The 144179-nt window shown below is 38.6% G+C and overlaps 7 protein-coding genes and 2 long non-coding RNA genes across 9 annotated transcripts in view; 6 read left to right on the top strand and 3 right to left on the bottom strand.

Annotated features, from left to right (window-relative positions):
- LOC125247039 (NACHT, LRR and PYD domains-containing protein 3-like) overlaps window positions 1–44032 on the top strand; it is a 93853-nt gene extending 49821 nt beyond the window's left edge. The window contains exons 10-11 of the mRNA XM_048158202.1: window positions 33045–33091; window positions 43482–44032. Of these exons, the coding sequence (XP_048014159.1) occupies window positions 33045–33091; window positions 43482–44032 (598 nt within the window). The remainder of the gene's footprint in view (window positions 1–33044; window positions 33092–43481) is intronic.
- A 14188-nt stretch (window positions 44033–58220) lies between these two features.
- LOC125247038 lies at window positions 58221–60663 on the top strand. The gene is made up of 3 exons (XM_048158201.1): window positions 58221–59900; window positions 59997–60388; window positions 60432–60663. Exons 1-3 carry the CDS (start codon window positions 59826–59828, stop codon window positions 60661–60663), a joined length of 699 nt encoding a protein of 232 aa, XP_048014158.1. The 5' UTR covers window positions 58221–59825.
- An 8214-nt stretch (window positions 60664–68877) lies between these two features.
- Window positions 68878–71575, top strand: LOC125247967 (piggyBac transposable element-derived protein 4-like). The gene is made up of 2 exons (XM_048159523.1): window positions 68878–69799; window positions 69970–71575. Exons 1-2 carry the CDS (start codon window positions 68878–68880, stop codon window positions 70167–70169), a joined length of 1122 nt encoding a protein of 373 aa, XP_048015480.1. The 3' UTR covers window positions 70170–71575.
- Window positions 71576–74012: 2437 nt separating this feature from the next.
- Window positions 74013–76708, top strand: LOC125247971 (voltage-dependent T-type calcium channel subunit alpha-1H-like). Its single transcript, XM_048159530.1, has 2 exons — window positions 74013–74807; window positions 76480–76708. The coding sequence occupies exons 1-2, from the start codon at window positions 74497–74499 to the stop codon at window positions 76691–76693; spliced, it is 525 nt and encodes a 174-aa protein (XP_048015487.1). The 5' UTR covers window positions 74013–74496; the 3' UTR covers window positions 76694–76708.
- Window positions 76709–87200: 10492 nt separating this feature from the next.
- Window positions 87201–89232, bottom strand: LOC125247975. Its single transcript, XR_007180208.1, has 4 exons — window positions 89096–89232; window positions 88809–88914; window positions 88611–88720; window positions 87201–88419 (listed from the first exon to the last, which is right to left on the bottom strand). It is a non-coding gene; the product is annotated as an uncharacterized LOC125247975 (long non-coding RNA).
- Window positions 89233–89260: 28 nt separating this feature from the next.
- Window positions 89261–90463, bottom strand: LOC125247972 (serine/threonine-protein kinase pim-2-like). Its single transcript, XM_048159531.1, has 4 exons — window positions 90428–90463; window positions 90157–90251; window positions 89925–89975; window positions 89261–89682 (listed from the first exon to the last, which is right to left on the bottom strand). Exon 4 carries the CDS (start codon window positions 89641–89643, stop codon window positions 89308–89310), a length of 336 nt encoding a protein of 111 aa, XP_048015488.1. The 5' UTR covers window positions 89644–89682; window positions 89925–89975; window positions 90157–90251; window positions 90428–90463; the 3' UTR covers window positions 89261–89307.
- Window positions 90464–102856: 12393 nt separating this feature from the next.
- LOC125247037 (GTPase IMAP family member 5-like) lies at window positions 102857–110639 on the bottom strand. The gene is made up of 2 exons (XM_048158200.1): window positions 110429–110639; window positions 102857–103404 (listed from the first exon to the last, which is right to left on the bottom strand). Exons 1-2 carry the CDS (start codon window positions 110445–110447, stop codon window positions 102857–102859), a joined length of 567 nt encoding a protein of 188 aa, XP_048014157.1. The 5' UTR covers window positions 110448–110639.
- Window positions 110640–121661: 11022 nt separating this feature from the next.
- LOC125247979 lies at window positions 121662–125932 on the top strand. The gene is made up of 2 exons (XR_007180211.1): window positions 121662–121740; window positions 124902–125932. It is a non-coding gene; the product is annotated as an uncharacterized LOC125247979 (long non-coding RNA).
- A 3850-nt stretch (window positions 125933–129782) lies between these two features.
- Window positions 129783–142758, top strand: LOC125247036 (E3 ubiquitin/ISG15 ligase TRIM25-like). Its single transcript, XM_048158199.1, has 7 exons — window positions 129783–130423; window positions 133841–133936; window positions 134023–134076; window positions 135271–135328; window positions 135482–135529; window positions 140626–140657; window positions 142747–142758. Exons 1-7 carry the CDS (start codon window positions 129845–129847, stop codon window positions 142756–142758), a joined length of 879 nt encoding a protein of 292 aa, XP_048014156.1. The 5' UTR covers window positions 129783–129844.
- The last annotated feature ends 1421 nt before the right edge of the window (window positions 142759–144179 follow it).

Genomic DNA, 144179 nt, shown 5'->3' with positions numbered 1-144179 from the left:
CTTCTGACTCCAGAGGAGGTGATGGCGGACGAGTTGCAAAATGCGACGGGAGCGCAGACCACCTTGGCGGTTGATGTATGCAACAACCGCAGTGTTGTCCGTTTGGACCAGCACATGCTTGCCCCGTAACGGCCCTTTGAGGCGGCTCAGGGCAAGGCGTACTGCTAGCAACTCAAGGCAGTTGATGTGCCAATGCAGTTGGGGGCCCGTCCACACCCCAGAAACTGCATGCCCGTTGTACGTGGCACCCCAGCCGGTGGCGGAGGCATCTGTGAATATCACAGCATGCCGGGACACCTGCTCTAGGGGCACTCCTGCCCGAAGAAACAAGGGGTCCGACCATGGGCTGAAGGCTTGGTGGCACTCCGGAGTGATTGCCACCCAGAAAGTGCCACGTTGCCATGCCCATCTCGGGACTCGGCCGTGAAGCCAGTGTTGAAGCGGTCTCATATGAAGCAAACCAAGTGGTGTTACTGCTACCGCTGCGGCTGCCATATGCCCCAGGAGCCTCTGAAAGAATTTCAGTGGGACCGCTGTCCTGCCGTTGAACGTATTCAGGCAGTTGAACACCAACTGAGCACGTTCCTCTGTGAGGCGTGCTATCTGCTCGACCGAATCCAACTCCATACTGAGAAAAGAGATCCTCTGCACAGGGGAGAGTTTGCTCTTTTCCCAGTTGACCTGAAGACCCAACTGGCTGAGGTGTCTGAGCACCAAATCCCTGTGTTCGCACAACTGATCCTGCGACTGAGCTAGAATGAGTCTAGATAGTTGAGGATGCGAACACCCTGTTCTCTCATGGGAACAAGGGCTCCCTCCACGACTTTCATGAAGACACGGGGAGACAGGGCCAGCCCGAAGGGTAGGACTCTGTACTGATATGCTCGACCTTCGAACGCAAATCGCAGGAATGGCCTGTGTCGCGGAAGAATCGAGACATGAAAGTAAGCGTCCTTTAGGTCGATCACGGCAAACCAATCTTGGGCACGGATGCACTCGAAAATGCATTTCTGTGTGAACATTTTGAACGGTAGCTTGTGGAGGCTCAGATTCAAAACTCGCAGGTCCAAGATCGGCCGTAACCCACCGCTTTTCTTGGGTACAATGAAGTAGGGACTGTAGAACCCTGACTTCATATCGGCTCGAGGGACCGGCTCTATCGCGTCCTTCGCCAGTAGGACCGCGATCTCCGCACACAAGAAGTGGGCATCGACAGCTTTCACTGCAGTGAAGTGGACGCTCCTGAACTTGGGGGGACGTCGGGCGGGCTAAATCGCATAGCCGAGCCTGAAGGTCCGAATGAGCCAGCGAGACAGACTGGGGAGCGCTAACCAGGCTCGCAGAGACCATACAAGCAGGATCAAAGGGACTGTAGGTGCACCCGTAGTGGGGCAGCGAGGTGGAACACAGGGACATGGCTCGGGAGGCTCTCTTAGCGAGGCGGCCCGAAGCGGGGTCTGAGGGGGGGTGGGGGGGTAATCAGCCCCACTCATCTCTGGGTCGCCCGTCTCAGGGGTGATTTCTCACTAACCACTTAAACAGCAGCAGAGAGGGGAGGTGTCATCTCCCCGCAGCAGACACAGTACCACAACTAACTAACTGGGCCGGAGTTTTTCTGCAGGGGACAACACCCTTGGCAACGAGCAGACTGAGGGGCGGCCCACGGGGAACTCAATGGTTTGTCGGGGGAAGCTCCCTGGTCTGCTACTAACTGAGGAGAACTGCTGGACAGGAAACGACCGCATCCAGAAACACACAAATAGAACGTCATCTTTAAAAAGACGCCAGCTCTACTTGTGTAAGCTCTTTTAGGGACTTTACTCTTTTAAAAGTGCTGAAGCACGCAGGGGAACAGCCGCCGCAACACAGACAGGGATTGTGTGCAGCCTGTCGTGTGCTGTCTTTCTCTTTGAAGGCGCTCACTCTTACCAGCCATAAAAACATCTTTTCAGTGCTCAAAGTGCACCGTACCGGCCGTGAGAACAGCCTTCTGATGCTGTCAAAACAGCTATTTGCTCAATAATGGCAAACGAAACAAAAAACAGAAAATAAAGAGATGACTTCGACCCCACTGCTGTGCTGTTCGCCCGCACTCTGAAAAAAAAGAGAAGTTCAACAAAAAAGCTTGACTCGTCCTCTAGCAGACACTTGCTTGCAGAGAACAGGAACAAACACTGTTTGGCTCCGAAGCAAAAAGCTGAAGATGCAATGCACCTGCTGCTCATTATATACCCGCGCTGCAAGGTGAGCAGCTGATGCATATGATTGCATGCCAATGTGTATTGGCTCGTTTTAGTTACACTCGAAGTAGATTGGCCTCTCTAGCGAGATTCCTATTCGTCGATCTGTCCGACTGTCCGATCTGTACACATGGCTCCCACTAGTGGTACGCAGAGGAATCGCTGAATTAAATATGAATTGGCTGTGATGGGAAGAGGTGGAGGTGGATAAATTGTGAAAAGATCAACAAAATATCGTGGCTCCGCATGCGATTCATCTGCAATTATGAACGCAATATTGTGTAGCTTGTCCGCGAACTACGGCTCTGTATATTAAGTGCCGCTCCATTTGAAATCAGGTGATGGACATTTACCGCTAATCACAGAACCGGCTTTACTGACGAGACACGATTAATCTCATGCGATTAATCGTGCAGCCCTATGTACAGGTTTGTGTCTCGTTATTCTATTAATAACTACTGATTGATTTTGCATTTCTATCAGAAATTAAGAATTATTAATGTCATTGTAGATAGTGTTGCAAATATAAGCTATCTAATACTTCAAATCTCAAGGTTAAATCAGAAGATTTTTTTGTACAAATGTTTCTGTAACAGTTGCCAAAAATAGTATATAGCTCCACTGGTTTTTAACAAATTAAAAAAAAAAAAAAAAAAAATCAAAACATCCCCCCTCTGTTTTTTTTCACACCCTGAGCTTACGTAAATGTTTCTCAACTGGTGGGTTGCAAGACAGCGCACGCTTTTCAATCACGCACAAATACATAACTGCAGTGTTGATGTTCAAACTGTGCATTTACATGTTTAACAATAATAAATATACTTATTTATTTGGAATAAACTGCCTCGTTTTTGAACTTTAGCTGAATAGTTAGCCTACTACGCTACTGTATTTAAATGTTGGTCATTATGGTGGTACTTGGAGAGAGAAATATTTTCTTAGGTGGTACTTGGTGTAAAAAGTTTGTAATTAATTTTGACCGCATTAGTTATTTTTGCTACTCATGGCAAGTGTTTTGCTTTTCTTTGCTTTACCCCAGGCTTAAAGTAAAAAGATGACTGTGAAAAACAGTAGTATAATTGAATTAAATACATTTATGGTGAGGTTACTACATTCTCATGTCAATCCGTGTTCATTTTGACCACGAACAATGCACTGTCACTTTAAGTCAGCACTCTAACCTGTAAATATAGGCACCACAAAAAATATGTGCCACATACGCACTGCAGACGGAGTATGTGTGAACCTGGTGGCAGTACAAACTACAACTGCCAGACGTTACCCTATGCCAGGGTCATACATTAACTTTTCCATTAAGGGGCTCCTTGCAATTGATTTGCAGGGGCTTTTTTTACCTTCATAAGCGCAATTTCTATGATTACCTGTGTTGTGTTTTATGTCAAATACTTAAATTTAACCAATTACTTAAATTAATCAGAATCCTGTAGGCTATAGACTGTTACCAATATAATTTATCATTGACAAAATCCATCTTTACACTGCAAAGGTGGAACAGAAGCTGCATTTAAATGTTTATTTACACAGACTGTTTAATGTTACTCATTAATTATAAAATTACAGGAACTCATTCCAGGGTCATTATTATCAATTAAAGTGATAGTTCATTCAAAAATGAAAATTATCCCATGATTTACTCATCCTTCAAACCATCCTAGTTGTATCTTCTTTCAGACAAACACAATCAGAGTTATATTTAACCCTCTGGGGTCTGAAGATTTTTGGGGCCCTGGAGAAGTTTTGACATGCCCTGACATTTGTGCTTTTTTCAGTTGTTCATAAACATATTAATGGAAAAAGTGTCATTACACTGTATTCAGCACAAACTCGGCTACAATAATATGTAAGGAACATGTATGTACATGTTTGTGTTTTTGAAGGAATAACATTTATGCGTGGTTATTGAAAAAACAAAAAACTTAAGTCACTGAAATAAAGCAAAAAAAATATATATTAAATCTGTGTTCACAAGACTTCTGGGTATTGGAGGTTGTAGACTAGAGTTTTTGCTTCAAAATAAGGTAAAAATTATGCTGCCTGCTTGTTCATATAAAACAATAGAGAGATTTAAATTTTATAAAACATCTTTGGTCAAGAAACACAGTATGCGTGGAGGCGTGAATCATCATGAATAATGGGTGATTCTCACCTGAGAAGACAAAAGAATCGCATAAAGAGCTCTAATGACCTGCATAAATAATGAGCTCTTTCAGACAGGTAGGCTGTGAAAAAACCCTCTGTGATCATGTCTCAAAGCTCATCATGGTGTATATCAAACATACAGAAAAAACAGCAATACTGTGAAATATTATTACAATTTAAAATATTGGTATTCTATTATATACTTTAAAATATAATGTATTTCTGTGATGCAAAGTGTCTGAACAATTATGTTACCTCTGTGGCATTTCATATATCCTTTTAGCTTAACCCTTTAAGACCTGAAGGCTTTTTTAGAGGTTTTTTTTCTGAGCGACACACACAAAAGTAAAGACTCATAACTCCAAAACTGTAGCAAGGAGAGTCAAAAGGTAGGTATCATTTGATAGAACAATTTATATTTTAAGAAAATATAAATTATATTACATTTGGACATTTTTGTCCTGAGAAACAGCTGATAAAAGACAAAAAATATATACAATTTTTAAAAATAATTAAATAATAATATATAATTTTTTTATTATTTGACATGGAATAACTCAGGAATGCAATAAGATCGGATAAAAATTCTTTTTTGGCGATGCTCTCCTACATGTGTGCTGCATCTGGTTCACATTTCGTGGTGATAGCATAAAGTTTAGTTTACTAAATTGTTATTCATTTTTTCCGCAGCCAGATGCCGCCAATGGGCGGTAAACTCTAGTTTAGAGGCACTTCTCAGCAGTCGTTAGGAGTTTTTCAAAATGGTTAGATGCATTAAAAAGAGATTCTAAGCTTTAAAATGATATCTATTTTGTGTTATTCCACGTTGGAAAACAAACATGGATGGGTCCGGAAACATTGGATACACACTGCATCCCGGAGAGATGAGAGACATGTTTTTAGCCAAGTATGTTAAAGGTGCCGTAGAACGTCTTTTTAAAAGATGTAATATACGTCTAAGGTGTCCCCTGAATGTGTCTGTGAAGTTTCAGCTCAAAATACCCCATAGATTTTTTTTTATTAATTTTTTTAACTGCCTATTTTGAGGCTTAATTATATATGCACCGATTCCTTGCATGGCCCCTATAAATGTCGTGCTCCCCCGCCCACGGAGCTCACTCTTGTCTTAACCAGCATAAAAAAATTTCACACAGCTAATATAACCCTCAAAATGGATCTTTACAAAGTGTTCATCATGCAGCATGTCTGATCGCATAAGTACAGTGTTTATTTGGATGTTTACATTTTATTCTGAATGAGTTTGATGGTGCTCCGTGGCTAAAGCTAATTACACACTGTTGGAGAGATTTATAAAGAATGAAGTTGTGTTTATGAATTATACAGACTGCAAGTGTCTAAAAAATGAAAATATCAACAGTCTTGTCTCCGTGAATACAGTAATAAATGATGGTAACTTTAACCACATTTAACAGTACATTAGCAACATGCTAACGAAACATTTAGAAAGCCAATTTACAAATATCACTAAAAATATCATGATATCATAGATCATGTCAGTTATTATCGCTCCATCTGCCATTTTTCGCTATTGTTCTTGCTTGCTTACCTAGTCTGATGATTCAGCTGTGCACAGATCCAGACGTTAATACTGTCTGCCCTTGTCTAATTCTTGAACATGAGCTGGCATATGCAAATATTGGGGGCGTACATATTAATGATCCCGACTGTTACGTAACAATCGGTGTTATGTTGAGATTCGCCTGTTCTTCGGAGGTCTTTTAAACAAATGAGATTTACATAAGAAGGAGGAAACAATGGTGTTTGAGACTCACTGTATGTCATTTCCATGTACTGAACTCTTGTTATTTAACTATGCCAAGATAAATTCCATTTTTAATTCTAGGGCACCTTTAAATCATTCCGTGAGTAATATCTTGTGATCAACACATTATATTATGTTGATTTTTGAGAATCTGCTTTAAATATTGATGTGCCATTTTCTATGATCTGTGCATTTTTCATGAAGTCATGAGCATGTGAAATATACATATTTGTATTCAGTTAGCGGCTGTGCTATTTTTGTTTTAAACGCATAATACTCAGACTCATTCGAGGATGAAAACAATGCTACAGAAGCATGTTGGAGGCTTGATGTGAAAGTTTAAAGTCTCAGGTTTTGTATGCAAAAAGAATTTTTGTGCTACCTATATGGATTCAAGTTTTATTGGCTCTTAAAGAGAGACACACAAATGGGAGCGCCGATGCTCCATCCGGTCTTAAAGGATTAAAAGCATGCACATTTGGAGAATATTGATGGATTCTCATATGTTTATGTCAATTTGCTATACAGAGGAGTAATATTTATTCAGTATTTATTGTCATCACTGTGAGCGCTGGATACTGTGTTTTCAATTCATATTGCAGCCGGAGGGCGCTCTGTGCACATTGAGTCCACAAATTAATCTAAAGAAGAACAGGTAATTCCAGAAACTAACGGCATGTCTTCCAGAGGTCGCTAACCATTGCTTTAACATACAGATAAACACTTTTTAAGACAATAAATACATGATTGAGACGATGTATACATGTATTGCCTCAGAATTTGCGTCTGAATAGCGCTCGTTCTGTGGCCGTGGCCGCATTAGTGGATAATGAGCTGAATCACGGGCGTCTGACATGTGTCTCTTTTCATACAGATTACATAAACACAGAATTTTTATGTAAAAAAGTTTTAATAGAAATTTTATGAAAAAAAATCCTACAAAAATTTTTTCCCGACTCAAAATAACCTGGCTCTTATAAACTTTATAATGGTCAGCAATGGGAATAATGGCGTTATAAATAAACGTTATAAATAGCGTTACTAACGCTGTTACTTTTTTCAGTAACGACAAAAAAAAATGCTGCGTTACTATAATTGAGCTCACTGAAGTGTAGGCCTGGCTATAGTCTACCCGCGGCTTAAGACAATTTTTATTTTCTTTCACACACAGCACAGAGAAACATCTTTCTAATAAACCGACCAAACTGCCTGTCAAGTGATAGACGAAACTGACAATGATTTTATCTTTTTTAAACAAATGAAAGGAAATCTGGATAAACATTCACAGCCACGATGTACAGAACACTCTCAAAGATATAGAAGAAAACGAATAAAAACATTTTGGATCAATAAACTTTAAAGTATATATATTATAACTGCAGAAAGGCCACACTTCAGATAGATATACATTTCATATGTCGGCAAATCAAATTACATCGGCTAATCTACAGCGCAACATTGATGCACCAAAAAATAAATAATTTAATAAAAAAATTATATATTTTTTTAATCAAACATTAATTTACAGAATTGAATTAGAACAGAATATACCGTTCTAATAAATGAAAATAGCCTACTTAAAAAAATAAAATATGATCAAGTCAAACTACAAAATGCCTGAAGTGCAGGGGAACATATATTCACAACACAAGCCAGAAATAGTTAAATTAGATAACCCAGAGTGATCAATAAATAAATTAAAATTAAAGAAATTATTAAAATAACGAAAGTAAAGCTAGAATTGTCAACTTGTCCTTTTAACTGCAGAGACAATAAACGCTAAACTGGAGTGGCAGTCTTTTTAGCTAAACATTCACAGCATCCAAAAATCAAATTACATCCGTCTAAAATAGTTTGAAATCACTTGTACCCTACCTGATTGAGAGACAAAAATCCAGTCTTTCACGCGATCTGCCTGTGTCCGTTTGAGTCTTTTCAAATAGTGCGCTATAGTCAGCTCGTTGGCCGGCAGAAGCGCGGCGCAGTGTTTGTCGTTGTTGAGTTCTAGGACATGAGCTGTTGGCACAACTTGCATCATACGTTTTTTTGATCATCTTATACCATTTCAAAGTGCATCCAATTGTACACTTTATCCCAGACATTGTTGAAGATTTAATCCCTGCCGTAAAGATGCTCATCTGCCGGTTACGGATCATGGAAGTGAAACTTAAATCGGTCACAGGTTGAATTATTTATTAAAAGCTTCTTTCTTTTCACATTTTTATTTATAGTATTAACATAATAGGCTGTATATTAACCTATTGGCAAAGAACCGGTATGTCTATGTAAAATCAGATATTAAGCGCCCCCATATCTCTTCTCATAACACCTCTGCGACGATTCGACTGTGAGATTGGTAGTCGAATCAGGCTCCTCCTATCGAAGATTCGAATCGTCGACTATTCAGGGTCACCCCTAGTAGAGAGGTTGCTGTGCAGGATTAAGATTCTGTTTCACACCAATCAGTGGTACCTGATGGGTGCATCCAGTAGACTATCTTTTGAACTTGAGCTGCCCAATGATAGTATAAGAAACTAGGGAGAGCTAAAGCCCCATCACTCCTATGCTTCTGGAGAAACTCTTTCCGATTCCTAGGCGTTTTTCCATCTCATATAAAATTAGAAATAAGTTTGTCTAATCTTTTGAAAAAAGCTTTGGATAGGAAGATGGGTAGGCATTGAAATAAATATAAGAATCTCGGGAGAACTGTCATTTTAACACAGTTTACCCTACCAGCCAGGGTTAGATGAAGAATCCTCCATTTTTGAAGATCAGATTTAAGTTTGATCAAAAGAGGAGTAAAGTTATCTTCAAATAGTCCTTTAAAGTTATGTGCAATATTGATGCCCAGATATTTAAACCCAGATCTTGCCAAGCGAAAGGGGAACGCAGAGTCAGGCATTTGCCTGGCAAGTGTGTTAACAGGCATGCATTCACTTTTAGAGATATTCAATTTATAACCTGAGAAAGTCCCAAAATTGTGCAAGATTTTGATAATATCATTGATGCATGAAGAAGGATCTGAGATGTAAAGAAGCAAGTCATCAGCGTATAATGAGAGCTTATGCTCAACACCCCATCTGTTTATACCATGAAAAGAAGGTGTGGATTTTAATATCAGAGAGAGTGGTTCAATTGCAATTGTAAATAGAAGGGGGCTTAATGGGCACCCCTGCCGAGTGCCCCTTTATAGCAAAATTTTTTTGGATCGGCATTTATTAGTAACCACTGAAGCAACTGGGGAAATATACAGAAGACGGGTCCACTCTATAAATCTGGGGCGGAATCCAAACTTATTCATAGCAAAAAAAAGATAGTCCCATTCCACCCGATCAAATGCCTTTTCGGCATCCAGCGAAACTACAATTTCAGGGGTGTCCTGGGATTGGGGAGTGTAAAGAACATTCAAAAGACGACGAATGTTAGAGAAGATGTGCCGACCTTTTATAAAACCAGTCTGATTAGCTGAAATGATACTGACCAAGGGAGACTCTAATCGATTAGCCAGTAATTTGGCTAAGATTTTGGCGTCTGCATTTAACAAAGAAATTGGTCGATATGAGCTACATTGTGTTGGGTCTTTCTCAGGCTTCAATAGAAGTGTAATCAGTGCTTCGGTAAGGGACTTTGGTAAAGTTCCTTGGGACAAAGAATATTCAAACATATTAAGCAAGAGTGGAGACGAAAAAAATTTAGAAGAAAACGTCTTATAGAATTCGATCGGAAAGCTATCAGGCCCCGGGGCCTTTCCGCTTTGCAACACTGATATGGCCGCAGATATTTCTTGTAGCTGAAGGGGATGATCTAAATCTTTTTTTATGTTCCAATGAAATAGTAGGGACATTTATGATGTCTAAAAACCCTACCAATTTAGACTGATCCTTAGGGGTTTCTGATTTATAAAGGCTAGAATAAAAGTTCATAAACGTGTTATTAATTATAAGGGGATCAATAGTTAAATCCCCACCATCATTTGTGATTTGAGAAATATGTTGAGCTGATGATCTGGATTTAAGCGGATGGGCTAAAAATCGACCAGCCTTATCACCGTGCTCATAGAAAAAAACAGAGAATAAGCCGTTCTGTGTGACTTGATGAAATTAAATTATATTGGGTTTGAAGATCAATCCTTTCTTTATAAAGTTCTGGTGTAGGAGAAGTAGAGTATTGACTGTCAATTTTGGATGTCATCTCAATTAGCTGTTGCCTTTTCCTTTCCCTCTCTTTGTTAATTAAATCAGTATTTGATATAATGTCCCCCCTGTGCACTTCTTTCAGCGTCAGCGTCAGCGAATTTTTAAAAAATTGTCAATTGAAGAGGATACTGCAAAATGAGTTATCTGACAATAGTGAAGAATTAAATCACCATATGTGGTTCGTAAAATTAGATGGAAAGGAGAGATCTAGTAATAAGGGAGCATGATCAGATTCTACAATAGCAGAATATTCAACTCCCTTTACTGAAGAGAGTAGATTTTTGTCGATAAAAAAGTAGTCAATTCTTGAGTAACAATGGTGTACATGTGAAAAAAAGAGTAAACCTTATTATGGGGGTTGTAGAAGTGCCAATCTGGCTCAAAAAGGCTGAGATTTCATTTGCCATTTTATAAGGGGCCTGCGGTTTTGGGTTGGAGCGGTCCAGATTTGGGTCCATTACACAGTTTAGATCACCACCTAAAATCAGATAATGTGAATTAAAGCTAGGTAAAGCAGCAATCAGCTGATTTACAAAATTATTATCATTCTAATTAGGGCCGTAAACATTCACCAGCAAGACCTGGGTATGAAATAGTTTTCCAGACACCATGATAAAATGACCCTGAGGGTCAGCAATAACTTTAGAGGCAGAGAACTGAATTTTTTTTTGTGTATTATTATAGCTGTTCCTCTTGCCTTAGCATTAAATTTAGAATGGAAATGTGACCCACCCATGGTTTCTGCAACCTAAGATGATCTGAATTGAGTAAGTGTGTCTCTTGAAGGAAGATAATATCGGATTTAAGATGCTTAAGGTGGGAAAAGATTTTTGACCTCTTTATAGGACCATTAAGACCTTTAACATTCCATAATGTAAACCTAATACACGACTTTCCTGTCATTCCTGTTTAAACATTGGACATAGTTCACTATAAAAAGATAAACACTGCACCTGTGGCATAGACAAAACTGGTACCCAGCTAAATTTCTCACCCCAAAACAAAACGAAAACAAGTGGAGTATCCATTGAAAAGAACAAAAAGGGAAAATAAAAGAAAAACACAATCAATAAGGCAGTAAACCAACCCATGAACATTAGAACACTCTTTCCTATGTTTACCTCCCCAACTGAGGTAAGCTGCAGGACTCCTATAACCCCATTGTACTCCCACTAACTCTTCATTATCCACTCAACTTTTAATGTTCTTAAATGCAGCACGCTTCTTGGAGAGTGGGTCAGGATAGAATCTGAGAGTCTTCCCTCGATACTGCAGCTCGTGTTGCCTAGCCCAGCGCAAAGCTCGTTCCTTCTCCTGGAATCGCTGAAAACATACGATAATGGGTCTTGGAGGTAGGCCATCTCTGGGTTTAGGTGCTGATCCGCGATGTGCTCTTTCCAGTTCTGGTGGTTTCTCGAACACCTGATCCCCCATGACGTCTTTCAGTAGATCAGAAGTGAACTTAATTATGTCCCTTCCAATTTCACTGTCCTCAGGCACATTTATGATCCAAAGATTTGCCCTGCGTGAACGATTTTCCAGATCGTCCAAACGGTCTAACAGCGTTGTTTTTAAGTGTTGTTCTCGTTGGTTGTTTTTAACGCAGCGATGTCTACCTCCGCTTTAACAAGGGCCTTGAAGTTTTCTCCTGCCATACTTTCCACAGTTGTGAGATGCTTTCCGAACACATCCACTGTTTCTTGAAACAATTCTATGGATAGTTGAATTGGTGCTAGGGAAGACTTGATTAACGCACTCATATCCTCTTTCAGATATTCTCGCTGTTTTTCCAGCTCCGTAGTCTGCATACTCAAAGAAAAATCCTCATTAGCCTCTGGTGCAGCCACCGCCATTTTAGCTAGCTTGCTGCTTATGGAAGTTTTCTTCGAATCTTGATCAGTTTTCGTTTTAGAGTTAGGCATTTGGCTACTGCACCTGTATTACAGCCCCCTAATGTGTGTCTGACCTGTTATAGAAGACAGTTATTAATATTTAATTTGAAGTTGTCGGGATGCTCACACACATGCGTCCTCTGCCTACATTGCTCAAACCAGAAGTCTGACTAATCACATTTATATTAATTTCTTAAATACTGGAGAGAATAAACCATAATAATGAGCATTTACGTAATATAATCTATAGCACTCAAGCACATGTACAAAGCTTGCCATAAAGAACCGGCAAAAATAATGATTATGAATGTGACAAAAAACAGCAAGGAGACATTTTAATTGTGTATTAATAAACTAATGTTTTCTTAATCAGTGTCGGCTGCAAAGATGTTCACATTGCTGACTCTCATCATCTGCTCATAGTGGACGCGCCTAGAGAGAGAATGCACATTTCATTTGGATTAGTCTACATAATCAGACTAGCCTATTTCTTTCATTTTCAATTATTTCATTTTCGTTAAAGTAGATATTTCAAACTTTCTATAGATATATTTCTCATGTCTATGAGGCAAGCAGCCTATACGTTGAGTTTCTGGCCTATAAGACGCGCTCCAGTTTACGCACCAGTGATCGCGCCTGCGCATCCATGTCAGGATTAAATTGTCAGCTATATTTGCTTCTTATTTATTAAATCCAGGCAATTGGTTGATGAAACATTGATTAAAATTAAGATACAATTTTTACAAAACGAAATTCACTTTAAAGAATGGCTTTCTACAAAACAAAACTTAATGAAGTGGTCAAAATCATGTCTCACTCACTCCATGTCTCCTGATTTATTGCGCATCTTATGATGTATCTTACTCATGCTGTTCACTTCTCAATCAAATAGATGGATTTAAAACATAACATAGGACTATTTAAACATAAATATGAAACTACGTTTTCTTTAATGGCTACCAACATGTAGCCTATACTACAGTGCAGAGAAATTTCATGTCGTGAGCAAGAGCGGATCAAGAATAATTTATTTTTAGACTTATATTTAATATTGGGGCATCCAAGTTATTTGGCATATTTCATTTTTTTTTAAAGTAACACAATAGCTACTATGGTAATTAGTTACTTTGGCCTGGTAATTAGTTACTTTTATTATGATGTAACTTAGTTACTAACTCCATTACTATTTGTGAGAAGTAACTTTTTAAAGTAATGTGCCCAACACTGATAATGGTAGTGAATAGGGCTGCAACAACTATTTGATAAAATCGATAATCAATAATGATAATCATCGACAACGATTCTCATTACCCATTAGTTGGGTCTGCCCACCGTGCTCGGAAGAGTTATACAGCACTGAATAACGAGGCTGAATCCAGCTTCTTATTGACGCTATCCGGTCCACCTTAAAAGACGCGACGCTTCTGCGTTTGTAGCTTCTTATTCACCCTCAATTTAGGGACAGTGCGGTTTTTCTCTTTTTCGCGCTTTAAGGTAACACCGAAATATCAGCGAAAATTACTGTAAAATTACAAGGGTATATAAAAAACGTCTCGGTTACGTATGTAACCCTCGTTCCCTGAAGGAGGGAACGGAGACGTACGTCAGTAGTGACCGACGAATCGGAATATCGCTTAGAGAGCCCTATCAGCTTCGTGTGAACTAAAACAAGCCAATGGAATTGGCGTGCGATATTTGCATAATGCGCACCGCCCCCGACAGGTGTATATAAATAGGAAGCGGATGCAATCGCACTCTGTTTTTCGCTGAGGAGACAACTGGTGTCCGCACTACAGCGAGGGTACAGAAACTGTGGCGACGGGACGCACGTCTCCGTTCCCTCCTTCAGGGAACGAGGGTTACATACGTAACCGAGACGTTCCCTTTCAGTCGGTCACGTTCGACGTACGTCAGTAGTGACCGACGAATTGGGATCCCAACTAAAGCGCCACAGTTACGAAACCCCTTCCAGTGCCCAGCGCAAGCTCGGCTACCCATAGCACCAGCTGGAACGGTGAAGGGGCGAGCTTACGCCGAGAGAGTTTACTGCTGTCTTACCGAATACCCACTAAGTAAACTAGACTACACTGGGGAAGCGAACCCGTAAGGGACGCTGCGGAGGCCACTACCTACCCAATGGGGGAGGAGTTTACGTGGAGAATACACATATGGACTGGCCCGGGGGGCAGTACGCATATGGGGTCCCTGGGATGGCTCCACCTGGGTAGGGGAGACTCATCTGACAGGTGACAGCAGAGCTGGCTCTGCTAAGGGAAAGACACGGGCTCGCCGTAGGGAGTTTAGACCCGTGGACAATTACACAAATGGGACCGCTCACGTAGAGGAGTCACGACATATGGGCCCCAGCCAACAGACAGCGTCAGCGACGGATGTAGGCCTGGCATCAGACACTTCGCAATGTCCGAGCCGAAGGGGGAGGCGGAGGAACTCGACAGGGTTCGCCAAGCGGGGAACACGACTGGAGTAAAAGTATGCACGTATCCGGCCCAGGGGGCGGAATGGCATTGCAAGCCGACACTTAGAGCGGGTACAACACGTCTACCGACTAGTGGATGCGAGTACACGTGAAGATACCGGCTCTACACGTAGGCTATAAAACCTAGCGAACGTGTTAGGTGTCGCCCAGCCCGTAGCTCTACAGATATCTGTCAGCGAGGCGCCATGAGCCAGCGCCCAGGAAGAGGCCACCCCTCTGGTGGAGTGGGCTCTCAACCCGAGCGGGCAAGGCACGCCCTGGGATTCATACGCCAAGGCGATGGCATCCACTATCCAGTGGGCCATCCTCTGCTTGGAGACAGCCTTTCCCTTCTGCTGGCCTCCGTAACAGACAAAGAGCTGATCTGAGGTCCTGAAGCTTCGCGTTCTGTCCACGTACACACGCAGAGCGCGGACGGGACAGAGCAAAGCTAGGGCTGGGTCTGCCTCCTCCGAGGGCAGCGCTTGCAGGTTCACTACCTGATCTCTGAAGGGAGTGGTAGGAACCTTGGGCACGTATCCAGGCCGGGGTCTCAGGATGACGTGAGAATCACCGGGCCCGAATTCTAGGCACGCTTCGTCGACCGAAAACGCATGCAGGTCCCCTACCCTCTTCAGGGAAGCCAATGCGACCAGAAGGACAGTTTTTAGAGACATTACTTTCAGGTCGACTGATCGCAAGGGCTCAAAGGGATGACCCCGGAGAGCTGAGAGAACCAGGGTCAGATCCCAAGAGGGTACGGAGGAAGGGCGAGGAGGATTCAGTCTCCTCGCCCCCCTCAGGAACCTGACGATCAGATCGTGTTTCCCCAGGGACTTACCCTCAACTGCGTGGTGATGTGCAGCGATAGCGGCAACATACACCTTCAGGGTGGAGGGAGACAGCCTTCGCTCCAACCCTTCTTGCAGGAAGGAAAGCACAGATCCGACTGAGCATGATCGGGGGTCCTCTCGGCGAGAGGCGCACCATTCGACGAACAGGTTCCACTTCAGCGCATAGAGACTCCTAGTGGAAGGAGCTCTAGCGGAAGTGATGGTGTCTACGACCGCTTGCGGGAGATCACTCAGAACCTCCGCATCCCGTCCAGGGACCACACGTGGAGGTTCCACAGATCGGGACGCGGGTGCCACAGGGTGCCCCGTCTCTGAGTCAGGAGGTCCTTCCTCAGAGGAATCGGCCAGGGAGGGGCTGTCGCGAGGAGGATGAGGTCCGAGAACCAGGTCAGAGTGGGCCAGTACGGAGCCACTAACAAGACCTGCTCCCCGTCCTCCCTGACCTTGCACAGGAGTTGTGTGAGAAGGCTCACTGGGGGAAACGCATATTTGCGTAGACCCTGGGGCCAGCTGTGTGCCAGGGCATCCGTGCCGAGCGTGCCGCCGGACAGGGAATAGAACCACTGGCAGTGGGCAGTTTCTGGGGAGGCAAACAGGTCTACCTGGGCCTCGCCGAAATGCTGCCAAATCAGCTGAACCGCCTGGGGGTGGAGCCGCCACTCGCCCGCAAGTGGAGGCTGCCGTGACAGCTCGTCGGCCGCACGGTTGAGCACACCTGGGACATGAGTGGCCCGAAGGGACCTCAGATGCTTCTGACTCCACAACAAGAGATGGCGGGCGAGTTGCGACATGCAACGGGAGCGTAGACCACCTTGATGGTTGATGTACGCAACGGCCGCAGTGCTGTCCGAACGGACCAGTACGTGCTTGTCTGACAGCAGCTCCTTGAAGCGGGCCAGAGCAAGACGTACTGCTAGCAACTCGAGGCAATTGATATGCCAATGCAGCTGAGGCCCCGTCCAAAGGCCGACACTGCATGCCCGTTGTACGTGGCCCCCCATCCCGTGGCAGAGGCATCTGTGGAGACCACAGCATGCCTGGACACTTGTTCCAGGGGTACTCCGGCCCGCAGGAACGAAGGGTCCGACCACCGCACAAGGGTGCGACGGCAGCTCGGTGTCACGGGGACACGGAGCGTGCCGCGCTGCCACGCCCATCTCGGGACCCGGCCGCGGAGCCAGTGTTGAAGCGGTCTCATATGGAGCAATCCGAGCGGCGTGATCGCGGCTGCAGATGCCATATGCCCCAGGAGCCTCTGAAAATCTTTCAGTGGAGCCGCTGTCCTGCGCTTGAGCGAGCTCAGGCAGTTCAACACCGACTGGACGCGCGCCTCAGTGAGACGCGCAGTCCGTGCGACCGAGTCTAGCTCGAGACCGAGATAAGAGATCCTCTGCCCGGGGGCGAGTTTGCTCTTGTCCCAGTTGACCCGAAGACCCAACCGGCTGAGGTGAGCTAAAACCATGTCCCTGTTTTCGAACAACTGCTCTCGCGAGCTGGCCAGGATCAGCCAGTCGTCGAGATAGTTGAGAATACGAACGCCCTGTTCCTTGAGGGGAACAATGGCCGCCTCCGCAACCTTCGTAAAGACGCGGGGGACAGGGACAGCCCGAAGGGTAGGACTTTGTACTGATATGCCCGACCCTCGAACGCAAACCGCAGGAAGGGTCTGCGTCGAGGCAGAATCGAGACATGAAAGTACGCGTCCTTCAGGTCGATTGCTGCAAACCAATCCCGGGGACGGACGCATTCAAAAATGCGCTTCTGCGTGAGCATCTTGAACGGCATCCTGTGAAGATACCGGTTCAGGACGCGCAGATCCAGGATTGGCCGTAGCCCACCGCCCTTTTTCGGTACAATGAAGTAGGGGCTGTAGAACCCCGACTTCATATCGGCTGGAGGGACCGGCTCGATTGCATCCTTCGCCAGTAGGACAGCAATCTCCGCCCGGAGAACAGGTGCACTGTCCAACGACACTTGAGTGAAGTGGACACCCCTGAAAACCGGGGGACGCCGGGCGAACTGAATCGCATAGCCGAGTCTGATAGTGCGAATGAGCCAGCGGGACGGGCTGGGAAGCGTGATCCACGCCTCCAGACTCCGAGCCAGCGGGACCAAAGGCACCACAGACGCACCGGGGGTGGGGCAGCAAGGTAGAGTGGGACCCAACTCGGACGGCATGGGAGCGGCCCGGAGTGAGGTCGGACTCTGCGAGGCAGCAGTGCGTGGGGGAGACGGCGCACGGGACGCGGCCTGCACCATCACACTGCCACCTGCTGGCGGAATGGGAGGGGGCTGCGAGCGGCGAGGCGGGGCCTGGCACACTGGCAGACGCACCCTGTTGTGACCTGGAGTTTGAGGAAACTGCTCTTTTTGTGAAAAAGTGGGTACCGCTGGACTCCGGGGAGCCAGCGGCGGTAGATGGACAAACATCACAAATTCCCCCCGGCCCTCCTCCGGGGGTGGGAGAGAAGGTGGAAAACTCTCCCGAAGAGCAAGAACCTTCCCCTCCAGGTTGCCCGTCTCAGGGCCGTGACTTCTTCTTTCGTTTGCCACCTGGCTTGGCTGAGACGGGCTGGGCACCGCGTCCGCGACCGGCACCCTGCTGTCTGGCTGGTGTAGGCTGCTGCTTTGCCGACTTAGCAGGGGCGGAGGACGACGCAGGCGGGCGCCCTCGGCGACGAGCAGGCTGAGGCTGAGCCACGGGCGGCTGGGTGGAGGCAGCAGGGGACCGCCGTGGCATGACATGTTTGATGGCCTCGGCCTGCTTCTGTGCAGCGGAGAACTGTTGGGCGAAGCTCTCCACTGCGTCGCCGAAAAGGCCGACCGGGGACACGGGGGAATTCAGGAACCGTTGTTTGTCGGCCTCCCGCATGTCCGCCAGGGTCAGCCAGAGATGGCGTTGCTGGACTACCAAGGTAGACATCGCGTGACCAACAGCGCGTGCTGTCACCTTCGTCGCCCGGAGGGCAAGGTCAGTGGCAGCGCGCAGCTCCCCAAGCAGTTGTTGGTCAGGCCCTTCCTGGGGCATCTCCGACAGCACTTTTTGGTAAACCTGCAAAAGGGCCATCGCGTGCAGGGCGGAGGCAGCCTGCCCACAGGAGCTGTAAGCCTTCTCAGTCAGACCGGCTGAGAACTTACAGGCCCGGGACGGGAGGCGCGGCTCACCACGCCAGCCAGTGGCCGTTGGACACAGCTGCATCGCAACGGACCGCTCGACTGGCGGGATCCTCGCGTACCCCCTGGCTTCCCCGCCGTCCAGGGAGGAGAAGGCGGACGAGGGACCGGGCCTCGCACGAACACTATAGGGTGTTTGCCAAGACCTGGTCACCTCATCGTGCACTTCCGGGAAGAATGGCATTGGGGCGGGACGCTGGACCTGACCAGCGCGACCCCCCCCCAAGTACCAATCATCCAACCGAGATGGGCCGGGACAGGGTGGAGGGTTCCACTCGAGCCCGACACACAAGGCGGCCCGGGAAAGCACAGCCGTCAACTCGGGATCCGACTCGGGGAACGCTACCGTCCCGGAGGGCGGCAGCGCGTCCGGATCTTCCTCCCCCGAGGACTCTGGCTCACCTTCCGATGCAGAGATCGACATCTGCTCCGCCGCGGGCGCACCAAAGGTAACGGCTGGACAGTCCGTAGAGGGCCCAGCGGAAACCAACGGTGGCACAATGGGTTGCGGTGCTGATGAGGCGGCAGGGGCCCGCGGAGCGTTTCCGCTCGGCGGGGAAGCCCTGACCGTAATCCTCAGGTCGCCCTTCCTATACGCCGCCGATCCGTCATTCCGCCCGGGGCCGGAAAAAACGGTCGAACGGGGCATAGGGGAGGGGGCCCCCGCTTCCTGAGACTTCAGGAAGGAGAGCCTAGACCTCAGCACCGCGATAGTCATATTCCCGCAATGGGAACATGAACCATCCACAAAAGCTGCTTCAGCGTGCTGAACGCCCAAACACGAGATGCAGCGATTGTGCCCATCAGCAGGGACCAGGGAACGACCGCACCCAGTAACGCACAGACGAAATGACATACTGTCAGGGTTCGTCTGTAAAGCTCTTTTAGAAGGGGAAAGATCAGCTCACTTGTGCTGAAGCACACAGGGAGTGACGCGATGCGCTCAGGTACACCACTCCCTGAAGCACACCGAGGAATTCAGATTGTCCCTAAATTGAGGGTGAATAAGAAGCTACAAACGCAGAAGCGTCGCGTCTTTTAAGGTGGACCGGATAGCGTCAATAAGAAGCTGCGAATAAGAAGCTGGATTCAGCCTCGTCACTGAATAACACATTTCTGTGGACAAAAATGCATCTAAAACAGGGCCGGGTCTAGGGGGGGGCTAGGAGGGGCAATGCCCCCCCCCGGATTTCTCTTGTGCCCCTCCAACATCCTCGGGATACTCGTTTTTTTGTGATAGCACACAAAATGTAAAAAAATATATTCACACTAAATTAGTTATATATGTGAATTACTAGAAACATTGTGCGGTTGTATTTTTCTGGCGCGCCTCGCAGCGCGCATCCTTTTACAGTTCTCCCTCACAGACACGCTCAGCACTTCAGGTGCTCACACCATACTAGAATTGCCATAATTACAAGATTTCAACTTGTAAAAAGCATTCATGTCCTCATCCACATCCTTTTTCTAAGACGTTTTCCAAGACTTTTGCACACCTTATCTGATCACTTCTCAAGACAGCCATTAACAATCACATGAGCAGATGACATGCAGCTCCTTTATAAATGCGTTCTAGTCTCTATTTAAACGCACACACACCGTTAATTCATTGCTACACGATCATGGAACACTTGAGAATTTAGCTTGGAATTTTAAAATTGTAATTTCCAAGTCATGAAAAATCTCGAAAATGAATAAATTAAAAACTAAAAAAAATATAGATGTAACTATTCTAGTAAAATATAAAATAGTTTTGCTCAGTTATGTTCAGCTCTAGAATATTCTATCAGCATATTGCGCTATTTGTTGAATAGTAGCCTATTATTTGATGTGATAACACCTTTCAGAATCTGCAAAATATCAATAATTTAAAAAATAAATAAATAAGTGAGATCAAAAATAGTTTTTTTATTTAGCACTGCAACAAAAATGTATTATTATGGGATGTTTACATATAGTCCACAATATATAATATCTGCCTTTACACAAATTAAGCAGTTCAAAAGTTTACATACACTTAATTTATTCTCAGTACTGTGTGTCATTAATTTACAACTTTTTTATGATTTTCTTTATGATAAGTCCCATGTTTGGGACTCTTCTCATACCCAACTGTTACAAATGGTGAAAACATTTACTGATACTCCAGAAGGAAACAATGCATTAAAATTCAGGGGGTATAAACATTTGCACAGGATGGTTGGAGGGTAAATTGTTTTTATTTTGTCTTCTTGAAAGTGTTTTATGAAGCTTTTGTAGGACAGAACTAAAAAAAAAGTAGATCTTTAAATAAAATAAGAACTTCCAGTCTTATTCCAGTCAGAATTTCCAGTCATCCTGTTCATAGGTTTACAACCCACTGGCTCTCTTATTGTGTTGTGTTTTCTTGGGCATCAGTGAATGTTTGCAGCTTTTGATCATCCAGGTCACACTATTAAGAATCAAGCATATAAACTTTTGAACTAGATCTTTTGTGTAAATTCAGTTATTATTATGTCTTGCGAAAAAGGAAAGAATCATGCAACCAGGTCTTCTAATGGTTTAAATTTCTTCAATGAACCAAGTTCTCTTCCATTTTTAAATTTGACCATTCTTCAAACATGAGAACTCTTTTATTTTCAGCTTCAAGCTAATGCATTAGTGTACTGGCTTGTCTGTGTCAGGCGTTTTGACAGATGCATGTGCGTCCTCAGTGCAAAACGTTCATTCTACCTCTATATCCTTATCTGTAAATGTTACAAATTCACGCGAGCATTTCCATTTTGCATAAAGGCTCATCCTGACAGTCTGTGTTAAACTTCAAACTTTACTGAATGAGTGCCGGCTCGCACACCCGCGTTAGACAGACGAACGTGGGAGAGAGGGGGACAATATTCAGCACAAAAATATTCATTTTGCTGAATATCTGTTGTTTGAAGTTAAATTGTCATTCAAGTATTTTATAAGAGTAGTAACTGTGAAGGGAGAACAACATGTTTAAATGTAAGAGGTTTCTTATAGTCTATTTACAGGATAAAGATATGACAGTAAGAGGTGACTGTGTCCAGAGTGAATGTGTGTGTTCCTGCTGAACATTTATCTTGCGTGTTACACTGAGTTTGTGTTTTTCTTTATTATCTTTATTACTATCTTCATTTTCAATGTAGAGATTTAAACAGTGCTAAAGTTATTAGACATCTGATACCCAATGTAAGGTTTGTGCCACAGGTCAGGGCAGCCTAAACTATCAGTATAGTACTAAAACCATTTTTCATGTTTCTGTAATGGTTAATCCACCAGTATGTATAAGCTCTTTAGTTACAGCAGTATTTCTAAAGCTACAACATATTTATTGTTGTTATCCATGAGTTTTTGATTTTACTGTTTTACAAGAAAGGCAGGAAAAAGTAAAACACTTCATAGTTGTTGTTGTTTTTTTTCAGATTTCAGATTTTTTTTTTATATTATGTGTGAATATTATTTAGAAACTATTTAGTTGTTTCAGTTTGTTATTTTACTAATGAATGGCAATGCCATTTATTAAGTGCTTTAAACAAGTTTTTGATAGAATCCTAAAATATTTGTGTTCTCTCTTTATTATGACAGGTCGTCTAATAAATTTAGCACTGTATGTTTCCATAGCATTCAATTGGCACATTTGTTTGAAGTACATTGGCACGTTGGTCAATATGTCATTCGTCACGTCAGAGGTTGCGCTTCCGCGGCTTGTCGACTAAGTTGACTTGCGTATGGATGTTTGCCAGAAGCTGGTTATTATAGTTTATAAACAGGGATGCACACAACGTTTTAAGCCTGGTTCTCATGAGAGTATTTAGAGATTGGAATTGGTACTCAAACTTAACATCATCTTCCTCACTGTCCTCAATTTCAACTGTAGTACAGGACGATTTTGCTGTCTCCTGGATGGTGGAGGTGGATGCACTTCCCTGGTTAAGTCTACGATGGGCTGTCTGCATCCATAGCTCTATTGCTGCCTCTGGGTCAAATGTATCTGTAGTAGTGCTGGGCGATATGGCCAAAAAGTCATATCTCTGTATTTTTTGGTTAAATGGTGATATACGGTATATATCTCGTTATTTTCCACATTTTTCTATTTGGATTTAGAAAAAAAAAATCTGTATTTACGTTTTAAAAATCTTAATTTAACATCCTGCCTAATGTTGTCCTACAAACAGTTTTTATATTGAAATCTATTAATACAAATATAGTGAATGTAACCATGTAGTCTGATGCTTGTTGCACACAAACACAAACAGTTTCGATGTGTCGGTATTTGATGACCAACCAACCGCCTGCAGCAGTCTTGCCCTGGCAGTATTGCGGGGAAAGCCATGCAACACACCCGAACTTTTAAACCACAAAAACAAAGACCCATGAACCCCTCTCTCCTCTACTGCACGATCTAACAGTTTGACATGTCTGTCATTTGAAAGAATCATATGGTGTCCTGAATAATTTAGAGATGGTGTCTTCTGATAGGATAAGAAAACTCAGTCTCATTAATAATTATAAGACACCGATGCATCATCGAAGTGTTATCATGCACCGCTACATCACCACCTGTGACGTGAACTCTGGTTAATTTTGAGATTTTTTCCGCCCAGTTTCGTCTAATCTAAACACTTTCCCTCTACAATTAAATCTAACAGATGCTAACATTATACTCAGAGATGTTCAACACACATACATCTGTTAAAATCTCAGAAAATTTGGTTTAGGGTTTCATGACCCTTTAATCCAAGGAAATCAGAGGTAAACTCTCTGTTGCTGGACACAGACACAGTGTAGACGGTGTCCTGCTCTGTTTTTATGTCCTCCGGCCCGTCAAAAAGTACCCAGCTAACAGGGAACTTTTCCATAACTTTCACTAACGTTATGTAAAAGTTTTGCAAATGTTAGAAAAAAACATTTCTAAAATAATGTTTCAGGAACATTCTTATAATGTTTTCATAGTTAAAATACATTCTCATAACGTTGAGAGGAAACATTCTTAGAACAACATTGTTGGAGCGTTCTTACCATGTTATTTGTACTTGACTGATGTTCTCATAATGTTGAGCAAAAACGTTCTCATAACAACATTCTTGAAACGTCTTTATCATGTTAAAATACATTATCATAACGTTGAGAGAAAACATTCTTAGAACAACATTGTTGGAACGTTCTTACCATGTTATTTGTACTTGACTGATGTTCTCGTAATGTTGAGAGAAAATGTTCTTAGGATAACATTCTCAGAACATCCTTTTAATGTTATTATTATTTGCTGAATGTTTTCATAATGTTATTATAATACGTTCTGAGTACAACGTTTATAAAAAACGTCCTTACATTGTAATCTGTACTTAATGAACGTTCTCATTATATAGAGAAAAGGTTGTGAGAACAACGTTCATGGAACGTTCATACAATGTTATTTTTACTTAAAAACATTCTCATAACATTGAGAGAGAACGTTCTTAGAACAACATTGCCGTAGCGCCTTTATGATGTTATTATTATTTGCTAAATGTTTTTGAAATGTTAGCTAGATGTTCATCTAACTTTTTTTTTTTTTTTTAAATAGAACTGAAGAGAACATGAAGCCACATTGTGACCTTCTCTGAATGTTCTGGGAACGTTACTAGGTGACAGTTTACCCCGCCAGAAATTTTACGTTCCCAGAACATTCTCAAAACATCCACTGGTGTTAAGGATGTTGTCTAGTAACGTTCCCAGAATGTTCAGAGACAGTCACGATGTGGAGTTCTTTTAAGGGTTGGGGGACGTTATTTGGTGGACCTTCAGGGAACATTCAGGACATTCTGGGAATGTTTAGGGGACCATTACTATAGGACGCTGTTAACTTCCCAAATGTCCTCTTTGTAACGTTCTCGCACGAACAGAAAATAATCAAAATAGAACATCCCCCTAAACTCATATCGGGAATGTTATTAAATGAACCAGGACCATGTGGCAACGTTCAATTAACGTCCAAAATATCCTCATTGTAACGTTCTTATGTAACCATAAAATTAACCAAATTGGAATGTCCCCCTAAAATCATATAAGGAACCTTGAACTGCAGCACTTTCATTACCAAAAGAGGACGTTTTATGTCCCAAATGTTCTGTAAAATTTCTGAATTTTTGTCATTTTTAGAGAACTTTTAGGCAAAGTTGCACAAGGTCACGAGAACGTCGACTTCTGCGTGGGTGTTTTATAGAAAATAATAAAGTTTGAAGTCGCCGTTATGGAGGTGAGCATTTGCTTTAGATGGGCTCTTTATTCTTGACTTTTAACATTGGAAAATGCAAGAGAATTTCTGTTTAAATGAATTGGATTGTTAAGTGCTGGTGATTCAATCATCATGGAGTGACCTGATTCACTGAACATCACCAATGTCTCAAACTATGAATGTATTAACTGTAAGTTTTGCACTATTAACGTTTTTAAAGTTTTATTTAATTTGTTATACAAACAAGAGTTTTGAGCAGTATTTTTCAATTTCACACTAGACATCATGAATCAGCGTATGATCCTCAACGATGGTGACACTAAACAAATTTTTTTTTGTGACTTTAGTAGCTTGTTTTGTGATGTTCAGAGTTAATCTGTTTATCTGAAAATGTTGTCACCATTGTTGAGGATCATACACAGAATCTTGATGTCTGTGTGAATCTGTATGATGCTGTTTGAATAATTTCTGCCCAAACTTTCAAAATATCAGAACATGGCAGGATTTTATACATTATCATATGACTACAACAACATGAAAGAAAATACAATATTCAGAGATCAGTGAATAAAACCACTGTATGACAAGAAAATCATCAATAATGAGCAGCCAAATCCATATGACCAGATTTTTATTTTCTCACAACTTCTTTTGCAACAAATGCATTAAAAACACAATTACAACAATTGGAGAAAACATAGTCAAAATGTTAAGGGTCAGGAGCCCAACTAAAGCAAGTGCTTACCTCCATAACGGTAACATTTATAAATTTGGTAAAACATCAACACCTCATTAAGAAGATTTGTATGAAAGAAACAAAGTCAGAGTGGTTTGTAATAAGTGAAGATGCAGAGATCTAGAGAGATCTGTTAGTGTTTAATGTTCTGTTTCTGTTATTTGAGTTTTGTGAGGTTACCATTGTGCTGGAGAATAGAGCCTGTGCTTCAGTCAGTGATGATCCAGAAACACTGATGATCTGCTGCATGTTGCTTTATTTAAAGACAGTAACTGTGTAGTTGCTGATGCAGTGATACAGCAGTTACATTAGCTCATGCATGTTCTGTTGTTTTTTTGTCTTTTGTAAGACATTTAAAAAAAAATAGTTTTTGTTTGAGCAGTACTTAGTCAACTTTTTTGACAAAAGCAACAGGGATATTCCATAAAATAAAATATGGTTCCCTAAACATTCAGAGAACGTCCTGAAAGGTTCTGTGAAGGTCCGCCAAATAACGTCCCCCAAACCTTAAAAGAACTCCACATCGTGGCCGTCTCTGAACGTTCTGGGAACATTACTAGACAATGTCATTAACACCAGTGGGGATGTTTTGAGAATGTTCTGGGAACGTAAAATATCTAGCGGGGCAGGGTGTTGTGAACGTTCAGAAAATATATACGTTTTCATAACATTTCCAAAATTATAGAATGGAATGTTCCTCTAACGTTCACATAAACCAAGAAAAAACATTCTTGATACATTAAAAACTGGACGTTTTGAACGTTTAAAAAACATTCCGAAATAACGTTTTCATAACTTAAAGAGAATGTTAACAAAACGTTCTGACAACTCCTTTTTGTTAGCTGGGTAGACCCCAAAATAGGGCTGGGCAGTATATCGAGTTTGTACGATATACCGATATATTTTAAATATACGATACAGAATGAGGCGATACCGTTTATATCGATATACAGTATTTTTATATGAGCACATGTGAAAAACAGTGGTGGACGTCACAGAGTGCTGCTGTGGAGGAAGTGCATAATACAATTAGGCTTAAATATGAGACATGCTTAATAATAAGGGCTTTAAAAATAACTCGTAACATTAAGATATAGTTAACACGTAGGCCTATCATTTAAAGCGGCTTGTCCTGTCAGATGCTCTGACAGATTCATGTGCTGACAGATATTTGCACTGTTTAAAGGCTCCGGTATACTTCAAACAAGATTCTTTTTCATTCTTCGTTTAGGGGTAAAACGAAGTTCGAAATGCGTGACCCACGATATACTGTAATCGAACATCTGACGCTGCCCACACTGCTGAGAGCCGCGTTTAGATGAATATGTAAATATGTGCCGTGCACTTTCTTCTCAGTAACAAAATAAACACAAAAAATGAGAAAACAGCAAGCATTTATTATAGAAAGCATAAGAAAAGCGTCTGGTCATAACAGCATGGGAATGTTAGCACGAGCTCTGCAAATTAGCACTCCAGTCACATCACGTCTTTATATAGCACTTTATTCAATAGACTGCTTAAAATCAAGGAGCTTTACAGTATCAAACATGAAAAACAGTGTTAGTGCTTCATTTTTTTTACAAGCACAACTTCATTTTGTTCTATAAAGCGGCTATCCAGTGTGTTCATGTTTTCACCCGCGAGATCTTACCTCAACAACTACAGATCAAATTGGTCAGAGACGCGTTCACGCGAATGAAGGCGGAGCCTCAGCGCACACCTCCATTACATTATCGTATCGAAGGTGTTTTGCAGCTGGAACAAACTTTTCCTGAAAGTTCGCTTTGGCAAGCCGTTTCGAACTTCCAAAAAGAACACAAAACGAACTTCGTTTTGGCCTGATTTTGTTCGAAATGACATCACATCAGTTCGTTCTTCGATTTCGTTTGAAGTATACCGGAGCCTTAATGCTTTTGTGATGTGGTGTTTTCCTCAGCGCATAACTTACATTTCACAGCTATATTCTCCATCTGTAAATGTTAGAAAGTCATACAAATATTTCCATTTTGCTGTCAGGAGTAGACGAGCCACATCCTCATTTAGCCAAAAAATACTGAGATATGACTTTTTGGCCATATCGCCCAGCCCTACCCCAAAATTCAGCTGATTTCAACTTTTCTCTCAGTTCTGAACTGACAGATGGTGCAATCTGTGCAATGATTTGGATAATTCACGTTCCACCTTCACGTGAATGATATGCCCATCTGACATTCACTCCCAGCCTTCCCACTTTCTCAACCCGAGTCTAACGCCATGAAGAAATACATAGAGGAGGAATTAGCCAAGGGATTTATCCGGCCATCCACGTCACCAGCATCAGCTGGGTTCTTCTTTGTCAAGAAAAAAGACGGAAGTCTCCGACCCTGCATTGATTAACGGGGACTCAATGACATCACAGTTAACTTCAGGTATCCTCTTCCCCTTGTCCCAGCAGCCCTGGAACAGCTACGCCAAGCTAAGTACTTCACTAAATTAGATCTGCGCTCAGCCTACAACCTGATCCGTATCAGAGAGGGGGACGAGTGGAAGACAGCCTTCTCTACATCTTCAGGGCACTACGAATACTCCGTTATGCCGTTCGGCCTGTCCAACAGTCCTTCTCTCTTCCAGTCTATGATCAATGATGTGTTTCGAGACATGCTGGACAAGTGGCTGGTTGTCTATATCGATGATATCCTGGTTTACTCGAACTCCATGGAGGAACACGTCCAGCACGTCCGAGCCAATTTACGTTGCCTCATCCAGCACCAATTCTACGCCAAGGCAGAGAAATGTGAGTTCCACCAGACCAAGACATCATTCCTGGGGTATGTTATCAGTCAGTAGGGAGTGGCTATGGACAACCAGAAGGTCAGAGCAGTGCTGAACTGGCCAAAACCTCAAACTCTCAAGGAACTTCAACGCTTCCTGGGGTTCGCAAACTTCTATCGGCGTTTCATCAGGAACTTCAGTCTCGTAGCGGCACCCCTGACTTCTATGACCCGTCGAAATTCTTCCTCACTCACATGGACTCCCAAAGCCTGTCAAGCGTTTCAAGAGCTCAAACACCGGTTCACCACTGCCCCCATACTCCATCACCCAGACCCCAGTAAAACCTTCATCGTGTAGGTGGACGCCTCCAACACTGGAATGGGGCAGTACTGTCACAGCGACATGAACCAGCTAACAAAATGTTTCCCTGCGCTTACTTCTCAAGAAAACTATCAGCTGCTGAACGTAACTACGATATGGGAAATCGTGAGTTACTCGCCATGAAGGCCACTATGGAGGAGTGGCGACACTGGCTCGAGGGGACACAGCTCCCATTCGTTGTTCTAACCGATCATAAAAACCTTGAATACCTGAAGTCTGCCAAGCGCCTGAATCCCCGTCAAGCCAGGTGGGCCCTCTTCTTCACACGTTTCCACTTCTCAGTCACGTACCATCCCGGTTCCAAAAACACCAAGGCGGACGCTCTATCCACAATCCACGAAGGTAACGAACCAATCCAGAACCACGAAACCTATAATTCCCACCAGTCTCCTGGTAGCGCCAGTTCAATGGGACATTACACAGAGATAAATCTAACACTCAGACACCACCACCACCCGAATGTCCTCCAGAACTCACCTATGTCCCCGATCAACACAGAGACTGTTACACCATGTACATGACAGTCCAAGCTCTGGCTATCCAGGCATCACCGCTACACTGCAACTGCTCAAAAATAAGTACTGGTGGCCGTCCATATCCGAAGATACCGCTCACTTTGTGATTCACTGCATCACCTGCAACACCACAAAATCCTCACACAAGGTTCCAGCCAGATTACTTCAACCACTGCCCATTCCGCACCAACCCTGGTCACATATTGCTATAGACTTTGTCACTAATCTCCCCAACTCACATGGGAACACCAACATTCTGACTGTTGTGGATCGTTTCTCGAAGTCTTGCCGCTTGATTCCTCTACCCAAGCTACCCACCGCCATGGAAACTGCCGAGACCCTGTGCAACTTTGTATTTTGGTTCTATGGTCTGCCAGAAGACAGTGTCTGACAGGGGCCCACAATTCACCTCCAGAGTCTGGACAGCCTTCTTCCGCCTGCTCAATGTTAACATCATTCTCACCTCCGGTTATCACCCACAGTCTAATGGTCAAACAGAGAGATTAAACCAAGAGCTCACTTGCTTCCTTAGAGCCTATTGTCACAGCCACCAAGCCGACTGGAGTCGATATCTCATGTGGGCCGAGTATGCACAGAATTCCCTCCAAAAGCCAGCCACAGGACTCAAATGTGTTCTCAGGCTTCCAACCTCCGCTATTCCCGTGGTCGGGAGAACCTTCTGAACTGCCAGCCATCAACGAGTGGTTGCAACGGAGTGAGGAGACCTGGAACCATGCCCACATCCACTTGCAAAGGACTATCCGCCGTCAAGAGGTCCAAGCCAACTGCCACCGTCGCCTAGCGCCTGAGTACACCCCTGGTCAATGGGTATGGCTGTCAACGTTGCAGGAAGCTCAGCCCTAGGTATGTGGGTCCATTCAAAATCATTAGACAAATTACTCAAGTTTCATTCCGTTTACAACTCCCTGCTAATTATCGAATTTCTCCTACCTTTCATGTTTCGGTGCTGAAACCTGCTGATGGTCTGGAAGAGGTTCAGGGGACCACCACAGCCGAGGACCAGAGACCCCCACCGCTGCTGATTGATGACGCAGTGGTATACCAGGTCCGGGACCTGCTCGATTCACGACGTTGCAACGGGGTGTTGCAATACCTGGTCGACTGGGAGGGTTACAGTCCGGAGGAACAGTCCTGAGTCAATGCCAAGGACATTCTCGACCCCTCGCTCACTGACGAGTTTCACAGGACGCATCCGGAGAAACCAGCCCCAAGACTCAGAGGTAGACCCCGACGTCGTTTGCCTCCTCGCGTCAGGAGCCGCTCGCAGGGTGGGGGCTCTATTACGATTGAATCCCCTGCACCAGATCTCTCGGGCCGCCAGAGGGAGCCCTCGCCCGAGTACTAGTTTCAATTGGACCACATTTCCCATACACCCACATACCTAGGACTGATCACGCCTACACCTGCCGCCCATCTCCTCATTACCACACACTATTTAACACGCACTCACACGCAGTTCATTCCGAAGTCTTGATCAGCCACGGTTATCATTTCTGAGTGTTTATTCCTGATTGTTTGCCTGTTGTCGATTGGACTGTTATTCTGGACTGTGATTCTTGCTGCCTGCTACTGTTTATCCCTGTCTGCCGCCTGCCTCGAACTCTTGCCTGTTTCTGTTTACCCTGTCTGCCACCTGCCACGACTCTCTGCCTGTTCACTGGTTTATTCTACATACAGTTTCAGAATTCAGTCAGAGAGTGTGTACATTGAACAAAACTCTCAGTTTCAGCCATGACTGATCTGAACACTTCTGATTGGCCATCGCATTCACAAGCTCAATAAGAACACGCGTGTGATTGGTTCTAATGCTCAACGCTACAAAACTAAATCTAATGGAATGTCACAGTTGGATGGTTCGAATGAACATTAATATATAAATAATGTTGAAGTTTATTTAAACAATATTATCAGTTAGATATATGTTCTCTTATATTTTAAAATCTTATATTTTGAAACTAATTTCCATGACTTTTCCTAAACTTTCTGGATTTATTTATTTCCCTATTAATTTCCTAATATGTTTAAAGCATGACTTACCATGTCATTTTATCTTGATTATCTTGTTTCCATAATCATTGGAAGACAAAATTGTAATTCAAAATGACAATTAATTTGATTAATCGCCCTGCACTGCTGTGTGTGTGTGTGTGTGTGTGTGTGTGTGTGTGTTTGTGACATATCAGAATACAAATGTGTATAATGACATGGGTATGACATAGGTATTACAAGAAGAGGTGACTTATGAGGACATAACCCCATGTACCCACTTTTCAAAAGGCTTATAAATCATACAGAATGAGTTTTTGTGAGAAAGTAAAATTGTGCACAGTTTCCTGTGATGGTTAGGTTTAGGTTTAGGGCAGGGGTCGGCAACCCAAAATGTTCAAAGAGCCATATTGGACCAAAAAAACAAAAAACAAATCTGTCTGGAGCCGCAAAAAATTAAAAGCCTTATATAAGCCTTATGAAGGCAACACAGGCTGTAAGTGTATATTAGCTATATTAGCCTACTATCAAAATGACTAAGTAGGCTACAAATACATAATGAGGTATTCCCGAGGTATATATTTAAAAACTGCTGAAAGCTACAGAAAAAAGAAGCAAATGGATCGGTGCAATTCACAGAAACAGCTGGACTCCAGCAGAGAAACATGGATTTGCAATTATCATTTTGTGTCAAATTGTTGGATTTTGAGGTAAAATCATTCCATAGGCTATATATTGTATTGTTATATATTATGTTGACAAATCATCTATTAAATATTTTCCATCTTATATTCTGCATAATTGTGCGTTTTAAAATAAACACTGACAAAAACTATACTATAAAACTATGTTTTAGGGATGGACAATATGACGATATATATAACATTGATATAACGTTAAGTAATTACGCGGATTTAAACTTAAGTTACCTATATTGTAGTTTAAATATTCACAGGCAGATTTGCTTTATGTATTTCCTCGGCGTCAAATCAGGCACATATAAATGTCAGGAAACACGACTCCTGGCTGTATGTCAATATCCATGGATTAGGTTTATTTGACAAGTTGTAAGAAACACTTTCGAGTCCAACCTTTAGTGTAATTCGTTTGTTTTTACTCGCGTTTTCTTAGTTTCCTCTATTAAATCCGGTTCTTTTGCCAATCAGTCCAGCTGAGGGAGCGCGCTTTCGGCGGGAAAGTGACGTCGATGGCTATGACGCAAATCTTCGTTGACAGAAATGTTGAAATTTAATATTTATTATACACATTTTTACAGCATTGAAAAACGTTAAGAATGTTTGTGTCATGTTTGTCCTCCTACAGAAACCATATGAAAACAAAAAATATATTTTTTTTCCATTTTAATACATTTTTGAAAAAAGCTCCAGGGAGCCACTAGGGGAGCGCTAAAGAGCCGCATGCGGCTCTAGAGCCGCGGGTTGCCGACCTCCGGTTTAGGGGCAGGGGCAGGGGTAGTGTAGGGGGATAGAAAATACAGTTTGTACAGTATAAAAACCATTACGCCTATGGAATGACCCCACAATTCACAAAAACAAACGTGTGTGTGTGTAGTCCGTGAATGTGTGAGAGAGTGTGTGTGTGTGTATGTGTGCACGTTTTCTGATTAAATGTGTATTTACTGACACTATGTTTTTGTTGCAGTGGGGATCATGGAGGAGAGTTCAGGATTACAGCAGGACTGTACAAATGTACGTCTACACACACACACACACACACATAGGGTAAAACGGGCTAAAGGCACACCTTAAAAATGTGCTTTATAATATTTTTTAAATATGCCTGTTTCATTATTAATATGGGTATTATCTCTAAGATGGATACCCAATTTGACATATGATATTCACCATCTCACTCCATGTCACAACAAATGGAAAAGTCAGCAAACTATGTATTATCATTTTAATTATGGTGCCTTTTTTTATACCCCAAATACCATCCTTTTACATATTCTTTCGTTATCGAAAAACTGTTGCTTGAATTACCTTGAACAGAAGGAAAATCATTAAAAAGACCTTTGTCTGAAAATACAAACATTAATTTAATCGATTCTCATTTGCTACGTAAATCAACATTTAAAAAAAACATCAAATATTAGATCAAACTACCTCAGAATCAACTTTGCGTTGTTGCCCGCGATCGCGTCAAAGATCAGACAAATGTGCGTGTGCATTTTGAAAAGCGGATATTTAGGAAAGTTTTTGTGCCATCTAGTGGTTTAGAGGAAAATAATATCAAAGGCGCCTTGTGCCCCGTTCTACCCTATTCTAACCTTCCAAAAAAAGGACACTTGCAGACTCCAAAAGGACACCAAATAACCAAATGACATGATTTCATATAATACATACACAGCAAAACACGTTTGAGAATTCACAGTGTATAGTGTGTGCAACAGCAAAGAGCTTGTTTACATTTTAGACAAGTTAAGTTACGACACTGAACAGAACCACGTGGAAATGCCAAAAAAACCTAAACCAACTTTGATCTGCATATTTACTAAAGTACACAGCAATATACACAGGACAAATCCAAACATTATCCTGAATGTGTGTGAAAACAATATGAAGTTGTCTTTAGCAGCACCAGATTTTTCCATGGTACTGACAGGTATCATATCTTTGGCTATGTGAAACGTGAAATCTCTTCCCACTTTTTACTATTTCTCACATATGGTGCACCACAAGAGAATGAATTGACCAGCTTTATTTGTTTCGGGACGACAGGCCTACCAGATTGTTCAGCAAATGAAGAGTCCGAGGCTGTGATGATGGAGTTTCATGCTTTATTTTGATTGGTATCGATTATCTGAAAACCAAAACACTAGGGATGTAACTGTTCACTCAATTCACGATTCGATACGATTCACGATACTGGTTTAGCAATTCGATTTTCTCAAGATTTTTTTTAACAAAATGAGATTTAAATGAGAAAATGTCATTTCATTATTTCTCACACAAAATTCTGCACATTTCTTTGTGAAATATCTTTATAACAACTAAATTGACATTTTAAAACAAATTCTAATTCAAATACAAATAAAAGAAATCTCTTCATACGAGCTCATCTGTGGTGATGTGTGAAGCAGTAGCGCTGTCATATCTGGCTATAACATGTTACACCCCAATGACAGCGACAGAATTTTCCCCTGACGTCACTGGATCTGCTGGCAGTTCCAGATAGCTCCGCCCTCGAGCCATAGCATGTGACAGGAAGAGACGATGAGTCATTTTGAGGGGGGAGGGGAGGTTAATGTTTTTGATTAAAGATTATGAGGGCACAAAAATAATGATGATGAAGTGGCTGATAAATTATTGATAATAAATACTACAATATTCCATAAGAAAATAAGAGTTGTCAATATTGATTTCATGCCGACTTTAATAGGCTACTACAAAACATTGTGAAAAGTCAAAGTTTTCGGTCAGGGCATATAGCAGTGAATAGACTGGCCACACGATTGTTTCTTAAGTGACTTGCTTTGACGTTAAAAATAATTATTTACTGCAACTGATAGTGTTCAGTCACGTGACTGTCGCAGCCAAAACAGACATGTAACTGCAGCATAAGCCTGTCAATTTTCCCTCTTAAAAACAAAAATATGAGAACAAGATGCGAGTTTTGGGCACTTGTGATCCATATACAGCACCTGCAGTCATTTCAATCACTAAAAACAGCAGGACGATTTTTTAAAAGCTAATGTGAAGAACACGGTTAATGAACCAGTAAGGATTAAATTAAGCAAAGTCAAGGATTTGTTGATCTGGGTTTCATTTTAAATCACCACTTAATTTTAAACACAGATTAACTGCAGAAAGAGCGTTAGAGTTAAAGGGATGATCAAGCAGCAAAGGAAGAGGGTGAACCGACTCCAGACTGAAGAATCCTCACTGCAACCCACCCTTAAAGTGCCTTAATGTACTAAAACAGTGATATTAAAAGACTGAATTCAGTTTAACCCTTTTTGATGATCACACTATATAAATGCGAGCAGATGAGCCCAGAATATGAACGCAACACATTTTCTTTATAATGGTTTTCAATGGAGAAAAACCCTTAAAGGTGGTAAAGAGGATGTTTTAGTCTACTGAGTTTTTTAAATGAGCGCATGCGGAAGAACAACCCCCCTCCTTCACAGCTCATTTTAAGTGAACGCCTCCCAAAACTCGTGCACGAGTGTTTGTTTACCACAGGCATTCGCTGTGTTATTAAGCCGGGCACACATTTAACGACTAGCTAAAACATTCTGACTGTGCTCAACATACAGCGATTGTTTCCTGCTCCTGAAGCAGATTTATATACTTTCACATGGAATTTGAACACCGACTGTAATCGCAGACTGAACGCAACCGGCTCTGACTGGACGCGTTTGAGCGCGATCAATCATAAGTGTCAATTTACATTCATAATCGGCCTTACAATCGTTAAGCTGCGCACACACTTAGTGGATTCATTATGTCGGACTCACCGCAGGTAACTCATAATCTGCAGTTGTTATTCCTGTCTCCTGACAAAAAACATTGCATGCGGAGCGTGGAAAGTTACTAGAGCGCGCAATCGCGCGTCTCTCACAAGGAACGTCATGGCAGTGATTGACAAGCCAGAGGGCCAATCCGCGCACGCCTCTCACAATGGCAGTGATTGACAAGCCAGAGGGCCAATCGTTTATGCGATGATCGCGTAAACGATTGGCTGATGTTTTTAAGGCCCTACCTCGTGCACAGATGATGTATATTAATATTATTACTTTCAGTGCACCTAATAAATAGTCTTTTATCAGTTAGTAAAGACAGTTTCAAGTAATATTGCAAAAATGTATAAAACAAAACATCCTCTGTACCACCTTTAACGAGAAACCTTGTGTTGCATTGATATTCTGTGTTGATTTGTTTGACTGTACAAAGTATGCATAATCAATAAGGTGTATATTGAATTTGGTCTTTTAATATCACTGTCTTACTACATTATATTTTACTACCAACCTGGTAAAAATGACTGGCAGCCTGAAAGCATTGTTTTGCCCATGAGGGGGCGTTCCCCTCAGGCCGTGACGTCACGTGAAACCTATAGGCTTGTTTGATCTCGTAGGTTCTGATCCACTAGGAGAACGGAGAACTGTCCGTCTGTCCTGCACTTCTTTCACTCCTCCCTCACTGCAGCCGCTACTCTCACCTACATTTCAGGCGAGCGTGTGCTAGCTGCTACAGATACACTAATGTTTGTACTTGCCTTTGCATGTCCTTCTGCAGTATTACTCTGAGACGACGGGGCTTCTGGGTAAACATCATAATAGTCTCTGTTATTGTGCGTTATGAGAACTGCGCGGTTTCATTGCTTGGTTTCTTGCAGCAGTAGTACATATCTCCAAATATATATCCAAATTAGGCTTTTAAAATATAGATTGATATTTGCTTTACTTTTTACATTTTGATTCCACAAATCTACCATTACATCCTGGGCGGGGCTAACAAGAACTGATGAATCAAACTTTGCATTTGTGTGAAATGCACCAATCAGGAGATGGCGAACTACGAAACTGCCTATATTTGACCATGAATACTGCATTTAATGATTCTTTTAACTAAATAAATAAAGTTATAGTGTTTTATTATAATTATTATCGCTTATTAAATTATTTTGTACATCTTTTTTTTCGAATTTGTCACCAATCGAAAAACCAGAGAATGTTACTGTGAACAGGTAAGCTAACACATGTATATATGTACACATGTATATCACACCATAGTCTGTATGTTACAGCAGTATTATGTCCACACAGACACATTTATACAGGCCTATCAGCGGTTACATCGCAGGGGACGAAGGAAGAGCACAGCGAGCTGAACTCATTGTAGACGATAGCTGAAGGTGTTCTGCTGTTACACAAAGTTTCTGTCATTCAGTTACAGACGACTGCACAAATCCAACATACTAATGAAAACATTATAAACTGTTACCTAGAAGTAAACAACTGTAGTTTAGTAGAATATAGTTACCTTTATGGAATAATCCAGTAATGTGCTGAGATACAATGTGAACTAAAATTCTCAGTTGAATGTGCAATTGCACATGTCTGCGAAACTCATTAATATTCATGTATGCTCCGCCTTCGGAAACCGAAAATCTCGTAACACCGGTAGCCTACAAGATGACGTCAGATTTTGTGACGTTGCTCTGACTTTGCTTTTCAAACCGGAAGACAGAAATCGCTCTGAAAAATGCAAAAAATAACTAATTAGTTATAAATAAAATTTATGTGTAGCTTTAGTGTTTTCAATGATGCACAGCTCACAGCTCAAAAAATGTGTTCTGGGGTTTCATGACCCTTTAAAGGATTAGTCCACTTTTAAATAAACTTTTCCTGATAATTTACTCACCCCCCATGTCATCCAAGATGTCCATGTCTTTCTTTCTTCAGTCGAAAAGAAATTAAAGTTTTTTGATGAAAACATTCCAGGATTTTTTTCCATATAGTGGACTTCAATGGGCACCAAACAGTTGAAGGTCAAAATTAGTTTCACTGCAGCTTCAAATTGTTCTTCATGATCCCAGATGAGAAATAAGGGTCTTATCTAGTGAAACCATCGAATTAAAATATTTATATTTAATTATTTTATAATTAAAATAAACCATGAGAAGCTGATGATGGTAAAACAAACACATGCATAGATATAGTGCTGTGCTGGCGGAAACATGATGAGACCATAGCTGCGTCTCATTTCTGAGGCTGCGTGCGCGCGTCCTCATGTTTAGTGTAGCAGAGAGTGCACCTTCAGCGCAACAGCTGGAAGAGTGAGAATTGGATTAAAATTAGGGATGTTAATTTCGGTGTGACCCATTAAAAATACCAAAATGTTATTTTCAAGGCTTTAGTTTTATACATGTTGAAATATGGCATATAAAACAACAGAATGTGAGTATTCACACGTCACGCACCCACAGCGCTTGAATGGAGAAATCGCGCCGGTGCCTTGCGCACATACACAACATAGCCTATCAGTTCTCACATTTTTAACTTGACATCACAGCCTGTTTATTATCAAAATAAAATACAGTCAATCAAAGTTACACTGCTCAATGTATAGGCTAGTCTGTGGCATTCAGCGCTATAGACTCACTTAAAAAGCACATGTGAAGGATGTATTGTTGGAACGCGAGCGAAGTAGCCTATAATTTACATAATAAATAATAGTTTAGCATTAAAATACTTCACGAATATGGAAACATTTGGATTTGTGCCGAATTGGAGAGGTAGGCGACATGTTCTTTTATTTTTCATTATGGTTCTGTTCTGAATAGGCTACCGTTTATAGGATATGTTGTCTATAGCTATATGTTTATAGTTTGTTTTCTTTTTAAACCGTCTAACCGATAGTATTAATTGGTCAAACTTCTTGGTTAACAGTTAACTAGTCAATTATGAGCATCCCTAATTAAAACTTTCCAATGCGGATGCCGTGCTTTTTCTCTCACGATTCTCTTTCTCTATGAGTGTTCTTCTGGCTGTAGCATGTTGTCTCGCTTTTCATTTGAAAATAAAATGACCATGTTCAGTGGTGAAGCTTTGATTTTGATGCACAGCTGTGGTGTAAGGTAAGACAACCTGTAAGTTTGTTTTTAAGCCAGTTTTGTTTTTGTTTTTCCGCACGCTGTTACGAGCAGCAGAGCAGCCCGCCTCAGCTTGAAAAAAGTAGCTTTTTACTGTGGTAGTGCTAATAAACGTTTAAACTAACATTGTGATATGTTTATATTAGTGTTTTATATCTATGGCTTTTATTGAACAAGTGTTGATTTGAGAGTCTAAATCGATCAAACGTGCTCAACTCACTGTCGGCCGCTGCGGTCGTCACTTTAAGAAACAAACTTCAATTTAATAAACAAAAGAAGTGCTCCAAACATTTTTCTAAATTAACTTAATAAAGAAACGAAAAGGATTACAACTACTTTGCAATTACAAACAAAACTGAACATTTTAATGACTGCAACAAAGGCTGCGTTATGGAGAGGATTTAAAAAAAAAAAAAAAAAAAAAAAAAAAAACGGGCTCCAGTCGGGCTCGGGCCGAAAATTCTGAAAAGCTGACGGACACGGGCCGGGCTAGGGCCTGAGCGTCTCGGGCCAGGGCCGGGCTAGGGCCAAGATTTGTGGCCCGTGCAGGGCTCTAGACATGGGGGTGAGTAAATTATCAGGAAATTTTTATTTGAAAGTGAACTAATCTGGAAAAACGCTGCCTTCTGAGGACACATTTCAAGGTAGGAAGGCATCAAGGCACATCCGAATCCAGTGAAGTGTTAGCTTCACTTCCTGTCTCATGAGATACCTTCATCTGATCGATTTTTGAAGGCAGCATAGATGTATCCTTAGCTGCCTTTGATATCCCACAATCCTGTGCTTTCCATTCTGTGACAGTTGAGCTAGAAAAATAAAGATGGCGTCCGAAAGTTGCGTTTGCTGTTCAGTTTGTCTATAAATGTACGATTTTGACCAACATATTTCAATTTTGATATCATTTTTATTGAGAAATTACTGCTGTAGTAATTAATTATTGGTTTAGTTCTCACCAAAGCTCGCGCTATATTGGTGTAGATCATTAAACTGTTACGCTGCCTCAGAAGTGTGTCCAAAATCAGTTTCGTGAGGTGCCTTCATGCACAAACGCTGCCGTACAAGTCATTCTCTTATAAGGCAGCGAGGCAGCAAGACAGCTACCTAGGTTTTCGGACGCAACTATAAATAGAGCAAGGAATTAGCTATTCAGTGACTTCTTCATCTGTAAATGAAGCTCCCTGTCCTGCGGCTCTCGATCACAGGTCTACAGGTCTAAGTGATGTTTGGCATCATTGCACAGTACTATATACAAATATATTTTCATATACATTTAACGCAAGAACCATATTTAACAAATGATAACTAATAATATTAATGATAAACAATACATACATCACTACTTCAGTTCATATCACTACATGAACAACAAGTTTTTCAGCAAAGTTTTCGTCATATTGATCATTTATAGGGCCTAGAAACTTGCGTATTAGATATTATACAGCATTATACAATATATTCATAAATAGACATTATACTTATTGTTCAACAGATTTTTACAAAGAGTGTTTAAAGTTATGAGAGAATAAATCTGGCTATAATGTTGTGACACACATTGCCAAACAAGCGTTCTGTTTTCAGCTGATTTATACACCAAACGGGCAACATGACGTGGGCGATACAAACATTTACAGGCTAATCATTTTAAATTCATAAAACTTCAACATAAATGTAATAAGCTTACACTCAACAACAGCTTTTTAAACATGTAAGTCCCCTCCAAATATGGTAAATATGTGAAATATATCAAGTTTTATCAAAAGGTCAGTAGATTTCACACTTCAGGGGGTCATGCTGTTTTAAATGCTGCCCGTAAGATAAACAAATTTATGAACAAAGTCAATATATCTAAATATTCACAACTTTCAACATGAAACCAATATAGACAACCAGAATAGTTGAGGTTCTCACAATAGTTGAGGTTCAGTAACATCTTCAGCATCACTTTTGACTCTTAAACCAACATCAGAACATCTTTTTCTCAATGCCACTCTGATCTTGAGCTCGGCTGGAGTTTAAAAGACTCTTATGTTGATCTTAGTGATATCAGTGACGCTTCATAAGAGTTTATTCAGATTTGATTGATAACTGATGAACTCCATCAGTCCTGAGGGCTGTTTCATTAAAGACTAAGGATTAGAGCGAGTATTAAACTCCAAAACCTGGCTTGAATGAACCTAACAAATGAGTTTGGGCTAAAGTGGTTTCATAAAAGGTAATTGAAGTTCACGCAGTCCCGCTAATCCAGGTTTACCTACTCAAGATAATTGCACGTGCATGCTTTTTTAAGCAGCCCTAGAGGTCGATCATGGATCAAATCGATCCACCATAGGAAACAGCAACATTTTGTGCTATTTTATGTGTTTGAGACATGGTGTTTTCCTCAGTGCATGACTTACTTTTTACAAGTTTATTCTCCATCTGTAAATGTTATAAAGTTATGCAAATATTTCCATTTTTGCGGCTAAACTTCACATTGAACGAGCGCTGCTGCGCGCTAAACAGACGGAGCGCAATAGAAGTGCAATAATTCTAAAATATACATTTCGCTAAAATATTTGATGTTGGACATTAAATGTACCTTATGTACAACTTTAAACCTACAAGTAAGTGTATTTTTATGACAGTAGCTGTAAATGGACTATTGTAATGGGGTAAATCAATATACTTTGGGCCAATTAATGAGTTTAGATTCATCTTACAATTAAAATTTAGTCTGTGCATATTTATTTAAATTTTAAATTTTGTGATTTTAATTTCTGCTCTTCTAATAACCATAAAGGTACTACAGCTGCCAAACAAAACCAGAGAGGAATGTATTCATATATTTTAAAACAATCTAATTAAATATTGGGCACAAAACATTTAGCCAGTAAGAAAAGAAAACCTGTAGGTTATACACACACACGCACACACACACACACACACACACACACACACACACACACACTATATATATAATTCAGGTTGATTGGGACACTTTTTCCCAGTCATTTCAATAGCAAAAGTGTCCCAATCAACCTGAATTCACCATATATATATATATATATATATATATATATATATATATATATATATAGCTCTGGAAAAAATTAAGAGACCACTTAACATTGATTTCTGAACTTGGAGTGGTCTCTTAATTTTTTCCAGAGCTATATATATATATATATATATATATATATATATATAGACCAGATATATTGGAAAGACCAGAGATTAAATATGGGCCTTGGAAAAGGCTAGCTGACTTTATTGTGCTTTGACTACAGTGGGTAGTTCCAGTGTGGACAACAACATGTCATTTCTGCAGGCTGCATCTTACTCGGTTACTCTTTTCATAGCTTTTGCTAAAATCCCTCATCACTTAATGAAAGATTAAAAATGAAGGCCTGATTGTTTCAGGGGTCTTGTCACAGGTCTATTGACTTTTAATTTCTGTGTTATTTTTACTATATTTTCACACTTAAAACAATGATTTGGTAATCCACTTGTCATCTTCTGTGCTAAGAAACGAGTCTCCTGACAGTTCTCTCCCAAGTGCTTCCATTGTTGTCAGTATTAAGTCTGAGAATGATTCAGTGGCTATATAACACTTTTAATGGTCAAGAAATTACTTCTCTTTAAATGTTTTGGTTCAACATACTTACCTTTTAATAATAAAAAAAAATGCCTTAAACTTACACCAATATATATATATAATATGTGTGTGTGTTAATATATGTTAATAAAGTCAAATAATTGTATGTGAGAGAGTCAGCTGTGATATTGTTGTGTTCCTATTGGTCAGTGTTAGAGGAGCTCAGCTTAGATTGACAGTTAGCCTGCCCTAGGTTAGTTTCCAAACATAAGTTGGCAGAGTAACTGAGTTTGAACTAATTTAAGTTTGTTTTATGAAACAGAATTTACTGACATTAAGTCTGACTAACTAAAATAAGCCTGGCTTGTTTTCTAATCTTGTTTTATGAAACGGAAGCCTTCCGATATTGAAAAATCTCTGTATCTGAATATCTGATTATCTGAATACAAACATCCAGCTCTGTGATGTGCTGCACTTTGACTCAAAACACTGATGAATAATGACAGACTCATTATGAGAGTCGATCACCGAACTGATGGAGGCTTTAAGATTCACAACTACACATGAGATTCTGTGAGAGACCAGAAGATCCTAAATCAAGTTCAGATCTGAGACAAATCCTACATGAACTCGTCAGATTTTGGAATAGATCCAGACAAGAGCAAAGCATGCTGGGAACTGCCCAGTTTCAGTTCATTCAACACAAATGATGAAGTGAACTTCAGTTTGATGTGTTTAAATGGATTTACTCAATTAAATCAGGACAGAATGTGCAGTAATTGTGTGCTTTAACTCATTTTAATGAAGTTAATTTAACAAGCAGCAGAAATCATGTTTACAGTGTAGATTAAAAGATGGACAGATTGATGATTCCTGATTGTGATGTGTTTTATCTCCATCAGATTCCCATCGGATCACTGCGGATCGGAACACAGTGAATAAATGGATCCGTCTGTCTGAGAGGAACACAGTGATTACTGTCACTGGCACACCACAGTCGTATCCTGATCATCCAGACAGATTTGAGTATCCTCAGGTGTTGTGTAGAGAGAGTGTGAGTGATCGACGCTGTTACTGGGAGATTGAGTGGAGTGGAGAACATGTGCGTATATCAGTGTCATATAAGAGCGTAAGCAGGAAGGGAGTGGGTGAAGAGTGTGTGTTTGGATGTAATGATCAGTCTTGGAGTTTGACCTGCTCTCCTGACAGATACTTATTCAGACACAATGACATACGGACTCGTCTCCCTGTAAAGCCCATCATCAGTAGATCAGTGAATGAGGTGAATCACTATAGAGTAGGAGTGTATGTGGATCACAGTGCAGGAATTCTGTCCTTCTACAGCGTCTCTGGAGACACAATGATCCTCATCCACACAGTCCAGACCACATTCACTCAACCGCTCTATCCTGGGTTTACTGTTGGTTATAATTCATCAGTGAAACTGTGTTGATGAATCAGAACAGAGAGACTCTACCCATAATGCTTTGAGCTGATGATGAATCAGAACAGAGAGACTCTAACCATAATGCTTTGAGCTGATGATGAATCAGAACAGAGAGACTCTACCCATAATGCTTTGAGCTGATGATGAATCAGAACAGAGACTCTACCCATAATGCTTTGAGCTGACGATGAATCAGAACAGAGAGACTCTACCCATAATGCTTTGAGCTGACGATGAATCAGAACAGAGGGACTCTACCCATAATGCTTTGAGCTGATGATGAATCAGAACAGAGAGACTCTACCCATAATGCTTTGAGCTGATGATGAATCAGAACAGAGAGACTCTACCCATAATGCTTTGAGCTGATGATGAATCAGAACAGAGAGACCCTACCCATAATGCTTTGAGCTGATGATGAATCAGAACAGAGAGACTCTACCCATAATGCTTTGAGCTGATGATGAATCAGAGATGTTATAGAGTCTCTTCTTTACATTAACACTGAAATATCACGACAATAAATGTGTGTTAATGACTCAAAATCACATGATGAAGTAAATGTTGAAATATTGTAATAAATGTTGAACTCAGTTTTCATGTATATTGTGTCATGTGGTGTCGTTATGAGGAGCAGGAGTGACACTTACAGATTTAGATCCACTAACCTACTGAAAAATAACATCAACAATCAATTTATCAATTTAATCATTCAAACACAAATGGACATTTTTACATGTATCAATAAATACACAAACTTAAAACTGTTTATTTGATTCATGTTTTAAACCGTAGATTAATAGAACAATAAAAAGTGCATTAATAAATCATTTTAAATCTCTTTTTAAAAAGCATTGGCCAATTGCTTTTTGTTACGTTCTCCCTTTTCTATCCCCGGTAAATAGGGGTCGAACGAACAAATAAAAGTGGAGAGACTTGGAGGATCTCTTACTCTTCACTCCCAGAGTCACAATTGAAAAAAACACTAAATGCTGGGTTGCAGTTTAAGTGGCATGTTTGCCTTTTATTTTGTAATGCAGGAGTATGAAATAAAGAATAATCATAAAGTAGTGTTTCAAACAAAATAAGAGAAAAACAAACCATTACCTCAGGTGGAGGACCCATATAAAAGAAAAAGAATTAAACCTCTACCTAAAGGAATTAATACTAAATTACCTATCACCAAAAGAAAACAACAAAACAACAATTAACTTCCCTCCCTCCTTAACTAAACCATAACCAGGAGAAAAGATGTCGGAATCCTCCACCCTACTTTACCCATAAATATATATAAAAAATTATCCACTCAAAGCACGTAATATAATACAACCCAACTCAACAAAGAACAACAGAAGCGCGACCAGCGCTACCATCTGGGACTGAAGAGTAAACAAATCCTCACACGCCGCGTTGTCTCTCTCCTTCATCACTGCGCTCTCTGCAGTTTTATATGATGGTAAACAGGAAATACACCAATCAATGTGCACACAGCTCTCACATGACTAATGAAGCACAGGTGGTAACCCTCAACCTGTTAATAGCGCAGAGAGAGAAACAGAGAGAAAAAACAAAGGAAAAAAAACAACACAAGATACACAAATGCAAACAACAGTTCAAATAATAAATAAATTACGTCCTTGGACGTAACACCCCCACAAATATTTCTTTTTATTTTCCCCAAAATTTTTATTTTTTTGGGGGAAAAAAAAAAAAAAAACTATGTTTCAGCACCCACCACTCTGGATAGCACATCCGCTACAACATTTTCGGTACCTTTCAGATGCCTGATTTCCAAGTTGTACTCCTGGACAATTAACGCCCATCGCATCAACCTCTGATTTACATTATACATACGTGAAAGAAACGTCAAAGGGTTATGGTCTGTAAATACAATAATGGGAACACTACTACCTCCCAAATAAACTTCAAAGTGCTGGAGCGCTAACACCAAAGCTAGAGCTTCCTTCTCTATTGTGCTGTAATTAATTTGGCACTTAGAAAATTTCTTCGAAAAATAGCAGACAGAACGATCAATACCCACTTCATCCTCTTGTAATAATACTGCTCCCATCCCAACTGAACTCGCATCTACGTGCAGTTTAAAAGGGCGATCGAATTCTGGAGCTTTGAGGACGGGTGCGTGACACAGAAGATCTTTAGCGGAGAGAAAAGCACGCTCACACCCCTCAGACCACTCAAATTTCCGTTTATCACTGAGTAGATCAGTAAGTGGAGACACCACGCTGAAGAAGTTTTGACAAAAGCTTCTATAATACCCGCACATTCCGAGGAAACGTCTCAATTCGCGTTTGTTAGATGGGGAAGGATAATTCACTATGGAAGAAACTTTAGCTTCTACTGGTCTCACACTTCCTCGACCTACTTTCTTTCCCAAATAGGTCACCTCTGCTTTCGCAAATTCACATTTTGCGAGATTTATTGTTAGAGAAGCATCAGACAATCGAGTAAACAATAACTCAAGATTGTTCACATGCTCGGTCCAGCTATCTGAATACAGCACCACATCATCTATATACGCATCACACTTGGGTACATCAGATAAAACATTCTGCATAAGCCGTTGAAACGTCGCAGGTGCATTTCGCATCCCGAACGCAAGAACCGTGTATTGGAGAAAGTTGTTGGGAGTGACAAAGGCGGAAATTTCTGAAGCTCGTGCCGTTAACGGCACCTGCCAGTACCCCTTTAACAGATCTATCTTTGTCACATATTTTGCCGCTCCCACCCGATCGATACAGTCTTCAATACGGGGCAATGGGAATGAATCAGGTTTTACAAGATTGTTAACTTTTCGATAGTCTGTACAAAAGCGATATGTAGTGTCTGGTTTGGGGACTAGTAAACATGGAGAGCTCCATGGACTCTGGCTTGGTACAGCTAATCCATGTTTTAATAGATAGTCTACCTCGCCCTTCATAATCTCTCGTTTCTTTGGATTCACCCTATAAGGATGCTGTTTCACAGGGGATGCACTTCCCACCTCAATATCATGACACAACACAGACGTTCGACTTGGCACATCTGAAAAAAGTGAGGGAAAAGACTGAATCAAATGACATACATCCTCAAACTGTTTCTCAGATAAATGCATAAGATAACTGCGTAAATCACCCAATATGTTAGAATTATTCAGATGAGGGGCAAACGTTTGAGCAACACCATCATCCTCAACAGCACCGGAAACAGTCACGGTAACCGCGGCAGGGACAGATGGAACATCTACAGACTGAACAGTTTTCGGCTCCCTCTCCACGTACGCCTTAAGCATATTCACATGGCACACTCTAGTTTTCCGTCGCCGATCAGGGGTCTGAATAACATAATCCGTTTCACCGATCTTTTTCTCTATGACATATGGACCTGAAAACTTTGCTTGCAACGCGTCACCAGGCACCGGTAAAAGCACAAGAACAGAGTCACCAACCTTCAAATTTCTTCTGACACTCTTTTTGTCAAACTGCCGCTTCATTTTTGACTGTGCTGCAGATAGATGGTCCTTCGCTACAGCGCACGCTTCGTGAAGTCTCTCTCTGAAAGAACTTACATAATCCAAAAGAGACACAGAAGACAGATTTTTCATTATCATGTGTTCATACAACATCTTTAACGGACCCCTTACTGTGTGTCCGAACACCAGCTCGTTAGGACTAAACCCAAGAGACTCTTGAACTGCTTCTCTGGCAGCAAACAACAGAAAAGGAAGACCCTCGACCCAGTCCTTACCCGTCTGCAAACAGTATGCACGTATCATAGTCTTAAGGGTTTGATGGAACCGTTCTAAGGCTCCTTGTGACTCAGGATGGTACGGAGAAGAGACTCGATGTTCAATTCCCAATTCCTTTAAAACCTGTGTAAAAGTCTTGGAAGTGAAATTCGTACCTTGGTCGCTTTGTATTACCCGGGGTAAACCAAAAGTGGTAATAAACTTGACCAGTTCTTTTACTACCATCTGGGCTTTTAACGAACACAAAGGTATGGCTTCAGGGAATCTTGTCACCGAACACATTACGGTCAATACATACTGGTGTCCTGACTTGGACTTGGGCAACGGACCCACACAATCAACAATGAGTCTCTCAAAAGGCTCCTCTATTACAGGTATGGGACACAGAGGGGCAACGGGCATTTTCTGATTGGGTTTTCCAATGCGCTGACACACATCACAAGAGCGACAAAAATTAGCCACAGAGGACCGAAGACCAGGCCAAAAGAAGTATTTTGAAATGCGGCGGAATGTTTTTGTCACTCCTAAATGACCTGCCATGAGATTCTCATGTGCTAACTTTAGAACCGGAACGCGAAAACTAGAGGGCAAAACAATTTGGAATGCTTCGTTAAAACCTGTCTCATCATAATGCGGTTTCCACTTTCGCATTAACACACCATTCTCCCAAAAATAACCTACTTTAACATCCGCTCTGTCTTTGACATTAACTGCCTTAGCGCATTCGGCTAAAGAGATATCAGACTTCTGCTCGGCCGCCAGTTTCTCCATACCAACAGTTAGCGGAGCTTCAAGAACCAGTGAAGTATCGATCACTTCGCGGGCTTCACGCGCCTCTTCAGCCTTGGACTCTGGATTTAAAAATAAATCAGAGACATCAATAGCTTCACGATATTTTTGATCCTGAGCGCGTGTCACAGCACAAGCTGGAAAAACAAAAGGAAACTGAACACACATATCAGGCTGGTCCTTCACCACAGGATTGTGCATCACTACTGGACTTGGAAAAACTTTGCCACCTGCAAGGTCATTTCCTAGAATAAAATCTACTCCAGCAACTGGCAACTGTTTGCGTACACCCAACTTAACAACTCCACAAACAAGATCTGATTTTAATTCCACTTCATGCAGAGGCACCTGTACACAGCCCATTTCTATACCTCGTATTAACACATCCGTACCGGTATACGAGTTTTCTGAGAAAGGCAACGCACTTTCAAGTATAAATGATTGGAAAGACCCCGTATCTCGCAATATCGAAATGGGTTTAAACTGTGAACCCGAGACTGACACCTGCCCATTTAAAATAAATGGATCGTAAGCAGAGATTTCAGCCTCTCGGAACCCTGGCAGCGTCTGCGTAAGCGCAACACCTTTTGTTTTCACGATCGCGTTCTTTTTATTCCATTCCTTACACTCAGATATTAAATGTCCAGGATCCAGGCAGTAAAAACAAACCCGCCTGTCTCCTTGACACGTAGGATTTCGACTATTCATTTTGGGACGAGCACCACTCTTCCACGAACGAAATTTTTTTGAATTCGACTTAGACTTGTCCCTCATAAACCGGTCAGCGGACGAATGAACATTAGGAGTGAATTCTTGTGAAAACACTTTGCGGTGCGTAAGCGCAAATTCATCAGCGGATACCACGGCCTCAGCAAGTGTGGTTACCTTCTGCTCATTTAAGTGTTGCACAACTTTTTCAGGAACGCTCTTTTTAAAATCTTCTAGCAAAACTAATTCACAAAGTTGTTCAAATATATCAGTTTTACTAGATAGACACCACTTCTCAAACAAAGCTCTCTTCTCTCTTCCAAACTCAACATACGTTTGTTGGGATGTCTTTGCATGTGACCGAAACTTCTGACGGTACGCTTCGGGAACCAATTCATACGCACGAAGCACGGTTGTCTTTACCACATCATAATCGAGCGAATCTTCAAGGCTTAAAGCTGAACTAACTTCTTGCGCCTTACCCACAAGACTGCACTGAAGTAATAACGCCCACATGTCTTTAGGCCAGTTAAGCTTACCAGCTATCCGCTCAAAAGCTACAAAATAAGCATCCACTTCGGCTTCTCGGAAAGGAGGCACAAGTTTAACAAACTTACTGATATCAAACGTGGAAACAGCAGAAGGTGGCACGGGATTTACTGGCGAAACTGGAGACGTCACGGAGGATGGACGGGAACGGGGAACAGGTACCGGCTTTTTTAATACAGCGTGAGCCTCTAGATCTAATTTACGCAATTGAATCTCACGATCTCTCTCCGCTTCAATAACGCGCAGCCTAATAATTTGAGATTCACATTCTTGTTTTTTTATTTCTAAATCTAATTCCCGAAGTCTAATTTCCAACATGGGATTATAAGATTGCACTTGCTCAGAATCTAGAAAAACCGCAGTGGTCTCTGCCACCACGTCCTGACGTTTCGCGTCCTCACCATTTTCCGAACCCTCTGCTAAGATACCAGCCTCCACTAACTTATCATACAACTCTGTCTTTATAAGTTGCTTAGTAGCTTCCCTCGCCACCCGAATATTAAAAAAAATCTGCAATCGATAGCAAATCTTTTTTTCGGCAACGATTAAAAACCTCAGTGGAAGGAGAAAGAGTGAAAGCTGTTAAATCAAATTCCATTTCTTCCCCCACTTACGATCTTTACCGTCTCCCCTTCCCTTAATACGAAGACATACCAAACAAAAAAAAAAAAAAAAAAAAAAAAAAGAGAGAAGAGAATAAATTTTGAGCTTACCAATCACCTGCGAAATCCGGACGGACGAGCCCCCAATTGTTACGTTCTCCCTTTTCTATCCACGGTAAATAGGGGTCGAACGAACAAATAAAAGTGGAGAGACTTGGAGGATCTCTTACTCTTCACTCCCAGAGTCACAATTGAAAAAACACTAAATGCTGGGTTGCAGTTTAAGTGGCATGTTTGCCTTTTATTTTGTAATGCAGGAGTATGAATAAAGAATAATCATAAAGTAGTGTTTCAAACAAAATAAGAGAAAAACAAACCATTACCTCAGGTGGAGGACCCATATAAAAGAAAAAAAAATTAAACCTCTACCTAAAAGAATTAATACTAAATTACCTATCACCAAAAGAAAACAACAAAACAACAATTAACTTCCCTCCCTCCTTAACTAAACCATAACCAGGAGAAAAGATGTCGGAATCCTCCACCCTACTTTACCCATAAATATATATAAAAAATTATCCACTCAAAGCACGTAATATAATACAACCCAACTCAACAAAGAACAACAGAAGCGCGACCAGCGCTACCGTCTGGGACTGAAGAGTAACCAAATCCTCACACGCCGCGTTGTCTCTCTCCTTCATCACTGCGCTCTCTGCAGTTTTATACGATGGTAAACAGGAACTACACCAATCAATGTGCACACAGCTCTCACATGACTAATGAAGCACAGGTGGTAACCCTCAACCTGTTAATAGCGCAGAGAGAGAAACAGAGAGAAAAAACAAAGGGAAAAAAAACAACACAAGATACACAAATGCAAACAACAGTTCAAATAATAAATAAATTACGTCCTTGGACGTAACATTTTCTTTATCCATTTGTCAATCGAGTTAAAAACGCCATTGGTCAGGACACACATGGAGCAATGAATCAACTTTCACCTCAGTCTGGAGAGCCAATCCTCTGTCACTGTAAATGTAACACGCGCTGTCATTGGACAGTGAGAACAACTATTGTCATGGCAGATTTGATGTTTCTTTGTCCCTTCAGATCTGGTCTTGAAGAAAAACTTGCAGAGTCGAAGTTTCAGGTCTCAGAAGTATTTAACTTTATTGTCAAGCAACAAAGTGAGATGCCAGCTCCGCATCTGAGGCTCCCTTAGCTGGGGCACAGTTGTATACATGTTTCTTATCTCTTAAAAAACACACCAAAGTAATATCATTGGCTGGTAATATTCACCCTAACAGTTATTTTCCATGATATCATCTACGGGGGCTCTCCTCCCACACCTCCTTCCCATGTACTCCCCGACCTTTCCACCATAGTCATTTTCCACAGTTAAAACTTCAGGTGTTGCTTATGTAAGAGACAATTTTCTTAGTAAGGGTGACCGACTGCCAACTACTGTACATCTTTTACCTTAATCTCTCATGGCCTTCTGCCAATTGATGGTCAACTCTTTTCCCATTGGCCAAATGAAACATTGTATCAAACCAGTCAATACACCCCAGAGGCAAGAGGCCTTCATATGACGCACTTAAGAATGATCTTGTTCATTTCACAGCCACCTGTTGTCTGGTGGAAAATTACCAATGAAATATGCTCAGTGGCCAAGTAAACTTGTTTGACCCTTACAGTTACATAGGCCTAAAGGGCCTTACAACACTTCTAGCTTTTATAGTAAGCAAACAAATTCTACAATTGTTTTCCATAGGATGGACAAAATACTCCATCACTATTCATTCATTAAATATGAGAGTTGAGACACTCTGATTGAAAGAGTCTGAAACCGTCTACTTCTCTACTATATAGTTGGGGAAAAGCAGTAGGCGAGAGAATAAGTGTGTCAGAAACCTCAGTAATCATAAAAGAGTAGGCGAGAATTACCCGGGTGATGTACTGATTCTCGCCAGATTCTGACGTGTTGAGATGCAGCAGGACTGTAAACACGTGATTGTTGATCAACAAGTTTGAATAAAGCGTTGTTTCATGTGTTGTTGACTTGTGTGTGTGTGTGTGTGTGTTTATTTATTGTGATGGTTACTTTTATTCCTATTGTCAGTAAATAAAATATAATAATTGTATTAATTCGTTTCTTGTCTGCAGTTGATGTGATTACGGCTTGTGTCTTGATTGTTGGCGTGCGACTTCTTTCTGGTTTATTTTTTTATTTTTATTTTAAAAAAACGTTTCTCAGCCGGCGATGGTTTTAAGGAAGATGGTATACCCGAGGACTGAGATATATAAAACATTCACAAATGTATTGTCCCCAGTTTTTAATTAATAGATTAATAACAAATGAGATTTTGGTGATATTTTGAGCACTCAAATATGAAATATCCCCGGTTTCCATTTCAGAAATCTGATCACTTCACAAGTTTTGTTTTCTTTAACGGAATGTCGGTAAATCTCCTCCTCATCCAGCGCTCTTTCTGTTTTCTGTCTTATAAAACATCCCGTTCATATTTCTGTGTGAAACGAGTCGGTGTGTGTGTGAGAGAGAGAGAGAGAGAGAGAGTGAACTCCCTGAATGAATCAAACTAACAGTTTAAGACCTTTCTGAAAACCAGTTCAAAAGAACCGATCATATCAAGCGAGTGATTGATTCGCGAATCTTCTGAGTCCAGGGCCGTTTCTCAATATGCGTACACTGTCTGTACTTGTGTTCTTGTGGACTTGTGAAACGTCATCAGTCGCTGTCCAAGTACTGTTCCAATCAGGGGCGGTTTCTTCATTAGGGCAATAGGGCGACGCACCACCAAAGTGAGAAGGGGACGGATTTTTCAATCACATTCAACCACAGAGTTATGCTAGCTGTCACTAGGCTGTTTGTTCTGCCTCTGGATATAGTCCAATCAGCGTCGAGTCACGCTCTATGGAGTACCGCCTCTTTTTGGGCATTTCAGTCTGGAGAAGATTTGCCCCGACTGCTCCCATAGACTTCCATTCAAAGAACTTTTTTTTCGAACTGCAGGCACTGCAATGCAATCTCTATGGGTTCCGGGAGGGCTCGCACTAACGTGCCTTCGTCATCATACGTAACCTGAACTTGTGCAGTGAGTGGTGGAAACAAACATACCTCTATTAATAAATTTTTTTAAGTTGAAGTGACATTTAATAATTTCCTCAGTGCATAATTTACATTTCACAGACATATTCTCCATCTGTAAAAGTTAGAAAGTCAAGAAAATATTCCCATTTTGCAGTCAGGCGTGGACGAGCCTTCAGCAAGCACAAACTTCCGTGAACGAGCGCCGCCGCGCGCCGAACAGACGGAGTTCAATCTGAGTAAAATACATTTTGCTCAAAATATTTGTTGAAAATTTGTTTTTGTTGGCGAACATAATTATGTCATATGTAGAATTTAGAACCTACAACTAAGTGTATTTGTACGATAGCAGTAACTGTGTAAAGTGACTATTCTAGGGTAATCAAAATAATAATAATTATTAGTCTGTTCTTTTGTTTTTATTTATTTTCATTTTTAGTTTAGTGTATTTAATTTCTGCTTCAAAAAACATTTTGTTTTTAGATTGTAAAGGTACAATTTTAGAATGTAGCCTAGACCATGTGATTTGACCCCTTTTTTGCACATAATTTATAGCATATACTACACAGTTACATTCATGTTTGTTTTTATAGCCTTCAATACGAACATTGTTTCTAGGACAATATTGGGCAGGATCTTAAATAACATTTTTTTTTATTTTAAATACAGATATTTTCTATGGCAGGCTTTAAATACTGAATTTTCCATGTTTTAGATGCATTATTATGTCACTTGTTAAATGGATATTTAACAATTAGCCTATTCATTCCTGCATTTCTAAATTATTTTATTTTTTTTATTTTTTTTTGCGCCCCCCCAAATATTTTTTGCACCAGCCGCCACTAGTTCCAATTCAAAGTTCGCATCTAGCCAAGTTCAGTTCAAATTCCCGGATGTGTTCTTGATCCGCCCCTTTTATAGAGGATGCATCGAGTGACTTGGGCTGCGTTCCAGTTCGGTTTTTAAATGCCCTTCCCTCACTAACTTCACTCGGTCTCGTTGACTCGGATGTACGTCATTGCTTACGTTGCACGAGTGCCCACTTCTGGTGGAACCTTTGCAATGGGCTGAACTGGAACGTCCTAAGCCCTTGATCACTTGGAATCTGCAATGGAGCTGATTTATTATTTATTTTTTCCCCTTACAAATTTGTTTAATACAGCATTCTATATGTATATATGTGTGTTTTAAATGTTTTAAAAAAAATTAATATATCATAGAGTTGTTTGTGGTGGGGTAAATTAAACGCGATATGCGGTGACGTCATAATCGTGTTGCATTGTGGGTTATGGAGCTGCCTGAAGTGTACATGTGAAGTAGACTCGCTCCCTCGGTTAAAATCGAGGGAGCGAGGGTCTGTCCATGTAAACTTCCCTCGTCCACTTCACGAAGTGGAACGCACTTCAAAATGGCGGCAGGGATTCCCCCGAGGGGAAGTGTGTAGGGAAGTTCACGAGTGCGTGTCTAAAACTGGAGTGGAATGCAGCTCTGAAGTGGAACGCAGCCTAGTGCAGACTTGAGACAGCCAGGTATCCCAGAATGCATCTCGCACTAACCAGCAAGCGTCAATAGTAAAGGAGAAACCCCGCATAATTTAAACATATTACTGTTTTTATGTCATGATATGTAGTTTTAAGAGTTTTTCAGGCGAGAATGTGCTGGTTTAAAGCTCAAATTTGTGGTTTATTGATACAGATTGCGCCTTTCTGACAATTTGATCTGACGTTGTCGGAGCTGTGAGATCACCGGACGCTCAGCGCTCATGTGCCCAGCCGAGAGCAGCCTTACCTCGGCTAGTCCTTCTGACGTTTGCCGCTGGCTCCGTTTTGGCTGAGGGCAACGTGACATTTCATAACTTTATATATGGCTATTTAACTTTTGTATTCTACTAAAGTGCTGATTTTGTACGCTTGACTGAATTGTTTGCTTTATTTCTTATTGTATATTCTTACCTTTTATAATGGCTATTATTGATCATTAAAACTGACATAAATAGAGACATGGTTTTGTTTTATGTTATAGACTATTTCATTTTATTACAGTGAAGTTAATCAGAGTATGCACAAATAGTATTGTTTAATATTTTTGAAATATATACGAAAAGAGGCAGGGTTGTTTAATATTTCGTTTTGTTATAAATATATGCACATTGCAGATAATCAATCACTCGTTGCCTGAGACTATTAATATGTTTTTGTTTGTTTTTTTAAATAAAACGAAAAGAGGCAGAGTTTTATAACAAATTTCGTTTTATTGTTGGCTAAAATATACATACAGAGATAACCGGAGAAGCCAGCACGAGCTGAGTGACGTTATCAAGTACGCTGCTGTTCCATTTGCAGAATCACCGGACTTGTGTTCTCCCGTCCACGGGAGTTCGTTCTCCTGAGTCGAACTTGCCAAGTCCCAACTACCAAGGACGCGAGGTCCGGTGCAGTTTCAGCTTGTCCCGATAATAACCAACTGCAGAACCGCAGAACCATACGTCATGACAGTCTGAGGACGACAGCGCCAGACTAACAGCCTGAAGGCGGAAGTGGGCGGAGTAACAGTCTCACGCCGGATGTGGGCGAAGTTAGCGACAAACAAACAGTGGCGGAAGAAGAGAACAAGGTAAAAAGTTTATTTTGCTGCATCCGAAATCGCATACTTCCCTACTATAGAGCTCCGGACCCCACGTGACCACCAGTGTTCGGGCCACCATTTTGGCAGTAAAATGGCCAGCGCCGAAGCTTTCAAGTCATCGGAGTACTCATCTCACTTTAATTCGCATGACATTGAGCTTTATATAAAAAAAATTAAATAGGTTAAATATTACCGACCCATACAATGCCCCCGGGGTGCTTTTCACAAGTATCTCCGCTGAAGAAGACGTCCCAGATCTGCAGTATCCGGATATATATAATTACCTGATAAACTTCCCATCTTTCTACTCGGGTGACTCTCTAAAAGCCTACAAAAGCCTGGAGGGTTACAAATGGACTCAGTCTGGCTTTGTAACGATCATCCAGATGTGGAATCTTCAAGCAAAAAAATGCTGCATCATCACCGGAAGGGTAAGTGTCCAAGTTTAATAGGTAGTAGTGTAACGTTAGCATGGCTAGTTGTTTGTTTATGTTAGATTGGCTAGCTACCGCGGTGCGTCTGGCTATCTGTTGCTAGTTTGTATCTTTAATGTACTCAACCAAGTCAGCTGACATTTTTAATTTCATGTATAGGTTAATCATTCCCAAAGGCTTAATGACCCTCAGTTAAAGCCATGGATTGTGGTGAGGAATGATGGGGTTGTCTTGGGAGCCCACTGCAATTGCACAGCTGGACTTGGTGAGAGCTGCTCCCATGTGTCAGCTGTGTTGTTCAGCATATGGCAGCATAACAATGGAAGAAAAGAAGAGATAGCTGTAACATCTAAGAAGTGCAAGTGGGCCACCCCAAGTGAGGACTCTTTAAAGAAAGTGGAGTATCAGCAGGGCAAGGACATAATTTTTAACAACACAACAATATAAAAAAGGAAAATCTTCGAAAGGTCATTCTGCCCCCCCAGCTTTCCCACCTCTGACCGCTGCTGAGCAAGCCCAACTCTACAACAACCTCTCCCAATGCCGCACACAAGAGGAGCAGATCATCAAACCAGTAGTCATGTCTGTTGTCAAAGAGTATGCAGCATCCTATGTGCCAAAGGCTGTCATGCTGGATGTACCAGAACCCCTCACCAACCTGTATAACAAGCAGTTAAGAGACCTCAACCTGGCAGAGTTACAAGATCGAGCAGAAGCACTATTTGAAGACATAACTGTGACCAAAGAACAGGTACAGAAAATTTTATCTATCATTGCTGGAATGTGTGTGTGTCTGTGTCAGAGAGAGAGAGGCATGGGCACGATCAACAGTGGAAACATAAAAACATACTCTGTGATTTTGTTCATACAGGACATTATTCAAACTGCAAAGTGTTTAGCCTACTTATATTTGTGTAAAACACAACACTGTGCTTTTGTCAAACTGTTACCACTGTCAACCAACCAAAATCACAGACACACACAGACACACACACACACACAGACACACACTCTCTCTCACACACACACACACGCACACACACACACACACACACACACACACACACATTCTCTCTCACACACACACACACACACACACACACACGCACACACACACATTCTCTCTCACACACACACACGCACACACACACATTCTCTCTCACACACACACACACACGCACACACACACACACACACACACACACATCCCAACACACGGGACAGGTTATACCAGCAAAACAAACTCAAGAGTCACTGACTGCACCTTTCACATTAGAATAAATACAAAAGTAAAGATTGGACTATTGACATCTGCCAACTGCCATCATATAGTATTTAGAGCTGTAAACAATAAATAAATAAATTAATTAATAGATAAAGAGAGACATGAAAAAAAAGGCTTTTTAAATCGCAATTGAATTACTAACTGGAGTAATTCTGTGACATTTTTCTCAGTACCAGCCAGGCTACATGTTAAGACTTTCTTATCCTTACACCCTTGATCATATTCCACTGTAGTTGCAGAAGGATACAAGTCTATAAGTCATATAAGTCTAAAGGATTCAATTTTTGGACACCCTTGGTCAATTGCACCTTCGGGAATGCCAACATCATCTGTAAATTTAAGACAATGGTCTTTGAAGGTAGGAAATGTGGATGTTTCATGGTCCGTTCAGTTTCTTCCCACACACAGTTTGATGTTAAAACTGATCATGTCACTTGAAATGCCATCCCAGGAGGGAACAAGATATCCTTTAAAGTCGGTTCACATCAGCTCTAAAGAAAAGGAGAATGCCCCATGCAAGAATATAGATTAAACATAGTAAATCACATAGTAGATAACACTATTGAAAACATATAGCTGAATTTGAGATTCCATTTTTATAGCTGATTCTTTACTGCCTTAATTCACCTGTTCAGATTTAGAGTATAACTTAATTTATTTTGTCTATACAGTACAATTACATTCATTCACTGTGACTGATTAACATCTAGGAAAGATCTTGCAGTTGCCTCATTCAAATTCACATCTTCAGAATCTGTATCAACAAAAAGATAAACATAGCATCTATCAAAAACAGAAAACATTGTTCAGTTCAGACAGAACCATCTGTTCCAGCAGAAACATGTTTTCATTGAGGGTAATTGTAATCTAGCAATGAAATACTTAATAAAGTACTTACAGTTTTTTCCAATTGCTAACACACTAAAATGACATGCACAGCACAATTATTTAAACTGACACACAGAGAGCAAAACTTCTTCTCAAGTCTCCAAAAGTCTAAACACCTTTTCTGTTTTACACACATTTTGCATTTCAAAATAGCACTTTTTAAATTCACTAAATACAGTTCTCTGCATAAGACACAACAATCTGACATAAAGTCACATGTTTGCCATTTCAAAACACTGCCATTCAAAATGACACTACATGAGCTAATTGGCCAATTACATGTGCCACCTGGCCAAACACCTCAGTGGTTAATTGTTAACGCTTCAATCAGGATGTAAGCACTATGAAAAGACCACAGGTGAGAACCTTTTTTTTTTTTACAACAACAATGGAAGACATTGCAGAGAGAGGAAGAGGAAGAGGGAGGTTGAGAATAAGAGGGGGAGGAAGAGTGAGAGGTAGGGGTAGAGCAGGTAGAGGAGTTCATGGCCAAAGAAGACAAACACTTTCAAATTAAATCAGAGCAACCTTAGTAGATCATGTCATCAACCATGGGTTGACAATGCGTGAGGCTGGACAGAGAGTGCAGCCAAACTTGAGCCGTTTTACTGTCGCCTCTGTCATCCGGACCTTTAGACTGAAGAACAGGTATGTAACCAAAATTTCATGTAGTACACATGTAGTATACCCCATGTCATAGTGTATCAGTTGGGTGACACCTGTTTACTTAGTGTATGACATCAGCCATTCATGAACTGTACAAGTTTCCTGTACAATGTACTCTACTGTGGGGGAAAATATTTAGGCTGCATTGTCCAAGCCCTATATATATTTTTATTTTATTTTTTCTAAAGGACTGAGAGACGACACCATGGTGGAGGAAGGGGCCAAATGTTCACCGGGGTACAGGAAGCTGCCATTGTAAACTTGGTTTTGGAAAATAATGAAATCAGATTACGAGAAATTCAAAGCCACATCATCCAAGACAACACCTTATTCAACAACATTCAACGAGTTAGTCTGTCCACATTGGCTCGCATTCTCAAGTGAAACCAAATCAGAATGAAACAACTTTATAAGGTGCCGTTTGAGAGAAACTCTCAAAGAAACAAAGAGTTCAGACGAGCATATGTGGATGTAAGTACTATATTGACTGCAGTACACTACACACAACATTGTTTCCCAGTGTACTGGATAACACCATATTGAGTGATTTTTGTTCTTTGTTTTCAGGGAGTACTGGAAATGGATGCTCATGCAATCCCACATGAGTTCATCTTTATAGATGAGGCTGGGTTCAACCTAGCAAAGACCAGAAGAAGAGGGAGAAACCTCATTGGCCACAGAGCCATTATAGATGTTCCTGGCCAACGTGGTGGGAACATCACAATGTGCGCTGCCATCTCCAATATGCATGGTGTCCTCCACCGTCATGCCAAACTTGGACCATACAACACAGCCCATATTCTCACATTTCTGGACAGACTTCACAACATTCTCATACCACCAGAGCGTATGAATGATGCAGACCATCAAAGAAACCGGTACGTTGTAGTATGGGACAACGTGAGCTTTCATCGTGCAGCCCAGTCCAAAACTGGTTTGCTGACCACCCAACATTTCTCGTGCAATACCTCCCACCATACTCACCATTTCTGAACCCCATAGAAGAATTCTTTTCGCATGGCGGTGGAAGGTATACGACCGGCAGCCCTTTGTGCGCATGCCTCTTGTGCAGGCCATGGAAGAGGCATGTGATGAGATTGATGTGGGTGCAATTCAGGGATGGATAAGGCACTCAAGGCGCTTCTTCCCTCGATGTCTGGCAAGGGAAGATATTGCCTGTGATGTTGACGAGGCATTGTGGCCAGACCCGGCTGTGCGGCAAGATGCTGCCTAATTATTTTTCTTGCCTTTTTTTTTTTTTTTTTTTTACTGTAAAATTTTTCAGAAATTTTCTTTTTCAGTTTACTTTTTTTGTAAGAATATTTTTGTTCAGTCCCATGTAAATATATCTGCTGTGCTTATGTTGTACTGACTTGTTTACTGTAGTGAAGGAAAAAAAATAAAAATGTTGCAACAGCATGTGTGTGTATCTGCAAATATTTCTGTGCATGTGAACAATCTGATACATATTTTAGTATTATGGCAAAGCATACTAAAGATGGGGGTGCTTTTCATTATGCCCAACAGTGTGTAGGTGGTTAGACAAAAATCTGGTAATATGAATGAAGTGTGTGCCATTTCATGCAAAAGTTTGATTTTGATAATGCTATGTGTAGTTTCGGTTGCAGTGCTTCATTTTGCAGGATATATGAGGTATTTTGCAGTTTGGGTGTGTGGTTTTGTGAATTGTTAAGTGTTTTGATAAAACCAGACTAGTTTGAAAAATTGTGTGTTAGCAATTGGAAAAAACTGTAATAAATAATATCTTCTTGTCACACAAGGTGATGCCACTCATAAACATGTGCTTCATCTACAAACCCTCTTCAAACTCTGGTGTCTTCTTGTTGTTTGAAGATAAGTATACATGTTTTCCATCAGTAAGGGCACTTGTTTCTCTCTAATTTGTGATTTGCTTTTGAATTATTGGTGTCACCATCTGAATTAGACATTGAAACTGATCAGGGACCAATCTAGCAATATTCTGGAAGCTTTGAACATCTTCCCACTGAAGCTCTTTGCACAAACTAAAGTAAGCACCCCGTCTTCCCCGTCTCTGCAATCACGGCTTCACCCACAGCCTCTTTCATTTTACCTGCCACTTTTTTCATGCGAAGAATGACACGTAAAGACATTAGCAAAAGTAAAATTTTGATTGCCGTAAGAGGATCATCCATTATTTCCCAGTCAGACTTGACTCTATCTCTATTATCTGACTCGAAGTTTGTTGGTGTCTGTTGTGTGAACACAAATCCAATGGCTAACTTGTTCATTGGCATTTGTTGGTGTTTGTCGGTGCGGTGTTAATTGGCCTTAAGGGCACTTGTTTACCAAACCCTTAGTGATGAAATTTTAATCTTTGTGCCATCTCTCCCAAAGGTGACCGCTTTGCATGTGGATTTGTTGGCCACACACATGCAGTGGATTGGCGATAGGTGAGTGTACAGCAGGGGTCATCAACTATATTTGTCCAAGGGCCAGAATTTTTCACTGCAGACACTGTAAGGGCCAGATACTCGTAATATAAAATAAAATTCGAATTGTATCCTAATATGTTATTATTTGATATACTAATTCTAATTCCAAATTTATGTTATTTTTTACATATTACCTGTACTGCAGCAAGCCACCAGAGGGCGATAGCGATATTTTAGGCTTCATATTCGTGAGGCTGTCAAGCTGTCCATCACTGTCATGCAATTGTGCGCAAATCCCAGGCAAGGAATTTTTTGACATTTGTGAAAAAATGAGCACGTGAAACAATAAAAGATGTTCAATGAGAGAACGCGTTTATCGTCATTCTTGACTGAAGGCAGGCTATGGCACAAGCTACTTTTCAGAAGGCTTTTTTTTTCTTTAGATTTAAAAATAAAAAAACGGTTCTCATTCCCCCTTGAATAAGGCCGGCGACACACTGGCTGCGTGAGCGTCTCAGCTGCGTGGCGTGTCCGTTTTTATTTCGGCTCCCATATTTAACAGGTTGGAGTTTGCACACTGAGACGCGCGAATTAAGGCGCGCCCGAGCCACGCAGAAAACGCGTGCATGCTAGAAATAGAACCGACGCGTGTTCCAGCCCTATGGTTCCAGCAACGGGAGTGTTCTCTGGCTAGAGCGCAGAACAGCGGAGTTTGTATGGACCGAAGTGCATGTCTGAAGTGCTTGTGTTTTGTTGCTTTGACATTGTGGAAAATACAATAATAGAAACAAAATGTATTAGCATTTTTACCCGTTATTATCAATCTAAATTAATCTCGTTTTTAATTTAACTTATTTTCGTTTTTCTTTATTTAAATTTTGTTTTTCTTTATTTAAATTTCGTTTTTCTTTATTTAAATTTCGTTTTTTCTTTATTTAAATTTCGTTTTTCTTTATTTAAATCTACCCTTACTGTGCCAATTTGTTAGTCAGAAAATATTAGACTACCTTAAAAGTATTGCTTAATTTAACAGACCTGTGTGTGCGTTTTATATCACTAGTGCAGTGTCCGTTCTCGGAGCATAAGCCCTGCCCGCGTGAGGTGCGCCGCTTCCCGCTCGCGCTGCTCTGACTGTAATTTACTAAAAGTTTATTCATTCTGAATGTGTCGCGTCTCGCGTGTCCATCTATATTGCACCAAATGCGACACTGCACTCCCTTGTGAAGTCGATTGGATGAACGGTTCTCGAAATAATATAAATGCAAACGGACATACAGACACAGATTCCTGCCTTTATTAGAGAGAAAAATATGTCCAGCCCCTCTCTCCGAAGCTTCGAATAGTCGATGTTCATCAAAAAATGGAATTCGGACAAGCCCAAAACTTTTTCCTCTTACAAGGCTATTCCTGATTTCAGTATTATTCTGGGGGCCGGATGGAAATCTTTGGCGGGCCGGATTTGGCCCGCGGGCCGCCAGTTGACGTTGCATGGTGTACAGGCTAGGTGTTGCCATCTAGAGGGGAAGAGTACACAAAATACTTAAAATAAAGAATGTTTAAAATATATATCAATGACTTTACAGGATTGTACTGTCAGAGATTGGCAATTAATAACTATATTTGTAGGTAATGTAGTAATAATTTTAGGTAACGTAGTATTGTCATTAAAAGGTTAGTTCACCCAAAAATGAATGGTAGAGAAATGAACATTTAATTCACGGGCAACCGCTCTGGTGGACATTCCTGCAGTCAGCATGCCAATTACATGCTCCCTTCAAAACTTGTGACATCTGTGGCATTGTGCTGTGTGATAAAACTGCACATTTTAGAGTGGCCTTTTATTGTGGCCAGCCTAAGGCAATAATCTGTGCAATAATCATGCTGTCTAATCAGCATCTTGATATGCCACACCTGCGAGGTGGATGGATTATCTCTGTGCTCACTAACACAGATTTAGACAGATTTGTGAACAATATTTGAGAGAAATAGGCCTTTTGTGTACATAGGAAAAGTCTTCGATCTTTGAGTTCAGCTCATGAAAAATGGGGGCAAAAACAAAAGTGTTGCGTTTATAATTTTGTTCAGTGTATTTTGCATGTCTAAGGCAGGTACAGCTTATTTGTCTTTGTGTAATGTTAACCTGACCTTCAGTATCAGTGAGGTAACCCTCAAACCAGTTGCTGTATCCTTTTAACAACACAGCTCATGGGATTCAACATCCATTCTTGGCCCATTTTTCCACATCTAAGATTGTAAATCACAGCAGCAGCTTCAGGTTGGTAGTCCAAGGCATTGTTGTTTACCTTTGCTTCTGGGTTTTTTGAAAAACAAAACTATCAAAGAGGTCATAAGATATGTTTACATACTCAAATTTTTATCAATGAATTACATGCTTAATATATATTTTTTCTTTAACCTTTCCCCCTTGCCCTTAGGTCTGAGATAATGACTCACTCTTATCTTGTGTTCTGATCAGGAAACAAATGGTGGTCCTCCCTATCTATCAAATATCTATTGCAGCCAATGCACAGTAAATTATACAAAACAAATGTGCAACTGTAAGAAATGACAGCAATCAGCATACAAATCATGGACAATGACACTATTTTCTTTAAGAGCTGCTGTGCAGCCAAATTTATATACCAGTTATCAAAAGCTGCTTTCCACTGCTTTCAACTCCAGTCCACTACAATTGGTAGCGGTTAAGGCCCGGCTATACTTCATTTCCTGTGTTCCAATCCGTCTCGTGCACAGTTGAGCGCACAAGCCTTTCAAAGAAACTCCTTTGCCCTTGAGCACGGAAAGAAGCATTCGGCGCATCACTTCATGCTTCTTTTATTATTACATCATATATCATTGCGAATCACCACTGCACTGCGAGTACGATAAAATATTAGTTAGATAGCTTACTCCTCAATTAAAAACAACTTGTTTAACACAAAATACTTCTCGATTCACAACAAATACAAAAAAAATCAAACTATGGGCCACAAGAGAAACATTAAGAAAATAAATTAGATTATTCTCTCATCGTCTCCAATAAAATATCACACACTACATTTCCCATCAGCCCCGTACCTTGGTATTAATCACCACACCCAGCTGCAGCACATTACCTGAACTATTTAAGCTGTTCGCATCCTCACACTCTTTGTGAGGTCTTGTACTACTATGGTTTGCATTTCTGAGTGTTCTTTATTGTGTTTGCCTGCCAATTATTGACCCAGTCTGTTACTATTCTCTGCTGTTACTATTCTTTACTCTTCTCTGCTGCCTGCCCTCTGGACTCTTTGCTCTGATCTGGACTTGTGATTGATATCTGCCTGCTCTGACTTACTGCCTGTTCTACGACCACGATTCTGTCTATTCCCTGCTGCGCCCGTTTCCCACTGTTTGACCATTGCATGTTTGACCACGAGAACTGTTTAATAAAGCCTGCTTATGGATCCCACTTTGTGTGACGACTCGTTACAGAAGACCTCACCAGGACAAGATCCTGTGGCTTTCTCTCATCTGTGTGCAACAATGTCGACTCAGGCCAGCCAACTCACCGCCCATCAACACCAGCTCACCCGTCTCACTTCTCTCACGGAAGAACTGGTGAAAGCACTCCAGAATCTCCATACCACCATTCCTGCGGCGCCACCACCACCTATTGCGTCCGCCATGACCCACGCGGCAGAGACGCCGCCGTAGGGGAATCTCCGCCTATCGCTCCCTGAGAGATTCGACGATGATCCCACGAAATGTAAGGGGTTTATTCTACAATGTTCACGCTTTGTCAATCAACAACCAGGGCAGCGTTTCCCAAAAGCATCATTAGCCTAAGTTGATCGTAGCTCCATTGGTTTCAATGGAGCTACGATCAACTTAAGATTATGATGCTTTTGGGAAACGCTACCCAGCACTGTACTCCACTGAGGATGGGAAGATTGCTTTCGTCTGCTCATTGTTTACTGGTGAAGTACTGGAGTGGATTACTGTTGTATGGAGAGAAGATGGTTCTGCCTTCCCCTCTTTCGACTCCTTCATGCGGAGATCCCAGCGAGGGTAAAGGGGCAGGCGATTGTTTGCACTCACCTTTCACACACTCGCTGCACAAACGACTTGGGTGATTGACTCATTGAAAGTACTATTTCGGAGGGGTTTGTCTCATGAATTACAGAAGATCTCTTTGAGAATTAACCGGTTTAGATGTTTAGATTTGGTCTTTAATATCACCACACTGTCTTACTATATTAATACTCCGCAAAAACCTGGTAAAAATGACTGGCGTGTAATGGAGGAAAATGTTTTGCCCTCCAGGTGGGTGTTCCTGTACAGGTTTGATGTCATGTGAAAACTGTCATTTGGTATTTTGGTTACATAATATACTTTATAATCTCATTAACAGGGCAACAAGTTCAACCCATGCTTGCTTTACCATTTGTCATGTTATATTCTTTTATAATTACCATTCTAGCACTAACCCGTGAGATGCTGACAAAGCAAGAAATGATTCTTGACCAGCAACAGTCCATTCTACGCCTCCTGAATTCAAAGGAACTCCAGGACACCAATTATAAAATTGAAGATGGTCTTTTGCCAGTGAAAGACCCACAGGGCCTCAAGACACTAGAGCAGAAATTGCAAACAAGTGATTTCAAAGAAAAACTGAAGTTTTTAGGAAGTTTTCACAGGGATTATAACTAAATATTTAAATGAATAAAAATATTTATGTTGTAAAAAATGGCAAAAATACTGTAGCTGTGTGTACATTTTCTAATGTAAATATCACTTGAAGTTTGTCCACAAGAATTCAAAATCTTTGTTACATATATTCAGTTCTAATAAAATTACTCTGTCCCATCCTCATCTGTTGCATTTTTTTTTTTTATACTAAATTGTTTAAAGCTGCTGTCTGCGATTTTTGGCCCTCTAGCGGTTAATAAACAGAACTGCACGCGTCTTTTGCTACATTGTAGCCGGAGTTACTTTTCTCCGTGTACGTCTATGGCGAGTCACACAGTTACTGTGATACTCTGCGGTGAGTCCTAACAGTCCGGTCTGAAATAGTCCAAATATAAACACTTATTATAAGTGTATCATAATGATTCAGGGTAAGACAAAAACATGATTTGGAAAATGGATTCATGTTGTATATTCTCATTATATAATTTTTGTAAATTTTTAACACAAAAAAAGTTGCGGACTGCAGCTTTAAAATCAGCATAACATTAAACATAGGTAGTCTAAGTAAGAATTATTTAAAAAAGAAAAAAAATAATTGACCTTTTAAGGAATGAAAGTTTGCTGATAATTTAGTCACCCACATCATGCCATCCAAGATGTACAGCAGAGGAGTTTCTTTCTTCATCAAAACACAAACTAAGATATTTATAAGGACCTCTGAACTTGTAAAGAGTGCAGGTGCACAACTACTTTAAGTGTCTAAATTATTTTTGATGTGGCCTTTATCTGCTTTTTTGATGCTCAAAGCCATCAGCAAATTTTCATTTTTGGCTGAACTATTTATTTAACCCTTTGACGCGTACGATCACACCGGTGTGATTAGAACGTTCAGCGCATCACATGACCAACTGCTAAATTCAAAATTTCAAATCTGCTTTCACGTTTTCACTGACGCCAAGCCAGAGACAAGACGCGCTCAGCAGTCGTCTTTTATGACAACTGTTCAGTCTTTTCACGATTTTTAAATTCTTTAAAATTACAATACACAATCACAAAAATACTAGTAAAAACTAAATATAGTTTGTAATTGCACATTAATATCTACAACAGCAAGAAAACCTTTTAAACATAAAGTAATATTATTTTATTCACGTCAAACACACATTATGCAGATAACTCTAAAGTTTACTGTGTTTCTGTCCCAGTTTGCCACCCACTTCCTGTCATATATTGCGGGAGAAGTGGATGATCTTGTGTAAATCCAGCATGCTCCGACTGCCTGTCAGTGTTGTAAACAAATAATGGCAGCGCCCATAGCCCATTATAACTTACCGATCAACTTACATGATACTTTTCCTTTAAGTATTTTTTTTAACCACATAAGGTGTTCACTTGCATATATTTAATAATGTAGTTAACAAGATTGTAAATATTCTGTATAAAAATAAAAAATAAAACAGATTTTAACAGTCATGCATTGCAAGTCTTTTTTTTCACTGTTACCTCGCACTAGCATTTAGACTAATCTGAGACACAATTTTAATAAAATTAAAAAAAAGTTTTTAAACTCATCTGTTGAGAAAATGACAATTTATTGAAAAGAAGAAAATTGACGAAAGGAATTTGTGGACGTTTTTTTTTTATTTTGATGAGAATTTTGACAGCGAGCCAGAGAGTGACAGCGGTGAGGACCTTCCCCCGAACAAAACAAACCGAGGAAACAAACCGCTATGCCTCTGACCTGCCAGAAAGTGAAATGAAAGGAAAACTGGTTAAATGGTTTCCAACAAACATCCCTGAAATGTACACATTTTTAGGCCCCCTCCACATGGAGACGCGTTTCTGTGAAACCGCACAAATTTTTTATCGGATAGGCGTTTCGTCCACACAGACGGCATTTTCGAAATGTGAAACCGCTATATTTTGAAACCGGGTCCCAGAGTGGATAAATTTGAAAACGGCGTCTCGGCGTTGTCGTGTGGACGGGGCAATCCGTATATTTTCTGAAACGATGATGTCATCACCCCACGTGTCGACCCTAGTCAGACGCGCTAACAGCACAAAACAGCACCAACAACAGCAATAGCAGACTCTACATGCTTGTGTTCGTGCTGCAGAAGCTACTGAACCAAAATAAAGCATTATTTCTAAGCTTTGCTAAAGTTTGTATTCAGCGCACAAGGTTTATGCTCATGCTCCAAGTCTTCTTCGCTGCTTTAAGTGCATTTCTGTGGCAGAATTACAGCGCCACATACTGGTCTGGCATGTATACTACATCGTTTTGAGTCATTTCAGTGGTTTCGTGTGGATGCAGATATTTTTTGAGACAAGGTGTGGACGTAGCCTTAGTGTCAGTTTTCCCAATGGGGGTGATCAAAAAACCATCACTTCGTGATTATTGGAGCACAGACCCCATGCTCTTGACACCATTTTTCAGGTCTTTGTTTTCACAGGACCACTTCCTTCTGATCCTCTGGTGTCTATACTTCACAAACAATGTGACAGCTGTTTTCAACGACCCTCTGGAAAAAATCAGAAATGTATTTACTGCTCTAACCTCCTCCTTTCGTCACATTTTTGTGCCATACAGGGATCTTTGTGTGGATGAGTCTCTGATGAAGTGGAAAGGCAGGCTGGCATTTCGTCGGTTCATTCCATCTGAACGGCAAAGATTTGGGGTAAACTTTTTTGTTTTGTGTGATGTGCTTACTGGTTATGTGCAGGATATGATCATTTACTCCGGATCTACCAGTGACATCCAACATTACCCAGGACTTGAAATTTCTGGGTCTGTCGTAATGACACTACTGGCACCTTACTTAAGGAAGGGTCATGTCCTTTATGTGGACAATTGGTACAGTAGTCCCACACTTTTCCAGCACCTCTTGTCTCTTGACACTAGAGCTTGTGGGACTGTGCATGCAAACCGGAGAGGAATGCCAACATTTACCTGTAGGATGGCAAAGGGTGAGGTGGAATTCAAGGAGAATGGATCGCAGTTGGCAGTCAAATGGCATGACAAGAGGGATGTTCATGTCCTCACCACAGTCCACCCAACTGGTATGGCAGCCACAGGGAAGCTTGATCACATCACTGGTCAAGCAAAGATGAAGCCAGTCTGTGTGCTGGAGTACAACAAAAAGATGGGGGCAGTTGACAAAGCTGACATGATGACTGGCTTTCTTGAATGTACCAGAAAGTCTACAAAGTGGTATAAGAAGATCTTCTTTCACCTACTTGACATGGTTTTGCTCAACAGCCACATTGTCTACTGGCAAATTACTGGTGAGAAATTTATACAAATCATCTAAGAATAACTGTAATAAAGATAAAAAGTGATTACATGTTCAATTAATGTGAACTAAAGTGTTATTAAAAAATGTACAATAATAAACAGACCACACTGTCACATACAATCCTCCTCACTCCCTGTTGATGTGCTCTACTATGAGTAGGAAAGGAAATCACCTCCCTGCAATTCAGGACAAACCTGATGAGAGGGCTGCTGAAGGAGTACAGCACATTACGGTCTCCATCCAAAGGAGGACGTCCTGCCTTAGACACTCCTCTGCACCTTACAGCCAGGCATTTCCCATCTGAAGTCAGTTTGACGGCAAGTCCCGGTCGCTGTAATGACATTAGAAAGTATTACTAGTGGAATATTTCACCACCAAATTAAATATCTGGTATGCTGTGTCTTGACTTATCTGTTTTGTTTAGCCATTAGTGTTACTCTTTAATTGTACATTGAGTTTCACTGTCATGAATTATCCTCATTTGTAAATTTTGCTTGCCTTTTATACGGTATGCATTGTTTGATTCTTTGCTATTTAGTAAGGTGTCATTTTGATTAGGATTTTACAGTGTATTAAAAGGGAAACCATTGTGTGAATGATTGTTATTTGTCCCACATAGTGACAATGTCAACAACAAAAAGATCAAATATTGAGGTTGAAAGATTTATCCACCAGGTGTCCCTGGTCCTACAATCATCGGAGACAAGTTACTTTACTGCATTACTGCAGGAGGCTGGCCGAAACACCAGAGATGCTGTGTTTGATTCACAACAACATTTTTAAATGTGTAGAGAAAAACCAGTAAGTGACAGAACTATGTTCTTAGATTTGTCAACTTAAACATGCTTTGTAAAGCAATGATCATCTTATGATTTTAAAACAACATATTGACATTGTCATCTATTAACATGCCAAATTTCAAGAAACATGTTTTAATGTGTAATAGTATTTTCTAATGTGTAATAGCAGGTTATTCTACTTTAAACTGCTCGGGTCAAGTGGAATTGCAGTAACTGTGTCTTGCAGGAGTCCGGTGAAACTCAGTGGAGTTACTTTAACATCCTCTGTCCAAAATCCAGGCAAAGATGATGTAATTGTAAATCACTTTAGCAAGCTCTCCATTATTCGTAATGCAACATTTGCATTTGATGATGGCCTCAAGGTCAACACAACAACACAAAATCGAATTGACATCACCACAGAGATCCAGGAATTTCAAAGGGGGAGTTTTGTCTTTTCATTCTAAGTGTTGAGGTTTTTTAGATGTTACAGCAATATATTAGGGATATGAGGTTTAATTTCTTTAATGTAGTGAGGTCTGTGTTGATCAAGCATTTATCTTGTTTTTTTCTGTTTTTGTCACAGGTGATTGTGCAGGTGAAAGTAGTCAAACTCTTTTTTGAGAAGGAGTTGCACTAGAAGCCACCAGAAAATAAAACGCAAAAGTTATTCTGTTGCTGACATAACCTCTAGTGTACATTTAACAATATGGGGTGAAAATAAAGTTAACATTGGAAAATAGTACAAGGTGCAGAATGTGTCTGTGAGGCAATTTGATCAGAAAGTGTGTCTGGCAACTTTGCTTCCACAATCCTCCAACACTTTAAACTCAATTTGCATTGTTGATATCGTTCAGTCTGATAGTTTGAGCGTTCAGTTGTGGTTGAAATTATTGACGCTGAAAGTCAAACGTATGTGTCCCAAGAACCATGTGATGGAGAGACCTTAATGAATCATTGTATGCAATGTGACCATATCTGTAAAACTGCCAAAATTAAAGGGTTAGTTCACCCAAAAATGAAAATTCTGTCATTAATTACTTACCCTCATGTCGTTCGACACCCGTAAGACCTTGGTTCATCTTCAGAACACAAATTAAGATATTTCTGTTGAAATCCGATGGCTCAGAAAGGCCTCCATAGCCAGCAATGTCATTTCCTCTCTCAAGACCCATAAAAGGTACTAAAGACGTCGTTACAAAGTCCATCTCACTACATTGGTTCTACAATCATTTTATGAAGCGACGAGAATAGTTCTTGTGTGCAAAAAAAACCTAAATAATGACTTATATAGTGATGGGCCGATTTCAAAACACTGCTTCCTGAAGCTTCGAAGCGTAATGAATCAGTGTATCGATTCATGAGTCGGATCGCGTGTCAAACCGCCAAACTACTGAAATCACGTGACTTTGGCGATCTGATCTGATCCAACAGCAGAACGGTTTCAAACAACAAAGAAATGTACAACACTCGCGTTACAGTGTGTAGATTCACACACACACACTTGATGCTGTCTACCTTTACATTAGCGACAGTAACTGGGCTGTATTGGTCCACGTTGAGGAAACAGTCGTCGGTGAAATGTGTGGCGCAGACATACAAAACTATGGGAAGTTGTATCGGCGTATTACCAGAGAAAATAAAATTAACCCACTGTTTCTTCATAGGCTCGGATGAAGGAACTAAAAAATACTTTGGTGTTCATTTGTACATCCAAACACTGAGCAAGTGCCATGATTCGCTCGTTTACAAGGCATGATGTCTCTTGAGGACAAAAAAAAAATATTGTGCTGGAATCTCACTGTAGTAGCTCATTTCTCATGGGCGGGCAAAGCAGAGAAAGGGGAGGTAACCTTTCCCCATATGACAAGAGGACATATGGGGAAGATTCCAGGGGCCGGTTGCACCAGCTGTGCGCAAGTTACAGCGTAGACTAGTTTTGACGAAAATGGGCACTAAGTTACAACTTACGCATCTACTAAATATTTTTGTGTTGCACCATTAAACTTATTTGAAGTGTAACTCCACGTATACACTAAATATTTACAGAAGCCTCCTATCAGGAGTAACGGTTGAAATAAAATAGCAGACTGACTGAACTGCATCAATAAGCTCTTGTTTTACCTGACAGACTTCATTCTTTACACATATATGACGCTGCTGACATTTACACTCTCTTACATTTTAAGAGAGAGAACATCATGTGAAAAGATTACTTTGTTAGCCACTCTTCAACACGAACCCGTTAAACAGCGCGCCACTGTGTGCATCGGTCCTATCACTCCGTGTTGGGCATGTCAAATAAAATCAGCCATAATCGATAAATGTCATTTCTTATGTTGTTTTTGTTGTTGTTGTTTCAGTATTTATTTATTGATCCTTATTAATTTTGTTTCAAATACAGTTTCTGAATGTTATTTACATATAAAAACATTTATGATTAAGTAGTAGGCTATTATATTTAATGGGAACTTATTTTTACTGTTAGCTACGTGAGGCAAAATAAGTCAGAATGAAGGATTTTCTCACCCTCAATTTGTTCCTAATCTGTATAAATTTCTTTGCTCTTTTGAACACAAAGGGAGATATTTTGAAGAAAGTTTGTATCCAGGCCGCTTTGGGACACCATTGACTTCCATAGTAGGAAAAAAACTACTATGGAAGTCAATGGTGCCCCAGAACTGTTCAGTTTCTCACATTCTTCAAAATGTCTTCCTTTGTGTTCAACAGAACAAAGAAATTTATACAGGTTTGGAACAACATGAGGTTTAGTAAATGACAGAATTTTCATTTTTGGGTGAACTATCCCTTTAAGCACATCATTCTGCACCCGGGATGCGCATAAGCGGTGTGTGCTGATGTATTGAAGCGTTTCATATTATCATGGTTTTGCACACTGAAAGATTATTAATAGCCTGTTTTGTTCTGTAGTATCTATCATATCTTGTTGCCCCATTAAAAAGCTGCACAATACATTTAAAATAAACGTCTTTTAATCTTCCATTATTATAAATTCATATAATTCTTTAGATTTGTAATATAAATCTAATATAAATAGTTTTTTCCATTTCATGAGAAGAATACAAATAGAAGAGAATACAAATAGTAATTTTAATCTTTTTATTAACATGTTTAGATTTTATAAAATTACTGTGCAAAGTTTTTTTTCAAGAATTAGGCTAGCATACTTTTTGCTGCTGAATTATATATTCACCTAGTTTTTATTTATTTATTTATTGGTCAGCTTAAGATTATATATTTCTATTCATTTGTTGTTTTTCTCTATAATGAAGTAGTGTGTTTAGTGCATTTTGATTGTGTTTAACAAATCAAAGAGTGACCATTAGTTCCACAAATACAGATGTATAGATACAGGTCCCCACTAATTATTGGTTGGTTGTGGGTCTCTGTTGGTAGAAATCATGTTCCGGGGGAGGAGAAATGGGAACACAGGGGCACCGCGATGCGACCGCAAAGGGCACTTTAACTTTTGTGATCAAAGGGGCAGGGGCATGTAATATATAGTAATACTAATCATATTGAATTCTAATGAAAATTCAATAGTATTGTAATTGAAAGGGAAGTTGTCACTATTGTATTACCTACTAGTATTAAAAAAGCACTAGTCACTCGGTCTGCACATTATATCGAAATTATCAAAATATTGCAAATGTGCATACCGCAGTGGCTTATGATAACGGAATAATTTTAATACTTCAAAAGATTGTGCCAAGTGTAAGTTTCAGGTTACCGCAGAGTAGACTGGACACATGACTGTTATTTACTAGCGATATTTACTACTAGTTCGCATAAAGGAATATTTGTTAAATTGGCTTGCCATACAGTCATTGTTCGCTTGACATATTTGTTCTTTTAACTGTAGGATTCCATTGTCAGACGCTTTATCATGACTGATGGCGAGGGGAGAGAACACTTTCATTACTTGGAGAGAGGAGAGGTAAGTGTTCCCCTTTCAGCCCTGTACCGGGCGCCCTGTTCCAGTGAAGAGATCAGCGATGAGGAGGAAAAGAGCAGCACATGGATCCCGGTCCATGAGAGCTCTCAGGCACAGGGGTCTGGGGCCCGGGACCCCACTCCAGATTTGGTCTCCGATGAGGAGGAGAAGCCCCCCTACCCGATGCTTGCGCCTGTGGTGTTCTTCTGCATCAAACAGACCACTCGTCCACGTAGCTGGTGTCTCAGGATGGTTTTCAACCCATATCCTTTAACTAATATTTTCATCTGAAACTACTATTTACCAGTTACCAGTGGTTTGAAGATTACGCCGATGACTGTGGCATTAATACACAATAATCTATCAATTCCGATTTTGTTTTTTCTTGGACCTGACAGGACTTCGGTATCAATTAAGATCTGTAGGTGTATGCTGAATGGCTGGCTGGTTGCCGCGGCAGCTTGCAGCTTCCTGCGTGTATTTTGACAGGAAGCTTCAACAAATAAGAGCTGATCTCGTTCTCCCACTGGTGTAGGCTTCCCAAAGATATGTCCTTTTGGCAGTGTTGCAATCAAGAGCACTATTTTATACAAAGCAAATTACTCTTAGGCTGTAATCGTTTTCATATTCCATTTGGAATATTTGGATGGCCGCATTGTGGTCTGAAGTGCATTATGTATTTCATCACTTTTTGACTGACAGCTGTAAAGAGAGCAATTAGACCTGTGATTAGTGTATAAATTTGTTGTCATGCAGATCTGCTTGGATATAGAAAGCACTTTGTGGGATATTTGGAGGATGTGGAAAACATCACTGCAATTTGTATTATTTCCAATTGTGTTTTGCAGTCTACTTAGTGTTGTGTGCAAATGTATTTTCTGTTTAGATCTTCTTTATGTGAGTTGGCACTGCATCGTCTTTTATTTTCAGTCTCTCTGAAAAGCCTGCGTCAAACTGTGACTTGTTTAAAAATGAATCTGCAATATAATGAAGCGAATAAAAGAACAGAGTCTTACTGATGTGATATGACTGGAACTTTGTTAATAAGGCGCTTGCCTTAAACAGCATAAACAAAGTTCACACAGCTAATATAACCCTCAAAATGGATCTTTACAAAGTGTTCGTCATGCAACATGTCTAATCGCGTAAGTATGATATTTATTTGGATGTTTATGTTGATAGTGCTCCGTGGCTAAAGCTAACATTACACACTGTTGGAGGGATTTATAAAGAATGAAGTTGTGTTTATGAATTATACAGACTGCAAGTGTTTAAAAATGAAAATAGCGACAGCTCTTGTCTCCATGAATACAGTAAGAAACGATGGTAACTTTAACCACTTTAACAGTACATTAGCAACATGTTAACGAAACATTTAGAAAGACAATTTACAAATATCACTAAAAATATCATGTTATCATGGATCATGTCAGTTATTATTGCTCCATCTGCCATTTTTCGCTGTTGTTCTTGCTTACCTAGTCTGATGATTCAGCTGTGCACAGATCCAGACGTTAATACTGGCTGCCCTTGTCTAATGCCTTGAACATGGGCTGGCATATGCAAATATTGGGGACGTACATATTAATGATCCCGACTGTTACGTAACAGTCGGTGTTATGTTGAGATTCTCCTGTTCTTCGGAGGTCTTTTAAACAAATCAAATGTACACAAGAAGGAGGAAACAATGGAGTTTGAGACTCACTGTATGTCATTTCCATGTACTGAACTCTTGTTATTCAACTATGCCAAGGTAAATTAAATTTTTAATTCTAGGGCACCTTTAAACTCATTTCTTCTAAGTATGGGATCAACAAAATCAATATTGGTGTTTACTATCTATGTATCTTTATGTTCCATAGAGAAATATTTCTTTGCAATTATCTGAACACAATCCAGAAACCTCTGTGATGTATTCCCTCGACTCTTGTGCACATGGTTTGAGCATGTGAGCATGCTGGTGATTCTCTTGAACTGTGTGACTCTGGGCATGTTCCAGCCATGTGAGGACCTCAAGTGCCAGTCTGAGCGGTGTATCATCTTACAGGTGAGTCTCGCTCCATTCTGCTATGAGAGATGGACTCTGATAGCTCATAACAGGATAATGTTCCTTCAGATATTATTCCATAAAAGATTTAAGATGCTTTAAACTGTTGATATTAAATTGCATAAAATAGCATCAAACCAAATGGCCTCTACAATCAAATGTCGCTAGAGCTTTTCTCAGAACTTGCTTCACATGGCATTTGTGTGTGTGTGTGTGTGTGTATGTGTGCATCAGGATATAATTAATAAACTAATACTAAAGCAATAAAAAATACATTTTTGTCTTTTATTAAAATATAAAAAATATAACTTATTTTATTTCAGGTAGCTGGCAAAGCAACATTAACATAAACATCTAGTTTAACGATATGTACTAAAATAACTAAAACTGAAATAAAATGATCAAAAACTATATAGACATTTGAAAAACATTCAAATAAAAATGCACAACAAAATTTTAACAATAATATAAAGAAAAATAATTTATTATATTATATTATATTAATAAAAACTACAATATGATACTTTAGTATGATACTAAAATAACACTGGTGTGGATTATATGTCCAAAATAATTTGGGGGGCCACTATACATCAAAATTATTTTTTTCGTTTTTGTTTCCATTAGTCTTAAAATGATTCGTTACCCTTTATTTTATTTGTTTGTTTTATTATTTTTGTGTCCAATGTCTGTTTTTAGGACTGTCCCACTATGGAGTTGGCGTTTAGCCCATGTTTTGTGGCACGCGCAGGTTTAGGGGTCACTGGAACCTTTGCCAGATATCAGAGACTGAAGCATTTTGCTCCTTTAGTTTTGTAATTTTCTGAAATCCTGCCCACACTCCCACCAGTGAGCTGGGTTGTGTACGTATATGGTACTGTGGGAAATTTTTATGTCCAGAAGAGCCTGACATCAGCATCAGCAGGATTTAGGAGATCGGGTCGGCCAAAGCTGAAAATACTACACAACATGAATCGTAGTTGATCTTCTCACTCTCTACTTGTAAAACGCTCAAATGGTGCCCAAATTTATATAGGCACTTTTGTAGTTCTTTGCCTGTACAGAGCCTCTAAAGGGACATGGTCATGGGTAAAAAAATAGATGGGAGAAAAATTTATATTGAAATATAATTGTTTTCAAAAAAGCCAAAAGATTTGTTTCAAAAGTATTTCTAAATGAAATTCAAAACACAAACAAACGAAAATCCAAGCAAAATTAAAGAAGGTCAAAAAACTGTTAGAAACCACCATTCCCAAATCCAAACATTTGTGTTTTTGCATGTCACTTCCCCATCGGCCCTTATGCGCGGTGACATACATCCGTCCAAACCCAAACAGGTGAATGATAATTAACTAAATAAGCTCACAAAATAAAAACACAAATATGCACATATAATAATAATAATAATAATAAAATAACTTATAATAAAAAAAAACTCCATTTCAAACCTATAGACAAACGGCTAAAACAGCATCTGACAGACGTGAATGAGCGAGCTACACACGAGCACACAGTGTTGCCACGGACTAAAGACTATTTCTTATTCTCCTTTGTTTTATATTTAAAGAATTTAGTTTGAAGGTTTTGAAGGATTCCCATTTTTCTTGTGTGTTTATTACTTATATTACTCAGAAATACAGGATGTGATGCAACCCAGTGTTGAAAAAGACAGCATTGAATCAATGTTGATTTTTGGTCAGCTTCATCACGGGTGGAATTAGACTATGTCAATCTATCTGTCCCCTCATTCAACACTTTATTCACATTAGCATTCATGCTCCTCATGACCCTTCCCTCTAGTCCCACAAAAAATAAAATAAATAAATAAAATCCTGCCAACTGAGGTGTGTAGATAAACTCCAAACTACAAGCGTTGTTCACACTGGCCCCAGGCCTTCTGGCAGTCCTTATTGTCGAGCCCTGTTGTCTTTTCTTCTCCACCTGTTTTTGTCTGACTCTGCTGACCAAATGAGCATTTTGCTGTCCAATGGTCATGCCTTAACTGCAATTTCTAGCATTGCATTAGTACTGCATCCTTCTCGTGGGAATTTAATCATTTTTGACCTTTCAGTCTGAGATAAATCTCTTTTTGGCTCATTTTATCTGTAAAAGAAAACAAGCCTTCATAAATTAACTTCATGACTAAATACAAAATTAATAGTTATTAAGATTAATTTTGCTTGGGAAAAATATGATCAGAAAATCAACTTGCATAATAATTAAGCAAATTATTATGCATTTAAGCAGTTAATAACATACTATAACAATATAATAATAACTGCTGCAAATGGCAACACAAGACTAGGTCAGTGATAAACTCTCGAATAAAAAAAAAACGGTTTTGCAAATTGCAAAGGAATTGAATACATTTATGTTTACATTTTACACATTTAATCTACCTCTGAAAGCCAGACACTGCTGACAGTCTAGTCTGAGACTGAGTCTAGTCTTCCTGACATTTTTTTTTTTTTTTTTGTTATATAGTTTTATGTTTACATTTTGCACATTTAATCTACCTCTTAAAGCCAGACAATGTAGACAGACTTGTCTCTCAGGAAAAGAAAAAACATTACTAACAAATTTTATGTTTACATTTTGCACATTTACTCTCATTTAACTTCTTTTACAACACGTTTTAATTTTTAATTTATTTTAGTAAGGGTTTGTTTTGAATTTAAGGTCAAGTGTAATCTGTTTTTGTTAATAAACTATACTTGAAAATGTAATTAATGAACCCTCAAATTTTTGTGGCTTCAGTCATAGTTGGGATACTCTTAAAACTGGCAGCATTAACAGTTTATATATCGTTATCGATCAATATGGGAAAAAAATCACCCAGCCCTAGTTTAATGCAAAAATAAGACTTAAATACAAGTGACATTTGATTAGGTGTTACACCGCCAGGTGAAAGCCATGCTCCATTATGACTTTATGAAACAAATCAAACAATTACAGATGGTATGAGAAACAAGGGCCCTCAAAGTAAGCTGGAGCAATGGACCAGTTTCTAGGTTAGTGGAGAACAGAATTAATACTGGCAGTAAATGAATCACAAAATCATGTGAGGAAGATACTCAATCAATAGATATACACAAAATAATAATTCTCTGTCTTTGGTTTTCTTGTTTAAATTGTTTCAAGAAGAAAAAACAGAAACAAATCTTATGTAAGTTACCTACACTATTTCTGTGTATGTAGATTTTATTAAGACTTTTATTTATCTTAGCTGTATTTTGGACAGCTCTTAAGCTTCACTGTCTCTTTAATTTTTAGGTTTAGGGTCTTATTCTATTTTGCTTTCAGCATTATTACTTTATATTCCGTTTTAAACAAAACAAATAAACCCTCAAACATGGTACAATATTATATACCCACAAATTATGGGTATATAATACCAGTTTAAAGAACGAAAGAGAATTGAACAAAGTTAAAGAATTAAAGAAATCCTCGTGATGCAGCAAAAGTGTCTTTTTCCCAGGTTCAGGAATCAGCATTCTTCTTCTTTTTTGGATAGCCCGCCATCTCAAATCCACGAGAGATTTTCTCAACTCAATCAATAAACTCACCGAATCCCGAGTTTCTCAGTTTGATAAACACCCGCTTCAGATTCAGAGGCTCACAATCCGCTTTCATCCGCGCTTAAATCAGCAATCATCATTCTAAAACCATTTATCATCATCAAACATAAAGTATTATAAAGTTACTCATACCCATATTAAATTAATTATAACAACATAAACCTTTTTAATCCCTTAAAGTCGCTCTTTCGTCTCGTGTCCAGCGAGTCTCGCGCACTTCCGTGAGGCATCTGCTTACGTCATACACGTGTTCGTGTAATACATGACGTGTTCTGCGCTTTATTATAATACGAATTATTTTTATTTCTATACAATTAATTTACGATGCATATTAATAGAACGTTTAAACTTTTTAATTAAAAGTGTAACTAGTAGATTATACAATTTTATTATTTATTTTCTTTAGGCTCCACATTTAACATGGGTTACATATGTCACTTCAGATAATAAGCAAATAGTTAATCAAACATCAAAACTTGAGTCTTTGGTTTTTCAAATAATGCATAATTTGTCAAGAGTAATGTTGGATTTAATTATAAAATGTCATTCTAAACAACAAACTGTGATACAGTACACTGTATCAATACAATACAATACAATACACACACTGCCCAACTAGAAAGGTTTCCATTTAATACAAAACTGATTCAGTTTAAGATTTATCACATGATTAATTTTTGACTATTTAACATAACATAAACCAGAATTAATTTCTCTTTACTGCAGGATCTTTGTCCTGCCCCTCTGATCCTCTCAAGATATGGTGACAGTGATGAAGCTCCAGTCCTCCACAGTCGACCTCATGGAGGATGAACTGCTTCTTCTTCAGCAAGGGATTGTTTAATGGATGAACGCACCTCAGCTCTCTTCACTGTTCCTGCCACTGCCGGCATCATCTGGGTCACAGAGAAGATCATGTTAGTAGCTGAACATAAGCAGCTTTACAGTGATAACTGGTGTCTAGTTTTGGCTGCACAGCAGCTCTTAAAGAAAATGGTTGCATTGTCCAGCTTAAGTAAATTCACTATTGATTCAATGATTGGTTGTAAAAATCAATAGTTATTAATTTAGTTCATTTATCAGCACTGGAGAAAACAGTGATGTCATCGTCCAGCTCAATGTCAGTGCAGATCAAAAGTGTTGAATATCAAGGGTCGAGCAACAGTGGGGACTTTTTTTGACGATAGAGGCACAACAGTTTGCAAATAAAATCTTAATAACCTGAAATAATTGTGGTTGGCTAATTAAAGCCTATTAAACTATTGTATAATATTTGTTACACTAAGTGCACAAACAACATGCTTGAAATACAAAATGAAAGGCAGTGTATTACATTAGAAACACAACCATGCATGACAATGTGTTTTTCCACTTAATAAACTGTTCTTAAATAAGATAATAATAAAGACATAACATAAACCAACATAATGATTGTTAAAACATACTATGTTCTGTAAAAGTAATTTAATATTAATTTCACACAATAATAGTAATGGTGCAGTGTATAATAATACTATAATAAAATTTGAATAAATAAATTCTCGTGCTAAGTACACACAAACACTGTGACGCACTAATATGATGTAATATAATTATTACCTAGATGATGTGTTAATAATAATATTACAAAAATAATATAATAATAATACAAACATATTACACAGTTATTATCAATGTTCCCTCTAAGCTGCGCGCGTGCACGGCCGCACAGAAAGAACAATTGCCGTGCAGAGGACAGAAATCGTGTGGGAAAATCCATTGGATTGTAGTTTAAATGAGAAATAAGTGCAGTGCTCTGGTCAACCACTATAGAGTTATTGTCGCTATAGAGTTAGAACTGGTTTACAGGTTTCATAGAAAGAGAATGATTGAGCACGTGTGAGCGGGTCTGAGCCAAATCAGGCCCTGTCCCAAATGGCACACTTCTATGCACTTTCGGTCTTGTGGACTTACAATGACTGCCGCGTGCGCGTGTCCGTTAAGTCCACTAGACCGTAGAATGTCCCGTTTGTCAATTTTAGGCTTCAGAAGGGTGTTCGCGAGCGCACCCTTTGCGGCCGTTATGCGCCCTCGATGCGCACTTTTGCTGAGCCTGCACTGGTGCGAGCTCCGCAGCAGACTTCTTCCTGACACTCAAAGCAACGTTACGTCACGAAAGTGCGGAGTCGTAGAAAGGCCGTGAGTGTTTAGGGTGCCATTTGGGACAGGGCCTCAGTCGCGGTAAGAATACTGTCATGTTTGTGGACTAAATACCTCAATATGAGAGACAATGTGAAATAAAACGTCATGTTTTAATGAGAAGTGGCAGAAATAATGGATGATGGGCACAGAATGAACAAAACTCTGAGATATTTACAATCACACACACACCACAGGTGAAGCGTGCAAACTCAAAATACATCAGTGATATACCTCAGTTTTTAGATGTAGCAGGGATATGTTGTTACACCAGATTATAAATCATTTTTGTCATATATATATATATATATATATATATATATATATATATATATATATTATTTGTTATTATTATTTGTTTTGGGGCATTTTATTTTGAAAACGTTGCGTGTCTTTATTAAATGCAGTATGTACATCGGCTGACGTCACATGGGTAAAGGCGTTTAAATTGCAGCGCAACCGGAAGTTCATCCTATTTCCTGCAATGCGAGAGGAGAGGTACGATTTCATGAGGTGTTAAAAGGTGTTATACGTTTTCATGTCATGTTTATATGATCAAATGTGATAAAGTATTCTATGGGATGTTATATTTGACCATTAGTTTGTGTTATCAACTTGTTAAATGTAGTTTATTAGAGTGCTGTAAACGGGTGAATAGTGCACTGCGGGAGATGGCGGCAAAGTGAGTGCGTCACGTGTGTGAAAGATGGGTTAGCGGCTACGCGGCTAACATCTCGATTAAGTAATATTTATATATAGATAAATATAAATTGATAAATAATAGATCAATATGTTTAACTAACAATATGTGCATGTATAATTAAATATATTTTGTAAACTATATATTTTAGTCTTAATATATTTTGTACACTTAAGAGATATATTTTAATATATATTGTATATTGCATTCATTGTGTGATCTGTGGTTAACTACCTGGTGTACTTAACATGTATTTTGTGGTTAACAGGCACAATTAAGAGCAGTGTTGCAGATAACAGTGTCTGTCTGTGTGTTTTACCCATGGTTTTACCACACAGGTATGTTCATTGGTATCTATGAAACACTGTAATGCTGTTGTGAGTTATTGGTATATAAGAATGACATGTTTGTGAATTTATTATTATAATATAATTATTAATATTTGTATTACTCATACTATTATATATATATATATATATATATATATATATATATATATATATATATATTATGTGTATGTGTGTTGTAGAGTGTGTGTATGTTACGCTCTTTCCTGCAATGCCATTAGAGAGGCACAATTAAGAGCAGTTGCAGTTTTACCACACAGGCACTAAGATTAAATCATCCATGGTAAAAACCAGCTTTGTGTGGAAATTTCTTTTATTTAACATCAAATCAACACAACGCAGAGGAACAAGCGCTACATATAATTGCCACACATACAAATAGGTTTTTTAAGAAAAAAAAAAAAAAAACCTGGGGAAAATAAATGCAGAACATGTTCACATAGGACACTATTTAACAGGAATATATGCATGAAACCATTCAGAAAAACTTGGGCACAAATGGGTTAAAATGGCGCAGTTACACAGGAGAGCACATGTGAGATGATAGAGCATGTGGGCTAATAGCCAACAGTCAACTAATATTATTTTAAACACAGAACATGACAAAACCGAATCAAACACACTCGTGGGACAAACAGCACCAAAAGGCTGATCAGAATACATTGCATCAATGTTGCACGAGAAGTCTTAAATGAAATAAACATAAAAATAAAGTTCAGAGTTCACAAGCAGGCCAATTAACACCCTCTTCATCTTAACGTCACAAATAACACATATTTGACTCAATTAACACAACTAGGAGCTGAAAGACAAAATAAGTAAACTTGTGTGTAGTTTATAGTTCAATCTTGGGCTCAAACCATCCAAACTTAGTTATCAACTTACCAGCAGGACGAGATATGCGGCTCTTTTATTATATAATTTAAGCTTTTTAAACTGCAATGGAAATTTTTTTTTTATTTCGCATTTACAGGTCACCTGATGTACAGTCACATCATCATTCTTTAAAAACAGTGTGTTTGTAGAGAAGACGAGACAGTGTGCTTTTCTTTTCTTATTTATCTCTTTCCTTGCGCCTCAGCTTCACCCCATAGATGCAACGAGAGGATGCAAGAAAAGAAAACGAGGACGGGTACATTGGAATATTCTTGATCCCTTGAGCATCAGTTTAAAGTGTCATCAGCTGTGATCGAATCTTGAGGGATCTGGGGACTAGTATTGATCTATTAACAATTCATAATTAGCATAACAGAAACTAATAGTATTAGATGTCTATGCATCTGCGCATCCTCGCTCAAAGCTCCTCGGGCTTCCTGGTTCCTCACCTTCTTGCGGTGCATTTATAGAATTAAAATGGCCTCCGAGACTTTCTTTGATCATTTTCCAGGTCACAGGCTGGAGAATGGAGCTAAAAACCTAAAAAATGAGGAAGCATCCATTGGAGTATTGAGAAGCACCCAGGGAAGCATATATGAAGGAGAAGGGCTTCCAGAAGCTGTGGCAATTATTACACTCAAAATAAAGCTCTCAGATAGAAATATCTTTTGGGAAGTGACTGTAAACATGATTTCTGCTGCTTGTTAAATGAACTTCATTAAAATGAGTTAAACCACACAATTACTGCACATTCTTTCCTGATTTATAATGGAGTAAATCCACTTAAACACGTCAAACTGAAGTTCACTTCATCATTTGTGTTGCATGAACCGAAACTGGGCAGTTCCCAGCATGCTTTGCTCTGGTCTGGATCTATTACAGAAACTTTCTATCTTCAGTCTTGAGTTCAGATCCGACGAGTTAAAGGTCCCATGACATGCTGCTTTTTGGATGCTTTTATATAGGCCTAAGTGGTCCCAAGTACTGTATCTGAAGTCTCTTGCCAGAAATTCAGCCTTGGTGCAGAATTTCAGCCATTACGAGACAGTCCCACAATGAGTTTTGAATGAAAGGCAGATTGCGGTCGGTAACTTTAGAGTGCAATAGGCGGGAGCGGGCGGTCTGACAATAACCCAGTGTAATGAAATATTCGGTGTCTGAGATTTTCGGTGACACTGGGCGGAGCTTACATGAATATTCATGAGTTTCCTGTTTTGAGTTAAAGCGCCACTGAAAATGTTAATGCACACTCTTCGGCTTACATTAAAGGTAATAATCCTATGTTTCAGTGTTAAACGATGTCAAGCTTATATTCTAACTGTTACTGATGCACAATATTTTATATATAAGCTATTTTGTGTTATGTCGTGTCATGTGTTAGCTATGTTTGATATGAACACAGCCAATGATTCGCCAGAGGTGTCGTTAGGATTCGCTAAACGAGCCAATAGCGTTTTAAGTAGCCTATTTTTGTTGTTTCTGTATTACCTTCAGTCTTTTAAGCATATAGTTTTAAAAGTTTGCCGTAATGTATGATAGCATAATAATATTTATTGTAAACTCCTGTGGTGAAGGCAGCAGTGAACTTTCCTAGTTTGCAGAAGCACTTCTAATCTGGGTAGACTTGAATTTCTATATTTAATATGTTTCAAAAATTGCACACATGCAAGAAAACATGTTAATGTACTTTAAATATAGTTTAATGACAAACCAAATAGGCCATGGTGAATTACACATGTGATAACTAATATAATATCTATAGCCAATATTCTTTCATTCCCAAATATGACTTTTGCCAATAAATATCCCTGTACACCAGACAAAAGTATTTTAATAATACATGTTTGTTGTAATGTCATTTTATTATATATTTCAGATTGAATGTGTCAGTAGCAAAGACTGGTATCACTGAGATTGCATGAGCAGACCAAACTTTCATTTGTCTGGGATCCCAAGACCCTGTGTAAAGTGTGTCAATGTGTGTTTAAATACAAGTGTTTTTGATAATTAAATATGTCATATTATATGTCGTGACTTCTTCTCATTTGTGAATAAAATTTCCACACAGAATCAGTTGCTCTTTTTTATTCAAAGTGAAACTACTCTCATTATTTACTTTCATATTTGATATTACAAATATGCAAATTACTACATGGTCTATTATTTTAGCAGCTTATTTAAGATAAATAAAATGTTAATTGTTATGGAAAGCTTGTAGAATAGAACTAATACATTTCATTGTGAATATACTGCAGGTTTGATCATTTAGTTACATATAGTTTCATATCAACAGTGTGTTAAACTGAATCCTGATTCACAGTGCTTCATGTTTTTTCCACATTCATTTTTTTTTTTTTTTGTCAATGAAATGCATCATTTTGTGTGAAAAAAAGATTGAGAATGTTTCCTAATAATATGAAAAAATAACACTTAACTTTAGGATTTAATAACGTCTCCTTCAAATCATTTTCCAACTGAGCAAGCAATTAAGAAATGACAGAACAATCACAGCAGTGTGAATATATGTCTGATTATCCACATAATAACAATAATATTCCTCACACTTTTGCCAATTGTCTTCTCCATATAAATATTTTTAAATAAAACCTGCATTAGTAACTTTTAGTTTTGTAGCTGATCAATTTAACCACTTGTAATTCAATTTTAACATTTTAATTGTTGTGGAAAGCGCATTAAAATAAAACCTTGTGAAAGTGCTGCAGGGAAGCTAATATCACTGTCTCATCATGTTTCTGTTCATATAGAGAGCATTGTGTGTTTTGCAGAAAAGGATAAAGAAGGTTTACATTAATTAATGCATGTCAAAAATATAAACAGAACATAAATCTAACTCTCAATGTGTTTTAAAAATAATAATGCCTGGTTAAAGTTATGCAGGCGATCTGAGAAAGCAATAGGGAATGACACAATCACAACTGAAACTTTTATTATGCAACCACAGATACATTTATACAAGTTATCTCCTCAAACGAACTAAAATAAAATCAAAACAGTTGTAGCCTCGTGAATATTCATGTAAGCTCCGCCCAGTGTCACCGGAAATCTCAGACACCGAATATTTCATAACTCCGGCCTGTTGCTTTGGAGATGCTCCAGTGAGTTTGAGAGGAGAAATGACTGATTGTACGTACAAGTGTCATGCAATCCCGCTCCAGTTTATGCATGTTGGCACAGCTGATATGGATGGATTACCGTCGATTAGACGCCTCGTATTTTAGCGAAATGTATATTTTAGAATTATTGCACTTCTATTGCGCTTGTTCACTGTGAAGTTTAGCAGCAAAATGGAAATATTTGCATGACTTTCTAACATTTACAGACCCGGGTTTGAATCCATGGGTGTACATATATCTGTTCCCAATGTCTCTCTGATCTCTAGATAAGTGAGCTTTACTGGTATACTAGGGGGTGTGTGTAAAATACCAGTAAAAGGCAAATTCCTAAGCTGTGCCATTATTTTTAAAGATCACTTTATTGTATTAGAATCACACAATAATGATGCCATTAGCACACTACAAGTTTACAATTAATACAACCTGAACTTCAGCACTTCTTTTGGACAACTAAAATGCATTTAGTACAAAATGAGCTGATCCACTTGAACAGACTTTAAGTATAACAATTTACAGTGTGCCACAAATACATTTAGTTACACTAAATTACATTTGAATAAATTGTGCTTAAGTGTACTATTTTTTCACTAAGGAAGGATTGATTAAAGCCAGCTTCCAGGCAAGTACAAGGTGTGGCGTTAAACTGTGTGACACTGAAGTTGTGTGAAATCCACTGTCCACAGTAATTCAGGAAAATGGCTGGGCTTGCCACGACGCTTGTCTGAAACATGGTGGTCTGGCCTGGAAGAACGGAGTCCAAATGTAAGCCTCCAGCACTTCCTGTCAGGCTGCAAGGTGGGGCTCGCACAAGGCCGCTATCAGTAGGACGCGATAATGTTCAGAGTAGGTTGGTGACACACAAACAGTTCACAAGTAGAGGACAGTTGCCATCAGTGTCATCATGCAGGGGTGAAAGGGGAACGTCCCGGGGTTAAAGCCGTAAACCGTCCCCGGGGTCCCAGTCTGATGACCCCGCAGCTGAGCTATAGGCCCTGAGCTGCCAATGCAGGGGAACCTGCCAAATAATGAGAGCATGATATTAAGGTCAAGAGGTGGCAAGAAGGCCTGAATCTATCAAAAAAACATCTCTCCATCTCTTTACACTCATCAAGGTTTGACACAAACAATTTTACTGTCACTCATGTCAGAGCTTTATATGTTTTTCAAGCAATGTCATTTCCATTTTGTACCTGTTGTTGGTCTCACCTTTGGACACACGTGGTCTTATCCACGCTCCAGGGTTAAAGCGTGAACCGTCCCCGGCTGATGACCCATACAGCTGAACTATAGGCCCTGAGCTGCCAATGCAGGGGAACCTGGCAAATAATGAGAGCATGATATTAATTATGGTCAAGAGGTGTCAAGGCGGCCTTAATCTGTCAAAAAAAAATAAAATTAACTTACTTTTCTTATGCTTCAGTTTTTCTTTTAAACCAGTCATGCTTCAACATAGCCTGTAACGTCATCCGTGACTTTACATCATGAAGGTGCTCAAGAAGATCCAGGCATTCTGTAAACATTTTTTATAAGAGATCTGATTATGTTTGACTGAGATATGTAGTTCATGTAAGGTAATGTTACCATGAAATACACTGCATTTGTTACTATGACTTTCTCTGGATGCCCACTGATAATTCACTGTCACTCATGTCAGGGCTTTATATGTTTTTCACACTAGTTATTGGTCTCACCTTTGGACACGCGTGGTCTCATCCAAAAGCAACGAGTTATTCTCGGGACCATCAGATCCAGCAGTATGCGTAAGTCCTCAGTTGTTGCCCATTCAGCATATTTTCTGATTGCACTGATTAATATAGGTTCATCTCCTGTAAGCAACACATGCTCAGTGTTCAGTAAAACACCATCAGTGAACTGTAGTAAATAAGTCATCAGTGAACTGTGCTTAAAAAGCCGACTCACGTCTTTCTTCGACGAGCAGTGCGCCTCCAAAGTCCATCAGCTTTACATGCAGGGTTTTTGTGTGGACAAGGATGTTTTTCATATACGTGCGACGATAAACACCACGACTCATGCAGTGCTGAAGAGCAACAATGAGCCCCTGAATGATGAGTTTCACCTCGGTTTCGGTCAGGTTACTGCTGTTTCGTTGGACATAATCAAACAGGCTGATGTAGGAACGTGGATACTCCATAATCAAGATGTCTTGATCTTCCATGACAAAGTGATCATATAGTTGTACGAGATGCTCGCTAGTTGGAGGCTTTTGCACCATCAACATTGCAGCTGCCTCTTGACTTAAAGGGTTGGAATACCCAGGCTAAAGAAAAGAGATTGACAAAAGCTTAGTTAACTCCTTACCCATCTCAAATCTCCTAACTAAAGGCCCGGTACACTTCATTTTCCACTCTAGGGCTGCCGAAATGAAAGCAATGTACTTTACAACTGATGTTTCTAGGCTATTTCAATTATATCTTACTCTGTCCACATACAAACTTTAATCAATTACCAAATTAGAATTTAATAAAACATTTTATGAAGAATAAAGTCTTTTCAACTTACCAATTCCACTAGTTTCTCAGGCCGGTTCTTCTTAATAAATTTGATCAATACCTGAAAAATGAAGAACATTTTTGTAAACTGATTTATTTTTGATTGTGTACATCTAATCTAACAGTCTGTACCTTTTTGATCAAAACTGTAAACACTGATGTTTTCATCAGGACTGAAAGAGTAAAGACAGAAATATACAGAATATATGAATATATATGTGTCTACAGAAAGGGCAACATACTCGTTTGTCATCGGAGTTTCGAAATCCTAGATGATAACTGACACCACGTCTCGACTTCAGTTTCTTTACCACATCATAAAGAGATTCAAAGCATCCTGAAAAATGCACAACAACATGTTAATATACAGCATGAGAATGAACTCCAGCAGCATCTGCTTGTGACGAAATACACCTGTGCAGATCAGCAGAAGACGAGGAAAAATGAAAACTAAACCCAGAAACATCAGGCTGACATAGACATGAATCAGAGTGGTAATATCTGGAGACTCACGGTCTGTTGGCTCAGACTCCTGCGGATCTGTGCCTGTCGGATCCACTCGGATGTGTGTGGAAGCTCCTGCGATGGATCCTCAGGCACAGAAGCACACACTTGGGTTTCTTCCTGGGTTTGGAAGGATCCTTTTATCGACTTCCACGCTCTCCGGAGGCCAGCAAGGAATTTCCTCCATTTTGTGCGCTTTTCTGCAAACAATCAGAGTGAGAAAGAGCTTTATTGCCAGGTATGTTTACACATGAGAGACAGAATGACAGTGACAAGACAAATAATAAAATAGAAGAAGTAAATAAGAAATAACAACATACAAAAAATATATTTAAAAAAAAATACACAATAGACAAAAATAGATAGTACATGTATTAATATTGATTAGAAACATCTGTTTTTATCAGCACAGATTACAGCTGAATGATTCACTAGTAAAACTGTCCTAATGTAGAGCTGCTTTATGTTGCGAGTTCATGAGAGTTTCTGGGCCAATTTCCAACAACACTAGAAAGAGTACAAACTCAGTGCTGATGCTGTTTCACATTGAAGTCACACCGTAATTATCCTAATTGTGTGTACCATAAAGGGCACTAACCTAATGCCAGTTTTTTCCCCAAATTGGTTATTAATCTGTGTGCACTCATGACATACTAAGAAAGCAAGAGGGAATGAGAATAAATAAAGGTGTGCGTTTGTGTGTTGTGAAGTCAAATGTGTTTGTGTGGTATGGGTGTGGGATTGGTAAAGAGAAATCTGATTGGCTAGTTTAGTTTTTAGTAATTGGCGCTTTTTCCACAAATAAAAAAAAATGACCTTACAGATCTTTTGGTGGTCTTTCAGGTGAGGAACCAGCAGAAGACGAGGAAAAATGAAAACTAAACCCAGAAACATCAGGCTGACATAGACATGAATCAGAGTGGTAATATCTGGAGACTCACTGTCTGTTGGCTCAGACTCCCGCGGATCTGTGCCTGTCGGATCCACGCCTGGATGTGTGTGGAAGCTCCTGCGATGGATCCTCAGGCACAAAAGCACACACTTGGGTTTCTTCCTGGGTTTGGATGGAATTCTTTCTTAGACTTCCTCCCTTGTGTGCGCTTTTCTGCAAACAATCAGAGTGAGAAAGAGCTTTATTGCCAGGTATGTTTACACATGAGAGACAGAATGACAGTGACAAGACACAGATAATAAAATAGAAGAAGTAAACAGGAAATAACAACATGCAAAAAATATATTTTTAAAAATACGCAATATACAGTATATGAATGAATGTTGATTAGAAACATTGTTTTTATCAGCACAGATTACAGCTACATGATTCACGAGTAAAACTGTCCTAATGCAGCGAGTTCATGTGAATAATTAGCAGGTTTTGCATTGTTTCTGTGCTCAGCAAATTTCCAAGAACACTTGAAAAGTTAAAAAACACAGTGCTGATGCTGTTACATAGAAGTCACAAAGTAATTGTCTCCTGCAGTTTGACTTATTAACGTTATCAGTTACCTGTTGAATCGTCCTCCCAGGCGACTGTAGGGACAGCCGGTGGTCGAGGCGCCTCTGTCGGGAGCTGTTGGCAGCTGCTACTGCAGGCCTTTCTGTCAGCCGGCTTCACAGCGCCACTCAGCGGCTCAACTTGAGCGTCCTCGAATGAGTCCAAGCTGCTGCAGCTTTCCAGCTCCAGTGGAAAGATTGGCAAACATAGTGTCCAATGTAACAGTCGCCAGATGCTCCATCTCAACGAGCTGTGAACACTGTATTTGCCTGTTGGTTCTAGCGGTAGACTTGTAACACTCAGTACTACAGATCGATCGCAAGAGACCAAAGAGCAGCTTTAAACTCCTGACAAAGAGTTTCGACTGACTCGATTTATGAAGCGGCTGCGCGCACTGTGACGTCACAATAACGCGTTCCACGATTCACGATTCCAAGCGGTCTGGACGAAGGGGCGGGGCACAATTTCATTGGTTTGATAATTCAGCAAATCTTATTGGCTTAGACGCTTCGAGCCTGAGCGTAAACATTCCTTAATGTATGATTTTGTGAATGATTTGGCCATATAGAAATATTAAGTGCTAACTATGATTGTATTTTATTATCTGTTTAGCCAATAGATCCTAAGTAAAATACTAATGTTTCATTGTACTTAAGAGACAGAATAGATGAAGTTATTATTTACAAACAAACTCTTGGTACACCTCCGGGTACTTTAGGCTTAATATATCCATATGTATTTAAATAGGCCTTAGTTAGCACAATATCTCATTTTTACATTAATGACTGCTACGTTAAATATAGTTTATTAATAACGGTAGGTGAGTTATTTTACCTTTGAACACTGTTGATGAACCTGATCTTCCTCCTTATCAAGCGCCACAAGAGTTCTGAAAGTGAAGCCAAAGCGTCTCGATCGCCCCCAGGTGGCTGAGTGCAGTATAGGTCATAAACCCCGCCCTCTCCATATAACGTAATAAACATTATTTTATTTTATTTTTTAAATTAATGCAAACAAATATATATAAAGATTTGTACAAGCATATACAACTCACAACAAGTGCAAAACAATTAAACATAAGAATATGTAAAGTGAAATAATTCATGCCAGGGGTAAAATTATAACACTTTATAGTAACAAAAGGTTCATATGTCTTTCTTGCTTTTTTGTTCTTAATTTTGTCTGATGTAGTACCATATTGTTTAATCTCTTTTATAAAATGTTCAAAGTTTGGCTTAGAACATTTTTTCACATGAATGTGATATTTTCCAAGTAAAATAAAAAATTGTATAAAGCACAAGGTGCTTTTGGAATAAAAAAAAAAAAAAAAAAAAAAAACGACCACATCATACAGATCAATATGGAAGAGGATTAGGGCCAAGCAATAATAAAAAAATAAAACCATCTTGAGATTAAAGTTGTTAAATTTCGAGAAAAAAGTCAAGATAAAATGTTGAGAATAAAGTCATTAAATTACAAGAAAAAAGTTGTTGAATTACGAGAATAAACTCATTAAATTATGAGAAAAATGTCATTAAATTTCAAGAAAAAAGTCGAGATAAAATGTTGACAATAAACTCATAATTTCTTTTTTATTATTTTTTTTTATTAGTTTATTTTCCTGTTGGTACTATGGTTACCCTTAACTTCTATTATAATAAATAAATTGAAAAACTGAAACAAATGCAAAATAAAAATTGTTTATTGCATATAGATCCACTTTATTACATACACTTGCATGCACTTAAAAAAAGCAATAGGCTTAATATCAATACACATTTAAAAAATAGTGTAATACATAAGCAACATGAATAACAAACCATTTATATACAATAGGCTATACAAGAATAGACATCAACAAAATGCATTGAAACACAAACGTTCCATGTAATAAATCAGTGTTTTAAAAATGTCATTAATTACATTCATTACCCTCATGTAATGAAGATATTTTTGATGAAATCTGAGTGATTTCTGTCCCTCCATAGACAGCTATGCAACAGCCAACTTGACGCTTCAAAAAGTTTATAAAGAGATTGTAAAACTAATCCATATGAATTGAGTGGTTTTGTCCAAATTTTCTGAATAAACTCGATCATTTTAAATGGTGAACAGATTTATTTTAGGCTTTTATTCAACAGTGATCGGCAAAAAAAAAAACTCAAGAAGCTCAACCGAACCAACTCATTGGTTCTTGCTGAAGCTCAAATGTGCTATGTAACACAAGAATGAACCTCGCTGGTTCTTGCATGGTAAACAAACATGTTTAAGCTTCCATTTACCACATTTACAGGCCTGTAAGACCTTCGTTCATCTTCGGAACACAAATTAAGATATTTTTGATAAAATCCGATGGCTCAGTGAAGACTCCATTGACAACAAGACAATTAACACTTTCAGATGCCCAGAAAGCTACTAAAGACATATTTAAAACAGTTCATGCGACTACAGTGGTTCAACCTTAATGTTATGAAGCGACGAGAATACTTTTTTGTGCCAAAAATACTAAATACTAATTTATTCAACAATTTCTAGTGATGGGCGATTTCAAAACACTGCTTCATGAAGCTTCGAAGCTTTATGAATCTTTTGTTTCGAATCAGTGGTTAGTTGCGCATAAAAAATTGCCAAAGTCACGTGATTTCAGTAAACGAGGCTTTGTTAGTGATAAGTGTTTCAAAATTTCAATGGTTCACTGCTGGGACTTTGATACACACTCCGAACCACTGATTCAAAACAAAAGATTCATAAAGCTTCAAAGCTTCATGAAGCAGTGTTTTGAAACCGTCCATCAGTAGATATTGTTGAATAAAGTCATTATTTTGGTTTTTTGGCACACAAAAAGTATTCTCGTCACTTTATAACATTAAGGTTGAACCACGGTAGTCACATGAACTGTTTTAAATATGTCTTTAGTAGCTTTCTGGGCATCTGAAGGTGTTAATTATCTTGCTGTCAATGGAGGCCTCACTGAGCCATCACATTTTATCAAAAATATCTTAATTTTGTGTTCGGAAGAAGAACGAAGGTCTTAGGGGTGTGGAACGACATGAGGGTGTCAGACCTTAGACCCCTAAGACCTTCGTTCTTCTTGACAGAAATTACATTTTTGGGTGAACTAACCCTTTAAGGTGCAGTAAAATTTGCTGCTGTTTGGAGAATGAATTCCAGTAATTTCAATAGAAATCCACACAATCATTAAAGGGGTACTTCACCCCTGGAAAGATGAATGTGTATTTAAAATTGGTCATTTATGTAGTAGAAATGTGAAATTATTTTTGAATTTGGAGCTTTCTAGACTGAGAAAAGGCAGAAAATGTATTTTTGACTAATGTGGATGAAAGACAACAACTCCCAGAATGCACTTGTTTTGCTGCCCCTGCGAGGCCACGCCCAAACCACGCCTATCGGTTACAGGCGGAATTACCAGGAAAATTCAAACAACTAGGCTTGCTTTGTTACATATTAATTCTATAAATCGTGAGTTAGTTCATACATTTACAGCGAAATGGTGCTAAATTGCTTTGTACCTGGATGTACACCCAAGACCAGGAAAGGACAAGTACGTTTCCATCATTTTCCGATTAAGTTAAAGATTTGGAGCGATGTAAACAGTGGCTGCGGGCCATCAAACACCCGAAGTTTGGAGATGACACCGTTATAGAAAACCTAAAAAACCGCAGAATATGTAGTCTCCATTTCAAGCACGAGGACTACGAACCAAATATCCTTGCAATGAAGAGAACCATTCTGAAGGACACCGCGATCGATATTCACTTTCCCAGAGGACGAACAGCCTGGGCATCTGGTACTAAGCGTATTCGCCTAGAGGTAAGACTCGCTGATACTAGACTGATAATACAGTAGCCTATATGTAGTGTTGTAGGTAGCACATAGGTAGCAGTAAAACTGCAAACTTAGCAAAGTAACGTTAGATAGACAATTACATATAAGTTGCATATAAGTTGACTGTTATCAAAGTAAAGCCACTGTTCTGTAAAACTGAGTTAGTCTATTTATCTATTTATGCTAACGTTACCACAAAAGCCTGTTGCTGTATTGGTTGAGATGACTGCAGAGACCGATAAATTTGCGAGATGAACCACTGATGTAGTGCAGACTATAACAAAATATGTTAAGCTTAAAAATATAATTGACACCCACTTTGTGATAAAATCTTTGATCTATGTCCGTGAGTAACCTCAAAAGCGCATATGTATGGGCGTGGTGAAAAAATGCGGAACTACCTGCTATTACTGGCTGTAGTTTTATGCCTCTGGCCAAAAAAGCCTCCGATGACACAAAATGACGATTATTTGCGTCATCAGAGGCTTTTTTACAGAATAAAAATGCATAAATCTCTCATCTCGGGCTGATATGAAGGGGGAAAGCACGGTAATTCGAAAATACTAGTGGTATTCTACTAATACAAAGCTTAATGTTAAATCCTGAAGTAACCCTTTAATTTCATATGTGGTCAAAAATTTCACTAAGTATCCAAGTTGGTTACTGAAATTCGCCAGATTTGACCAACAGAAAGCTGATTAAAAGTGACTCCTATGTGAGCTGCGTCATATAATATGTCACTATATTGCTTATAATGATCAATGGACCTTTTTGCCTGAGTGATTTAACAGAAATGCCACAAATGTGACTGCACCTGTACTCACGGCAACATAAAATCCAATCAATAATAAAATCTTCACAAGATACATTTGAGGTAATTAATCAGAAAAGTAAAAAGTTACAGCAGCTTTGTTTTCTGCTAGGCTTCTTTTTTCTCTTTTCTGGTGGATGATCCAGGCACTTCAATGATTTTCAGGTCTACAGGAGGATTTTTGTTTCAGCAAACTAGGCCAAGATCCCTGCAAAGTACAAAATTTACTGTTAGTAACATTATTAAAGTGGTAGATGTAAAATTAAAATAATTTCCTCATCCTTGTAACATTCCAAACCTGTTTGAGTCTGTCTATTATATTACATCTTTTAAAAACATAATCTAGGGCACCTTTAATGCTAAACTTGAGCTTGGGTCAAATAAGAACACAATAAGGTATGATGTTATTCCTATTTCCATGTACTTTCTCTGAATGTACTAGTGAATATAGCAGTTAGTTAATGCATAAGTTACACCTGGTAAGAGCTGGTAATTCCTATGTAATGTTTATGTACAAGGGTTCACTTTATTTTACAGTCCTATTTCCATGTACTTATTATGAACGTACTAGTGAATATACCAGTTACTGTAGTTAATGCGTAAATTACACATTACTTAGGGTGAGGTATAAGCATGGTACAATATACTTCTTAAGTACTGGATGATATACTTTTGCGGTTCAACTTGCCTAATCTTCACAGGACAATAATTCACTTAAAGGGGTACTTCACCCCTGGAAAGATGAATGTGTATTTAAAATTGGTCATTTATGTAGTAGAAATGTGAAATTAATTTTGAATTTGGAGCTTTCTAGACTGAGAAAAGGCAGAAAATGTATTTTTGACTAATGTGGATGAAAGACAACAACTCCCAGAATGCACTTGTTTTGCTGCCCTTGCGAGGCCACGCCCAAACCACGCCTATCGGTTACAGGCGGCATTACCAGGAAAATTCAAACAACTAGGCTTGCTTCGTTACATATTAATTCTATAAATCGTGAGTTAGTTCATACATTTACAGCGAAATGGTGCTAAATTGCTTTGTAACTGGATGTACTGTACACCCAAAACCAGGAAAGGGCAAGTAAGTTTCCATCATTTTCCGATTAAGTTACAGATTTGGAGCGATGTAAACAGTGGCTGCGGGCCATCAAACACCCGAAGTTTGGAGATGACACCGTTATAGAAAACCTAAAAAAACGCAGAATATGTAGTCTCCATTTCAAGCACAAGGACTACGAACCAATTATCCTTGCAATGAAGAGAACCATTCTGAAGGACACCGCGATACCATCGATATTCACTTTCCCAGAGGACGAACAGCCTGGGCATCTGGTACTAAGCGTATTCGCCTAGAGGTAAGACTCGCTGATACTAGACTGATAACACGGTAGCCTATATGTAGTGTTGTAGGTAGCAGTAAAACTGCAAAGTAACGTTAGATAGACAATTACATATAAGTTGCATATAAGTTGACTGTTATCAAAGTAAAGCCACTGTTCTGTAAAACTGAGTTAGTCTATTTATCTATTTATGCTAACGTTACCACAAAAGCCTGTTGCTGTATTGGTTGAGATGACTGCAGAGGCCGATAAATTTGCGAGATGAACCACTGATGTAGTGCAGACAAAATAAAGTAAATTACTGTAAGCTTAAAAATATAATTGACACCCACTTTTGATAAAATCTTTGATCTATGTCCGTGAGTAACCTCAAACGCGCGTATGTATGGGCGTGGTGAAAAAATGCAGAACTACCTGCTATTACTGGCTGTAGTTTTAAGCCTCTTGCCAAAAAAGCCTCCGATGACGCAAAATGACGATTTTTGCGTCATCGGAGGCTTTTTTACAGAATAAAAATGCATAAATCTCTCATCTCGGGCTGATATGAAGGGGGAAAGCACGGTAATTCGAAAATACTAGTGGTATTCTACTAATACAAAGCTTAATGCTAAATCCTGAAGTAACCCTTTAATAGGGGTATTTTGATGACATACATACAGATCAGTAACACTACTGTACTTGGTATACTCAGTTGTCATGTGTCAAAAGCCTTGCTTAAAATGACTACTTGATAAGTATTAACACTATGAAGTGCTGTATAGTTAGTGCAGTGTATCATTTTGGTAAGCACATTTGTTTCACAGTAGTTAAGTAAGTGTCCGTTATTTGTGTCCACACTTCTCCGTGAGTACAACATAGTTACCATGTATATACCACTAGTAAGTACAGTAATGTGTCTTACTAGTTACCACACATAAGTGCCTGTTATTACCCACACTTGTCTGCAAGTACTACATAGTTACTGTGTATATACAATTAGTAAGTACAGTAATGTGTCTTACTAGTTACCATAAACAAGTGTCTGTTATTACCCACACTTGTCTGTAAGTACAAAATATTCACCATGTACATACCATTAGTAAGTACAGTAATGTGTCTGTTAGTTACCATATACTGACACTATAAGTAAGTGCCCTTTATTACCCAACTCTTGTCTATAAGTACAAAGTGATTACCATGTTTGTATCATTGGAAAGTACAGCAGTGTTTCTTATTACTTTCCATGTACATACATGTCAAGTAAGTACCTTGTGTTACCACTCTTTTGCCTGTATGTACAACATAATTACTATACATGTACCAGGAAAGTACATGAACTGTAAAATAAAGTGCTACCCAAAAGACTTCAGTATGTGTTTTATAGCCTTATTGCAAGGACATTTTCCCCCAAAACTTACTAGCCACGCATAATCTTTATTTTCAAAAACATGTACATCTATTTGACATATTATTGCAGCAGAGATTGTGCTGAATACAGCAACATTACATGTTGGCCAATAGTATGGTATAAGTAGCTGAAATAAGCACAAATGTCAGGGCATGTCAAAACATGTCAAGTGCCCCAGAATCACTCATGTGACACTCCCACAAATCAGTTAATGTTTTGATTATTATTTATTTTTTATATTTTTGGTTATGGTTATTTAGGGAAGCTATTTGTAAGTAAACCATTTTCTGTGAGGGCAGGGGATTTGTTACATTGAATTGGGATGTGTTATGGGAGGAAGGACTCTTATTGTAAAAGGCCTCTGGGTAAGGAGGTCAAGGGGCGGGGATTTGGAAGGAAGTTGTAGCTCATGGGGTGGCATGCTAGGAAGACAGGCCAACAAAGGTGCGGGGAATGGCAGGCTCTCACCTGTGCGAGTGCAGTGGACTAAGTTTGATCTGGCACAGTGACTGAAGGATTACCTGATGGATTATCACGTTTTCTCCTTCTGGGATCATTTGAGGATTATTTTTTTTCCTTTTCAGTGGCATTGCCTTAGGAATACAGAAATCCCTGAGAAGTTAGACTGTTGTCTTTTTTTTTTTTTTTACTTTTTCTCTCTTACACCATTTTTTTTTTTTTGCTGAGATTATCGTGTTTTTTTGGATGGCTTTTTTGTTTTGGACTCTGATTGCTGGTATTTGGTTTAGGGCTGCACGATTAATTGCACGAGATTGTCATGCGTGTCTCGTCAGTAAAGCCGGTTCTGTGATTAGCGGTAAATGTCCATCACCTGCTTTCAAATGGAGCGGCACTTAATATACAGAGCCGTAGTTCGCGGACAAGCTACGCAATATCGTGTTCATAATCGCAGATGAATCGCTTTCGATTACGAACGCGATATTGCGTAGCTTGTCCGCGAACTACGGCTCTGTATATTAAGTGCCGCTCCATTTGAAAGCAGGTGATGGACATTTACCGCTAATCACAGAACCGGCTTTACTGACGAGACACGCATGACAAAAGCATGCGATTAATCGTGCAGCCCTAATTTGGTTCTGTTGGACTTTATATGTCTCATTCAAACACCTTTTGATTCATAGACTCAATTCATTTTATTCTTTGAGTTAAGAGGGTTGTGTGTGGTTTGAATGATGTTTGTTAATACATGTATTGATCAATGAGAGTCTTGTGCTTTGTTCATGCTTTATTAAATGGAGAATTTTAAGGTGTACAATCCAATACTAACCATAAAAGTAACCATAACCATGGTAACAATGAGACTTAGAGAAAGAAAAGTTTAATTTGTTACATTCAGACCCCTGGGGGTTAAACATTCAGCATGTAAAACACAACAATAGAACAATGTAAAAAAATGTCATGTGAATTTACATTAACATACTGACAACTTTGTTTATTTACTGTTAATTTTACAATCATTCACCATAATCTACATTATAGTATGTTGCTGTAAAAATGCCATGCACTCAATTAAAAGTCAATTTCATTTGCAGAAACTGACTGCCTTAAATAGGCTGACTGGCATTTAAATTCATAAACTAATATTTATAACTATATGAGCATATTATTGACTTGAACTTATTTCATTTGAGTCCACTAAAACAGAATATTACTAAATAGAAATAACCAAATTAAACAAAAGCATCAAGTCAGCTTGCATCTCTTGCAGATGACTGCTAGCTAACAACAGCACATACAATTAAAATGAGCTAAAGATTGTCACTGCATCAGCAAATACACAGTCACTGCCTTTAAATAAAGGGACATGCAGCATATCATCAGTGTTTCTCAAAACTCAGACAACAGAAACCCTTTAAATCCCAACAGACCATTAAACACCAACATCTTGTGAAAAAAACACATAAAAACATTTACTCTACTGATCAATTATTGAGTTCTTTTAACTTTCACTAATACTTAAGTAAAATTAACTTGTTTCGTTTAATCAATTTGACTGTTAGGTTTTACAGTACATTGCTTTTTTTCATGATTTTACAACATTCATTATTTTGTTAACAGCAGGTGTTCATTCACTCTGTCAAGTGGACTATATTAGTGAACTAATGTAGGGAATAGGGCATGAAGAGTATAGGGTGTGATTTGGACCACAGCCTATCGATGGTTTCACACTGCAAGTGTAAGCGGCTCGTAAGCAGCACATATTTTTTTCGGCGTGCATGTTAACCAACGGATGCATTCACACAGGCAACAGGAGCATCGCGTAAGCAGCAGTGAAGCGGGGGTTTTGGAGCCGAATCTATTTTTGCTGCGCTGCTGACACTCAATTGAAGTGAAAGCAAACTTTTGATAGACAAAATCAATATAATTTCACACAGAAAGTGTTCAAAATGCACAGAATAAGCATGTCTAATGTGTTTTAACAAGAATTTAAGTATGACAGAAAAGAAAATTAAGAATCAAAAATAATTATAGACAATTTGCCCATTTAAACTTGTTTTTAATTATTTAGTTTGGGTTAAAGTATGGTGTATTATAAAAAAACTAAAGTAAACTAGCCAGAAAATATGATATATAAACATTATTTTAGTTATTACACAGACAGCAATATAGGTTCTTGCATACCCAAATCAAACCCGAGTTTGCTGTGTTGTAAACATGTTCATGCGGCAGATGATGTAAAACAAAAAGCTTACCTCATTCGTGTGCAGTAATGGATAACACAAGGCTTTTATTTATTTACGTTTATATGAGAATGTTGTACACCTCCCCATGTTAACAAACTTTCAAGACTATCAAGTTTATAAATGAACAACTTATAAAAACAAATTTTATCTGTCTTTGTAAAGAAATGATAACTTTATATGTAGCTTCAAGCCGCTGCTGTGACGCTGTACAAACACTTCCAGTGTGAATACTCGCGCGTCGATGAAGTTACACTCACGTGCCGCTTAAGCTTAGTGTGAAACGGGCGTCAGTGTTGTGCTTTTTTTTTTTTTTTAAGTCTAACTAATTCGATTTTACGGTTGATTAACATAGGACAGTGCTGTATTTCCAGCAGCTACTGCTCCTGCAATTAAAGCTTCATACAGTGTCGCTCCACTAACAACAGAGACCAGCGCTGCACCTCCTCCAGCTACTGCTGCCACGATGATTAAACCTGGACTTACTGCTCCTACAGCAACTGCTGCTCCTGCACACGCTGCCACAGCTGTTCCCACTATAGCCACACCTTTAACATTATTCAGGGCCTCATTTTTTTATCCTCTCTCTTTTTTTCTTCGTCTAAGTTCTGTCCCTCCTCTTCCTCTCTCTTCTTGTTTTCTTGTTGAACTCTATCTTGCATTATCACAACTTTTTTCATTTCATGATGTTTCAGATAATCTGTTGTGACTAATTTAGGCTTTTTTTTTATTTCCTGGAATAATCTGTTTTCATCTTTCACTTGCTCTTTTTCTCTGTCATTTTCTTCCTCTTGTTTTTGATTTTCTTGTCTGCTTTTTATTTGGTACTTAAAGTAAATCTCATTGTAATCCTGGTCATAATTCTGTTTTGATTTTATCAATCTTGTCTAGAAGAGTTGTGATGTTATTTGGATCAGTCACAGTTTTACTGTTGAACACATGGGTATTATTTGTGCAGTATTTGTCTAGATCCCGATATTTTGGACTAAATTTAAAGGTCATCCATTCACTTTTTGACATTTTTTCTCCTCCAGTAAACAGTGGCATGGTGAACTTCAAAGCTTGTGCCCCAAATTTCTCCTGAATTTCCACCACAATGTTCCTCTTGTCCTGCTCAAAGTTCTCCACATTGATGACGAGCAGGAACACGTGAGGACCAGGATCAGAGAGATCCAGACTCTTCATCATTTGCTTCTTCATCTCTTCATCAGTCAGTTGAGTGTTGAAAAATCCTGGAGTGTCAATGATGGAGATGTTTCTGTCTTCTACTCTTCCTATCTGTATCTCACTCTCTCTGGTTCCACTCACTTTAAATGCCTCTCGACCCAGTATTGCATTTCCTATGGAACTCTTTCCAACTCCAGCCACTCCCAGCAGCACAATCCACAGATCCTGTGAATCACCTGTCAAACAATTCATGTCATTAACCTAAGCTCTTGATGATTTACAGTTGCTTCTATGATTCTAGCATGCCTGCTTTTCATCGCTAGCCATTTCACCTTTCACTTATTCACTCATGCTTTTTGTCAACATGTTTTGCTCTCCCACTGAGCAAAGTTGTCCAAAAGATGTCTTTTCAACATCTTTGTCACATGTTAAAAATATATCCACTGAGAAACCAAAATGATGTCTTTTTTGACATCTAGTTTTCATTTCACTTTGGTGATCTTTGTCACACCCTCGATGTTGACGGCGAACCACCTCGTTTTTATTCTTACCATCGAAAGAGATTTAAAATACAATTAAGAGATACCATCTGTGATGTCTTCTTTTATGAAAGTTCTCTCTGAGCCGCAGTCTCTCTCTCTGAATGAAGTCCATTCTGATAGTTCTCAGAAAATGAACTGTAACTAATCACACAAAAATGAGACATATGCCTAAAGAAACGTTAAAATATCAGGTTTTAAATACTGCAAAACAAATATTTTTAGACAGATTATGAAGGGTTTACTGTAAAATAGCCTATATAGTGCCACATCAGTGAAGCTTTTGTTCACAATGAATGGTGAAAGCTCTGCATCGCAGAAATAAATTATATTTTAAAGTATATAAAATAGAAAGCCATTATATTAAATTATAATATTTCACAGTATTGATATTTTGATCAAATAAATGTTCTTTTGTCACGTTTCCCTTTGTTCAGTTTCCCACCTTTAGTTTGTTGTCTTGGTTACAGATTAATTAGTGCCCTCAGGTTCAGGTGTGTCTTGTTAATTTAGTCTCGTTAACCCCTTGTTTGCTGTGTATTTAAGTGTTCCGTTTCAGTCCAGTCTTTGTCCTGTATTAATTGTTATGTGGTGTGTTGGTATGATTTCCTGGTGATTTTCCTGTTCCTTGTTCATAGTACTCCATTAAATGTTATTGAAGATATATCCTTCGTCATGCATTGAATACTACAACATGTTTTCTGTTAAGAGTGGACATAATAAAACAGTTGCTATGGTACTGTTATCAACATGCTCACAGAGGTTTTTTTTCTTTTATCTCACAGATTTGAGAATCATAGTGACCAGATATTGGCCCACATTGGACTAAATGCATATGATACTGAGATCACTGACTGGAAGCAGGAATTTTTTTTTTTTTTTTTTTTTTTTCTCCAGTGTAGAAACACCAAATGCCAGGAATGTGATGTTCACATATATCTTTGAACAGGATTTATTTCCAGGTATAACTGTACTCAAAATGTGTCTTTGACTCTCGTTTATATAGTTAATTAAATTCTAAATAATCTACAAACAAAAAATGATCTTTTGTCATTGCATTCTTTCTTAGTTCACTCTGCTTCTGAAAATGTCAAAAAGTTGAGTGAACAACTCTTGCATGGAAGTGAACCACAAAAACAAGAGTGTCAATCACATCTGGATAGATTTAGTAGCAAGTTTGTTTTTAGCTTTTCTGGTTAGTTTACATACCAATGGCATGATCTTTTTCAGGAGAACTGATGTATGAATACAAACATTGTTAATGATGGTAAACAACTTTTTGAGCAAAAGGCTGTTTCACATTCCTTTTGTTTAAGGATGGTGATTGACATGGTGATTTTACAGTGCAGTAAACCTCACCAATATGACCTCGAGGTGCACTACACTGTAAAAAAAAAACAAAAAAAAAAAACACTTGTTCTAACTAGTAATTTGTTCTATTTACATACTATTTATTGTTTATCAAGATTAATTGATTGATTTGAGTTTTGTCAAGTAAAAAAAAATAAAATTATTGACTTTTCACTCATTTCATCCACTTCTGCAGTTATCTTTCTTTATTGCATTCACTCGTTTCCCAAAGTCATCTTGAATGTTGAATTGAAGACTTCAGACGCAAAAGCTTCTATGTCCGTCTGTCGTTTTTCTTTAAAATTAGCATTTTTATTAGGCTCCTATGTATAGGTCTACCTATGTACCTGCACATCTGATTGGGCTGAGGCTGGGATTTAGTATGTGCAGAAAACATTCACTAAGTATAATTATCTCATTTTTGACTGATGTGGCTTTTAGAGGCATTTGCAATGGAAATCTTCAATTGTCAATGCAATTGAAACATTTGAGAGAATATCACATAAGCTGACTTCATAAAGGGATGTTGATTTTCCTAAAATGTGTTTGTTTGAACTCACCATTATGGTGCTCAGTGTTCCTTTGGGTTGGGCACTTGGAACTTCATTTCTCCTTGGTGGATTTGTGTCAGGGTTAGTTCACCCAAAAATAAAAATAATGTAATTTATTACTCACCCTCATATTTTTCTACACCTGTAAAACCTTTGATATTTTTGATGAAATCCAATGGCCTCCACTGCCAGCAATGTCACTGAACCTCTCAAGATCCAGAAAGGTATGAAAGACATATTTAAATCAGTTCATATGAGTACAGTGGTTCTACCTTAATTATATAAAGCAACAAGAAAACTTTTTGTCTGCCAAAAAAAGAAAAGAAAAACAACATCTAGTAGTGGTGGGCGATACTGCAAAATTTGGTATCGATCCAATACCAAATACATATAGGGTCAGTATTGCCGATACCGATACCAATACGATACTTTTTACTTAAAAAAAAACAAAACTTTTGTGTAGGGGAGAGCAGTATGTCATTATTTCTGAGGTGAATGAATGATCAATTCTTTAGGCAATATTTTTTTATTTTTTCCCAACGAACTCTGTCTCTGTGCCGGGGGTCTGGAAGTGGATGGATTTCCCTCCTCATTTCTTTGTTTTTGTAGCTCAGCATTTTCCTTGTCATGTGTTTTTAAGTGTTTGTATAGGTTTGTAGTGTTGCCACAGAATCAAATGCTCTTTTTACACATATCACAAGTTGCAGTATTATCATTTAGTGCCGTAAAATAGCTCCACACAACGCTTCTCTTCCTCTCGGCCATCCTGATCTCTCATTCAATGTGCTATCAGCTTCGCTAACTCAGTTCGCTGCTCCTCGGCGCGTTGTGTCAGTGAGTCACGTGACGACACAACAACGAATCACAGCAGAGCAGCAGGAGGGGGAGGAGTAGCAAAATGGGCCAGGATGTGAAAGCAGCGTTTGCTCAGGATTGTAGAGGTAGAAGACACGAGCAAAGTATAATGAACGTAGAGGAGAGATATTTAAATTAAAATATCGATTCAATTACAATTGTATCGATCTGATAACAATACCAGTGTTGGCATCGATACTATCGATATTTAGATCGATCCGCCCACCCGTAATATCTAGTGACAGCTAATTTCAAAACACTGCTTCAAAGCTTTACAAATCTTTCCTTTCGAATCAGTGGTTCGGAGTGCCAAAGTCACATGATTTCAGTAAGCAAGGGTTTGTTACACAATCCAAACCACTGATTCGAAACGAAAGATTTGTAAAGCTTCGAAGCAGTGTTTTGAAATTGCTGTCAATTGTTTTTGAAAAGTCATTCTTTTGGTTTGTTTTTTGGTGCACAATTATTCTCGTTGCTTTATAATATTAAGGTTGAACCACTGTACTCACATGAACTGATTTAAAGGTGCCCTAGAACTTTTTAAAAAAAGATGTAATATAAGTCTAAGGTGTCTCCTGAATGTGTCTGTGAAGTTTCAGCTCAAAATACCCCATAGATTTTTTTTTTTATTCATTTTTTTAACTGCCTATTTTGGGGCATCATTATAAATGAGCCGATTCAGTGCTACTGGCCCTTTAATTCTCCTGCTTGACGCCCACGGAGATCGCGCTTGCCTTGAACAGTGCATAAACAAAGTTTACACAGCTAATATAACCCTCAAATGGATCTTTACAAGATGTTCGTCATGCATGCGGCATGCATGCGTCGGATTATGTGAGTAAAGTATTTAATTGGATGTTAAAGTTTTATTCTGAGTGAATCTGAGGCTGGGCTCCGTGGCTAACGGCTATTGCTACACTGTTGGAGAGATTTATAAAGAATGAAGTTGTGTTTATGCATTATACAGACTGCAAGTGTTTAAAAATGAAAATAGCGACGGCTCTTGTCTCTGTGAATAACGTTACAGTAAGAAACGATGGTAACTTTAACCACATTTAACAGTACATTAGCAACATGCTAACGAAACATTTAGAAAGACAATTTACAAATATCAGTAAAAATATCATGCTATCATGGATTATGTCAGTTATTATTGCTCCATCTGCCATTTTTCGCTGTTGTTCTTGCTTGCTTACCTAGTCTGATGATTCAGCTGTGCAGAGATTCAGACACTGCCATTGTCTAATGCGTCGAATGGGCTGGCATATGCAAATATTGGGGGCGTACATATTAATGATCCCGACTGTTACGTAACAGTCTGTGTTATGTTGAGATTCGCCTGTTCTTCGGAGGTCGTTTAAACAAATGAGATTTATATAAGAAGGAGGAAACAATAGAGTTTGAGACTCACTGTACGTCTTTTCCATGTACTGAACTCTTGTTATTTAACTATGCCGAGGTAAATTCAATTTTTGAATCTAGGGCACCTTTAAATATGTAAATACTAATATGTTAGTACCTTTCTGGATCTTGAGAGGTTCAGTGATATTGCTGGCAACAGAAGCCTCACTGAGCCATTGGATTTCATCAAAAATATCTTAATTTGTGTTCTGGAAATGAACAAAGGTCTTACGAGTGTGGAATGACATGAGAGTGTGTAATAAATGAAACATTTTTCATTTTTGGGTGAACTAACCCTTTAAGTGATTGAGTGATGATTGACCATTATTGAAGACACCTGATTTTAACAAGCAGAATCACTAGAGGAGAAAATTACAATTGTTAAGGTTATACATAATCATCATTTGATCTGAATCATTGAACTCATTTAGCATAAGAACCAGCTTTTTCAAAATAATCCAAAGGATTTCTTAAAACTTGTTCTGATAAAAAAAACAAAAATTGAAGAAAGTCTTTCTTTTAGGCACACAGACATCAAGATTCAAAGTATGAATCTCAACAACAGTGACAAACAACATATTCAGATAAACAGATCCTCTCAGAACATTAGAAAACAAGCTACTAAAATATCACATGAAAACATAACAAAGGAAATTACTAAGACAATTCAGCTCATAATTTATTTATACCGCAATGCATGAGGCCGTCATGAATGAGTTTTGGTTGGTGGCACCCAGAATGCACTGCAAAATGCTTTATTATTGTCACCATTGTTGACATTCACAGGCTGATTCTTGATGTCTGTGTGTTTAAATGAAAGTTTTTTTTAAAAGAAATCCTTTAGATTATATTGAAAATTCTGGATCATAAGCTTTAGAATCACAGTGCTGCTGTAATCAATAAATTAAACTCAGAGATTGGGCTCTAAATGAGTCTGATGATTCATGTCAAATGATGATTATGTCAAAACATAACCAACACCACCTGGTCATATTTTCTTTGTTCATCTGGCTGTTATTTCAGTTAAAACAGCTGAACAAAATGTAATGTTAAAAAGTCAAGAGCCCAACTAATGCAAACACTGTAATACTCTAAACCACCATAATGGTGACTTACAAACTGTGATTTTCTCCTTCACTGATTCTGCTTGTTAACATCAGGTGTCCTCAATAATGTTCAAATATCACTCAGTTACACTATTATTTCAACACATCAGGCTTTTCAAGAGGCTTTCAAAGCATTCACCACAGATGTAAAATCATGATTTTGCAGTGGAAAGTTAATCAGAATTTTTATTCTCTGCGCTTTTGAAAATGTCAAAAAGGTGAGTGAACAACTCTTGCATGCAAGTAAACCACAAAAACAAGAGTGTCAATCATGTCTCGATAGATTTAGCAAGTTTGTTTTTAGCTTCTCTGGTTAGATAACAAATCAATGACACAACCCATTTCAGGAGAACTGATGTATGAATACAAACTTTTTAAAAATTGTGAATGATGGTAAACAACTTTTTGAGCAACAGGCTGTGTCACATTCCTTTGGATGGTGATTGACATGGTGATTTTACAGTGCAGTAAACCTCACCAATCTGACCTTGAGGTGCACTACACTGTAAAATCCAACCGTTGTTCTAACTTTACTTAATGTCTTAATTGTAAAAATCTAGCAATCTGTACTATTCATATACTATTCCCTGTTTACACAGAAAACCCAATTTAAGAGTAATTGATTGATTGATTTGAATGCCATTTTGTCAAGCAAAATTTCCTCCACTTCTGCAGTTATCTTTATTTCGTTGCATTCACTCATTTCCCAAAATCATCTTGAATGTTTAATTGTCAATACAACTGTAAAATTTGAGAGAACATCACATAAGCTGACTTCATAAATTGATGTTGATTTTCCTAAAATGTAATTTGTTTGAACTCACTATTATGGTGATCAGTGTTCCCTTTGGACACTTGGAAATTTTTAATGCAACGATGCACCAAGAAATCACATTTATTTGGTTTCATAGAAAGGATGTAATAAATATGTTGCTTTTGAAAGCTTTTTATAGCTGCCATTTTAATACAATTAATTTTTTTGAAAGGAACTTTTATTAATAAGCCTTTATCTGACCATTTATCTGACTGTTTTCATGCTTTTTGCACAACATTGCACCATTTCATTCTTTTCATCTTCAGAAAGTTCTTCCTCCCCAGATTGCATGAGAACTTTGACTTGCTTAATAATGTGGAACAACCTTTAACCTGTTTTTTTTCCCACAGTTCTGGCTAATTATTTTGTCTGAGTTTGATACCAGTTATCTAAAAAGACATGGATAAATAAACATTTTCTCAGGAAAAGTAAAATCTGAATGTTTATTCTACTGAAATCTACTGAAACTGCTTTCATTCAAACGGTTGTAACATGGAGACTAATTCACTTTTTAATTTGTTTTACAATTTAGTACTGTCAACTACCAGAAACAAATAGCACAGTATATAATTCCATTATCAGTATTATTAGCTTAAGTATTCGCTGTAGTCTATGAGTGTTGTAATCAGTTGTTTCAGACTAACCTTTACATGCTGATGCCATTATGCCTCCTCCTTTTTTTTTGTCGTTCAGAGTCTCTTTGTCTTTCTCTGTGAAACAGAACAAGAGAAACTACAAGTGTCTAAACTATTTTATACAAAAATACAATCAACACCGCCCACTGGCACCATTTATAACATTTTTCAGATAACCTCAAGATAGTTAATGGTATTCATCTCATATTTCATGCTTTTGCACAATGCATGCTGTATGTAGAATCTATTGAATAAAAATCACTTTAATCACATTAAAATACTCAAAATATAATTAATAAATAATACATTATTTTAATGCAGAGAATAACGTGCCACATATTTAACCCTCTGGGATCTGAGGATTTTATGGGCCCTGGAGAAGTTATAAACATTAATGGGAAAAGTGTCATTACACTGTATTCAGCATGACCTAGACTACCATAATATGTGAGCAACATGTATGTGAATGTAGAAGCCTAGAATTTTTGCTTCAAAATGATGTGAAAATCATCCCGTCTACTTATTCACATAAAAGAATATATTGAATTAAATTTTGTAAGACACTTTTTGTTTAGCAGGACAGTATGCATGGAGGTGTGAATAATCCTGAATAATGCTGTTATTCACACCCGAGGAGACAATGACCCGCATAATGAGCCTTTCAGTCAGGTATGTGAGAAGAACGTGAGGACAAAGTAGTTTATTTAGACTATAGTTTACAATATAAATGAGAGTCAAAGGCACATTTTGTGTACACAGTTTTACCTAGAAATAAATCCTGCTCAAAGATTCCAAAGTGTTTGGTGTTTCTATGCACTGGAGAGAGAAAAAAAACTTTCCTGCTTCCAATCAGTGATCTCACCATCATATTCATTCAGTCCAATGTAGGCCAATATCTGGTCACAATGAGGCGGTTTCCCAGACAGGGTTTAAATTAATCCAGAATAGTTAATTGTGGTTTTCTGAAACACATATTATGTACAGATTACTAAAACCAAGACTATGGAGTCCTGAATTAAAATAAACCAGATTCATTTAAAACCAACTCTTCAAATCTGAATTATCATGAGAGAGGTTGCCTAGAAAACATGTAATGAACCAGGAAAAGCTTAAAATTGCATGGAACTGAGAAGCAAATCCAAGGAAAACAATGGCGGCAAAAATACTCCAACATAAAAAAACTTAACTATTAGTCCACTTTCAAATAAAATTTTCCTGATAATTTACTCACCCAAATGTCATCCAAGATGTCTTTCTTTCTTCGGTCGAAAAGAAATTAAGGTTTTTGATGAAAACATTCAAGGATTTTTCTCCTCCAAACGGTTGAAGGTCAAAATTACAGTTTCAGTGCAGCTTCAAAGAGCTTTAAACGATACCAGACAAGGAATAAGGATCTTATCTAGTGAAACGATTAGTAATTTTTTTTTTACAAAAATACAAATGTATATGCTTTATAAACACAAATGATCGTTTGCACATGATTCTGCTTTCCGTATTCTTCAAAAAGCTTGCGCTGTATGTCCTACACCTTCCCTATTCTACTTAAGGGAAAAAAACTGAACGGAACTGGCAGCGCATTCGTTCTGCAAGTTGAAAAGTGAAGGCGTAGGACATACAACGCATGCTTTTTGAAGAAAATGGAAAGCAGAAGCATGTGCGTCTGTCCTGGACTCCATTTCCCATCTTGGCCCTCACCTGCACTCACTCCACCATCAGCTAATCACACACACCAGTTCCCCATCAGCACCTCATCACACCAGACTTTTAAGCATACCACTCACCTCCCTCAGTTGTCCAGTCACCGTTGTATTTTGGATGTGTTCACCTGCCTGTTTAAGTTATAATTAAACCTTTGAGTTCTTTTGGAAACCTGCTTCTCCTGCCTTCTTCCTCCTATGGTCACATGTCGTGACACTACTTACATATAAGTTACACAAATACGTTTTTATAAAAACATATAATACATTTTTAATGACATAATTATGTTTCTACTTGTTTTTAATATTGGCCTAAACATTTAAATGGTGGTCACCATAAAATGGTTTAATACAGTATTGAAGCACATGTTAAGTACATGAATATGCAATGGCCTATAGTCACAATGGATATATATAAAAACGCTCCTCTCTAAGTTAATTTTTGTAGCTGACTAACAAGTTTTTTTTAAATTAAACAGCTTTCTTAAGCCCTGGGTATACTTCACTTTCCGCGCATGGAAGCGTCACACGCACAGTCACATCCGCGCGTCTTTCAAAGTATACTAAACCGAGGATGCGCGCAGTGCAATTGTTTCTATACTATTACCAGACAAACGGACATTCGCTAGGCAGGATCGGAGAAGAAAAATAGTGCAGCCACCATTGCAACATAGTTCAGAAAATACACCAAGAGAACAGGAATCAAAAACGATGGAGAAAGCATGCTTTTGAGTTTACTCGTCTAATTTTTGAATCGTTCTTTACACACTCTTCTTCGACGACTACTGCACATTGAGCTGGTACTGTGCGTATTGCCACCTAGTTGACTCTTCTTTCCTGCTTGCGCATGCGCTGTTGCACGCGCACCGTCCGCGTGATCTCGAAATTTAGGCTGCGTGCAGACGAGGTGTGCGGCCGGCCACACGAACGGTGCACGAACGCGGACGGCTGAAGTATACCCGGGGCCTTACCTTCTGCATTCAGCATTCAGTTAGTGAGGTCTGATGGCGCTCTTTCAACGGACATTATACTTCAGTGAGTGCAAGACATCACTTCCGTTGTCAGTGCAACATTAATGTGCATCACAAGCCACAGGGTTTAATTTGGATTTGTCTGTGTGTGTTTTTTGGACTCTTATAGATGGTTGGAGTTAAAAATCATCATTTGTGTTCTACTGAAGAAACAAAGTCACCTACATTTTGGATACCCTGGGGGTAAGCAAATAAACATCAAATTTTTATTTTTTGGTGAATTATCCCTTTAAACCCACACTCCACCTAATGTCTCCCAGTGGAACTACAACAGACATTTAAATAGAACATAATGGGCACTAATCGCACATGACAGACATGATCGTCATTACAATGCAATACAATAGTAATACAAAGAACAGAGCCCAAAGCAACACTGTAATTAAAAAATCTTTGTTGGTTAGAGTTTATATAGACTTTACAATCAGTCCATAAATGTGGCAATATTTGTTTTTTAATTAATTATAGAGATTCCAAACACCACAGAAGTGCCCCTGAAGACCCCTGAATCCTGTACAGAGGGAAAGTGCTTTATTTTGAGGTAAAAAAAACAGGTTTTTCTACCATTTAAAATACATGAAAAGCCAAATAAATATTATAAAATATATAATTAAAGTAGTGGTCCCCTGGAGGTGTCACTGGTGTTAGTGATTAACAAAAATCTTAGTTTGAAAAAAAAAAATGTAAAAAATAAAAAATAAAATTCACACTGATGACACCACTTGACTTCATATTCTTCCTATTTCCTGAAGAACTATGAAGAAAGGCCCATGGTAAGTCCACTGTCTCTTTTCAGTTAGCAGAAATATTCTCATTCATCTCATGATTTCATATGAAGCTATTAGATAGTGATGGGAAACCAAGGCTTTCATCAAACTGAAAACGGTTCATTACTCAAAACTTTTAACACAATGCGCATTAGCGACATCTGGTGGTCAGACCTGTTTTCTCCACCATATCTAACAAATCATTTTCCTTTTATGCATCAGGTTGGGTCACGAAGCACCATTTTTTTACAGCTGTCCCGATCTTCTGATACAATAGTGCTTTAAAAACTGTGTCGGAGCATCAGAGTCACTATAAACCTGATTGAACTCAATGGTATGATATATTTTATTGTTAGGGAACTGCAGCGCAGGGAGGCTGATCCTGAACGTAGAGCAGAATACCTGCAGAAAATGATCCAGAGCTCTGCCAAAGACTTTGACACAAAAAAGAATAAGTGATTTAAATGAAAGGGAGAAGAGAAGTGAACGTAAGGCATGGAGGGTTCATCAGCAAAGAGTCAGAGCAGGAGCATCATCACCGGATAGATCACCCAGTATCTCAAGGTACGAAATGAACTGTTACAAATACAGAAAAATAAAAAATACAGAAAATTATAAAAGTGCATATCATACAAAACCACCAAACATGCACACACCATATACATTATCATCTGTCACATTTGGATTTACATCTCTGAGTGGGCTGCCTTGCCCAAAAAAAATCATTCTGTTCGAATCAATCATCTTACCTCATCCCTGTCATAGATGCTGCATAGAGGGAACAGCAGTCAGTGCATTTGTCAGGGAATGGAAGATCAAGCAGGTTAGTAGAAAGTATGTTATCTGTGTATACTTGTTATAGAATTTATATATAATGAGCTCAATGACGATGTTGCTTATCATCTGCTCCTTACGGCCCAGGGCTCTCTGCCAAATTCAACACCTGCCACTTCATGGAGGACACAACAAATGAAATAATCCACTGTGAGTTTGTGCAGGTCGGTGTACATTCAGATTATCTTCTTTACACTTAATTGAAAGTGGTGTGTATGCATTTATGAATGTGTATGTAAATACTAGGGGTGTGAATGAATATATTCAAATCTTCCATCTGTAATTATTATTCTAAAAATAAAAAACTCGAATTTTAACTACATTGCTTATTTATTTATTTTTTTACTACTTCTCTAGCTTCTGTACTACTCTGACTTACTCTTGAACTTATTGTTGGCTCTGTACTGATTATGACAGGGTTCTTCAAGAAACTGTTAGCGATTTCCGGAAGTAAAATGAATCGTTCAACAGTCCTGAGGAGCAGCGACCAGTGCCCAAGGAAGTCGACCGGAAGTTGAAGTCGGCCGCGTGCCGCCATCTTGTAGCAGAACTTCACTTGCGTTAGCATCCCCATTGACTCCCATTCATTTTGGCATCACTTTGACAGCGAATAACTTTACATCTGAGGCGTTTAAAGACTCCATTTGTCCATTATTTATTTCTAAAGATACACGACAATGTATAAAGGGCTCCATTACCTTCTATGTTACATTATGGCCCCGTTTTTGTAAAAATAGGCTAACGATTGCGTCATAACCACTCGACTCTCTGTCGCACAGTAGAGAAATTACCGTACAGACAGAAGGAGAAGCTCGCAGGCAATAGTATGCATTAACTTAATATGGCGTACTGGCGTTACATTTTAAAATACTATACAAAACTAATTAATCAGAATACTTACTCCTGCTCACTCACGCCAAAGAACTCCCCGCTCAAGCTCGCCGTCTCTGCAAGATTAACGATGGCAGTTTGCACGCACAGCTACTAGAAGATTTACATCTGTCAGACAGGTTGCGGACGTCATCAAGCTTAGTTTGAGTCTGCGCGTCAGAAACGGAAGTGCTAAAAATCGCTAAAAATGGGCTTCACTTGTCTCAATTGAGTTCCAATGGGGTCGCTGTGTCCATTTCTTTTACTGTCTATGGCAGCGACGAAAGAGATGCTTTTGCACAGAAGTCTCTTAAAGGACCTGAGGTAAAAAGCCCCTTTTAAACAAGTTATATCAAGCAACTTTATATTCAAGCTATTTTTTATCAGTTCATACAAACCCTGGTAATCAAACCCATGACCTACTGCCATGCACCACAGTTTGAGCTACAGGAATCCTGTTATAGTATGTATATATATATATATATATATATATATATATTATTTTTTTTTTTTTTTTTTTTTTTTTAGGGCTTGGTCTTCTATTCCATGCTTCTTAAAGGATTAGTTCACTTTAAAATGAAAATTACCCCAAACTTTACTCACCCTCAAGCCATCCTAGGTGTAACTTCTTCTTTCTGATGAACACAATCTTGAATTATATTAATAAATATCCTGACGCATCCGAGCTTCATAATGGCAGTGTGTGAGACCAATGTGTATGAGCTGAAGAAAGTGTTTCAGTCCATCAAAGTTAATAAAGACCTTCTGAAGCAAAGTGATGGTTTGTGAAAGAATATCCATATGTAACAAGTTATGAATTAAATATCCAGCTCCCGCCAAACCACCTTCTGATTTTAACTTACAAAAAAGCGCAACTGATGTCGCTGATCAGTAAACAAAAAAATAACTTTAAGATGGTGTAAAATAATATTTATATGAAACTAATTCATTTGAAATAGACCTATTGTAAAAAAAAAAGGCTGAGAACACAATTGTGGGACATGAGCAATGGTGGTGAATCCTTTATATATTTTTTTTATTAAATCATATTATTCATTCATTATTATTTGTTTATGTCAATGTGTGTAATTACACTACATTTATATTTATGAAGCATCAGATGACAAATTTTAACATGTAATCTAAGATTTCACAAGTTACTTGGACTTGCAGAAACACCCTCTGACTCAAACCGTCACTCAGCTCAAATAATTTATGACATTCAGCAGTTTACAAAATAGGCTACACAATAGATAGCCATATTATGTTCATATTTACTATTAAACTGTGTATATCTATGGCTTTTGCCGTACAACCGTTTTTTGTTATTAAACGTCATTGACGATTAAAACGAGTAAACACTCACCAAAAACCGCTGTTTTCTTTCACTCATATGTATTTCCTTTAGGTCCAGACCAGGTAAGTGTTACTTCTTTGACCTTTTATGGTCTCTTAAATTAGTTATTTAATCATTAATCTCGTTTTAGTCTTTCCGCTTCTGTCTCAGTGTTGCTCTCTTGCTAACGTGCACGCGAGTGATTCTCTTAAAGGGGAAGCGTCAATTTCTTATAGGCTAGCCATGTTTAATTATTTTCCTAAACTTTTAATGAAATGCGTATTTTAATTGATTTCTAAACTATGAAATATTATAGTATCTTTTATATTATAATATTATGAATTGCACTAATCTATTTATCTAGACCATACTCATTTAAATCATATTTTAATGTGGGTTATTAGAAGAGGAGGAACTTGCCAGTGAATCAAATAAAGTTTATGATTCAAGCCATGGCATCAATGAAATCCTGCTTAAAGGTAACAGTGTTTATATCATAATAAATCATTTGTTCTATAGAAATAATGATAAAAAAAATCTCTTTAAGCTTAATTAAACATTAGTTGGCATGATTTTACAATATTTAGCATTTTCTTTACATGAAGAAAAGTTTAAAATGTCAGCTAAAACATGTGAAGAGTTAGAAGTTTGTCTGGGTAGTTCACATGTATCCACATGCTTCAAGAATCTGTGGATTTGTTTGGGAGAGTTGTGGTCCAATTTTGGCAGGTCATTCTGTCATCTTAACAGTGAAATATAACACCATGCCATCTAGCTTCAATTTAAAATAAAAAATAAATAACATGATGCTCATGACAAATATTGTTAGAGGATGTTCCTCAAAGTTCCTTATTTTTTGTACACAGGTTTTTCCTCACAATGAAGTACCATTTTCTGTAGGGAAAGATAGCAGGATTGTTGTATGGTGATGTCCAGAAAAATTACAGGTAAATATAAATTCAATGTATTACTGTTGTTATGGTGTCAAACTGTTATTACTAATTATTACATAAGTCATTTGACCATGTAGTGGTTCTCTCTGATTATACAGAGCATAGAAACTACTTCTGACCACTACCTGTTGACTCAAAAGAGTGATTCCTTTGTGAATAATCCTCGCCCCAGAAGACAGAGATGAAATTTAAAGGTATTGCATTAAAATAGTTTTTTTCATTAAAAGTTAAAATACCTATATTTAAATCTACTCCTAAAAGTACAATTTGATCCTCTTAACTTGAGTGTTTGTACGACTGATGGTGCGCAAAGTTAATGATGAATTTTAGGATTTATTATTGTAAATTGAAAATTATATTTAGGTCAAGACTTGTGTATTAAATCTGTTGCAAAAGGGTGAGCAGTTTAGGCCTGTTGTATGAAATGCTTGAATGTGGACATGTCCATATTTGTGTAGGTTTGAGGTAAAATAACCCAAATTAATGCTGATGCACCTTTCCTGCTGCCATAGCAGTTTCAAATGATATAAAACTAGTATGTGTTTGCCCTGTGTGACGTCTTTTTTTATAATGATTTTAGGAGTCTAGTGTAAATCAAATTGTAACGTGGTTAGTAGATGTGGGAAGAAGGAGGCGGGAACCGGCGAACGTTGAACGTTGAACCAAACTTTAATACCAAAATAAACAAAGAACAAAACGAAAGTAATGCCGGCAGACCCTCGCGGACGTCTGCCGGCCACACAAACATAATAAAACGTAAAATAAAGTCCAGGCCTGGTCCTCTCTCGTCCTCCACGGTTGTCGCTCCTCCTTTTATGCTCCTGGAGCTCCTCCGTGAGAGACTCAAGGCCGGTGCGCCTCCCAGGTGTAGCTCGTTAACTCTCGCGCCACCGGCCTCGCGCCGTTCCCTCACGGCTCTCGCCCGCCCTGGTCGCCACACAAATATAACAAAATATAAATATAACAAATAACAAAAAATAACAAATATATTTTCTGTGAAAATATTTCACAGAAGACTTTTTAGTTGAACAAGATACCCTGGTCAGAGATATGAAAACATTTTCACCAGAGACCCTGTGAGAGGCACACCCCTTTAACGGCAGAAAATAATTCTTAAAATAAATATGAAAATAAATAAAGTTTTCAATCTTTCTCATAATATTTGCTGACTGCTGTGAAATTGAGACACTCAAAATGATGGCAAACATTAAATAGTTAAAATCATGAATTATAAAGTGATCTATAAGCATTTGTAGTTATCTTTTTTTGACCTGAGCTTGATGGAGAAGGAGAGGGAAAAGTAAGAGGTGAGCAGAGTAGATTAGGCAAATGGTGTCCCTTGTGAAAAAGAAGTGCACTTAATTGTATTGAAAGTGTACTTTGTGTGTACTTCAAATCTTAAAGTATACTTTTTAAAAAGTGCACTTGCGGATAATATAATATAATTAAAATTAAAGGCCACTTAAGTGTACTTAAATAGAATATACTTTAATGACAATATTTACTAACACGCTTGAGTGCACTTTTTAAAAATGCCCTTTGTAATAATGTCTAATTAAGTTGTACTTAAAGAAAGTACACTTAAATGACAATATCTACTAACATGCTTGAGTGCACTTTTTAAAAATGCACTTTGTAATAATGTCTAATTAAGTTGTACTTAAAGAAAGTACACTTTAATGACAATATTTATTAACACGCTTAAGTGCACTTTTTAAAAATGCACTTTGTAATAATGTCAAATTAAGTTGTACTTAAAGAAAGTACACTTAAATGACAATATTTACTAACACGCTTGAGTGCACTTTTTAAAAATGCACTTTGTAATAATGACTTATAAAGTTGTACACAAGTACAATATTAAATGACAATAGTAAATGACCATATTTATTAACACTTTTTTTTAAAAATGCACTTTGTAATAATGTCTAATTAACTTTAAAGTACACTTTCATGACAATATTTCTAAACATGCTTAAGAGCCCTTTTTAAAATTGCACTTAATTTTTTACTTAATTATGACTTTATAGTGTTTTAAATAAGTAAACTTATTCTGATGTATTGACATATATTAAAGCACATGAAAAATAATTTATTTTAATTTCAACTTAAGTGTGTTGACATTTGTTAATGTATTTTAAATGTGCTTAGTCTTTAATAAATACTGTGTGCATTAATACACTTGTAATTTATTTTTCTTTTGAATTTCAATACACTTGCTTATACAGTGTATAATCCAGTACAATTTATTGTTGAAATTTTTATCACCAGCTCCTGCTCTAAACTCGACTAGTGTCAGTTTTCTACATAATATTTGACATAAAATGTTTTTTTTTTTTTGTGCTGTATTTGTGATACTTAAAGCAACAGTGCTGTACTTTACATATGTGTATAATACTTTTAATATCATTGTTGTTCTAAGTTGATTAAACATATTTAATTGCAAGCAAACGTTTAACAGATCTAAAAATTAATTTGAATTCATATTCAGTTAAAATACATTTAATTTTAATCAGACTAAACTATAAAATAATTGAATTTCAGTTAGGTGAATGTGTCAAGTTCTGTAAACTTACAGTCTAACTACAACAATGAATTAGAAAAACTTCAACTTGAACAAATTTAATCATGCACGTATTATAGCCTATAAACTTTTGTTTAATGCGCATGCGCAAAAATACTACGTCATGACGGCGCACTACTTCACCAGAGTTTGAAAAATGCACTTTCAGCCATCTTTCTGTGATCGCGATGCGTGAGGCAACTTTGCTGATCAAAGAAGAAAACAAAGGAGTGCACGTTTGGATGACTACAAATGAGACGTTATGTATTACAAATAAAGAAGCAAGTAAGTATCTTGATATATGCTCTCTTCATTTTTATTTTTTCACCGGAACATAGCAGTTCTTATGAGTGTAACTTATTTAGTTTAATCGCAATATGGAGGTGAATTAATCATGTTTCCTGTAATTTATTTATGATTGCATTATAGTAATTTCTTATATAATATGAACGTGGTCGCATGTGTGGGCGTGTTCAAAGAATTTGGCTGCTGAAAATATATTTTAATTGAACTCTGACTTTTTAAATCATTTTAAATGACTTTAAGTTAAATTTGCAGAACTAATATTCAAAGATCTGATCTTGTAACATTTAAAGACAATTATATACATTTGAATCGCTATTATAACCACCAGTAATGCTTATAATCTATTTTTCTATTTGCATTTGAAAAGTTAGTTGTTCAATTAAAAGTTAGTTGTTCAAGTTTGTGTTTGTAATATGTAATATTTTTGTGCTTATCTGTTGTTATATATATTCATTTTGTAGGATCAGTACATATTTGTTATTGGAGATACAGTGCAAGCTGTGTGGAATCAAAGACCCTGTATTGATGAGGTGATGTTCCATGTTTTTCCATTAATTTAGCCACCCTGATCACACACTACAAGCTAAAACACTGCCATCAACTGTCCTTATAGCTTTTAAATGCTTTGAATCTTTTCTATTTGCAAGCAATAAATTCTCACCTGTGCACTTACAAATCCCCATCTAATCATTATATATTTATATATAATGATATTATATCATTATTTTCAAAGCAAAACCCCTCAATTTGCTTTGGCCTTGGGTTATTTATCTATATTTGTGTAGTAGATAAAGTTATGTTTAATTCCTTGTAAAGTAGGAATAAAAATGTTTATAAAAATGTTCTCTATGTTTAAAGGCGAGTGTCAGTGAAGATGGTGTGGTCACTGGAATCCTGGTGTTTGTGGGAAATGTGAAGGATGCTTCTCCCAGGATTCTACAACAGTGTTGTCCTGATGACTGAGGTAATTCATCTTGGGTGATGCAGTTGCAGTCAAAAGTTTACTTACACTTGCAGAATGAACTGCTTCATCAGGGAAGTACTAAATAAAGAAACAAATACAATGCTAATTTGTATGATTTGTATGATTTTTTTTTTGTTTTATAATAAAGTTATGATTATGTAAACTTTAGAATTACATTATCATATTTCTACTCTAATTAGTTTTTTGAAATATAAACATTTAAATTGTAGCTGTCATAAATTATTTATTCAAACATTAAATACATAAATTAATTATAAAAACAATATTTAAAATAAAATAATAATGAACATGTAATGTGGTGCATATAATTAGCAGAATGCTTCTCTCTATAGCTGACTAAAGAGTTTATGCTGAATATGATTTTTCTGAAGTAAATGTGACATTACGTGACATTGTTTACAAGCTGTTTTATTGACGTCTTTCCGCGGTTGAAACACTGATTGAGCAATTAAATGTGACATGTTATGGATCAGTTGTACTGTATCTTGTAACATACCTTCAGATGTTCATTCATATTTATTTCACACTGTAACTGGTATTAAAGTGGAGGAAATGATCAGTACACAGTAAACATCTTGGCCACAGGCTTCAATCACTATCAGCAACTCTTTGCCTTTAAGGCAAGGCAAGGCAAGGCAAGGCAATTTTATTTGTATAGCACATTTCATACACAATGGTAATTCAAAGTGCTTTACATAAAGAAGAAGAATAAAAATAGAACATGAATAGAAATAACAGTGATGATACATAAAAGATATAAAATACATTAAAAATGAAATAAAAACAGGAAAAAAACAAATTAAAGAATAAAAAGATAATATGTATAAAATAGGATGCAAACAGTTCGGACGTAGCACAGTGCTCAATCAACAAATGCATAGGTAAAAAGATGTGTTTTGAGTCTGGATTTGAATGTGGCTACTGTAGGAGCACACCTGATCTCTTCTGGAAGCTGGTTCAGCTGCGGCTGGCGTAACAGCTATAAGCAGACTCTCCTTGCTTTGAGTGAACCCTTGGTATTTCTAAATGACTTGATCCTGATGATCTGAAGTGATCTGTTAGGTTTATATTCTATGAGCATATCTGCAATGTATTAAGGTCCTAGGCCATTGAGTGATTTATAAACAAGTAACAGAACTTTAAAATCAATTCTAAATGCAACTGGAAGCCAGTGCAAGGACCCGAGGACTGGTGTGATGTGTTCATGTTTTCGGGTTCTGCTCAGAATCCTGGCAGCAGCATTCTGTACGAGCTGCAGCTGTCTTATGGTCTTTTTGGGAAGGCCAGTGAGGAGCCCATTACAGTAATCCACCCTGCTGGTGATGAAAGCATGAACAAGTTTCTCTAAGTCTTGACTGGAGACAAAGCATCTAATTCTTGCAATATTTTTGAGATGATAATATGCTGATTTAGTTATTGTCTTTACATGGCTACTGAAACTCAGGTCTGACTCCAAAATTACACCAAGATTCCTGACTTGATTTTTAGTTGTTTGACCCCTAGAGTGAAGGTACATGTTCACTTTGAGAACTTCATCTTTGTTTCCAAATGCAATGACTTCAGTTTTGTCTTTGTTTAACTGAAGGAAGTTTAGGCACATCCAATTTTTAATTTCATCAATGCATTGGCACAGGGAGTCAATGGGGCTGTAGTCGTTAGGTGAGAGGGCTAGGTAAATCTGGGTGTCATCTGCATAGCTGTGATATGCAATTTGGTTCTTTCTCATTATTTGGCTCAGTGGCAGCATATATAGGTTGAACAGGAGGGGTGCAAGTATTGAACCTTGAGGGACTCCGCATGTCATGGATGTCCACTCAGACTTATGGTCACCGATACTCACATAATAACCTCTCCCTTCTAAGTATGACCTGAACCATTTAAGGACCATCCCAGAAAGCCCAACCCAGTTTTCGAGCCTGTCAAGAAGAATGTTGTGATCAACAGTGTCAAACGCAGCACTGAGGTCAAGTAGAACCAGCACTGATAATTTACCTGAATCTGTGTTTAGGCGAATATCATTTATTATCTTTATGAGTGCTGTCTCTGTGCTGTGATGCTGTCGGAAACCAGATTGAAAGTTATCAAAGTATCCATTCAAGCTTAAGAACTTGTTCAGCTGATTGAAAACAACTTTTTCAATGATCTTACCTATGAAAGGAAGATTTGAGATTGGCCTGTAGTTGCTCAATATGGTGTTATCCAGATTGCTCTTTTTCAGGAGGGGCTTAACAACTGCAGTTTTCAGGGATTTTGGAAAAGTCCCAGAGAGAAGTGAGGCATTTACCACTTCTAGGAGATCTGCTTCTAAACAGTTAAACACTCTTTTGAAAAAAGATGTGGGAAGTGTGTCAAGGGTGCAGGTTGATGTTTTAAGGTGCTGTACTGTTTCTTCCAAAATTTTACCATCAATTGCTTCGAAATCAGACATAATAGCTGCTTTCTGAGGTTGTGATCTGATCTGTTTTACCCCAGTGCAGCTCAAGGATGTGCTGATCGCCTTTCTGATATTATTAATTTTCTCAGAGAAGAAGGAAGCAAACTCACAACATTTGCTGTCTAAGAGCATTTCACTGGAAATCTGACTTGGGGGGTTTGTTAGTCTCTCTACTGTAGCAAAAAGAGTGCGGGTGTTGTTTAAGTTTCTGTTTATAATATTTGAGAAGAAGGTCTGTCTAGCTTTGCCTAATTCCACATTGAAAGCATGAAGAATATCTTTATAGATGTTATAATGGATTTCAAGTTTTGTCTTTCGTCACATGCGCTCAGCTTTTCTGCATTGTCTTTTCATATTTTGCACTGCTGTTGAGTTTCTCCACGGTGCTTTTTGTCTGCCACTTTTCTTCCTGACTTTCACAGGAGCAATGTTATCAATAACATTCTGTACTTTTGAGTTAAAAGAATCAAGGAGAAAATCAACAGAGTCTTTAGGGAATACCAAATGGGTCTAGGAGGGTGGTGGAAAACGACAGAAATGTCTTTGTTCGTTTTTTATTATTTTCAAACCTACAAAGGTGTATATAAACTTTGGAGTTTATGTATATATCTATATCTATTGCTTTCATTCGATTGAACCAATTATAATAATGGACTGACTCTACAAACAATTGTTTTACTTCTGTTTTTTTTTTTTTTTCCTCCAGGTATTTTTTTTTTTTACTTTCCTGCCTCTTTGTAACATGTCCATTTACGCATACTGTGTAGAGGTGGTGCGCAGCTTCATGGACATTTAAGGTTTTCTGCCGATGAAGAGCTTCTGGGACATTGACATAAACAGCACTTAAAAGGTGGTGACAGACAATTTTGGTTTTCTTGTTTTTGTGCCTTTGGAATTCATTGGGTTTTGTTGTTGTTGTTGTTGGTGTTGGTGTTGTTGTTGTTTTTTTCTTTTCAAAATTACATTCACTGTAATGCTGGAGTAAGATTTTAGAAGAAAACTTTTGGTCCTGTTTAATGTTTGTGCTAGTAAAGGTTGCAGAGCTTATAAGTAACAAGGTTTACAAAAGGTAACACTTTACAAAAGGTCTCGCTTGTTAACGTCAATTAATATATTAGACAACATTATCTAACTATGTGCATTAACGTTTTTACAGTATATATCAATATTTGTTAACATTAGGCAATAAAAATATTTTTTTTCAAGTTAATAAAATGTATAGTTATTGTTCATGTTAGTTTACAGTGCATTATCTATTAACATATGCAACTTTTGATTTTAATAATGCATAAGTAATATTAACTAGGATTTATAAATGCTTAAAGTATTTTCATTCATAGTTCATGTTAACTAAAGTAGTTAACTAATAGAAAATTATTGAACAGTGTTACCCAAAGTTTTGAATCTTTTCTTTTCTTTACATTTTGTTTGTATTAATTCATGGGTGTTATCTTATTTATCATCTTATACAGAATGATTTTATCTGAAAATGTAAAAATGCAGAAAGATTGTGATGGGTAGGTTTAGGTACCTTTGTATGTGATGGAGAAAATTATAGTGCATATACAGTAAGCCTCACTGACCTCCAGACTCTTTCTAAATGAGAGTTAAAGTGTTGTAATTGTTTGTGATTGTGTATAGTGTTTCTTGGGTTTTTCTTGTGCATCAACAAAAAGGTTTTTGTGCATTTGTTTTAGAGATTATTTTGTCAGTAAATGTAGAGGGTTTCAATTTGCATTTGTGTTGATTGTAATATTTTGAAATATTCTAAATTGTAACTTCATTATTATATGTACAAATAATGTAATTACAAATGTATTAAATTATATAATAGTGTACATGTAAATTACATTAAAGTATATTTAAGTTCACATTAATTGCTTGTCAGTATATTCGGAAGTACACTTTTACCATATTTCAAAATACATAAAAAATTGTATTAAAGTCCTACTTAAGTGCTTTAAAAAAATTACTCAGAAGTTCAATTTATTGCATTTAATATGAACTTAATCTGTGATATATTTGAAATTAATTACAAATAGAATGCACTTAAGCAGCTGAAAACATTACATTTAATTCACACTTAAGTGTATTGATAACTGATATTAAAATATATTTTAGTTCACATTAATTGCTTGTTAGTACATTGGGCAGTGCACTTCAACTATATTTTAAAGGTACTAGAAGCAATTACGAAGGTTGTCATAAAGCTGTATTAAAGTACTACTTAAGTTGTTCAAAAAAATCACTCAAAAGTTCAACTTATTTTATTTAATATGAACTTAATCTGTGATATATTAGAAATTAATTACAAATAGAATGCACTTAAGCGGCTGAAACATTACATTTAATTCACACTTAAGTGTATTGATAACTGATATTAAAATATATTTTAGTTCACATTAATTGCTTGTTAGTACATTGGGCAGTGCACTTCAACTATATTTTAAAGGTACTAGAAGCAATTACGAAGGTTGTCATAAAGTTGTATTAAAGTACCACTTAAGTTGTTCAAAAAAATCACTCAAAAGTTCAACTTATTGCATTTAATATGAACTTAATCTGTGATATATTTGAAATGAATTACAAATAGAATGCACTTAAGCGATGAAAACATTACATTTAATTCACACTTAAGTGTGTTCATTTAAAGTATATTATTTGTGTAATAAGTACACTTTATAAAAGTATACTAAAGTGCACTTTTTTTTCACAAGGGAGTCCCATGCCCCTGCTTCATGATCTCTTCTCCAGATTTGTTGGTATATTGTTTTATTGTATGGTATCTGTTTTTTATAAAAGCTCTTATATTTTATCATGAATTTTGGTCTTACAAAACACTTTTGTGAACATTGTTCTTATCTGTGACACTGGGCTGTAATTTTCCAGGTGTAAGTGGTCTGGACATCTCAGGCCCAGGTTCCCATCCTGGACCTGTGACTTTGATGTGGATCCACACTACATGATGTGCCGTTATGGAGAGAAGAGGTGTTGAGTGAGCTCCAAGTAGGAGACAGGGTAGAGGTCGCCCACCTAAGACCTACATTAGGCCAAATGACAAATTTGACTTTTTTTTTTTTAAATAACAATCAAGGATGAAATACTAGGAAAACCATACAGTTTGTAACTGCACACTTATGTCTGTAACAGTGGCAAAGATAACTTTCAAATATAATGGGAGGTTTATTCACAGAAAACTCTATTCTCTCAATTTACTCTATTCCTCTCCTAGTTCAACAGCCACTTTCATGTATTTCAGAAGATGCAGATGATCTTGTATGTTGTAAATCCAGCAGGGTCTGCCTCTCAGACCACTGTAAACAAAAATTGCAGCACCAATGGTATGTGATAAGTTACCTGATGAAATCACTTGCACATTTGTAACAATTGGAAGATTGAGTCAACACTACAGTCAACAATTTTGTAATTATTTTGTCTAAAATAACTAAATAAAATTGATAGACATTTCTAGTATCAGTTCTCCTAATGTGAATGAATAAAAAAACTGACATTAGAGCGACAGTACTCGGGATGCCCACAAGCGACTTCACAGTACAGAGACTAGCAACATGCAGCGAAAAAGTCGCTGGCGGTGTGAACGAAGCTTTAGAGCGTCCGACTCCCACGCCGAGACCCAGGTTCGAGGCCCACGGGGATAGTAGGACCTGGGTGAGGGGTTACATATATATATATATATATATATATATATATATATATATATATATATATATATATATATATATATATATATATATATATATATATATATACAGGTGCTGGTCATATGATTAGAATATCGTGAAAAAGTTCATTTTTTATTGTAAATTATTTTAAAAAATGAAACTTTCATTTATACTAGATTCCCTACATGTAAAGTAAAACATTTCAAAAGTTTTTTTTTTTTTTTTTTTTTTTTATTTGTTGATTAGAGCATACAGCTAATGAAAGTCCAAAATCCAGTATCTCAAAATATTACAATATGTACATTTGAGTTTCATTAAATGACCATCCCTACAGTATAAATTCCGGGTATCTCTTGTTCTTTGAAACCACACTAATGGGGAAGACTGCTGACTTGGCAATGGTCCAGGAGACAATCATTGACACCCTCCACAAAGAGAGTAAGTCACAGATGGTCATTACTGAATGGGGTGGCTGTTTACAGAGTGATGTATCAAAGCATATTAAATGCAAAGTTGACTAGAAGGAATAAATTGGGTAGGCAAAGGTGCACAAGCAACAGAGATGACCACAAGCTTGAGAATACTGTCAAGTAAAGCCGATTCAGACACTTGGGAGAGTTTCACAATGAGTCAAATGAAGCCGGAGTCAGCGCATCAAGAGTCACCACACTCGGACATCTTCAGGAAAAGGACTACCAAGCCACTTCTGAAACAGAAACAACGTCAGAAGCTTCTTACCTGGGCTAAGGAGAAAAATAACTGGACAGTGAACAGTGGTCGAAAGTCCTCTTTTCAGATAAAAGTAAATTTTGCATTTCATGTTGAAATCATGGTCCCAGAGTCTGAAGGAAGACTGGAGAGACACAGAATCCAAGCTGCTTGAAGTCTCATGGGAAGTTTCTGAAGTTAGTAATGATTTGGGGGGCCGTGACATCTTCTGGTGTTGGTCCATTATGTTTTATCAAGTGCAAAGTCAATGCAGCCATCTTCCAGGAGATTTTGGAGCACTTTATGCTTCCATCTGCTGACAAGCTTTATGGAGATGCTGATTTCCTTTTCCAGCAGGACTTTAGCACCTGCCCACAGTGCAAAAACCACTTCCAAGTGGTTTGCTGACCATGATATTACTGTGCTTTATTGGCCAGCCAACATGCCTGACCCCTGAATCTATGGGATATTTTCAAGAGAAAGATGAGAAACAGTCGATCCAACAATATACAGATGATCTGAAGGCTCAATAGTGCCTCAGCAGTGCCACAGGCTGATCACTTCCATGCCACACTTCACTGATGCTGTAATTTGTGCTAGGAGCAAGTCATTTGCTGTAATATGTGCTGCCGACCAAGTATTGAGTGTACAAATTAACATACTTTAAAGAACTTGAACTTTTCTGTTTTGAAAATCCATTTTTTGATTGATCTTAGGAAATATTCTAATATTTTGAGATACTGGATTTTGGACTTTCATGAGCTGTACGCTCTAATAATCAAAATTAAAAAAAAAAAAAAACTTTTGAAATGTTTTACTTTACATGTAGGGAATCTAGAATATATGAAAGTTTCATTTTTAAAAATAATTTACAATAAAAAAAATTAACTTTTTCATGATATTCTAATTATATGACCAGCACCTGTGTGTATATATATATATATATATATATATATATATATATATATATATATATGTGTGTAAATACTTTGTAAATATTTTGTGCACAATTTTGAAACTATTGGATCTCAAAAGACTACCTGATAAATGCCATTGCACTTTTTGACACCATTGACTGTTATCATCATGCTTCGTCACACTGTTATACAGACACACCTGATTTGCTTTACAGACACACCTGTTTTTCACACGTCACTCAAACATAGAACCAGGAAACAGGAATCACATGACTTCAGGGAAAGAGAAACTGAAGTGTAGTCGAGCTGTTGTGTTCGTGTCTCTGTATTCATACAGTAAAATGGCAGAAGCCAGAATTTCAGTGGATCAGGATGAGTTCCTGTGTCCAGTGTGTCTGGATCTCCTGAAGGATCCAGTGGCTATTCCCTGTGGACACAGTTACTGTAAGAGCTGTATTACAGGCTGCTGGGATCAGGAGGATCAGAAGAGAGTCTACAGCTGCCCTCAGTGCAGACAGACCTTCAGTTCAAGACCTGCTTTAGCTAAAAACACCATGCTGGCTGAAGTGGTGAAGAGACTGAAGAAGATTAAACTTCCTGCTGACTGTTACGCTGGAGCTGGAGATGTGCAGTGTGACGTCTGTACTGGAAGAAAACACAAAGCCGTCAAGTCCTGTCTGGTGTGTCTGAACTCTTACTGTCAGAATCACCTTGAACAACATGAGAGTTTCTTTAAAGAAAAGAGACACAATCTGACTGATGCCACTGGACAACTGAAGGAGATGATCTGCCAGAAACACGACAAGATCCTTGAGGTTTTCTGCCGCACTGACCAGAAGTGTATATGTCTGCTGTGTACGATGGATGAACATAAAAACCACAACACTGTATCAGCTGCAGCACAGAGGAAAGAGAAACAGGTATTATCTTAAAGAGGTCTCATAATGATCATTTACAGGCTCATAATTTTGTTTATAGGGTCTACTAGAATACATTTAAAGGTCCCGTTCTTCATGATCCCATGTTTCAAACTTTAGTTAGTGTGTAATGTTGTTGTTAGAGTATAAATAAAATCTGTAAAATTTTAAAGCTCAAAGTTCAATGCCAAGCGAGATATTTTATTTAACAGAAGTCGCCTACATCGAACGGCCAGTTTGGACTACATCCCTCTACTTCCTTCTTTAATGACATCACTAAAACAGTTTTTTGACTAACCTCCGCCCACAGGAATACACAAGAGTTGCGTTTGTAGAGTGTGTTTGTCGCCATGTCGTCGAAACGCTGTTATTTTCATCCCGTACTCCAATCACCGGGTCTGATTCCGGCTCACATTGATAGGGTAAAATTAAAGACATGTTTACAATAACACTGAGCGCGTGCATCTCCACGTTATGGTAAGAGGCGTGACCTTTCCGGGCAAGGAGCGCTAAGCTGCTGTCGAATCACAACACAGGAACCGCTGGCACAATCAGAACTCGTTACGTATTTCTGAAGGAGGGACTTCATAGAACAAGGAAGTCATCAGCCCGTTTTTATGACAGTGGAAACAGCGGTATACAGATAAGTATACAAGTATATAAGTAAAATTATGTGAAAAATACTGTTTTTTTACACGCGAAACATGAACACATGTTATATTGCACACTATAAACACAATCAAAGCTTCAAAAAACACGAAAAACGGGACCTTTAAAGGGGTCATGAGCTGCATTGATTTATAATGTTTCCTGGGGTGCACTTATAATGGTAGTATAATTTTTACATCAAAAAATGTCATAATTATAAATAAAAGGCATTTTTCCTACGCTGATTTTAGCCCTCTGATTTGAACGCTCTGTTTTAAGGGGTGTGTCTGCTGTGAGACTTCAGTGTAAACGCCCACTACTGTGATTGGCTGACATCTTTCCATTTGAAATAGCCAAGTATTACTCTCTCAAAAACTTGTAGCACATTTTTACTATTACAGCCCTCAAGGTTTACTAATTGTGAAAAGTGTTGATTAAAGCATTATCTTTAGATTCAGAACTCAGTCACTGATAAATTCACGCTGTTTGATTGACAGCTCCAACAATTTTAAAGGGAGCGTTCTTTGATCATTTTCTATATATAATTTACTTACTGTTTAAAAGCAGTGTGAAATTGACTATTTAGTATGAGAGGCCGTTAGGCCATAATTATTGAAAAGCCTCTTATAAACACAAGTGAAACAAAAAACACTGACCTTAGAAAATTCATTCATATGCAGTACTGAAAAAGATTTCGAAGAATTTCATGTTGCCATATAAAGAGCTGTTCAAAGCAGAAACTTTAGTGATTTACAATACCGTAGTCGTCTTGAGGAGCATGTCCATTTTTTATATGATCCAAAATGCATGCAATTCTTCAAAGTAGCCTGTCAAACACTACTAATGTACTTGTCAGGGTGCTCCAAGGAAGACGGAAGCATAAGATACAAGTAACACAACGAAGGGAGGCGAAGGGAGGACGACGATTCCCTGGCAGTGTTGGTGGTGGATGACCGCTGGCAACGTAAGTGGAGCTGGAGATCCTGAAAGCTGCGGTGACGCCGGTGCGACGGAGGACAGAGGTGACCCCGAGGGGAAGGAGGAACCCCCTGTAGCCATAGGGGTGGAGGGACGGAGTGGAACAAATGGCCCGCAAGTCAGAGGCGGAAGAGGTGGGACGACTGACCAAGGGGGAGCCGTCTGGAGGAGGGAGACCGGAGGAGCCGTCAGTCAGAGGGTCTCTGGAGGAACTGTAGTTAGGAGGAGCCTGGACAGAGCCGGCAAGTTGACGGGCCGAGATGGAGCAAAGAGTTTGACGGCGGGAGGCGAAGCCACAGGATCCTCTTGCCTGGGCGCTGCGGATGGATGACTGACCTGCGGCTCGACGTCACAGGGATCCCCCGGAGACAGCACAGGGCTGGAGACATCCGGCAGCGATGGGACTGGAGGACTGGTTGAGCACTGTGGTGACATCAGCTTGGGCAGATTAGATGATGTAGATGAAGCTGATGATACCGTGTGGGAGTCGAATCCTCGCTGAAGTCAATCGGCCAGTCCTTCATCTCCGAGGTCGTCTCTCCCTCGTCCGCAGGTGTTGTGGGCTCACACCCCTGGTCAGACGCTTGATGGAGTTCCTCTTCTGGGGCAAGGGGCATCTCTGTCCTCGTGAATTCAGGATCCGTTTGATGTTTTGCGTCCGGTGGAAACTCTCCGTCTGTGGGGGGCTCGCACGAGAACTCCGTGGTTGTTGGGGACGATCCGGGCTCTGGGTCTTCGATGTTCTGGTCTGGGCTTTGGGTCTGCCGATGTTCTAGTCCGGGCTCTAGGTCTGCCGATGTTCTGGACCAGGACGCGACGCTCTTCACAGGTCCACGGGATGATGGTAGTTTGCCCCGATCCAGAATAGTGACTTCAGGATCTCGTCATCAAGGTGGCAGGTTAGTGCAAGGCAGGTAATCTCCTGGGTGAACACAAAAATATCTTTGCATAATCCATACTTGAGGTCTGGTATTCTGTCAGGGTGCTCCAAGGAAGACGGAAGCATAAGATACAAGTAACACAATGAAGTTTAATCTCAGAAACTAGAAGAACGGGTAACAGGAAACACAGTTGACATAAACAATACCTGACACTGAACTGAACACAATCAGGAACTTAACTACACAATACAAATGGCAAACAGCTGGGAAGGTAATCAGTGTCCATGGTGAGTGATGAGTGGCGGGAACAGAAAAGCACATGACAAACAAAACAAACGGGACAAGGCAGTGACTGTGACAGTACTAACATGAAAGATAATAAGGAAAATATATGTACAACTTCATGCTGATCTTCATTATGTGCAGGGAAAAACACCTGAACTTCTGCGGAGCAGTAATGAATTAAGTAATGTGGTCAGCGGCGCGCTGGTGAGATAGTTTGCATCGCAGAGTCCGTTCGGTGACACTACACACTAGCAAACATGTTCTCCTTGCGATGTCAAGTTGGTCCAAGGACATGTCAGCATGGTGCAAGCTCTGTAACACCACGCCGCTTTATCCCACTTTGGGTGTGTTTGGCTTCCTATACAACTCCTTACAACTAACCACCATTTCCTAAGAGTTTGTGAGACACGCACTAACAGAAGTGCGGGTGCAGTTTCCTTTTCAAGTGAAATTAGCTCTCATTAACTAGGCTACTGAAATCTTCTCATTTCAGTAATGCATATGAATGAATTTAATTAAGGTTGATCAATGTTTTTCATTTCACTAGTGTTTGTAAGAGATATTGGATTCATATCTGTTTACCTGATGATTGATGTGATGTTTCTCCTGTCATTGGTTTGTGCTGCAGAACCAGCTGAAGGAGACGCAGAGGTCGTTCCAGCAGAGGATCCAGCAGAGACAGAAAGATCTTCAGCAGCTGAGAGAGGCTGTGGAGTCTCATAAGGTGAGTCTGGAGAAGAAGAGAAGTTTGAGAAGTCTCAGTCAGGACTCACTGAAGTCACTGTGTGATTGTGATGTGTGTCCTAACAGCGCTCTGCACAGACAGCAGTGGAGGACAGTGAGAGGATCTTCACCAAGCTCATCCGCTCCATTAAGAGAAGCCGCTCTGAGGCCACACAGCGGATCAGAGATCAGGAAAAGACTGCAGTGAGTCGAGCTGAAGAACGACTGGAGCGACTGGAGCAGGAGATCAATGATCTGAGGAGGAGAGACGCTGAGCTGGAGCAGCTTTCACACACACAGGATCACATCCATTTCCTGCAGGTAACAGATCTAGAAGAACAGGATCATAGTGGACTTGAGCAAGAGACTCACAGAGAAACATTTCATAAGAGCAGAATGAGCCGTTGACTGAAGTGTTAATTTGTGTGTTCGGTTATTATATCATCATCAGTCAGATTCTCATCTGATCATCTTCTTTTGAAAGAGACACACTTTCAAATGCAGTTGAGCTCTGGAAATCTCTTAGGAAACATTTTTCTGAAAGATATATTGAGCTTCCAGACAGAAACAGTTAAAAACTTAACTAATATTTAAACTTTGTTTACAACCATGTGAAATCTATGAACTTGATGGTACCAGTTTCACCCAGCTAGATTTCCCATCATCTCAATCTTTGACTACAAATTTTGAGTAATTTTTACCAAAATCAGATAATCTTCAAACCTACTCAAATCTTTTAAAATAATGTTCATTAACACATTAATGAATTTGACAGTAAAGTCCTCAAACAGGAAGTGAGGCTGTCTTTAAACCACAAAACCTGACCTTGTGATCGTGTCCTAAGTCTCCTTGTGAATTTCAGAGCCACTAACTACTCAAGTTATAAATAATGGTCAATCTACTTGTTGCCTTTGAACAGCTTTTCCTGATCAAATCTACTCAACCCTGTCATGTGACTCCGTTGATGCTCTTGATGTGTTACATTTATGTTATTCTCAGATGTTTGATCATCAAATGTTTTCCTAGAAAGTTCACATACAGTGTAAGTGTCAAACACTAGAACTTATAGCTCTAACATGATATAATGAACATGAGAAGAATGAATCTGATGCTGTGAAAGTGCTGGATTGAGGAGAGTTACTAAAGATCAACAAGAGTTGCTCAAATCTGACAGTATTGCAGGTTATTGGCTGAAGTGTGGAGGTGATGAGCTTTGATTTCTGTTTTCTGTAGAGTTTCCAGTCTCTCTCAGCTCCTCCTGAATCTACAGGCGTAAATGACGATCCCTTCAGTTCTCTCTCCTCTTTTGATGTTGTGAGAGAATCTGTCCGTCAGCTGAGAAACAAAGTGGAGGATTTCTGCAAAGAGGAGCACAAGAAGTTTTCTGACAGAGGTAAAGTCCTGGAGATTCATCTGCTCTCAGAAATGATCCTCCAACATCTCATATCATGTAAATCATCATATTAGAAATGTCTTAGGAACGGATGCAGGGATCATTCTCTCTTGACATGATAATCACACTCTTCATGTCTGTTGATTTCCACAGTCACTTCCACCAACATTGTTCTCAGGACCAGGAACAACTTCCTACAATGTAAGTCACTGAGAAAACAAGCAGAAAATCTCACTGAGTGTGTTCATGTTCTTCCTGTAGAAGGAGAAAGAAAACATGACAGAAGAGTTTATAGTCGATCATATAAATGATGATTTGTACAGGATATATGGTAAAGGCGAGCTCACACTACACTCATGTAGACTATGACACTACATGAATCGCCATGGTGCCTACACTACACAACAAGTTTCCTTGTCATCTTCTTGTCTTAACAGTGCTCTTACTACACAACACAACGCGATAAGGTGCACAAACTACAAGATTTTTGGCCAAGTGGCCAATCAACAAAGAAAAAATGTTCTCTCACATGAATTCATGCGAGACTTTAGAGCCACTCATGTCTGCAGTCCAAGTCATATGTGTAGAAAAAAGGATGCAACAAAAAGGGGGAAAAATGGGCATCTGTTCATGTCTGTACAGCATAAAACCGATAGTAAACTAAATGTGAATGTTGAAGACCACTTGTTTAGATTTTAAAAATATATTTATTGTTAGTTTATTAGTATAAAACAATTATCAAATTGTCATCTTGCGATCATGTACATGAGCAGTTTATTATTTTGTTTCTTCTCTCACACTACAAGAACATGTGGCATAATATCAAACAGGTTTGAAAATATTGCAGCATCTGCGACTGCTGGAGACAGGCTCAGATCACGTCACTGACCTGCTCATGTTTGCGACCACAACAAGCACCAATTTGGTGGCGTTCTGGGTGTTTTGTTGCAAACATTGGAAATCTATCTGCAACAGCAAAATCCAGCCAAAAGTCCTGTAGTGTGAGCCTGCCTTTAGCTGTACTGAGACTCTGCTGATATATTGAACATGAAGAGTTCAGATACATTAAAAGATCAGATTCATAGTTCCTGATTCTGATGTGTTTTATCTCTTTCAAGCTACATCCACCAAACTCATAAAATTGCTGATCAAATCTTGGAAAAATCCCATAGACTTACATGGACGGAATATTCAAATGAGCCAGTTCAAATTTTGACAGTTCGAGAGGCTCATTAGGTTCAATTAAAGGGTTAGTTCACCCAAAAATGAAAATTCTGTCATTAATTACTCACCCTCATGTTGTTCCACACCCGCAAGACCTTCGTTAATCTTCAGAACACAAATGAATCAGTGTGTCAAATCTGTTCGGAGCGCCAAAGTCACGTGATTTCAGCCGTTTGGCAGTTTGACACATGATCAGAATCATGATTCAATGCACTGATTCATAATGATCCGATGCTTCCTGAATCAGTGTTTTGAAATCGGCCATCACTAAATAAGTCGTTATTTAGTTTTTTTGGCGCACCAAAAATATTCTCGTCGCTTTATAATATTAATATTGAACCACTGTACTCACATGAACTGATTTAAATATGTTTTTAGTATCTTTATGAATCTTGAGAGAGGAAGTGTCATTGCTCCCTATGCAGGCCTCACGGAGTCATCAGATTTTAACTAAAATATCTTAATTTGTGTTCCGAAGATGAACGAAGGTCTTACGGGTGTGGAACAACATGAGGGTAAGTAATAAATGACAGAATTTTCATTTTTGGGTGAACTAACCCTTTAAGCTTCCATTTTATGTAATATTTCTAATCTATCTATCTAATCGTAAATAGCAAATCTTAGCAACTAGCCTTGGATATGTTAGCAATGTGCTAATTTACATTGCTATGCTAGCAATGTGCTCTTTTTAAATGATGTAATATAAGTCTCTGGTGTCACCAGAATGTGAAGTTTCAGCTCAAAATACCCCATAGATTTTTATTATACCATGTTTATCTGCCTGTTTTGGGTGGGAGAAAAAAAGTGTTGATTTGGTGTGTGTACCTTTAAATGCAAATGAGCTTGTAATCTCCGCCCCCAAGCTCATGATTCCAAAACACTGAGGCATAAACATTACAGGAGAAGCTCACACAGCACATATAACTCTCAAAATGGATCATTACAAACTGTTTGATGCAGCATATCAGATCATGTAGGTATGGCATGTATTTTGTGGATTTATAGGATTATTCAGATAAGGGTAAGGAAACTCAAATCTTGTCTAAACTATAAGATACTCAGCTGCCAGCAGGTTGAAGTCCTTCAGGAATAATGTAGAAGACTACCTTGTGGTTGTTCTTTGTTGAGGCTCAGTTTGTAGTTATAAGTAAAGTCTCACGGAAGGCAAATGTAGCAATAAAATCTCTCGTTTATTGGTTACAATACAAATCAATTAATGCAAAATAAAACAAAATAAAACTTGAATCAGCTTAAACTAAAAAGCTCTATATCCTAGCTTTACCCAGCAATATTGGAGATGCTGTTAACCTCCCCTTGTTAGGGTATCAGATCCTTCTAGGCTTAATACAGGCAGCATCTGAGGAGGCCTTTTACTCCTCAGTCTTTTATACTGATTTTTGGGACATTCCAACTTCATATTACTCATCAATTGATGAATGCCTATGATCCAATCTTTCTGCTGTTGGCGTATGAGTCTCTGTATCTCTTCCTTACTAAGCCGGCCCGGATGTCCTTCCTCTGTTCGCCTATGCTGTTGTCTTCTTCTAGCACTCTTCCTCTTCTTCACTGAAGTCTTCATCTGGCTCACCTCTTCTTGAGGTTGTAACATGCTCTCTACATCCTTATTGTTAACCTTTATGGTTGGTTACAATCATCAAACTCAAAAAAAAAGTCTGATTTTCATGATATGTCCCTTTTTAAAACATGCTAGCAAAGTGATGATACATACTAGCAAACACACAGCAACACCCTAGCAACCACCCTGAGAACCCTAGTAACCGCATAGCAACACCCTAGTAACCACCCAGAATGCCCTAGCAACCACATAGCAACCACTCAGAGTACCCTAGTAACCACATAGCAATATCCTAGCAACCACCCAGAATGTCCTAGCAACCACATAGCAACACTGTAGCAACCATTTTGAGTATCCTAGCAACCACATAGCAATAACTTAGCATTCACCCTGAGTATCTTAGCAGCCACTCAGAGTACTCTAGCATCCACACAGAAGTACTTTAGCAACCATCCAGAATATCCTAGCAACCGCATAGAAACACCCAGCAGCTACACAGAGTACCTTAGTAACTGCATAGGAACACCCTAGCAACTACCCAGAATGCTCTAGTAACTGCATAGCAACATATAACTGGCTTTTAAAACTACAAAACTAAAACACATTTTTTCAAACTTTCAAGCCGACTTGAAGTTTGTCTACACACTTTTTTATCTAGTTACACTTACTGTTGAATCTACTTAACCCTCTGAGGCTGATTTGGGGCTTGGAGAAGTTTTGACATGCCCTGACATTTGTGCTTTTTTCAGTTGTTCATAAACATATAAATGACAAAAGTGTCATTACACTGTATTCAGCACAAACTAGGCTACAATAATATGTGAGGAACATGTATGTACATGTTTGTATTTTTGAAGGAATAATGTTTATGCGTGGTTATTGAAAAAACAAAAAACTTAAGTCACTGAAATAAGGCCAAAAAAAGTATATTAAATCTGTGTTCACAAGACTTTTGGGTATTGGAGGTTGTAGACTAGAGTTTTTGCTTCAGAATTATGTAAAAATTATGCTGCCTACTCCTTCATATAAAACAATATATTGATTTCGTTTTTGTAAGACACTTTTGTCAAGAAACACAGTATGCGTGGAGGCGTGAATCTGCATGAATAATGGGCCATTTACACCTGAGAAGACAAAAGAATCACATAATAATGACCGGAAATGACTTGCATATTAATGAGGCCATTCAGTCAGGTAGGCTGTGAAAAAAACCCTCTGTAATCATGTCTCAGCTCATCATAAACAGCAATACTGTGAAATATTATTACAATTTAAAATAATGGTATTCTATTATATTCTTTAAAATATAATGTATTTCTGTGATGCAAAGTGTCTGAACAATTATGTTACCTCTATGGCATTTTATATAGGCTTTTAGCTTAAAAGCATGCACATTTGGAGAAATATTGATGGATTCTTATATATTTATGTCAATTTTCTATACTGAGAAGTAATATTTATTGTCATCACTATGAGTGCTGGATACTGTTTTTTCAATTCATACTTGCAGCCGGAGGGCGCTCTCTGTACACCTTTAGTCCACAAATTATTCTAAAGAAGAAGAGGACATTTCAGGAATGGTGTTTTAATTCATACTTGCAGCCGGAGGGCGCTCTCTGTACACCTTTAGTCCACAAATTCATATAAAGAAGAAAAGGAACTAGGAACTAACTGCATGTCTTCTAGAGATCGCTAACTATTGCTTTAACATCCAAATAAACACTTTTCAAGACAATAAATACACGATTGAGACGATGAATGCATGTATTGCCTCTGAATTTGCGTCTGAATAGCGCTGGCTCTGTGGGCGTGGCCGCATTAGCGGATAATGAGCTGAATCACAGACTTCTGACATGGCTCTCTTTTCATACAGATTACATAAACACAGAATGTTTGTTTTCGATTTGACTTGCACGATTTAAAACCTGACATTTCAACGTTTCTTTAGACGTAAGTGTCATTTTTTTTGTCATTAGTATTCATAAGTTACAGTTCATTTTCTGAGAACTATCAGATTGGAGTTCGTTCAGAGGGAGACGAGAGATCACGCATCATGTTAGTTTTCTTTATTTTACAAAAAGCACAACATTGTGTTTTTACACTGAGTGTATACAAATAAAAGAAGACATTCTATAGTTTCAATTGATATATTACTTATGTCTCTATGACAAGAAATGACGGAGTATTTTAAGTCTGTTTTGCTGCAATGTGAAAAAAATCCTGCAAAACGCGCCGGCGCATTTTCAGACCTCAGGGAGTTAAAGATCCTCACTGAATGAAAGTGTCAGTTTCTTTGGAAAAGAATCATATTGATCCCAAACATATGAATGGTGTAAATATAATAATAGGCCTAATTATAATAAACACAGAATAATAACCAATATTAATATTCAGGGAAGGCATTTAGAAAATGTTGGATAATAATAATAATGATGATTTGTACAGGATATCAGACAGATTGATGATTCCTGATTGTGATGTGTTTTATCTTCATCAGATTCCCGTCAGCTCAATCTGGATCTGAACACAGTGAATAAATACCTCCGTCTGTCTGAGAGGAACAGAGCGATCACTGGCATTGACACACTCCAGTCGTATCCTGATCATCCAGACAGATTTGATCAGAGGTGTCAGGTGTTGTGTAGAGAGAGTGTGTGTGATCGACTCTGTTACTGGGAGATTGAGTGGAGTGGATTTGTGTATATATCAGTGTCATATAAGAGCATCAGCAGGAAGGGACAGGGTAATGAGTGTTGGTTTGGATATAATGATCAGTCCTGGAGTTTGATCTGCTCTTCCTCCAGTTACTCATTCATACACAATAACATACAGACTAAACTCCCTGTAAAGTCCATCAGCAGTAGAATAGGAGTGTATGTGGATCACAGAGCAGGAACTCTGTCCTTCTACAGCGTCTCTGGAGACACAATGAGCCTCATCCACACAGTCCAGACCACATTCACTCAACCGCTCTATCCTGGGTTTACTGTTTATTATAAATCATCAGTGAAACTGTGTTGATGAATCAGAACAGTCTGTAGTGAGATTCTACCCATAATACTTTGAGCTCATGATGAATCAGTAACAGTGAGATGTTATAGAGTCTCTTGTTTTCTCTTCATCACATTAATACTACAGCTGAACTTCTGTCAGGTTGAAAAGTTTTCCACATCCTAGAACAGGTAAAATATATGTATAAAAGTGTCATCACGTGTAATTCATGTAACGTTTACCCTGTAGCTCAACATTTTGTTTGTTTTTTACTTTGGCATTGAACAAATCCATCAGCAGGTCGAGGAGGAGATATTGATGTGAAGAACCAATCTAGAGAAACTTTTTAGATTCTTACTTTGAATACATTGTTTCCCATTTTTGTTTTTCTTTAAATGAATACTAATGTGAAGCTCATATTTGTATTTATTTTTTAAGTCTATGTATATGTAACCTGAAAACTGATTCAAAGCTTGTTCCATTTAGCTTCTATTTTCTTTTCAATATTTGTTATGGAATTAGTTTTTTTGAAAACTGATTTATAGTTTGTTCCATTGAGTTTCTATGTTTTCTTTAAAGTTTGATTCATTGAACTTCTTCCTCGCCTCTTTATCCCCTAATCTTATTAGGAAACTTCCTCTCAATCAGTCGAGCTGCAGTGTGAGATTGTTCCTCTTGTTATCTGATGACAGCCGAAACGTAATGTCTTTTAATTAATAAAGTTTGAGCTCTGTAAGAGTTCGTTTGTCACCTTTGTTCAGCTCAGCTGACAGCTCAAAAGAAACCTCTTTTATTGGTAGAGCACATTTTTAATATTTGTGACATAATTGTATTTTTTCCACATTTATTTATGTATATATGTGTTTATGTCTACATTTATTTATTTCTACACTTCTTTGTCTGTATGCTAATGAGGAGGGCGTGTGTAACGGCTTCCTTTGATCTAAAGCCACTCCCATAAAACCTGTTTGAGCAAGATTTGAAATTATTGTTACAAAAAAGTGAAAACTTAAAAACAAAACTGTGATTGCAAAGTAATCAGTATAGTGTAGAGCTGCAAGAAGTCGCACAGGGAATGAACGACTTAGAGATGGGCAATATATCCAAAGTCTTATATCACATCTTAAGTCATTTAATATCACCCTAACTGTGTGTGTACTTTTCAGCTTTTTTCAAGGTAAATTTAGATGTCTTTCCCAAAAAGGACACCAAATAACCAAATTATATGATTTAATATAATTCATACATTTATGTACACCAAAGCACCCATAGAAAAAAAAAAATCAACAATGCCTTACAGGTTTTTCAACTATCTAACAATAGTTTTCAGATACAGAAATTGAAAAGTAATCAAATATACAGCATATAAACTTCTTTGAATAATTAAATAAAGATGAAACATTAAGTTACAAAAGCTATTCAGTCAAGAGTGATTTCTTCGTCTTTTGTCTTTTGATTTACATTAAACAGAGAGCATAATTCATAATTTAAAGATCCAGTACACTGAGACTGATACACGTGTTGTCTGTCTCGTTTTTCTCTTAAGACATAACCTACTATGTTTGTTAGGATACTCGCTAAGATGGGCTGATGTTGACATAATTTTTGTGTGAACTTGTCCGTTTAGGTGCAAGACTAGAGAATTTACGCGAGAATATTTGCGCGCTGTGACGCGGCTCTCTATGTACGCGCTTCAGATGAGTACACACAAATATCTGGTCTCTATCTCTTATTAATTGTGTTCCCATTGACATGCATTATACTACTGACAGACGGCAACGGTTGGAGTTAAAAATCATAATTTGTGTTCTACTGAAGAAACAAAGTCACCTACATCTTGGATGCGCTGGGGGTAAGCAGATAAACATCAAATTTTCATTTTTGGGTCAACTATCCCTTTAATATTAATAAATGTGAACTAATGGCTGTCAAAGATTGTGATTTAACCAATATTTATAACATTCCTGTAGAAGATAGTGTAACATACTTAGGAATCATTATTGTTAAAGACCAGTTGGAAAGATGCTCTCTGAATTTTAATCCCATAATTGATAAAACTAAAAGGAAACTCAACTTCTGGCTTCAAAGAGATCTGTCCCTAAAGAGGAGAGTTCTCCTTACAAAGGCTGAAGGAAAAGCCCGACTAACATATGCCGTAACTGTATCTTGATAAACACACTAATACGAATATAGATAAAATGCTCTTTGATTTCCTTTGGAAAAATCAAACACACTTTATTAAAAAAACTGTCATTATGAATACATATGAGAATGGTGAGCTTAATTTCTTAGATTTCATCACTATGAACCACACCTTCAAGATTAATTGGATTAAGCATCACCTGAAAAATCCCACTTCTGTCTGGAACTTTATTCCTCATTATGTTTTGTCAAATTTTGGTGGTCTCAATTTTGTTTTGATGTGCAATTATAATATATATAAAATAGCAAAGCAAAGTTATCTGCCTTTCACAAACAAATGCTCCTATCTTGGTCATTAATTTATAAGCATAATTTTTCTCCTCATCATTATTTCATTTGGAATAACAGAAACATTCTATACAAACACAAATCTTTTTTAAGAATTGGTTTGACAATAATATTGTAACGATCGGCCCAATAGGTCGATTTTACATGAATTAAAACTGGGGTCAGATTATACTGCGTGAGCTTTTGTAGTGTTTAAAAAGATGAGACAGACAACAGAAATGAATAAATAAAGTGTATTTACAATTTCCACATGGAACTTAAAACAACACAATAAAACTAGAAAAACTTAGGCTGTTTAAAAGCGTGGAGTCGGTTTGCACCATACCCTAAAAACTTTGGTAAAGTTGGTTTTATATTCGCACATTCGGACATCCGTATTCAATAGCCTTGTTACTCACACTACATTGGACATTCAGTGGACATTCACAAGTAAATATGCCATTAAAACAATACTTGCCTATGTTGATTGACTGTGAAAAATGCTGTAAGTTGACAATCGTTGGTTGTCAATATCATGTCACTGCTTAAAATTTGCAAACATTAATTTATTGCACATTTATTGGAAAGTCT

Source organism: Megalobrama amblycephala, linkage group LG15 (genome assembly GCF_018812025.1).
Source record: "Megalobrama amblycephala isolate DHTTF-2021 linkage group LG15, ASM1881202v1, whole genome shotgun sequence".
NCBI lineage: Eukaryota > Metazoa > Chordata > Actinopteri > Cypriniformes > Xenocyprididae > Megalobrama > Megalobrama amblycephala.
The sequence above is the reverse complement of the archived record's forward strand: the minus strand, read 5'-3'. Positions and strand labels throughout refer to the sequence as shown.

Bases quoted from the DNA above. Each gene is read 5' to 3' on its own strand.
- LOC125247036 (XM_048158199.1), top strand. From the start codon at position 129,845: ATGGCAGAAGCCAGAATTTCAGTGGATCAGGATGAGTTCCTGTGTCCA. The intron at 135,329-135,481 runs GTAAAGTCCTGG...TGATTTCCACAG, and splicing joins CAAGAAGTTTTCTGACAGAG to TCACTTCCACCAACATTGTT. The intron at 135,530-140,625 runs GTAAGTCACTGA...TATCTTCATCAG, and splicing joins CAGGAACAACTTCCTACAAT to ATTCCCGTCAGCTCAATCTG.
- LOC125247967 (XM_048159523.1), top strand. From the start codon at position 68,878: ATGGGGGTGATCAAAAAACCATCACTTCGTGATTATTGGAGCACAGAC. The intron at 69,800-69,969 runs GTGAGAAATTTA...TACTATGAGTAG, and splicing joins TGTCTACTGGCAAATTACTG to GAAAGGAAATCACCTCCCTG.
- LOC125247972 (XM_048159531.1), bottom strand. From the start codon at position 89,643: ATGTTGATGGTGCAAAAGCCTCCAACTAGCGAGCATCTCGTACAACTA.
- LOC125247038 (XM_048158201.1), top strand. From the start codon at position 59,826: ATGAAACAACTTTATAAGGTGCCGTTTGAGAGAAACTCTCAAAGAAAC. The intron at 59,901-59,996 runs GTAAGTACTATA...CTTTGTTTTCAG, and splicing joins TCAGACGAGCATATGTGGAT to GGAGTACTGGAAATGGATGC. The intron at 60,389-60,431 runs GTGCAATACCTC...TGAACCCCATAG, and splicing joins CTGACCACCCAACATTTCTC to AAGAATTCTTTTCGCATGGC.
- LOC125247971 (XM_048159530.1), top strand. From the start codon at position 74,497: ATGACTGATGGCGAGGGGAGAGAACACTTTCATTACTTGGAGAGAGGA. The intron at 74,808-76,479 runs ATATCCTTTAAC...ACTCTTGTGCAC, and splicing joins CTCAGGATGGTTTTCAACCC to ATGGTTTGAGCATGTGAGCA.